The following is a 120,647-nucleotide window of genomic DNA, read 5'->3' as shown; positions in this document are numbered from 1 at the left end:
TCAACCTCTTAGAAGTTCCAATCCTCAGAGCACTAGCAGCATTCGTCCCACTCAGCAGATGCGCTTCTGCCCACACGTCCAGTCGCCATGGGCGTGTGTGGGGACGCAGCTGTGGTCCCGAAAGACAGATAAGGGATATGGGATGGTCTTTTCACTGCAGGTATTTTCCCCAGAGGGTATAATCTCTCCTTTGGGATTTGATAAGCTCCCTCAGACACATTTCCATGCAGAACATGATGTGATGTCTGTCTGCTAGGGAGGCCACATCAAGACGTGCGTGGTGATGGGTGTCAATGAGCAGCTTCTACCTGGATCCTCAGGCAGGTGGGTGCCAGTCAGAGCCAGAGTCAGTGTGGACAGGGGATAAGAAAAAAAGGGAAGTGATTCAGTTGCAATCAGTCTCTAGCCTCAGTGTCCTCACCTGAAAACTGGGAACAATGACAACTTCTTTCTATGACAGTTTTGGGGTTGACCAAATGATGTGCTTGGCACAGATATGAGGGGCAATTCTGTGGACCAGAGGGGATTCCAGCACCAAAATCAGCTCTGGCTGCCTTCTTCTTGAGATGATTGTTTCCAAGGGGAAGGAGCACCAAGATGGTATCTCCAACCTGTAGGTCAAGTGAAGGCAGGTCAAAATGGAGTGTACACATGTATACAACTCACACTGCTCTGGATAGTCTGTGGTCAGAGGGACACGTGGAAAGCAGTGTGGCAGGGTGATGGGGTGGGGCCAGGCGAGCCCAGTGCCATCCCAGAGTCACTCCTCACACTCTGCTCCCTGGGCCAGGTCCCTTCGCCTCTCTGGCCCTGTCTGGCCACCTGTAAATCAGATCAGCCTGCACATAGCACAGGGTGGTGGCCAGGCCCCTGCAGAGTGACGCAGGAGGAAACCTGGAAATGACAATATGCTAAACACATGTTGGTATTGCTGTTCTTAAAGAAAGAGGACAGGGAGAAAGAAAAAGGAGAAGGGACTTGCTTTTATTTTTAACATAAACTATTTATTTAAGAATAATTTTCAATTCCCAGAAAAGTTGAGAAAGTCCAAAGACCTCCCATGGACCTCATACCCCTTTCCCCTATGGTTAATATCTTACATCGGTGTGGTACGTTTGTCACAATGAATGACCAATGCTGATACAGTGTTATTAACTAAAGTCTACACTTTATTCAGATTCCTTAGATTTTATTGATGTTCTTGGATGTGACAGTTCCTCAGACTTTCCTTGTTTTGGATGACCTTGACAGTTTTCAAGAGTACTGGTCAGGTGTTTTGTAGAATGTCCCTAAGTTGGGATTTTTCTGGTGTTTTTGTCACGATTAGGTTGGGATTGTGGATTTTGGAAGGAAGACCACAGAAGCAAAGCTCCATTCTCAACACATTCTATCACATAACCACACATTCAACAAGACTTACTGCTCTTGAAGGTGACCTTGATCATATGGCTGAGGTGGTGCTTGTTGGGTTTTCCCACCCTAAACTTTCTTTTCCTCCTTTTCCATACTGTCCTCTTTGGAAGGAAGTCACTACACACAGCCCACACTTAAGGATTGGGAGTTATGTTTCTCTCCTTGGGGGCAGGAGTAGCTACATCAGTTATTTGAAATTGTACAGCATAGCAGATTTATCTGTTCTCTTCCATTCCTGCATTCGTGTTATCAGTGTGGGACATTATCATATTCATATAAATCAGTATGGAATCACAGTCATTTTATACTTGTATTATGCATAATCCAACATTTTATTGCTCAAATTATTTCAGCTTTGGCTATTGAGAGCTCTTTCAAATGGCAGCCATGTTCCTTAGGCACACCTCCATCATTGTTGATCATCGTTTGACTTTCTGGACACTTTCTTACTCTCTGGCACTGTAAGATGCTCAAGGCTCATCTTGTATATTCCCCACCCATGCTAGAATCAACCATTTCTGCAGGAAGTCCTGCTTCCTATTATTTAGGAGATGGTATTAAAATCTAAGATGTAGGTACTAGGTGTGCTTATTGATACAGGGCTGTCATTTCTCTCAGGTGCTCTCAGCTGATGGAGCCAGGAAGTAGATTTGTTTATACCAACCCATATCTACAAATATTTTGTGTGCATCTGCCTGTATTTATATTAAGCTCAACACAGTCCCTGTTGATGTCCTGATGCTAATCCTTCCCCAAATAGATCATTCCAGCCTTCCCTCCTTCTTTGACTCTAACCACCACTCCAATGATGACAAGATTGGCTCCCATCATCTGCTATCCATTTATGTAACTTTTCAATTTCAGAATTCATAATTAGTGGCTGCAGAATTAACTCCCACTCCTATGAGAAACAGCTTCATCAACTAGAATACAGTGTTGTGTACAATCCCTTTTGCTTCTGGTCTTACAGTTTCCACCCATTTCCAATGCTGCTTAGGTGGTACCTTCACCCCACCCCTTCCCTGGTCACGTCATGCATTTGTCACTCAGTTAGATTCTTTTGTCATATTTGGCATTCCATCTCAGAATCTCCCCACCTCTTAAGCTTTGCAGACATTTTAAAATTTCCTAAGATGAGAACTTGAATGACCAATTTTATAAACTTTCTTTTCCTCATATGTGCATGTGATACTATAAATTCCCACTATTCTCCTTTCACTATAGATCAGCTTGAGTTTTCTAAAATCTTGTGTAAATAGAATCACACAGTTCTACCTTTTTCCTCTGACTTTTTTCACTAGGCATAACCATGCTCAGACTCACTCCTCCCTCCTTCTTGCTGCTCAACAGGGTTCTGTAATGGGAATGAGCCACTGTTCGTTATTCATTTGCTCGTTGCTGTGCATTTGGATTGTCTCCAGTTTTGAGCATGAAAAATAAAGCTGCTGTTACCATTCATGTGAGAGTCTTTGTGTGGACATTTCCTTTCCTTTCTCTTGGGTAGATAAGCTATGAGCGGAATGGCCAGGTCACATGGTAAATATACGTTTAACTTGTAAGAAATTGTCCGTCTGTTTTCCAAATATGACATTCCCACCAGCAGGTTCCAGTTCCTCCATATTTCAGTACAGCCAGAATTTCCAATTTTAAACTTTCTAGTAGGTGTGTGGTCCTATTTCATTGTTTAAATTTGTATTTTTCTGATTACTAATAATTTTGTGCTCATTTGCCGTTCATACATCTTCATTGGTGAAGTATATGCTCAATTTTCTTCCCTTTTATAAGACTGGCTTGTTTGATTTACTGTTCATTTTGAGAGTTAAAAAAAAAATTCTGGATTCGAGTCCATTATCAGAGGTGGGATCAGTAACTATAAGCTACTCTATGGCTTATCTTTTCATCCTCTTCACAGTTGCTCTCACAGAGCAGGAGGTCTTGACTTTGATGGAGTCCAATTTATCAACTGTGTCGTATCTAAAAAGGTTTCTTCTAACCCCGAGTTTCAGCTTCGGTTTCAGAGTCTCTCTGCTCTCCCTTTCTGCCTAGGATTTTCTCCTACATTTTACTGTAGAACTTACACTGTTAGATATTTTTAAATTAGGCCTATGGATCATTTTGAGTTAATGCTTGCATAGGGTGTGAGGTATTTATCAAAGCACAATTTTTCATGCTGGTGCGTATTCAACTGTTCCAGCATCATTTGTTCAAAGAGCTTCCTTTTTTCCACTGAACTGTCTCTGCATTTTTGTTAAAAATCAGTTATCTGTATTTATGGAGGTCTGTTTCTAAAACATATTTTTTTTTTGTTTTATTGATCTATTTCTCCATCTGTAGGCCAATATCACACTGCTTTATTTTGTAGCTTTATAATAACATCTGAAATCAAGTAGTGTTAATCCCCCAAATTTGCTCTTCATTTTCTAAGCCATTTGGTTAGCTTACATCGATTGTGCTTTCTTTTGAAGTTTAGGACCAGTTTATCAATTTCTCCAAAAACAGAAGGCTTAGGGGATTTTTAACTGGGATTGTATGGAATCTATTTGTTAATTTAGAGAAAATCACCATCTTAACAACAGACTCTTCAGACCCAGAATATGGCACATCTTCCTATTTATTTAGGTTTTATTTAATTCCTCTCAGCAACACTTAATAGTTTTCCAAATACAGGCCTTTCATATCCTTTGTCAGATGTCTTTCTAAGTGGCTCTTATTTTTTACTTCAATTGCTGATTGTACATTGCTAGTACATAGAAATGCAAGTGATTGAGAGTCTTATGTTGATCTTACCTCCTGCACCTTCTTTCTTTTCTTTTTCTTTTTTTTATTCCTCACCCAAAGACATTTTTTTATTACTTTTAGAGAGAGAGGAAGGGAGAGAGAGAAACATTAGTGCAAGAGAGAAACGTCGATTGGTTGCCTCCTGTATGTGTCTGGACCAATACTGGACAGGGGACCAAACTCGTAACCTAGGCATGTGCCCCGACTAGGCATTGAACCTGCAACCTTTCAATTACAGGATGAGGCTTCAACTAACTGAACCACTCCATCCAGGGCTCTCCTGCACCCTTTCTAAACTCACTGATTAGTTCTAATAGCTTTATGTAGACTCATATATTTTTTGTTTGTTTCATATGAGAGGATAAATCTAGTCCCTGCTACTCCACTTGACAATAAGTGGAATTTTGGAGGATCTGCTTGTAAAAATGTATCTACTAAGGTGAGTGAGGGCATGTAGAGTTATTGTTTTAAGTCAGAGTAGGTGTCAGCAAGACCCAGCATACAGCGGAAATAATGAGTCTAGTCTGCTCTGGCTGTGGCTCACGAATGGGGGCGGAGTGGGGTATTTCTTAGAACCCTTTGCCCCAGTAAATGAGTGAGATGTACGAGGACGTGGGGTGGGAGCCCCACCTGCAAATGGGTATGCTAAGCTCTGTGATGATTTCATGTCCACTGTTAAAGGACCATTCACAAGAGTAAGAGAATACTCTGCAGCCACTAAAACATGTCAAATCAGTTCACTGGCATGGAAGACGCTTGTGGTTTATCACTGCATTCATTTTCTAATGCTGCACAACAATTCATCACAACCTTAGGAGCTTAAAACAACACCCATTTATTATCTCACAATTCTGAAGGTCAGAAGTCCATGTGGACTGAACTCCAGGTGTCAGCTAACTTAGACTTTCACCTGGAGGCTCTGGGGGAAGAATCCACTTAGAGGCTCATTAAAGTAGTTGGCAGCCCTGGCCGGTTGGCTACTTGGTTGGAGAGTCATCCCATACAACAGAAGGTTGTGGGTTCAATCGCCCATCAGGACGTGTACCAGAGACAACCAATCAATGTCTGTCTTTCACATTAATGTTTCTCTCTCTCTCTCTCTCTCTCTCTCTCTCTCTCTCTCTCTCTCTCTCTCTCTCTTCCTCTCTGTCTCCTTCTTCCTCTCTCTCTCAAATCAATAAATATATCCTTGGGTGAGGATTTTTAAAAAAAAAATTATCTGCAGAATTCAATTCCCTGTGATGGTAGGACTGAGGTCCCCGTCTACTTGCTAGCTGTCAGTCAGCAGCCAGGGGTCATTCTCAGCTTCCAAAGGCTTCCCAGGTTTCCTTGGTTTCTGGACCCATCAAAAGCAGCAATGGTGCTTCAAATCCCTCTTATGCTTTGAGTGACTGACTTCGCCTTCTGCCTTTGAGGCAGCGGCTCTCAACCTGTGGGTCGCGACCCCTTTGGGGGTCGAACGACCCTTTCACAGGGGTCACCTAAGACCATCGGAAAACACATATATAATTACATATTGTTTTTGTGATTAATCACTATGCTTTAGTTATGGTTGGGAATCACCACAACATGAGGAACTGTATTCAAGAGTCAGGGCATCAGGGAGGTTGAGAACCACTACTTTAAGGACACATGGGATTACCTAAGGTCCACCCAGGTAATCCAGGATCATCTTCTTGTATTAAGTCAACTAATTAATAACCTTAATTAAATCTACCAAGTTCCTTTTGCCACATCAAGTAAATATCCATTGGCATAGCAGGTCAGCGTATTCATATGTTCTGGGGATTAGGCACAGAGTCTTGGAGAGCACATTTTGAACTCTGCCTTACACAATTTTCTCTCTTCCTTTATCTCGCTCCCCTCCCTGCCTCCCCATTTTGTGGGGGTTCCTTTACTTTCTCCCTAATCTCTCCACCAAAACCTGGAAACAGCCCAGATGTCCTTATCCTTTAGTGACAAATGGTTACATAAATAAACCATGGTACATTTACACCTCTGCACCATGAAATACCACTCAGCAATCAAGAGGGATGATGTGTGTTGATACACACATAAATGGATGAATCACAGAGAATTATACTGAGCAAACAACACAGACAGTCCTGGTGTGGCTCATTTGGTTAGAGTGTCATCCCATAAACTGAAAGATTGTGGGTTTGATTCCAAGTCAGGGCACATGCCTGGGTTGTGGATTCAGTCCCTGGTCGGTGCATAAATGAGAGGCAACTGATTAATTGATTCTCTCACACATTGATGTTCCTCTCTCTCTCTCTCTCTCTCTTTCTCTCTCTCTCTCTCAAATCTATAATCATATCTTCAGGTGAGGATTAAAAAAAGACATACATACCAGATCCTATTTACATAATATTCTTGAAGTGACAAAATTATGAAAACAGATAACAGACTATTTGTTGCCAGGGGTTAAGGAAAGTAGTGTAAAACAAAGGAAAGAAAGTGTGATTATAAAAGAGCAATATGAGAGATCCTCGTGGAAATAAAACGTATCTTGACTGTGGTGATAGATACATGAACCTAAAGGTGGAATAAAATCACATGGAACTGAGTACATGCACACACACACACGGCTCAATGAGTAGAAGTAAGTGTAGCAATGTAATATTCTTGTTCTGATATGACACTATAGTTTTGTAAGACATTACTTTGGGGGAAAACTGAGTAAAGGGCTGGCAGAATTTCTCTGATTTATTTCTTACAACACATATGAATTTACAATTATTTCAAAATAAGAAGTTAATTGAAAAAAAGAAAGTGGAAGAGAAATAAAGAGTTTCTCAGACAGACAAAAAACAGAGGAATTTGTTTCCAGGAGAGTAGCCCTGCAGGAAACGTTCACGAAAGTTTTTCCAGCAAAAGGAAAAGGAAGTAGGTCAGAAACCTGGGGTCTGCATGAAGCAGTGATGAGTGTGGGAAGGAAGAAATGAAGGTAAAACAGAATCTTTCCTTTTTCTTATTCTTAGTTCATCTAAGTCACTAGTTATGGTCTTGTGGTTTTCTTCTTACATTTGGCGCTAACTGGTCGTTCAAGTGTCGAGCGGGTTTTCTGACAGCTTGCAGGCCTCAGGCAGGCCCTGTGCTCGTGGGCTGACAGCTGGAAGGGCCTGAGAGAAACCCTGAAGGCATGAGGTCTTCCAAGGGTGCCCCAGCTTCACCTGGCCATCCTCAGCCTCTCTAAGGAAGCACAACAGCTTTAATGGAAGGGGGACCACTGGCCCCTCAGTACATGGGCATTGTCCAAGGCCGCAGTGGTGAGTGACAAAAGCAATGGCGCCAGAATCAGGCAGACTTGAGTTCAAACCCCAGTCTGCCTTTTAGTAGCTGTGTGACCTTGGGCAAGTTACTTAACTTCTCTCGTCCCAGGTCTTATATTTAACAGGACTTTTCAGGGTGGTGGTGGCAGTTATAAGACCTAACACGCCACATAAGAGGTGCTAAAATATGCCCATATCCTTCTTTATGAGTAGAGAGTTTATGGTTGGCTTTCCTGTTGAGTGGAAACAGGAGACTTCACTCCGTGACAAAATGCACAATGCTCTGTAATCTCTGAAACTTCTCAGCTGTCCTCCACACTTACATAGAGGGCAAGTTTTGTATGTGGCCTTGCAGCTTAAGAAAACAGCTCCATATCCCAAGAACACAAAAATGGTAAGTCCCCTTCCCCTGCCCCTGGAGAGTAGAAGTATTGTGCTGCATTCCCAAGGCTCCCAAAATGTGGCATCTTGGTTCTAACACAATTCTACAGTCCATTCTCTACCCCACAGTCAAAAGGTGTCTTTAGAGTGAAAGTCAGTTCTCCTCAAGCCTCCACTCCCTAAATCTCTCCTTGCCTCACACTGCACTTGAAATAAGAACTGTGAATTCAGGAAACTCACAAAGCTCCAGAGATGGTCCTGCATCGTTTCCCTCTACTTGCCCTGGCTCACACCACCCTAGAAGTTCCATGAGTGTCTTCTGCCTCAGGGCCTTTGCACTTACTTGCTGATCCCTCTGCTGGAATGCTCTTCCCCTGATTGAGAGTGCTGGCTCTCCACCTTCCCATTCATCTGTAGTATCACCTCAGCAGGCAACCTTTCCCGGCCATTGGCTAAAGCAGGGGCCCTTCCTCCACCTCGGCACCCCTCTTTTTCCTCCCTTTTTTTTGTCACAGTACTTGCTACAATCTGAAATCATCACATACATTTATACGTTTACATGATTGTTGCCTGTTTGCTCCGTCAAGAACATCAGCTCCATGAGACAACAGACCATGACTTCAAAATCCTTGGTGCCCAGATCTGGCCTGGTACATAGTGTAGGTGGTTCCCGATACCTATTTGTAAACGAATAATTGTTTCTTCCCATCCTGGCCCAAGTCTTACATGGGCAGAGCCAGCACTGGCCCTGACCCCTGGAGAGCCCTCTGCAGATGGTAGGTCATCCCCAGTCCACACTTTGTGGACTCTCCTAAAGAAACAGGCAAACAGTCAAATGCAGTGCTAGGCCCAAGGACAAAGGCTTCTCAGGCCCAGTGGGGTCTGGAGCAGGAGGTGCTGAGTAAGGGGTGACCAAGTGTGTTGCCCGCATGCCCACACAGTCATGCCACTGGGTTGCTTGGGGTCAGGGAGCGATGCCCATTTGGCTGACCTCAAGGCAGAGGGCTTGTATCTGGCAAAGATTTACTTCCTATCTGCCATATCACAGGTTATTCTCACTCCCCCACTCCTCCAGCAGTCACAGTGCTTCGAGAATAACCAGCTTAGTGCTGCCACTCAGCCTGCTGGGCCCCAGCCAAGGCAAGCAGACTGCCCCCACCCCCCACCGATCTCTCTCTGTGCATCTCTATCCATAGAGGCTCCAGAAGAGAAATGACTTTTCCATAAAGATTTCATTTTTGTTGGAGCCTATCCATGTCTTTTTATTGTCATAAAAATTCAATAGGAAACTTCTATAAAAGAAGAGACATAATTAAAAAGACAGAGGGACAGCGCCAGCAGAGGTTGAAGATTAAAGACCAAGAGGCTAGGTGCAGGCAGGGGGATTTTATGAGCTACCAAAGAAAGGAAAACACACTGTGCAGAAAATGTGCCTGAGGAGAGGTGCGTTGCCCTGGCTGGGGCACTGGTCTCAGAAGACCTGGAACGGGCACACCGGGGCCCCTGTCAGCACGGAGGCTGTCCTGTTCAGCGTGAGGCTGTGTGCACCGGTGCTGGCTGGAGAGAGGCACAGACCCCCAGGAAACGTTGCCGCTGCAGCTCTAGGAAGCCTTTTGTCAAAAGCAAGAGAGCCCTGCCCATGCTGGAGTCACAGAGCTCTGGGGGCAGGATAATCCTCTGCAGTTTCCTCGACTGGAGGCTGGGTCTGTAGCCTCCATGAGCTGCAGATTCATGCAGAGGGTCTTGGCTGTTGGGAGGGGCACAGATTAGCTCAGAGGCCATTCCCATCCAGGCCTGTGCCTCCAGACTCATCACACAGCAGCAGCAATGGTCAGAAATTAAAAAGGAACAATCTTCTAGAACCAGACTGGAAACCAGTAACAATGATTACCTCGAGAGAAGGCAATCGGCCTTTGGACAGAAAGAGTTGGGTAGCTTCTTGTACTTGAAGTTTCTTATGATGTGCACATATTAATTTTCAAAAAATAATTATGGCAAAAGGATTCTGTTGTTAAAAATGATGGTGAAAAAATTATGCAGACACTTTATAAGTTGAAAGATAATACAGGGGTCCAAACAGCAATTTTCAACCAGTGTGTTGCAGTACCTGACTATTTAGTCAGGAGCATTGACCTCTTTTCCTTTAGAGTGTCAAATAAAAAATGATAACAGCCAACATAACAATAGCTATCCAGTGTGAATCAATCAAAATTATACCTAATTTTTTGTCAGACTGGCAAAAAATATAAGTTTTTGTGTTGTGCTGCAGTAATTAGCTTATGTGTGCCATGAGATGAAACAGGTTAAAAATCACTGGTCTAGAAGACGCATCTGCTCTGTACCCAATACCCTCCCTAGGAACAGTAACAGGAATCATGTGTCTTTGGCTCCAGCAAGAAAAGCAAGGGAACCAGGTGTTTGCAGGCCAAGGCTGGGAGGTGGGAGGTTCTAGGCTTTCCTTTCACTTTCACAATAAAAAACTGGGATGTCTTGTAGAAATTAGAAATGTGCAATGAACAGAAATAAACTAATCAAATTAACAGTTATACAAATAACAATGGCTTACACTTATATAATACTTTTTACATGCCAAGAACTATGTAAGCATTTCATATATTATAGCTAATATAATCCTAATAACAACACTAGGATATAGATGGCATTGTAACATATTTTACAGATGAGGAAATTCATGCCCAGAGAGGCTCAATAATTTGCCCAAGGTCACACAGCTAGTACACGTTGGCGTTGGGATTACACGAGGCTGCCCAGTTTCAGAGTCCACACATTTTTATACCTTAATGATATATGTCTAAAGCATTCAGAGTCTCAAATTCTTTTATCTGAGGAGCTCAAATGACAGTGGAGGAAATATAATCCAGAGATCCAAACGCACCCATCTGAAGTCTTAGGAGTCCCTTACTCCTCTTCTCCCCACACATAAAATTTCTTCAACTGTCACAAATGGTAACAAGGACAAAGCAGGGACAGAGCACAAGGCTCTCAGTTTAAGCTTCAGGAGAATGTGAAGGGGCAAGAATGACAGTCAGTCAGAGAGATGGCAGTCAGTCAGAGAGATGGGATCTAAAGCTTCAGCTGAAAATGGCCATCTTTGCTCAGAGTGCTGCAGGGCCTGGAACAGGAACACACCCATCCTCATCTTGCCTGTCCCTGCCCTCAGGATTAGCATTGCAGAACTAAAGCGGACCCCAGGGCAGAGGTGGATTAAGGTTGGTTGAGGCCACGGATGCAGAAGAAAATATTTGGCCCCTTAAAAAAAAAAAAACAGAGAGACAAGGAAAACAAAAATACATGTTAACCATATTTTATGCAGCATAGTAATGAAACCAAACGTGGTGTCATTAGAAAAAAGTGTAAAGTTGGGGTTTTGTGGGGCCCTTCAGAAGTCGAGGCCCAGGGTGTGTGCCTGGTACGCCCACCATTAAATCTGCCTCTGGACTTCCGGCCAAGATGGAGGCGTAGACGTACACGCTGCATCTCCCTCCGCAACTAAAAAGGAATACAACTACCTCAAAACTAGAAACAACCAGAACTTCCAGAAAATCAGACTGCATGGAAGTCCAGCAAACAAAGACATAAAGAAGAAGTATTCATCCAGACAGGTAGGAGGGGCGGAGCTGGGGCTGAGAGGATGCAGTGTGCTGGCGCCAACAGCGGCAGCAGTGGCAGGCCAGCCAAAAAGCGAAGTCACATGTTTTAAAAAGTCAGGAGGGACACCTGGGGAGTGTTCTCAGCTTCTCACCAGATCTCGTAGCTCACCGCGTCACCACCAGGGAAAATCAAGCCTCATTGCTTCTGACTGTGCAGATCAGTGGGGGCTGGAGTGAAGGTAGAAACTTCCGGTTTCTCAGTGGACTTCACTTGTTTAAAGGGCCCCCACGGTCCTAGAACATCCACAGACCCACTCACTCTGGGAACGACGGCCAGCGCAGCATCTAGAGGGGTGCCAGTCCAGTGCAGAAGTGAAAGAGGTGCCTGGAAAGGGGCGAGTGCTGGGCAGGTGGCATTGTCCCCTCTCGGACCCCTCCCCCACATACAGCACCACAACGTGGTGAAACAGGTCTCCTTGTACTGACGAATCCCTAAGGCTCCACTTCTTACAACATAACAGGAGCAACAGCTCTACCTGGGATGTGGAGGCAAACTAACAAAAGAACCTTTCAGAATGAGGAGACAGAGAAGTATGGCCCAAAATGGGAAATGGATCGAGGTTCTAGTGGGAGAACTAAGTGATGAGGAGATAGCCAACCTAACATATGAGGAGATAGACAACCTAACAGACGCAGAATTCAAAACACTGGGATAAAGATGCTCACAGGCTTGACAGTTATGCTTGAATATGGCAAACGCATAAGGGAAGAAGTAAAGGCTATGTTAAATGAAATGAAGGAAAATCCAAACAAAACCAATGGTGAGAGAAAGGAAGGCAGGGTTCAAATCAATGACTTGGAACATAAGGGAGAAAAAAAGTCAACCAGTACAGAATGAGGAAACAAGAGTTGAAAAAAAATGAGAAGTTTGGGAACCTCTGGGACAACTTTAAACATGCCAACATCTGAATCATAGGGGTGCTAGAAGGAGAAGAGGAAGAGCAAGAAATTAAAAGCTTATGTGAAAAAATAATGAAAGAAAACTTCCCAAATTTTGCGAAGGAAATAGCCATACAAGTCCAGGAAGCACACAGAGTCCCAAATAAACTAGACCCAAAGAGGACCACACCAAGACTCATCATAATTAAAATACTAAAGGTGAAAGTTAAAGAGAGAATCTTAAAAGCAGCAAGAGAAAAGCAGAGAGTTACCTACAAAGGGGTGCCTATAAGACTATCAGATGATTTTTCAAAAGAAACTTTGTAGGCAAGAAGTATTCAATGTGATGAAAAGCAAGGACCCACAACCAAGGTTACTCTATCCAGCAAAGCTATCATTTAGAACGGAGGGGCAGATGAAGTGCTTCCCAGACAAGGTAAAGCTAAAGAAGCCCATCATCACCAAGCCATTATTATATGAAATGTCAAAGGGACTTACTTAAGAAAAAGAAGATCAAAACTATGAACATTAAGATGACAACAAACTCACAACTATCAACAACTGAATCTAAAAAATAAAAACAAAATCCAACTAAGCAAACCAGAGTAGGAACAGAATCATAGGTATGGGGATCATTTGGAGGGTTATCAGCTAGGAAGGGGAAGGGGGAGAAATGGCGAAATGGTGTAGGGACTAAGAAGCATAATTGGTTGGTACAGAATAGACAGGGGGAAGTTAAGAATAATATAGGAAAGGGTGAAGCCAAAGAACTTATGTGATTGACCTATGGACATGAACTAAGGAGGGTGGGATTGCTATAGGGAAAGGGTATCCTGGGCAGAGGGGAGCAATGGGAAAAAAAATAGAAACTACTGCAACACGTTATCAATAAAATATACTTTAAAAAGCCCACATAAGATACAATCTCTCATGCACTAGGATGCTTACAACAGTAAAGACTGACCACATCAAGTGTTGGTGATGATGTGAAACAACTGGAGTTCTCATACTTTGCTGGTGGGAACATACAATCACTTTGGAAAAATAGTTGGACAATTATTTATAAATTAAACACACACTTACAGTATGACCTGACAATATTTCTGCTAGGTATTCTCCCAAGAGAAAAAAATATCAGTCTACAAAATGACTTGTACATGTTCTTAACAGCTTTGTTCATAATATTTCAAAATTGGAAATAGTTTGAATGGCCAACAACGAGTGAATGGATAAACAAATCATGGTATACTTGTACAACTGATTACTTCTCAGCCACTCCAAGGCTAGACACAAGTCACAGCAGGCTTGAGTGCTGTGCCCACGGTGAGACAAGCAAGAGTAACCCTCGACGTAGATGCCAAGGCAGGAAGACATGATGAGGCCAGAAGCCAACACCTGAAGCCCAGGAGTAAGGAGCTCTGCTTCCTGGTGAGGCCAGGACCTCCTTTCTGCAGGCCCAAAGGCACAGAGCCACTTCTGGCACCTGGATGGCACCTTGGCCAAGAAAGGGCGAAGGTGAAACCTTGGGCAACATCAGAAGCTTAGACTTCACTGGGTCTAAGTTTTAAAACAGTAGAAATTGAGAAATCTTCAGTTTGTAAAACGAGTTCCTTGTTGCTACCGATAGGAAAAGGGCCTTGAGTGCAAGATGAGTTAAGATACAAACAAAGAAGATGGAAGGTGTTTATTTATTTATTTACACTCTGACATGCAGTTGAGCTATTTATGTATTTATAGAAGATTTAAATATCAAAGAGGGGCCATGAGGGGAATAGCCTGTGAGAAGAGAGAAGAGGAAGGGACACAAGGGCCTGAGCCCTCAGGGACTCCAGATGTAGAATTTGGGGGTTTCTGTGTCCTAAGGTGCACCCTGGTAATAGCACATGCTATAAAGTAGCTTCACTCAGCTGTGTTAGTTTAACATAACCTGCTCTCCCTTTGAAGTTCAAGTGAATTCCAGTGTAGGTTCAGCTCTGGAGAAAAGACTTTTTTCACACTAAATTGGTACCAACTCTGATAAATAAGCCTACATTTTGTGAAATATTAAAATGTATTGTCAAAATAAAATCGCATTGCTCTCATGAAATCCTAAAGATGTGTAAGGGTTCACCTTCCACTTCAGAGTCCAAGGTGCTGGAAAAGCATGTGCTTTTGCTCTGAGGCAAAGGCAGAGTGGTCCTGCCCTCCATCCTGCATGCCCTCACCCCCGGCACAACCAGTGGATGAGGAGAGCATCTTGGTGACCCCATGGGGCTGACCTCCTTTCACTGCCAGAGAATTCTAGAGACAAGTTGGAACTTGAGTGACCAAGCGCCCCAGCGAGCCTGGGACTGTCCTCGGGTTAGCACTACACGTCCCACATTGCAGGGTGTCTCTCAGGCTCAGAAAAGCCATGCTTTGGTCACTGAACCAGTAGGTCAAGAGTTGTAGGTCAGAGGCTCTTCCTCACCGCAGGGCAGCTGCCTCCTCTTCTAGAACCTTTTGTAGGAAAGACTTCCTGACTCTGCCTCCTTCATTGGCGCCCCGCCTGCCTCAGCATGTTCTCCTGGCTTTGCTGTTGTTGATGTCAACCCCACCCCACTCAGTGCCTCCTTGGATTTCAGCTGCAATCTGTCTTTCCTGCTCTTTTTGATAGCTCCAGCCCAAGGACACTCAAGCAAACCCAGAATTTTTTGTTTGTTTGTTTTTTAAAGATTTTATTTATTTATTTATTTAGGCAGAGAGGAGGGCAGAGAAAAAGAGGGAGAGAAACATCTATGCGAGAGAGAAACATTGATCAGGTGCCTCTGGCACATGACCCAACCAGGGACCAAATCCGCAGCCCAGGCATGTGCCCTGACCGGGAATTGAACTGGTAACCTTCCGCTTTGCGGGACGACGCCCAACCAACTGAGCCACCCTGGTCAGGGTGGGCCGAGAGTTTTAAAAGCTTTTATTTTAGGACACCTATGATTTACCTAGCTATCATCATTCTGATGATAAAGAACATCTTTTATTTGTGGTGGTTGTTTTATTTAGAGCTATGTAATTCCAAAATGCTTAAAACTTATGTGGCAGCAACACTGACTTTACTATTTTGAGCCCTCTCACCCTCAAGTAGATATCCAATTTTGGGATTTGAGTTTTAATGTTTCCAGTGCACGTGACCCTGGCCGCATAAAACATAGTAACAAAAAGAAGAAGAAAATGGGCAGCATTGACTGCTCTTCAGCTGCATTGCAGGCGGCCACCCCTGAGGCCTGACTGCAGCTCTAGAGGAGCATAGCAGTCTGCCAACAAGAGAGCGGTCTGGACTGCTGCTTCCTTCCTTCCTTCGTTCACTCATTCCTTCAACAAATAGGTATGACTGCATGTTGAGGTGCTTCTGAGATGAAACAGAAACAAAAACCCTGCCAGCCGGCGTTGTCCGAGGCTCTGTCCTGCCACTGCTGAACCTCACACTTGTTCTTGTCACCTAAATGTCCTACAAACTGTTGTGTAGGGTGTATTTTGTGAGCAAATACAGGGAAAACAAAAGTCTTTCCTCGATCATCTTGGGGTCTGACTGGGTCTGAAAAGTAAATTGACAGAAACAGGTTAAGAAGAGAAAAACCTAAGAGCCTTCATGTGGAGATGAAGACCCGGGGAATCTGAAGCTGGGTTTGGGGGGCAGCGTGCAGATGAAGAGGAAGGTGGCAGGTATGGGGAGTGAATGGGGGCAACTGAGTGAGGCCTGTGTGTCCCTTTGCCTTCAGAGAGAAGGACACTCCTTTCCTCCTCATGGAAGGAGGGCACCTCTCACCCAAGGGCATGACCTGTGTCAGGGAAGAGGGGTGAGGGGTGAGGTCAGGACAGCCTTCCAGTTTCTGCCCCTTTCTCAGATCCCTTCAACTTAAACTGTTCAATGTGCTCAGGTGCCGGGTATTGAGGTGGTGTGTCCTGAACCCATCAGGGCTCTGGCAATAATAATGCCGTCTCATGTCCTGGGAGACCCTTCTTTTATATAATAAGGCAGAAATAGGTGATGCCAACTCCATTTGCCATTGTCACACCTCCCCCGGGGCTCCTCAGGCACACTCCTCATTGACAGGAACTGGAGCCAGAGGCCAGGACTGGTGACCACGACACTGTAGCCCATTCATAAGAATGCACTAAAATGAATGAGCAAGTCCTCTATTAATTCAACCCAGCAGGTAACTCTTGTACCACAGGTGAAGGAACAGAATCTTGCATGTGTGAAGCCCGTCACTGAGGACCTGTGTGCTAATAGAAGGGCAGGTCCCTGAATCACGAGGAGGCTGGGTCATGGGGTGCCGGGGGGCGGGTCATGGTGAAATGGGCATGAAGCGGGAGTCATGTGGCCAGGGTCGCTGCTGAGCTGAGTGGTGTAAGCACCCAGATCTCAGACACCTGTGTCCTGGTGCCAGAGCTCAGTGACAGTGTCCACCCTGGGCTGTACCAAGAGGGAGAGGAAGCACAGGAGCCTCTGGCTCTAGTGAGGCACTGGGATTCTCCCCTCACTGGGTGTCACACAATGGAAGGAAGAACTGCCCCAGAGGAAACTGGGTGCTGCAGAGGTGGAATAATGCCCGTGGCCCTGGAGACACTGCAGCTGTCCTGACAAGGTTTCCCCACACCTCTGTCACTAGATATCTCCAAGTACCACTCAGAGATGAAGGCTCCTCTGCAAGCTGGAGCAGTCAAGGACTCCGCCAGGGCCTCCATAGAGAACAACACCTTGACGTGAGCTCAGTGAACTTGATTTTGGGCTGTGGCCTCCAGAACTGTCAGAGAATACAGTTGTGTTGTTTTTAAGCCACCAAGGATGTTACAACAGCCACAGGAAACTGGAACACTGTGTGAGAAAAGCAGGAAGGTGGGGGCGGGGTGGTGGTGGTGGTGAGGAGGACCAGGGGCTGACAGTTCACATCCTGTGGCCCTGGACCTGCCTCCTGCTGGGGAATCTCCTCCTGGTCACCCAGTCCTGACACCTCCCTGCATAGGAAGGTTCTCCAAGGCACAGCAGAGTCTGGGACAGACTATGGTCTTCCATTAGCCCAAGTGGGCTGCTCACTGCCTTCAGCCTCCAGCAGGTGAGGGGGAGGGGCATTTGTGGCTGCCCTGCACCTGGGGCTGGCTCACAGCCTCTCCATGCAGCACAGTAGCCAGAGCCCTGACAGCTGAGCACGTGCCGCATGGGTGCTAGCACGCGCTGGCCAGGGCGGAGTGGGAAAGCTGTCAGAGCTCCCATGGCTGACCTGGCAACTCTGCGTTCCTGCGAGTCTAAACTGGCTCTGGATCATAGGAACAAGCTCCTGTTAGAAACTTCCAGATCAGAGAAGGAGCTGCTAAAGACCTGGAAGGTAAACCATGGTGCTGCTCTCAGGGAGATGGCGACCACAGAGCCTCAGAGGCACAGGACCAGGTCATACCTGTCCTTCCAAACGTGCACAAAAAAGTGCAGGTAACAATGAAATATTTGTTGATGGCCCTTTTTGTTCCAGCCTAGGGCCCAAGTTATTCGTCTCAACGGTTTCTCATCACAACTGGGTGTAGAGAGGAGGAGGCGAGATGCCTAGCGACTCACTGTGGGGGAGGGTAATTTGATCACAGCTCCTATTTACTGAAATGGCTTTCCAGTGACACAGAAAAAGTCCCCAAAACAAGGGACCTGTATTGATTGGTTAATTCTGCTTTTTTTGGTGACAACAGTAAAACTGTCCTTCAAACGCAGTCCCAAAAGACATCAGAGCTTGACAATGACAAATGGAGAACAGATGTTTCTGGCCCCTCAGAGTGGCAGCTTCCTCCTGGACATGTGGGATCCAGGAGCCAGGGAGTGGCTCACTGTCCAGAGGTGGAGGCACACAGGCCCGGCCTACGGCCAGCACGGGGCCCCGAGGGTGTGTAGGACCCATGGGCCAGCCTTCCCCTGAGCAGGTTGGGCAATTTGGAGCTTTTAACAGCCTTGGGAATGAGGCTGTGCTCCTGAATGTGGAACTAGAACAGGCCGGGTTTCCCAACAAGGGTCCAGCTCAGCTTCCAGAGTTCTCTCGCCCCTTCCCGCTGCCCTGAGGCCTGAGAGGCAAGGGAGAGGGGAGGGTCCACTTTTCTCAGGATCTGAAGCCACCTCAGCAGTACTGTGCCACTGGCATGGCACCCACTCTCCTGCACCCATGAGGACCCCGTGTGGCCAGCTCCTGGCCATGGACAGAAGGGAGTGGGACGGATCGGGCTAATGGCCAGGGCAGCCTCTCCTTCCCCCGCCCCCCTGCCCCCTCGCCCCCCTCAGTCTTTGCTCCCCATTGGCACCTGCCTCCCTCATGGCTCACCCACAGTCCTCCTCTGAGCCCCTCCACACCCTGCTGCAGGCTCTTGCTGCCACTGCCCTGGGAGGTTCAGTAGGGCCTCTGGGGGTTGCAGGGCCCACATAGATGCAGTGGACATGGCCAGGACTGCTCCAGGAGAAGCTGGTGCAGGCGCTCGGGGAACCACCCAGCCCCAAGGTTCCTCCACACCTGGCATCACTCCCTGCCCTGCAGGGGAGCAGCAGCAGGGCCCAAGGTGCCCCACTTCGCTTTCCCTCCACACTCACGACAAGACCACGTTCCTTAAGGAACCCCTGTGCCCTGCTGTGCGCCAGCTCCTGGACTCCTGCAGTCGGGAGGTGGACTCTGAGCACAGGTTCTGGGCTCACCCCCGGGTACCCTGGTGCTTTACAGCCTCCTGGTGCCTCAATTTCCCCCTCTTTACATGGTAAGAAGTTTAGTGCTTTCCTTTAGAGCTGCTTGTGAGGAGTAAATGACATGGGGACTCTCAAGTGCCCAACGCTGACCTGACATGCAGGAGGGCCAGTTACAGAGAAGAAAAGGGGCTCAGAGAGCCGAGTGCCTGGCCCGAGGGGGGAGTGGAATTGGAACCCAGGCTGCTGGGTGGTCTGTCCACAAGCTCGCAGCCCCCACCCATTGACCTTCATGGGCTCATAGCCACACGGGTGTGTCCTGCTGTCCCTGCTGCTGGCGCACACCTGCTGATGCCAGGGGGAGAGTTGCTGGGCACAGTGTCCTCACGCGGGTGGGAGCGGAGGGCAGGGGCCGAGGGGCAGTAGGATCCCAGTGCTCTTATGAGGCACTTCGTGAGCTGCACACTCATTACCACAGAATGAGTCAAGGACCTTTTCAAGTGGCTTGTTGTGCCTCCCTCTGATCTGGCAGCCTCCCGGAATGGCCAGGCAGCAGCCTCTCCTGAGGAGCCCCCTCCCTGGGTGCCAGCCTCCACACAGTCACGACGTCGTGTCCCCTACAACAACCCACAGGTGGGAATACTGAGGCTAAGAGAGCTCCAGTGAGTTGCTTTGTGTCACACAGCCAGTCAAGGTCAAGCTTGGGATGTGAACTCACACCGGTCTTGCTCTCACACACCTGGCTCGCTGCAGGGGTGGAGGTTATGCTCACCCTCTCTGCAGCCAGGCGGAGAGGCCTGGGTGCTTCTCTGGGCCTGTTGGCAAGTGGGGCTGGGAGGCGAGACTGTGGAGCTGGGAGAACTAAAACAAGTTCTTCACCTTGCAGGAGGAAACAGGACTGTGCTCTCTTGGCAGAAAATGCAAGGGCCCCACGGACAGGGCAGTGTCCCCGTGGACCAATCCCTAATTAAGAGAGAAGTCACAGTGCCCACAAGGACCTCGTCCCTGGGTGGAGACATCACAGAAGCCTTCACTCAAGCCTGGCTTCCAGACAGGCCCTTGCAGTGGGGAATGGGGGGACCTCAGTCTGGAAATGTCCTTTATCCTGGGCTGGGGAAGGGGAACAGGGGGACCCAGGAGGAGGAGGAGGGAAGTCTCTTCCTGGAATGCACCACTCAAGACCCATATGGGTCCCTGGACTAGAAGGAGGAATTCTCAGTGGGACTCAGGAAATAGAGGAAAGGAAGCAGGTGTGTTCTGAAACAAACACAGCCCGTTCAAACCAGCGCTCGCCAAAGAGGTCTGCATTGTGATGTGCTTTCTGTTTTTGCTTTGTCGTTGTTGTTTTGGTTTGGTTTAGGAGTTTTCTTCATAATTACTACTAGGAAACTCAGAGTTTCACAAAAGTGGAAGAAAAAGGAAAGAAGAACAAAACAGTGTGATGGTGGCAGCTAACCAATCAGAAGGGACTTTCTCAGACTTGCCCATCTGTCGAAGTGGAAATGGTCTGGGCCCAAAGGCTTCACATCTTTTATCCTGATTCCCTTTGTTTATTTTTAAAAAGTGACTTTCTTTCAGTGACTGAAAGAATGCACAACCTCGCTGTAAAATATTGCATCATGATAAATCAGGCTCAAGGACTCCTGACCATCGCAGACTGGCCCCTCTCTGGGCCAGGGAATGCCGATCTGTTTGCTGCAGGTCTTTGCCGACTGGGTAGAGCTTTTTAGGCTTTCTGTTATATACTACTTAAGTTTTGAGAGTGGGCTGAGTGCTGGGGGCTAAAGCATGTGCTTAAAGAAGGGTGTCCCATCAATCAAACCCCAAACTTTGCCACAAACCTCTCACATTAGAAGGACCCAGAAGGGTAGGATGGTCCCCAGATGCTTCCTCCAGGCCGGACCTCAGCCTCCTCTGTGAAGCGCCCTGTGCTTCTCTGCTAGCCCTGGCCCCAAGTCTCTGGCTGCCAGGCACCAGCACCCCCGTTTCACTGGCAATGGACCATGGACCCTTGGAGCCATGAGTCTTGAACAAAACTACCCTCACTGAATGGCGCTTCTGCTATCCCAGCAACTCTGTGCCTGCAAGTCCTGCCTCCTTACTGAGGTTCTCAGGAGGTGATGACCTTCTGGCATGAATGTCCCGTCCCTGTGCCCCATCAAAGTCCCTAGGCCCCCAGCTGCTCCTGTCTCAGGCTTCATGAAGCTCTGGGCCTTTGTTCTTGTTGGAGGAGGGCTTTCTATCCAGGCTGTCAAACCAGGAGCTCAGGGGAGCTTGTGAGGTTCTGGGACATTATAAAAGGCCCTAATTACCAGACTTTCAAGCAGCAGGTTACAGAAGCAAAGCAAGAGGTGTACCAGCCCCATCCCAGCCCTGTCTTTCCCATGTCTTCCAGGCTGAGCACATTTCACATAGGGTCATGAGAGGCAGGGCCCCCAAATCCCCAACTGGACTGCAGTGTGGCTCTAAGGATGACATGGGCATTGCAGGGGTGGGAGTAACTGAGTTGGGTACCCTCAAGAGGGAACTGCTGGGAAAGAGGTAGAAAGTCAGACAATATGACACACTTTAGGAGCTGAGGTGTAAAACGGTTTTCCCAAAGACTATTGTGTAGACATTGTCTGCACACAAAGTCTGGCAGCCTTCGGAGCTTGCACTACTTTTCCTTCCTGCAGATTAAAAGTGTTCATCAGCACATTAAAGGCCCTAAGAAGTCTTGCAGTAAAGCAACCAGTTCAACTATCTAACCCATGGTTTCCCAAACTTACTAGTCCAGAAAAATCCTTTCTGGCAAAAACGCCCTTTGCTCTCTCCCTGTGGACCACATACTGAGACCTGTTGTCCTGACAGCAAGGACACGCAGTCTTGCCTCTGATGGGGTAGACAGACCTAATGTGCAAAATCCTAGGGTGTTGATAGCACCTTTAATGGTGGCTCAAATTAAAACTATGAGGTCTCAAACTGTGGCCTGTGGGCCACATCTAGCCCACTGCCCGTCTTTGTAAATTAAGTTTTATTGGAACACAGCCACGCTTATTCTCTTCCAGATCACCTGTGGCCGCTTCTGTGCTACTATGGTAGAGTGGAATCATCTCAACACAGGCCCTATGGCCTGCAAATCCCAAAATGTTTACCATTTGGCCCTTTAAAAGAAAAGTCTGCTGCTAGAACACTGACATTCACTTAAAACATTGATTCTATCAAGCCTCAGTGTCATGGAAAATTTAGGTTCTAAATGCCTATAACCTGGACCAAAACAGGTTATGCTGTGGTGGGTGGTTGATATTAGTGGCCCACACAAGGTTCAAGTGTGAAAAAGGGGCCTGGGGGTGTGTGCACGTGTGTTCATGTGTGTCCATGTGTGTAAATGAAGTGGATGAAAGTAGGAGCAGGGATGGGGTGGGAGGAGAGTTTTACTGGTTAAGAATGTTGAATTTGCTGGCACAGCAGGGCTCAGATTCCAGCTCCATTACTTGGCCTCCCTTGATTATGGGAGGCAGACATGGAGATAATGTTGCTGGCTGGACAGGGTTGTGGGCACAGTGACTAGATCATGTGTGCAGTCCTCTGCCACCTTACAGAGGGCTCAGCATTTCTTGTTACATGCACCCAGCACAGAGTTAGTACTTGAGAAATGTGGCTCCTACTCAGAATTTATTCAAGGGATCCCTAACCATATTTGGGGGGGACAGGTATCTGAGTAAGACAAAGCTCCCTTCCTTCCTTGAGGGATGATAGGTGCTAATGGGGGTCACCTGTGTGTGACCACCAGCACATCACAAAGGCTGAGTGTGGGCCTTGATCATGGCACACAGAACCATAGGTAAAGCATGTGACCACAGGGAAGTGGGTGGTCTTGCAAGCATAGCCCGCAGACTGGGACGACCCCTGGGCGACTGGCAAAGAGTGCATGACTTTTACCATTGTCAGTGGTGGTTGGCTGCAGAGACTGGGTATTTATGTGCCACATCCTTCAGTTTTTATTGCCCTCTGTTGCCTGGTATATTTAATGGGGAAATTTGCTGAAGTGGTTTCTAAGCCAGAGGGAGAAAAAGAAAGGGAGTGGGGAGTATCCCCCTGCCCTGAATTGGCAGAGTGGCAGCGTGAATCAGACCGGTGCCTGATACAAGGTTATTCATGTTTACTGAGTTAAAACCTGAAGCAAACATTGTAGCAGGACGTAATTTATGATGCTTAGATTTATGACGCTTACTCCACATTAGATGGAAACTTTCAGGAAAAGGAGAATTTTACATCCCTTTTTCAAAATACATTGTCAGCCCACAGTGACCAAGTTCCCAGTTTGGGGTGAGTGTGCAGAGCAGATCCTCCACTTGACCTTCACCTTTCTGAGCTCGGTCCAAGGAGGGTTGGAAGGAGCCGCCTGTGAGACGGGTGGTGGTTGTGACACTGGACGGCATCGTCATGCCCGGATGGTCTGTGTCTACTGTCACTGCCCCGAATGGTGAGTCAGGAACGTCTGGCCACTGTATCATCACATAGGGACTCAGAAAAGCACCATGAAGGCCCCAGGTTCCCTGCCGAGGGTCTGCTGTCAGGGGCATCATGGCAGGAGCTTCTTGGAGTGGGTTGCTGGGGACTTAGCAAAGGGAGGCCTCTCGCACCTCCTTTCCCTGAGGAAACCAAAGAGGAGGGCTGCCCTGGCCCGCCTCTGTTCAGGCAGGTGCTGCTTCCAAGTCTCACAGAGAGGAGGGAGAGGTAGCGGCTGCTCAGACAGGGACCATGTTCCAGAAGGGGCTTCTTCACAATGTCACATGAGAGGCACTCATCTTGTCCCTGGGCAAGATGCAATGAGATGCCTAGCCTGAAGGTGCAGCTCACCTCAGCACAGGAGCCAGGCCGGGTGAGTGTAACAGCTATGTCTAACTGCCCCAGGTCGGCGGACTGGGGGTAAACTGGGGACAATGACACCAACCAGATAGGGCTGTTCCACAAACGAAGTTCACCTTTTAAACAATTTGGTTAAATAAACCCACTTGGCTCACCGGCTTTGCCACTTTCTAACTGAGTCTTTTAGGGCAAGTTGCTTACTCATTCTGAGTCTTCATTTGTCTGTCTTCAAATAGAGATAAAAGCTATCATTTTCAATAAATATTAGACTCTGCCTTAATTTAATGAGAAGATTCATTTCTCCATTGCTGCTTGGATTTAGGGGAGATTCACAGATTGTATTTTATGCCAAAGTCACAAACTCCGGCATACATCAAGCTAAAAATCCTTCTATTTATACAGGCATTGGGGGATCTAAGGGACACCCTAACACGTTGCTCTTAGAGGCAGGATCTGAAAGTCCTGCCTACAGTGAACACTACAATTTCACAACTCTTTCTTTGAGAGGGTCTCCTGCTTCCAGAGCGTGTGTGTTTGCTTGTTTTGTCACTGAAGCCAGTGGACTGTAACCAATGTGAAGTCAGCACCACTTTATTTTCCCAGTAAACACTAGAATTTCCTGGTTTGAACTAAATACAAGAACCACTATGTTAGACTCAAAGAAACAGGCCCCCAACTTGGTCCCCTATGGGAGCCCTCCCGTAACAGAGGAGAGCTGAAGGAGTCTCAAGTGTGATGGGCAGTGTGATGATGACTTATTGGGGAAGATCTAATTACCAATGGAAGGAGCACTTTCCAATCTACCCTTGTCATAATGGAACACATTCATGCACCTACTGTAACTTACAAGTATTTATGCAGTTTTGCAAAGAATCTTCAAAATAGAAACATGTGTACACACACAGGAGCTGTGTTCAGGAACACGAGTCGAATCATGTAGCCTTTGCCTTAGAAACCCCTGTTTCATTGTCTGACTGGAGAACCATCAGCCCCGTCCTCACCAAGGAGTCTGGAGAAGATGGGCCTTGTGGAAACCAGACCCAACCAACCAACCAACAGGCAGTCACAGAGCACCACCACCGCAGAGTGACTTTCTCAAGATTAAAGTGCATCTGAAAACAACACACAGTTTTCCAATTTAATTTCCAATTTATATAGTTTGGAATGAATCAAGGAAATAAAAAAGATAGCATTAACCACAAGCAACTGGGTTGCTAAAATAATCTTTTATTGACACAGCCTTACAAATGAATCCTCAAACTCACCAGCCTCAGTAAACTTTGCATTGACTGATGCTCCTGTCAACTCAGAGGGATCCAGGCCAGGAAATGAATGAGATTTCCCTTCTTTGGTATTTACCTGATGTCTCACCTTGTTTGCTTTGGGACAGAGGCTGTTTGCAGAGCTATTGGAATGTGTGGAGCAGTTTGCTATAACACCAGCTCAGGCCTTCCAGAAGTAGACCTCCCAATGAATGCAGAGAATTGGAGACCTTGAGTCATGTTTTTCTGCAGAGCAGACGCCTATGTGTGTGTGTTCATAGCGTTTAAAGAAATAATGTGCCCGGAGAACAGGAAGGGGCTGCTTTACAAGCAAAGATGAGATATGATCAGGAGTATAGGTTGATCAGATAAAGATACCACCCACACAATGTGGATTTAGCCGATTCTTTAATTTATTCTGAAAGGAAAAGAAGGGGGGAAATATGGGGAGGAAGCGTGTTAGGAATTGACTTCCCATGAGTCTCTGTGAACATGCTTTGTGGGTAGTTTCCATCCCATCTTCAGAAAAGGTGGTGCAATTTGTTTTATCTTCTCCACCTCCTCCTTCTTTTTTTTCTTGCTTCTTCTAAGAAGGAAAGGAGAAATGTTCTTAGAAGTCTTATCAATGCTGCCCTATATCTTAGAAGGCTTGAAATGTTTGTTCTCAGTGTCCTCAGTTTACCTTCCAAAGGGAGCATTCTTTGAAAGGGATCCCCAGCATTCACCTGGCACAGTGTTGTTTGTTAGTATAGATAGTGGGGAGAGGGACCCCCGGTCTGAGGCTGGGCTTCTATCAGCCTCAGGGACCCTGAAGGACTTGCCTTCATCACCTGCTACCCTGTCAGTGAGATTCCATCATGAGTTGGCCTGGAGATGGCTCCTGTTTTTCTTTGACTGTTTTGAAGCAGTTATGGATCTTGGGCTTGACAGCACCTCCATGAGACTTGAAACGCCAGAAGGTCACATTTTCACTTAACAGTTCAGGAAATGACAGGGCAGAGTTAAGGGGACACTTTCAGGTGAAAAGCTCATGCTAGAACCCAGGTCTTCCTGGTTCAGGTTCCCTGTCATTGTTCTCATTTATCACAAAAGAGCCTTGCACAATCCGTTGGCAGGGAGGGTGTTTGCAAACACAGATGGTTCTGTCAGCCACCTGCCTGGAGAAAGAAAGGTAGCACCTGGGATGTGACAAGTGTGTCTTAAGGCTCACGCTCTGTGGTCAGGACTTCAGATGCCCTCTTTACGTCCATTACTATATCTCAGAAGTGACAACGGATGGAAATGGAGGACTGGAGTCCACAGGGAAATAGCCTATGAGAGTTTCTAATTAGAAAGAACAAATTGGAGTTTGGATTGGTTGTTTCTTTTGTCTCAGAAACTTTCTACAGAATGACTCTCCTCCCCTTTATTGGCTTTGTAGATTTTCTTATTTTTGAATGGGTATTTTTTACACATTTTAAAGTAAAAAATAAATAAATTAAAATAAAGCAACTTTTCTGGTGGCCAAGTGTCTCCAGAAGCAGAGTTAAAAAACAGAATGATAATACTCAATCATGTACAAGACTGACAATTAGCTAATAAAAATTGTGGGTTTTTTTCTATTTCCTTAAAAGTCAGTTCTCAGAAAACAATTCCTTTATTGTAGGTACCCTGTTTACCAGCAAGGTTAAAAGTTCAGGGAAAGAAAGCCATAAAAATATTTATAGTAAAGCAAATTAGTGTCCCTATACCATGTCTGACCCTGTGGATTCTGGACCAGGCCCTAGTCATGCTTTTCACAGTCAGAGGAAGTAGGGCTCTGGCCACTGTGAGCTGCATTTACACCCACACCACACACATGCCCTACCCACATCCAGTCACACACCACACATGTACACACCACATGCAACACACACACACCTCACTGCACACATACCATAGGCCCCACAATCACATCCACACCCCACATACATCACACACACCACCTGCAAGCACACCCCTCCACAGTGCTCATATGACCACACGTGTGTACACACACATGCCCACATGCACACATGCACTCTCATTCCACCATTGCTGGCTCTGCTGTTCTGGGGCTGTCCTACCAGAGCTGCAGGCAACCTGCCAACACCCTTCCTTCTTAGAGGGAAGATGGGGTGCAAAGAAGTTAGGGTTTGCGAAGCGACTTCTTGGAGAAATAGAAAAGCAGATGAGATATAACAGGATAATCATATAATTTATTGTCTGAACCAGATTGTCTCAGAGACTGAAAGGCAGAGCTGGAAGGAATTAATGGACATTAACTGATTTCTAATAGTCATAAACGGGGCCATTCTGAACCAGCAGGGACATGGTCCCCTCACCTGGAGAAACCAGTCATTAGAGTCAAGTATACTGCCGCTAAAGGCACTGAAGATAAAATAACAGAAGAATTGGTGAGGGCTGGGGGTCGAGCATTTATAGTTTGGGCTGATCTATTTCCCTCAGTTTTGCTTTTCCTGCTCAAATGGCAGTTTTGCTGGGGTGACACACTTTATGGTTTTCTCGCTCTTTTCCTCCCCATCTTGCTGATCCTGTTAGCCAAGGGGTGGAGGAGCCTTCAGGTGCCTTCCTCACCTCCTGACTATCTCCCCAGAAGAATCAAGACCAGACCCACTTCCCCAACATCTATTCCTCACTGATGAGAGGTGGACACACATGGGGCTCTGGAGGTCAAGGTGTGACCACAAAGCTCCGACTCAGGGGCCTAAAGAGAGGCCAGTGCTTGCACCCGCCTAGATCCTGGTGAATGCAGATTCCGGGCCCTCTGCCTTTCTGACCTCTGCATGCACTTGGAAGAGTGACAGGCAGTCTTCAGAGCAACAAGTCTGTCCTCAGCCTGGCCTTTCCATGGGGACTCTCATGTGACTCTGGCAGGGGCAGGGCCACCTGGCTGTGGTGCCCACACTGAAGAGGCTCAGTGGTGGCCACGCCTGCAGCAGCAAGAGGGGAGCCCAGGATTCGACATGGTCATTTGATCTCCAGGCACCTCCTGTTTTCAGCTGTGCTCTGGTGTCCTCCTTCTGACTATCCTTACCATTCACAGCTCATTTTAAGGAAGAAAAAGCATTTGCTTTTACATCTTTATAAAATGCAAAGTGGCAGCTGGGGGAAATCAAACCACGTGGGATTTAGATCTGGGATGCATCATCGTATGGCTAGTTATGTGATCTGGGTTGAATTAACATTCAGTTTCCTTAACTGAAACAAAACAATGATGACCCCACCTCTGGGGCCTATTGTGAGGACTAGAAATAATGGAAGGACCCTCTAAGGTTGTGTCATGAGCAAACAGAGCCCTGGGTGGTGGCTGGAATTATCCTAATGGTCCTAATCCGTCTACTTGGGCAGCTATCACCGATAACATGGCACCTGTGCACCCCTGGAGAGGGATCAGGGACATCCGGTAAAAGGAGAGCCATGGGACTCGGGGTGGCTTTTGAGGTCCTGCCAAGTCACATAAAAAGAGAAGCGAGTCTGTGATTATAGAAGTGAGAGCATCACGCACAAGTCCGCAACCAGGAGGTAATGCACACCTCGGATTTGGAGACACCTGGAGGTCAAGGCTACATATTTTCCAGGTTGACTTCCTTCCACTGGACAGAGTAACTGTGATCCTGAAGCACATTTAAATCTAGAAAGTTGAAGTGGAGGCATTTGTCCGAAAGCTCCGCATAGATAAACACGTTGCCTGCTGCCTAGACCATGACATTTTAACTGAGTCAGAGAACCTCATCTGGGAACTCCCGTGAACGAAGCCAGGACAGCTGTGTCATTATGCTGCATTTCTGGTCTGACGCTGACACAGGGAAGAGGGGGAGAGCAGATTGTTCCCACTAAGTTTTGATCTCACTGGAGCTGATTCCTCTGGCTGGCATCTCTGATGCAGAGTTGATATGTGGACCAAGCAGCATGAGCAGGGAGCTACCTGAAGCCACAAGGCGAGCACGTGTATGACCCCCGTGGCCTGGGAATGTGCACAGAGCCCTGCCTCAACCACACTTTTGTGGTGCTTGAAGTATGTGTGGACCTAACTTCAGAGCAAATGACTTCAAGATACTGGAGTGAAAGGGAGAAGGTCTGGAAGCCTGAGAATGAGAAAATATCGGCCTCATTTTCCAAAACAATGGTTCCTCACAGCTACAGAAGTGCACACTCCCTCAGGCTTCCGGGCAAACCCAGAAGAGGCCTTGACAGGCTCAGAGCTTTGGGGAGGAAAGTGGTGGTCTCTCAGCGCCAATGTAGGTTCTCTGAGAGAAAGTCATTCCATGCTAACCTCATTTCCTGTTTTGACGAGCTTCACCAGAACAGTCGATTAGGGGAATGCCCCAGAAAGTGTGTCTTGCTTTCAGTAAGCATCTGAAAACCTCTCATTGTGTCCTATGTATACACAAGGCGGGCGGGTGATGGTGTGACTAGGAGAATTCACAGTCGGTAGGACAGCCATCCAGAAGAGGTCAGCCTATAGCACTGTGTCAGCCTTGCTTCCCCTGTGGCCACAGCAGTGTGCAGACTGCCGGCCTGAAGGGGCCACCCATGAGGTCACAGGTGGACAGACTGTTCAGTGTTTCTCCCCACTGGCAGTCTGCTTTCAAATGCGTCTCAGCAATTTCACACCTACAGAAGATTGAGGATTCCAGGGTGACAGGGTTGGTCTGTAGCTGGTATGCACCAGCTGTGTCCTTTGAATGTTTCCATGGAGAGCCAAAGGGCCCTGCCTCGTGTCCTGTCCACTCACCATGTTGAAAATAAGTTGGAGGAAGAGACACAGAAAGCATGTTTCTCAAATTTACAAATCACACAAACCTCGGAGGAAAAAGTGGCCTCAGATGGTCCGCTCAGTGTGAGAGAACTGGGATGGAACAACGCAGAACAGGGGGAAGTCCTGTGTTTCTTTGAAAAACAGCCTCCACTGCAGGAGCACACAGCCAACGTGTGTGCGGTCCTGGCCATGCTGTGTCCTCAGGGTGGCCAGATGGGACGGCACAGCGCATCTGTGTCCTCACCTCTCGTTTTCATCCTTTCTGTAATAGCGAGCTCTTTCTCTGGCTGGCAGGAATGAAAAATCCCTTCCCTGCTTAGTTATGGCCCTGTTGTGAGGACAAAATAAGTCAGGGTTAAAGTACTTTGAAAAAGGGAAAGCTCTGAAATTCAAAATAGTATTATTCTTTGTCGTAAGGTGCTTTCCCTTCGAAAAAAGAAAAAAAAAATCTGACAGTCTGCAAGTGAAAAGCAGAAAATGATTCAGCTTGGGCTTCTGTTTCTCCGGCTTTAACCCCAAACTGGTTAAGCTTGCTGAGTGGCCTCAGGGAACCCATCTCGGCAGCCTGGCCCCCTCTAGCTCCAAACCCCTCCTCCAGCTTTTCCAAAGGTTCTCCCGGGAAGACCTGCTTCCTAGTGTCCTAAATTCCGGGATTGCAGTAATCCAATAATCATTCAGAATACTCCCTTCACATGGTCACCTTTAACATCTCTGGAATGCAAGTAAATAAAATTGGGTGTAAGGACATCTATTACCAAGGCAAAGCTTGGCTCAGATGAGAGTCTGATTACTGAGCTAGCATGTGGCTCATGATCAGCCTTTTCTGCTGGGTGGGTCCTGGCAGAAAGCCCAGCTCCTCGACCCAGCTATTCCATTCACTGCGTTACCTCATCAGAGGTCAATGGATGCTGTTCCTCATCCACTGACAGTGCTTAGAATCCTGGGCTGCCCAACACCACAGTGTTGCAATGAGAAGTAAGTAATAAGATAATGGATTGGTCAACACATAATTAATGAACAGAATGTCAGGTGCTGGGACAGAATGGACAATAGAACAGAATCTGCCTTTATAGAACTGAAATTGGGGGCAGGTGAGAAGCCGACAGCTAAGTAATAAATGAACAATCAGGATAATTGTTGATAGTGGTTAAGTTATATGAAGAAAATAAAATAGAGTCATGAGCTAGAGAGAAAAGAAGGGGAGCCCCCCAGGACATGGTACTCAGAGAGAGCCTCCTTGAGGAGGAGGCCTCTGGGCTGAGACCTGGATTTGCATGGCAGTGTCTACTATGCTATGCACGTGGTGGCGGGGGGCAAAGGTTGAGATTTTCACCATGGCCTACTGATAAATTAATTCTGAGAAGGGTAAATAGTATCCCAGTCATCTTAAATTGTTCTTGGATGTCTGAAGTGAAGACTGGAAATGGTGGAAGAAACTTCTAACGGCTTCTTTGGCTGTCTCTGTGGGAGGGTCAAGCTGTCAGCTCTGTTGGGGAAGAGAGTGGGACTCCACAGAGGAATACTTTGAGATTTGTCCATTTTGAAGGGATATTTAGTTGCCAATTTCAGGGGCTCAGGTTCAAGAGGTCAGGACAGCTAAATGAAATGACTGTGTTGTCTACCCGCAACAACTGCACAGCGCCCTGCACTCTGTGGACAAACCCCAGTGGTGCCCACTCACTCGCTCAGAGGCCAGAGGGGTCGGGGAGGCTGGGGAAGAGTTGGTCCATCCACTGCTCTGTCTTCGGGACACAGCACAGAGTAGGCCCCAAAGAAACCTGTGTGGAATGAACAAGTGAAAGGGTGACTGACGTGTGGAGGGAGAGAGGGAGGCAGCTGAGAAGACAGAAGTCTCCGGGAGAAAGCTCAAGCTTGGTGATGATTTTGAGGTCACTGCTGGCAAGCCAATATCAGAGTACATCCACTTCCAAACATCTTCCTGTGTTTTTCTGAAATGCCAATATGCCGATACTGACTCACGAGAGGCCTTCTAGAGAGGCAGAAAAAAAGTCTGGGCAAACAAGGCTGATTAATAAGACACTCAAATTCAACGCGCTTCTGAAGATGTCATAATGATCTTCGTGGTTAAGGCAGGGTTTATTTGTGGTCCTATAGAAATTAATCTCAAACACAATTTGGTATCGTTTAAATTAGTGTTTAACTGTAGCTAATAAGCAAACAACGTTTTTTGGTTTGTTTGTTTGTTTTTCTTTTAATGAAGAAAACGAGATTATTAAGACACATAGACAGCTTGATAAATAGGAAACCACCCAGGCTAGACCATGACCATGATATTGCAGACATATCATCAGCAAATGCAGAGGCCCTTGAAGTCTACGACCGTCAGAGTCAGGTCAGATTTGTCACCTGCATCCCGGCTGTGGGCAGCAGGCAGGAGGTAGAGGTGCTGGAAGGGGGCTGAGTCCTGATTTTTTTTTTTGTTTTGTCTGTGTCATTTTCGATCAAGTGTGTCATAGAGCTTCCTGTTTCATCTCCCAGTTATTCTGAAACAAAAACATGCACGAAAAACACAGGTCACTGCCAACCGCACTGAGAGACAGTCACACTCCGGTACATGGAAATCAAAAAGGAAAAGACAGATCGTAAATGCCATGGTGAGCCAGGGATCAAATTTATCAGCATCTATTCAAATAATGATAATCGACAAAAATTGTAGGTGGTGATGGGAGTGTGGGGTGTTGTTTAAAAATAATTCAGAAGAGACCAAAAAGGCAGATATTCCCAGAAGCTTACTCACTGCCTATATACTGACAAGTTGTGGTCAGACTCTGGATCAGGGTCTAGCTGGAGGCAACTGAGGCTCTTCCTCTTGTGCCCCTATTGGCCCAGCTAGAGAGTCACACAGGACTTTCAGAACAACCGGTTAGCCCACATGATGCCCTGAGCCTCCTCCCAGGTCCAATGAGAGTTAAAAGAGGTCACTGTGGAATTGCTACTGCATGGGGATGAGCAAGCAGGATGGTTTTCCAGTCCCCTCTCCTCTACCACCCAACAGAGTTGGACTCCCAGCTGCACATGAAAACATCCTAGCAGATAAGCTTGTGCCCAGCAGCCCCAGTGTGGTGGGGAAAGACTCCTGACCAAGCAAAGGGCCTGAGGACAGTACAGCCTCAGAACTGCTCCAAGGACTGTGGTTCTATTAAATCTTGCTTTGCCACTTGAGACCACCATGGTTTGACTGCCAAGGAGCACATCACTTATGGAAGCTAACTTTCCCCCAAAAGTGAAAGGATACTTCCAAAGACAGACAGAGGGTAAGGGATTGAAATACAGATCGCATCGTCACCCCCGAAGTCCACACTGCAACCCGACAAGTCAGCTTTGTGCTTCAATCTGCTACTCAGAGGCATTCGGGGAGGAAGACAGCACTACCCTGAGAGGAATGTTCTTGCCATGTCCTCTGCCCAGCCAGCCATGATGGTCAGAGATGGGGCCAGCTTGGCCCCTGACTACTCAGAACTTCCTTGGTGGCCTAGCTGTCCCCTCGACTTACAACCTGCCCAGAGACAGCCCTGAGTTCACCAGGAAAACCAGCTGCCCCCCCCACCCCCCCATTTCCTGACTTTCGTTAACAGCACAAAACTCTGTGAAAAGGGAGAGGGGTGGGTGCATGATTCTGGAAGAGTTCCATCTTCCCCCAGGAGATTCATGCACAATGCACAGTACAGTACCACACAAAAGACCATGAAAAGTAGAAAATAAGGAAAGTGGTTCAATAGAGTATTGTGTGCATCCCAAAGAGCCCTTTCTCAGACGCCAGCCTTTAGCAGCAGCTTTGGGAATGCTCTGTGGGCAGCCCTGCCTGGCCCTTCTTCGAAGTTGTCCATGGCATTGCGGGTTTCAGAGAGCAAAGCTTGTCTTACGAAATTCTTGCTGTCTGGCACTCACGGGCAGTTGTGACAGTCTGTATCTGGTTCTTCAATCTCTGTATTGTTTTTTCCCAATATCTTTGCCACAATGTCCTGTACATAGGAGCTAGCCCATTAATATAAATGCCTGCATCCTTTATTTATTTATGTATTTTTTTCCTAAAAGGCTTTATTTGATAGTCTGTTGGAAAAACCAGCTTCCTGGTGTGTGCCTGCATTTGACAATCCAGAATGTGTACCCAAGATTTCATATGCAGAGCCTTTCTGGGTAGGCAAAGAGAAACAGGAACTAAGAAATGCATCAGTGGCCAGCATGGAAGGAAGGGGAAGCCTGGTTCCTTTAGTTTCACCGTTGATACAGGAGGTGGCTTAACAACCTATACTCCCTCCCACTTCTGAGTGGGATTAAAAACAAAGGGCAGCAGCCCAGGCTTTAGTATGGAACACCTGGTCATGTGGACTTGACCAAAATCACAGAGCGAGAGGTAACAGGGCCCTGAGGATCATCTGGTCAACCTTCATTTCACAGGCATACAGAGGAAGGAAGCCACCTTCCTCAGGTCACACTGGAAGGGACACTTCTGGGACGAAGATCTGAGTCCCTCTGACCCAGTCCTAGACTCTGAATATCAGCTTCCACTGCAGGCCTAAGTTATCTTGAGTTTGTCTGAGAGCTTTGGCATGAATGAGTCAATCCCTTGGGATTCCGTGTTGACCTGGCTGTCTACTTACCACTAAAGAAAATCAAGGTAGCCCATGTAGACACTTTAATAGGTTTGCCTCTAATTCAGAGCCCATCACACATATGGCTTCCCATATGCCAGTGCACACTGGAAGTGGATGCAGACCAGCAGCATCTCTCCTGTGTCGGGATAGTCCTGGAGGAGCTCCTCGTCACATATCACTCCCTCAGTCTGACTCTAGCCTGGCTGAGCTGTGCTGTTCCTTCAGTCTCTAGTATTCAAGGGGCACCAGTTAGGTCCCTCCATTGTGGGTACACAACACTGTTGTCCCCTGGATCTGAGGGATGGCCTCAGGGTCACACATCACACTGTGAGGGTGATCCCTCTCCAGGCACTTACATATAGCCTGGGGAACCCTCTGGATGCTCCCTGAGTGATCTTCCAAGTTATGCCATCTCTGTTCTGGTGGCAATCAGAGGAAAGGTTCCTGGCACAGGAGGTGGAGAAGGGGAGAGAAACAGCAGCTCAGACACCCACCCCCAGACTGACAGTTCCCTGGGCAAGGAGCTTTGCCCCTCAGTGTGCTCCAAGCTTCTACTCCCCTGGCAGTGAGTACCAGGCAGGAGGACAGGAAGACCACAAACCTCCTTTGCTATATAGCATTCACAGTGCTGCCCATACCACGTGCTGAGAGGCCACACAAGAGCCCCCGGCTGCCCACGGGGGCAAGGCACAGCCGAGCCTGCTTTGCACCAGGTCTTCGTCAGCACTTAGGAAAACAACCAGCCAGAACTCACATCATGACAGTGACTCATGTTGGATTCTAACCATGTTGGGAGCCCACTTTTTGAGATTTTAAAGTGATTTCCCAAGAAGAGGGGTGTGCACAGCATCAGTTCTCAGGAGTGCACTGTTTTTACTCCTCACAAAGCTCAAACCTGGAGGGCATACGGAAAACCTTTGTGGTTTGTCACAGACACATTTCAGGGTAAGTGATATGGGTCTCGTGTAAGTAATGAGGCTGTTGTACTGCTGCAGATGTCAGGCAGGGAGAGGGGAGCCCACACTTAGGGCTCTGTCCTTGCTGCTGAGGGGGCTCCCATTTCTAGAGCTGAAGCCACACAAGGCTGAGCAGACTGAGAAGCTTTCCCAAGGGGACCTCCCCTGAGAAGCGGTTTTTGCAAAGTGTTCCACGCATCACTACAGACCTACAGGTGGCTCAGAAAGACTCCGTGTCCCTCCACGCCCCCGACGGCAGACTGTGGGCCGGTCCAAGGGCTGCCCCAGGGCACGGGCAGGCTCTCCTGGCCACTCACTAAGCAATCCAGATGCCAAGCGCTGCTCCTGAGGTGCACCCCATGCTCGGCATCCCCGCCACCCCTCAGATCTGTGCTGTTAGGGTCATCTCTCTCCCCCAGGGGCAGAGCAAGTCCAGCGATGAGTGGTGAGCAGTGCCCAGGTCCAATGCAGCATCCTGATGGTGACACCCAGCCACGCGTGGGGACGAAGGGGCACTCATGGTTGATTCCAACCCCTCAACCCAAGGGGATCTTGGAACTTTGCCCTCCTCTGGTACAAAGAGTTCCTCCCTCCGATTGTACCAAAGGTAGAAATGGAGACGAGGTGGGTGGCACACAGTCTCCCCTCCTTGGATGACTTCCTGGCCCAGCCACCCTACCCCTCACCATGGCCACTTTCTTTGTCTATAAGATAAAAACCAATTTTCAAAGAACTAACCCTCAAAAGCATTTCAGCAAATCTAGTCTGGCTGACACTGCAACAAGTAACCCTGGTGTAGAGCTACTGAGATATAGTTGCAAAGGGCCTTCTGAGAGTTTTATGTCCAAGGTTGTGCTGGGCATTAGAGGAAAATATGGACAATCAGAGGCTCCACGAGGCTTTTAGGTGCCCAGTCACCCACAGCCGTGGCCCTGGGAGTGGCTCCTGGATAGGCCTGGACCAGCAGCATTACATAACCTTCACTTCGTTAGAAATGCAAATCTCAGGCCCTGCCCAGACCTTCTAAGTTGGAAACTCTGGGAGTGAGGACCAGACTCATCTGTTTTCACAGCCCCCTGGCAATTTGGACCCAGGTCCAGAATTACCACTGGTGGATGACGCTGACGCTCTTGTACACCAGCCATGGGCTCAGTGCCTCATGGCTGTGGCGACTGTAGGTTGGCTATATCTACTGATGCTCTCGTGTTAGTGCTTACCAATGGCTCTCTCCTGAGACCCTCACAGTGGAGGGAAAGAGCAAGCAGCCCAGAAGCCATGCAGATGGGCAATAAATTATTGGAGTGGCCTGGGGAGAAGGGTCAGCTCGATACCCCCCTTATCTCCCTTCCTGGGTGCCGCCCCTCTGCACAGTCAGGGCTGGGTGCTGTGGGGCACTCCTCCCGCTCCAGCGGACTGTCCCCAGTCATCCCATCCTCTGCTGGCCCTGGGCCTTCCTTCCTCCGCTCGCGGGCCAGCTTGCCAGAGGAGCATACTTGAGCCATGAGGGCTACTGGCATTTCTCTCAAACCAGAGAATAAAAAATGTGTTCACCACCTTGGCCTGTTGCCCTGGGAGGATGCGGGACAATGATGGTTCATCTGACTCCTGATCATGCCCAAGTGGGAGCATCAGCAAAATGCTCACCCCTGGACGGCTAGGAGGCAGCATACGACCGGGCCAAAACAAAGTTAAAAAAATAGTTTGTTTATCATTTTTAAAAAACTAACCTCATACAGGAAGTATGAGAAGAAGGAGGAGGAGGAGGAGGAGGAGGAGGAGGAGGAGGAGGAGGAGAGGAGGGGGAGAAGAAAAAAAACACAAGCCCAGGCTGCCACGCTGAAAGTGGCAGAACTGGAAGTGCTCACATTTGTTACAGACAGACATGTGTAACTCGGTTTCCATTTCTCAGTTTGCGGGGATGATGGGGACAGGAGGGGACTTACAAATGATGGGGATAGAGCAAGGAAGGGGCCGGTGAGTCACAAGGCACAGCTTTGGCAGACGCAGGGCAGTGTGCGTGGTAGGACCGAGTCCCGATCAGGGCCTCCCTGCAGGTGTGACTGTCCCAGTCAGACGTGGAGAAAAAGACACCTAAAATGGAAACTGCCGGCGGGGACGGGGATCATCCCACGCACCTGCCTCTCCTGCCCCACATTCTGTTCTCCTGTGTGTTTCAGGTTGAAGACACAGGAGTTACAAGACTGTGATCCTCTCCCCCTTGCCCCTTCCAGAAGGACAACCCTAACAGCCATCAGCAGAGAGACACACGTCCTGGCCTCACACCCAGCCCAGTGGCCTGCAGCCCTTCAGGACAACAAGCTTTCACTGGCTTTGGTTTAAGGACGCTGAGGCCACCAAGGCAGACAGGGGCCAAGTCAGGTGCAGAACACTGAGCCACCTGCCCTCTCTGAAATGTGGGCCAACGGGATTTTAAAAATAATTCTTGTCCACCCAAGAATTAGAACGAGGAAAACACGGAGGCTAAAGACATTTCCTCATTCATAGCATGGAAGAGGGGGAGGACGGGGAAAAGGGATCCTCTCCCCATAATGCTAATACACACACTATGAAGTATTCACACACTGAAAGGCATTTCAAGTCATACTATTGCTGTCAAAGAAAGCCAAGGTCTTAAAAAGGAAAGAAAGGTAGAAAGACAGAAAGAAAAGAAAAAGAAAAAAAATTGCACACCAAAATCTCAAAATAGAACCAAAACCTGCAAATCATACTCAGGAATCTATTGTGAACCCATGTTGAAGCACCCTGTTGAAAGGTTAATAATTTTCCTACCGAAACTGAATGTGGGTTGTGAAAGAACATTAAAATGAAGAAAATTTCCCCGTGGCTGCTATTTTATTATCACCAAAGCCATCAGGTTTCAGTTTGAGTTATTTGTATTTATTTGTGAAAACAAAGATTAAATAAGTAAAAACATAAACCTCATCCTAATTATTGCTCGGGAGTATCTGATTTTTAAGACAAAAAAAAAAAAAAAAGACCATTTCACATACATATTCAAGGCAGAAGTAAAAACAGCAGAGGAGAGAGGATGCTGTTATCTCCTTCTATTATTTAAAAAAATATGTTATCTCATGTAAAACATTAATATTTGTTTATAGTCTGTGAGGATAATATGAGAGTCAATGTGTACTTTTAGTTATTGAAATTTCTGTCAACTGTGTGTTCAGGTAAAGAAGTTTTTTTAAACTGCAAACTATAACTTTAGTTTGACACTTGCAAAAATGTAGTAATAACCTAAATTCAATGTTGGACACTTGACAAAATGAAATTTAAATGCTACTTTAAGAGATCAAATTATCAGCTGTGAGACATTTGCCCAGGTGGAGTCTGGATGAAACATGGGGTGTAGGTGTCTCAAATGCCAGGTGAGCAGCTTGCTTTCTGAACTCTTAAAAGAAATCCACTAGATGAAATGGTTAATCAGAATTGATGGGTGAGCAAAAACTCTTCATGTACTTCCAGCACAACATAAACATCAGAATGAAAAAAAAAAAAAAAAAAAGAAAACATGCAAAAAGAACTTCAGTGGTCTCACATCACCGAACAAACTGTTTTTCTACCTATTTTGTGTTGCTGGCTTTTGTTATCAGCCCAATCGGCAAATTGTGGCCAATTTTGTCATGGGTTAAGCAGACATTTTGTTCCCAAATTGCTTTCAACATTTTAGCTACCAAATACAGTTCATGAGAAATTGAACAAGCCACAATACAAACAGAAAAGTTACCTATTCTTACTAAATTAACCCCTTTTTAAGATCAAATTCACTCTCACACACACAAAATATTTTTTAAAAAGAATTCTAGTAAACTGACATTCTGAAACAACCTAATTTGACTTTCCTGGAAAAAAAAGAATAATTAATGATTAACCCACTGACTGGATTTTGAAACCAACTACACAATATTCCCCCGTTCCTACCACCATGAAATCTGCTTTCAGTGACAGTGTAATTTTATTTTACATACACACACATCAAATATTGTTTGAACCCTGCAGAACAAAATTCTAAAGGAGACAATTGAATTATGCTAAGGTAAAATAATCGGTTAAACAGTTATTTACTACTGAAAAATAATGACACCCACGTAGTTCATCTTATATATTAATATTGAAACCAAATGTTAGTCTTATACCGCAAATCATTTCATCAAAAAAAAGAAAACCTAGTTAAAATGAAAACACAGGGTTTTATTTTATGAAACATTAAATATGATGATCAAAATGATAGAAAGCTGACAGAGCTTTTAAAAATTTGTTTCTGCTTAATCACTACAACAAATTGAAAATGAAAAAAGAATGAAAGAATCCTCGCTAAGAATTCAAGAATGAGTGCTTGGGGCAAAAGCAGAATTTCACTCAGAAGACTGAAGAAAATCCTTCTATTTGCAATCCCACCTCATATTTGAAGGCACAGCAATATGTACAACACTTTTAGCCTTTTAAAATACCAGCATGCCCACACACTATATCTCAGATTAAACCAAGGAGAAAAATGACACATTCTGAAACCATTTTCTAAAGCTTCTTTTCCTGATAACACTCAGGCTCATACAATCAAATTAATGAGTTTCTAAAAAGCCCAAACAACTCCCCATAAAGAGACAGAATTGTTCAAAACAGCCTGCAGACATTTCTAGATTTTTCAGGCAACATTCAGAGCATTAGTCCTTGCTATCTGCATTTAGAAAAGTTAAGCTGTTTTTAACATGTCTGTTAGAAAGAAATGCTACTTAGTGTTTTGGCTAAATTGAGGAACAATTAGAAAAACACCATACATTCAGACCAGTATTTCCCTGACCTCAAACAATTTAAAAATTAGTTAATTCTCCCCCACATTCTTTGCACAAATATGTATTCTCATAATCTATTCATATTTTTTAAATCTTAAAGTAGTGAGGAAAGGAAACACATCACAGAGAACAAGAAGTCATTGCTTCTGAATTTAGATTTCTTTAGAAAACACAGACCAGCAAAGAAGTAATGAAGAGAACTAAAAACCAGTAACAAAATTCAGGAAGAACAGTGAAAATATATATTGATTGACAGGGAACTTAGCATGAGGAATTTTAAATCCTAGAGAAGACTAGGCACATTTGTGGTCATTATAAAACATTCTCAGTTAGGTAGCATTGCTCTTGGTAAACCTGAACCGATGGCAGTATCAATGTAACAACATCTTCTATCCAAGGCGATGTGTTACACTGTGTAGGATCAGACATGAAGCATGGGATTCAGGATTTACTTTTCATGTTTTTATGTTTTAATTCTTTCTACAGTATGTGACTATTCTGATACTTTAAAGCAAGAAGCCAGATGTGTAAAAACAAACCAACCAAAAAACCTTGAATGAACACTACAGTTAAAGATGACGGGGCATAAGAGGACCCTGGTAGTCACCTGAATTTGTCACTAGAAGACATTTTCTGTATGAGTGTTTTGCCCTGGCATACCTGCCCTGACCTCTACTCACCCTGCCCAGCATAATCAAACTCTCACATTCAGACGAAGCCTGACCTTCACTAATACTTGCCACATTTAAACCCACATCACCCCTTCCCCCGACAGAAGACTTGGGAAATGATGGTAACTTTAGTCATCTGGAAAGAGTGAAACATGACATAGTCTTGAAGCACTTTCTTCAGAACCGTTGTCATTCTAACTCTATTTTACCACAAACAGAAAGGCCATGGTCACGGAACAAATTCAAGTTCACTTTTAATTGTATCTGTAACCCGGGAATTTCTTAAGAGCAGAGCGGCACAGTACAAAAGCTTTCATTGAAGAAATAGTCAAAGCATTTTTTTTTAATAACACTTTTTTTTTGCAAGTATATAAATAAAAACGTGAACTCTTCCATATTAAAAAGTGATATTTTTAGCACAATTACTTCACATCTAACTAACTTATTCTTTTCTTTTTTGCAAATTCATTGTTAACACCAAGACTTAAAAATAACATTGTTATATTTAGAGGCATTCCTAAGTGTAAGTAAAAGAGAGGTTTTTCTCTCATTTACTAGATATACCTTTTTACTTGAAGCCAATCTATCTTGTATGAAATGATAACAATTTTGTTAGAGCAATCTGGCTTTTAAGGGTCAAAGCAGGCTTAACTGTAAAATTAGAAAGACAAAACTTTTTTTTAAAGCAAGTAATAATTTCCAGAATCTAGAAATAACTACAACTAAGGGGGGGGGGCAGACAAAAGTGAGAGAGCCTAGAAACTCCAAATTCTTGACCTGGAAACAAGGGTCTTATGCATTTCATTTTCCATTTTCCACAAAGAAAAAACAAATAGCTTTCTAGTCACACAATGAAATATGTAACAAGTGTAAGAAATCTGCAATATATTAAATACTAGCAAAGTGAACACAAACACAAATTGCATTTCTTGTTAGCATGAATCCAACTCACTGTATTGGAGAGATGGGGAGCTGACATAGATCAGATACTGGATCTATGATTTGGCTTATAAACTCAGGTTAGAGCTAAATAATTCTCCTCTGACAAGGTCTGTGAGCACAGTGAAAAACGTTGTGGATATCCCTGGACCATGAAGAGTGTAGTACATTTCTGAGTCTAAAACCTTTCATTGATGTTGGCTTGAAAGCTGTTTAATTAGCTGTAGAATGCCAATCTCTTCATCAAAGCCAGCTGAAAACAAAACTGAGAGAAACAGCTTGTGGTTTCACAAAAATGTATTTACATGAAGTATATTTTAAAAGGAGTTCGATCATTAGGTTCAATGTCATCTGTGATGTGCGGGTGGATTTGACATTTGAAGATGTCAGAAGTTTTCAGATTTATCTCCAGTCTATACTTAGTTTAGATGTAAGCACTTCTGGGAGCACATTTTGTTTTGTTGATTTCCAGCCTAGAAATCTGAACAGATTTAATTCTTATTCACTGAACACAAATCTTCTCCACGTCCTCTCACTTCCTTACCTACGATTTACTAAAAAGAAAGTGGAGCTGGGGCTGACGAGTGGACTAGAAGCCCCCTTGGGCACCCAGTCACCGGGATGGTGGCAGGGGACCGAGCTCGGCGGGGAGGGAGGTACTGACAGCACACGCTTCCTGACACAGACACGGGTCCCAGCCTTCAGGCTGCTGCCGCGCTGCCGCTTGGAAGGATCATTCTGACGAGATGGACTTTCCCTCACTTAACACTGAGAACCATCGGCAGCAAGGAAAACCCAGAGTGACACAAACTTTTTACCACGAGTTAAGCTGTCTGGATAGAATTGTATCGAAGGAGCAATAAAAAATCCCAGGTAAACATGTGCCCTCAGGTATCCTCAACCTGGAGTCGGGAGTCGGGCTCAATAGTTTTGTCAGTTTGTTTAGCCACCAAGAATTAAGGGTTTACATTTTATCAAGAGATGCGTAAACGAATCACCACCTTTCAACTACAGCACATGAGTGATGTTTGGTGAATGTATTAGTCACTCACTCTCTCCAAAATGTCATTTTCCACCTTGCTTAATTTGCTGGGAAGGGAAATTAAGCTCTAAAATAGATTAGGGTTAAGACTCACGTGAAAGCAGCACTGTGCAGCCTACAGCACCCGAACCACAGAAGCCCCTGCTGGGGACCACACAGCTGTCTCACCCAGAAAGGGAAATGGCCCTTGGTGTGTTGTGACAACAATGTACACTCAAATAGGAACTCTGCTCCTTGCAGCCTTCCATCCTAATTCACATTGCAGAGGTCAGGGTTACCAGCCCCAGGACATGAATGTAAGGGTTACGCAAAATTAGCGACACAGTTTTTAAAGGGTTACAGAAAAAAATGTAGTATAAAACTGCATTACTCATCAATTACTTTCCATAGTTTGCTTTAAAAAGGGTTTCTCCCCAAACCCAACTCTTTTCACTGTTAGTCATTTTGTTAAAAAAAAATTTAAAAAGAAGTAGCATAAAATCTGTTCAGATAGGTTACCGTTCAACCCCAGGAGATCCAGGCCAAAGGAAGTTCTCTTGGGGGTCCTGACAGCCCAGCTGGAAAAGCAGGCAGTACAGAGGTCAGAGACACCAGAGGACAAAAATGATGGCCACCTATCACCTGTTCCACAAGTGTCTTAATAGTGGGAAATAGCAACTTGGATTGATTTTGTAAACTCAAAGACACCTGGACTTCTGATGTTTAGCTGTTTGTTTATTAAGAGCTCTCTTCCCCTTGCCTGTGCTGTGGCATTTGTTTGAGAAGTTACAAAGACCAGGAAACACAAGGAAAGCTGGTCTCCAAGGAGGGGTGGGGCCAAGGGTTTTCACCCTCCTGTCGGCACTGGGGAGCTCTGCTTCTGGATCTGAGGCCTGTCTGCCAGGCTGAGGTTCTGAGCCAGCATGCAGCTGGTCAGTAAATTTGCTTCATGGATGGGTTTTGCAAAGGACAAATAAAGAAAAAAGAGTCACAACAGAGCAATAAAGCACTTGCAATGGAACTAATTAAGACTGGCGATGCTAGTCTGCAAAATAAAATGTGAAGTCTTCAATTTCTGCAAACCAAAGGGACTTCCATAAAGGTGTGCCCCTCCTTCCCACCTGCCTGGACCCCTGGCATAGACAAGAAGGACCTGAGGTCACGTGTGCCCGGTTTCCTCCCCTCAGTGGCTGCCTTTGCTGTTGACACTGTCCCCACTGTGCTTGTTAGGGGATCCTGCCTACAAAGCTTTTCTTTCTGCTGCTACCTGTTGCTAAGGAATGAACCATAATTCTTCAACAGACAGGTGGCAATCCTGACTTGGCAATTGGCACCAGCAACTCAGTCTGGTGGCAAAGTAGAAAACATCCTTTAAAACATCCGTGTTTACATTTCCCAAAGGAATGTGTATTTTCTTCATCTTAATGTTGGGTTGGTGCCTTTGGAACAGATCTCACGCGCCTTCTCAATTTCCGCCCTTCCTCGCCAACCCTCGTGCCCCTGGTGACTGTGGCCTCTTTGCACAGCATGGCTGTGGGTCTCGCTCACTTGTCAGTCTTTATTTACTTTTGTTTTCTTTTTTTCTTGGAGAGAAAAGCAAACCACATCGTCAAAGCATTTAAAAACACAGACCAGAGGAAACTGGGCTTCCAGGCTTTCAGCAGATGGTCCTTACCCACAATTTATTTCCAGGGAGTGACTTGGAAACTTGTCATGTTCATGAGGATTCATTTAGGAGGGTGCCATTGTAGTTGCACCCATGACCTGTATTTGCTTTTTGCCAGTGATCAGCGAAGAGCAACCTCTGCCCTCAAACCCAGACCCACCGTGGCTTCCCAACACTTTCCTGCGCCTTTCACAGCAGTGGCCACAGTCTGGCCCTGCTGGGCATCATGACCAGGGAGCTGGGGGAGACAGAGGGAGTTGTTCTCCTCTAGATGTGACCACCCACACCAGATAGAAGAGCTAATGTCATTTGTGGCTTGAAAGGTACCTCCTCGCTCCTCTCCCTGGCAGGATGGGTTTTTTACCAGGCAACATGTGGCCTCATGTTCTGGCTGTGCCCTGGAAGAGGCGTTCATGAAGCTATGAAAGTGGCATTCCAGGCCTCCTTTCCGCCAGATTTCGGTGGTGAGGTAGGGAAGGATGTTTGGAGACAGGCCTATCCTACCAGCAGGCAGCTTACAAGATTTCTCTCGGGGCACAACGGACTGTTTCTCCCTAATCAGGGTCTTCTCCTGCTTGGCCCACAGGCCCCCTTTGGAAAAGCAGACAGCCACAGTTGGAAAAAAAACAAAAGTTGGGTTTCTGTTATTTGCTGCTTACCTGAGACTTCTTTTCTTGCTATAGACTAATATATTAGGAGGTGGTTTCACTGTTTAAGTCATGCCTAATTTTTTTAAGAGAAAGTTTATAAAAATACCTCATTTAAAAAAAAAGCAATTTATATGTTGTTTAAAAAAATACTAAGAAAAGAGGATATGAGGACCTAGATGAAAAAGCAAGAGGGAAAAGGGGAGAAAGAAGAAGAGAAGTTTGGGAAGCAAGGGAGGAGAGAAAGAAGGAAGGAAGGAAGGAGGGAGAGAAATCACCCAGAGGCTGACCTCATCCAGATACCCTGGAGGAAGCCACAGCTTCCCACTTTGATTCCGACACTTATTCTATGGGGTTCTAAAGAGGCAGTTGTAGAAATGAGAGGGGAAAGGAGCTTTGCTTATAGACTCACAATTTTATGGCACACGGTGCTCTCACTGCTCTCACAGTAGGGAAAGTCGCTCTTCCCTTGTTATGGAAATATTCCTTTGTCTACCCAGCATGGGAATAGGACTATTTGAAAAGCAGGCCAGTGCATGAAGCCTGTAAGAATTCTCTCAAGAGTGTACACATGATGCCAGAAACCATGCTATGAAATCAATCTCTTTGCCTGAAAGGGAGGAACAAAACCTCACAGTGACTCAGGGAGGCAGCAGGGGGCATTTCTAGACACTTTTAACAAATTAGTTTTAATAGAAGATGTTTCAATATTAATTACAATTACTTGGAAATCTGTAAATTACTTAGAAAATCAAAAGACAATAAAATAAAATGTACCCCCATTTATGACTATGTGTGTAATTCCCAGTAGTGACCCCACAACTGCTGCACAGTAATGAAGAAGCTTTTGCAGGAACACTGACCACCAGGCTTGGGAAGCTGTGGTCTTAACTTCAGGAACAGAGACATGTAGGGGCCACCCAAGCATCCAGCAGCTCCTAAACCAGGCACTGCTCTGGGGGTGCCGGCTGCTGTGCCCTGCCTGGTGCCCTGCTTAGAGGGTGACCTGTACAAATCTGCTACTGTCCCTAGGCCAGCCGCCAGGCCTGGCTCAACACTCCACCAACACACACCCCACTTGCTAGTTCTTCCTGCTCAGTAGCTTTTCATCACCACCTTCTTTGCAATGTCACTAGAACTGGTTTGCCAGTTTTTTGGTGGTTGTTTTTTGTTTTCCCCTGATAACCCCATTTCGTACATTGATGGATATACTCACTCCTCTTTGGAAGTTTATTTCTAGCATTAAATTCCAGGACGTGCTCCCTTTAGTTTTGCCCCATTACTCTGGTTTCCCTTTACACAACACTTCTTTTACCTCCAGGGTATCCGTCACCTTCACACATGTGGCGGTGACATTCTTTTTTCCCGCCTAGGCTCCATGTATCTCAGTCTGGAGCCTCTCACCATAGACTGTTTTCAGTGACTTCCCTGCAGTCCCTCAGGTTCTCTGTCTTTCTCTTACCTCCATTTAAGTGTTTCCAACTGAATGTATGTGGCTCGTTTCTGAAGCAGCCCAGAGTCAGGAGAATGTATCAGATTAGGAGAAATATACTTAGGCCCACAATTCCTGGGGTAGTTTGTTACAAAGCTGGTCATAGAAACAGCCTGGAACCACTCTGACACTGAAGCTGGTATTTCAGGCTTTCCTCGAGGTCGCGTGCCCTCGTCCACCATCAGTCCCCGGAGGTACTGCCTGCCCTGTGAGCTGCATTTTTCTGAATGGTGTTTACCTGGCCAATGGTGGCACTGAGCATCTGGTTTCTCCCAGCAGGGTGTATTTCAGAAGCAAAAGGCAGGCTGGCTTTTGATTTGTAGCACTGCCTAATTTGGAAAGAAAAAGTATGTCATGCTTTTGCTTCACAGCAATGCCTGTCTCACATTGGGCATTTGTGGTCCCCTGCTCACGCAGTTTCTTCATTCTTCTGCTGTTCCACTCAGAATTATTACTGCTGACAGCGGGCACAGTGTGTTATAATAAAATCCTGCACCGGTGTGCTGTTTGCTGTTAGGAGTAGGTACATTGAGCAGGAGAGGGACAGTAGCTTGTGGAATTAAATATCATTAGTGTTAATTCCACCAAGGTGGTGGAATTAAAAAAAAATCAAATGTGGCTTAAGAACTTGTTTAATGATGAAAAATACATCTAGAGTAAAAAAATATAAGGACTTCATGGCCTTATATTTCAAGGCCATGAAATGGTTCTTGAAATTTGTTTCATGAGGGTTGAGCTCCTGAGCTAGAAAGTCTTCAAAGCATAATTCTCACATATAATTTCCTTAGTAGAAAGGCACACAAAGAATCGTAGACGTTAACAACCTGCAAGTTGAAGCTGTGAAGCATGGATGGACCCTGTCACAGCTGAAGCTCCGGTGCAGTAGCAACGTCCATGTGCAGGCAGAGCCTCATGCTGTCACTTACAGCCCATACTGCAAACTGCCACCCAGAGCCACTTTGGTTTCAAACTCCATTGTCCTGCAACATGAAAGCCTCCCCTCTAATGGCACTCTGAGGTCACAGGGCTCAGAGGGGCTGGCCTCGAATTTAGACCCTCCCCTTTCAATATTTGGATTTATGTAGAGAATTAATAACCAGTTGGCAAGGGTGATAGGATTCCAGCACTCCCATTTATCATTAATAGAGGTATAAACTGATCAGCTTTCAGAGTACAATATGGCAAGATCCAATAAACTGCAAAATGCATATATCCTTTAATTCAGCAGCTTCTCTTTTCAGAACTTGCCCTACAGAAATTTTAACACAGAGCCCAATTATATGTGTGCTAGGATGTTCACTGCAGCATTGACATGCCTGGAGGCAAGTAGGTATGTCCTTGTGGGCCATCCATAATTGCCCTTCTCTACCCCAAGGGGTAGTCTGGTTAGGTGAGCAGAGAGACAGCATACTATCAACCATATCTGGAAGGACCTGCATCTGAAGGCGAGCATGTATGTGGGTATGGCTTTCCTGGCCACGCACGGTGCAGGATAACGATTAGTGTGTGAGCTTTAGGGTCAGACGAACTTGGCTCCCTTGCTCCTCAATGTGATTGTCCCAGGTTGAGTTCCCCTGAGCTTGCTGGATGGAGGTTGAATGCTGCAGGCGGGTCCCTTCCAAGAGGATGGGGTCTTTCTCAGCCAGTCCTCTGGGGCATTTCTTTGGAATTGGCAAGCAATACGCTGAGGCCTTCTCAGACCCCGGCGCTGTGCATAACAGGACCCCCGCCCTGGTCCCTTTGACAGTCTGTGTCCTTTGGAAGCCTGGGAATTACATGGATGATTCCAGTGTGTGTCCAGAAACAGCTGAAGGAGGTCTCACCCACTAACGTGCAGAAGATGGGTACTGGGTCGCAAGCTTCAAGCTCCTTAGGGATTAAAAGCTGCAGAAATAAAACGTCTGTGTGCAGGTCCTTATCTCGAAGTGGATCTAATCAACAGCACTGTTGCTTGGAACCAGAAGAAATGACCAGGCGGGGGGAGGCAACGAAGGGTCACCTGAGAGCCCTGCCCTGGGCTCTGGATGCCTGGACACATCCTTACCCAGTGCCCTACCGCCTCAGGCCTGGGTCCTGGGAAACTAGAGGTCTGAACCCCATGCGGGCTCCTGAGATTTTTTTCCCCTGTATGATTCCCATAATTCCTTATAAATCCCATCTAGCATCTAACTTACTTATACATGGTAATTCAAATGCCCTCTTTCCATTCCAATAATACATTTTTTAACTGGGTCAAAATATGCATAACATAAAATTTACCACTTAACCTTTTTTAAGCCTACAATTCAGACATCAAACGCATCCACAATATGGGGTAACCATCAGCACTATCCTTCTCCAGAACTTTCTTCATCATCTGAAACAGGATGTCTGTCCCCATGAAACAGTAACTCTCCATTCCTCCTACCCCAGCCCCTGGTAACTTCCATCACACTTTCTTTCTCTTTGAATTTGACTGCCCTAGATAGCTCATGTAATTGGGATTATGCCTTTTTTATATTCAAAACATCCTCAGCATCATAAGGATTGAACAGAATTAATAGTTTCTTTGATACACTGTCCCCTTTCTATTCTGCTACATGTAAGTTACATGAAAACAGAGTTGGCCCGAGCAATTCTTTCACAGATTTGAAAAGTGGAAGTTGAGTCCAAATATGTAATTGCACTATAAAGCATATAAGAAACGTCAGGGACTTGCTGTGCGGGTTTGGTAAAAGACACTTCTCAAACTGGTATTTTAAGTCATTTCAGAAGTAAAGTAAACCAGGCTGCTATCTCATACCCCCCCACCCCCCACCCCCGCCCCGAGAGCGCTCTGTACACAAGTTCTTTCTCACCACTGAGTCAAGTTACCCGAAACAACAGGAAACTCACCGTGGACCCCACATTAGACCCTGGTGACCATGACCGTAAGCAGAAAATACAGTGAGTAATTCCCCTGAGGATGGGGTGACTGCAGTTGATTATTTAGTATTTAAAAAATAAAAAGGAACCACAAAAAAGAGAGTCAAGAGAGAAAAAGAAAAAGTTTTCTTTGTTGATAGAAAAGGCAAGCTTTAGTTTTAAAATTCATCTGTTAATACCAAATAGCGTTGATAAAGCTAGCATGTATTTTGTACAATAAGAAACTATGTGTATCTGGCTAATTTTCTTGACTTGTATACTATAAGATGAGCTCTAGCATCACAGAAAAATTAATAACATGGGCAAGAAAACATAAAATATTAATTTAACAGGTAAGCAAATATATAACATATTAATATCATGAAATATGAGTGCATATGAATATAAAAATCATGGACCCAGAATATAAATTATTGATTAAAGAACATTATCAACAACAACAACAACAACAACAGCAAAACATATGAGAGGCCATATGACAGTTTTAATTTGAACTATAATTCTAAGTAATTTTTGCCTTAGGTATGAAAATGTCTGATGTTGTTTAAAAAAAAAATTAGGACTGAACAGAGAAGAAAAAAGTGAAAACCAAATTCTGTATTTTAATTCGGAACTGGGCAAATATCAGTGTGTTTTAATTTCTGAATCCTCCCCACAATGCCCTTTTGACATTAAAAAGACATATAAATTAATCAACTAATATTATTTCTCTTTTTTAAAAAAACCACAGAGACTTTGAATATATAATTATATATTAGCTATATAAAATATATAATGTGTAAATATATGATATATAAATATATGACAATAACCAAGAAGATTTATTAATAGCCTTCATAGGAAAAAAGGAAAAATCTAGAAAAATAAATTCTTGATTAGGCACAATTAATTGTGGGCTCTCTTAATTACCTGAAGGGACAGGTTAGAGGGGATATACATATTTACGGGAGAGAATGGATTTTCCGGACCAACAACCGAACACTAAAGCTCTTAAATTACACCACTGAGGCCCCTACTGTTTCCTCCTTTTGGAAATAGTTCAGCAACCCTGTATGGCCCAACAACCCTTTTTGGAGATGAGCAGTCATCCAGCCCACTTGCCCTGTAGGAGTTTGAAATTACTGAGTCACTGGACCACATGCCGAGCCAGGAGTGATCACTTAACAGAGGAAATAACTATGTTTAAAATAAAAGCATTATCAACACGGCTCTAAAGCTGCTAAAATGACCTTCAGAGAAAATTCAAACTGAAACAGATAGACTTAGTTTCTCATCTCTCCAAAAGTGTAAAATGTCAAAAATACAATGTGCTGATTAGGCTTGGTGCACTAATGGAAATCCCAACAATTTTACAACAGGGCCATTGAGAATGAGGGGTTAGTCATGTTGCATTTGTTGGTAAGAATGTCCACACTTTCATGTCCCAATGGCAGAGTCTAGGGATGTGTGACCTTCAAGGATCCCGGGGTGGACATCTTATTTCACACCTACCCCCCATCAAACATTGTGACCGAGTAGGGGTGAGTGTATTCCAAAAAGAGTCATTGATCACAGACTTGCTCCCACTTGACTGTGAAAGCCACAGCGGGCCGCACACCTAAAATGCCTGCAGGAGAAGGCAGAGCAGTGGTGCTCTAGAACCCTGGCATCTGTGGGCGAGCACAATATTTTCTAATGAGTAAGACTGAAATCAGTGAAAATGCTCAGCATTCAATAGCAAACTAACTTATCTGTTCTCTAACCACGGAGCTCAGTCATCTAAGAAAAGACAATAATAATTCATGAAAACTGAGCCCAAATAGACACAGGTAGCCTGATGCTGTTTGAAGAATACTTAAGCCTGACTTCACTTTTGGGGTTTCTTCAAAATCTGTTCCCAGGCAGGTCAGGGCTCTCACCCAGGAAGCACTTCATTGCTGGCACATGGCATTTACTGACAGGGGCCAACCTAGGTACATATACTTCTTGACTCTGAACAGAAAATAAGATGTTAAAAATAGTAATGAGAGTGTTGAATGTCTATATACTCAACACCAGAATGTGCAATATGTCAGTGAAGCCAGCTGTCTCCAGGAGCAAGGACTGCTACACCTCTAAAGGCAAGGTGAGAAAACCTCTAAGAATCAGGCTTCTTTTCGGCTCAGCCATAAAAGATCCTTTCAGCTGGGAGCTCCACATGAAAACCTGTCCGCTGTGGAACCTCTGCCCAGAGCCTGGGGACATGCTCACACACCTGACACAGCCCAGGTCTTCCCCACACATGATTGAGCCCAGGAAAGCCAGGGACATCTAATCCGTGATGCCAAGGGCTCTGCTCTTCTCCAGATGTGGTGCACCAGATGAGGGGTTCATTCACTCTCTCCCACTTTCGACATGAACACCAATACCTTTTTAAGGAATGGCACTGGAACTCAAACCTGGACCCCTGGCTCAGGGTCCACCCACTTGGACACAGTGCTTCCCCTGTTACTGCTGCCCAGGCCCAGGCTGTCACGGCTGTTGCATCTCCACCTCTTTCTGGTTTACAATACTGAGCTTCACTGAGTAATAAACACAGAAGCAAAAAGACAGAGGAACTGCCTCGGACAGGCACAACTGTCTGGAGTCCTGCAGATGCCAGCCAGAGGCCCAGACTTGATGGGAGCAGAGGCTGGGGGCTCAGAGGCTCTGGGTGGGTGAAAATTCAAAGCCTGTGTAATGGTGGAGGCGACACTGTGCCTCTGGTGACTGGTGCCCTACCTCCCTGCCAGAGACCTTGCATACACTTGGGACAAAGCCTGGGCCTGCTCCCTCCCTAGCCCTCCTATTTCCTTAGACCATCCTTTCTGCCACTCTGTACCCCAGTTTCCTGACAGGTATCCCTGCTATGGGAACCCCAAGGAGGTGGCACCCTAGTGGGGGGCGAGAGGCAAAGGCCGAGGGTCTAAGACTCCAGGTCTGGTTCTGTGAACCCTCACACAGAGGTGCGACGACGGAGGACATAATCCTGCAAGGGTGGCATCGGAACAGCCGCCACCTGGCATCACACGAAGGCTGACAACCTCTCCTCAAGCGTTAGCAATCCCAGCCCCCGTCCTTCTGCTAGAGCTTCCAGTCCCGGCTCACACTGACCAGGACTCACTGGGCTCTGGGCCTGGCAGGGAAGGGTTCTTCTGAGCAGTTTCTATTCTTGCCTGTTATCTCGTCATGTATCATGAAACTGAGTAATGGCTGCTGTGATTATGAAAGTCATTATCTTAAAAAAAAAAGCGATTAAGATTCAGATTTTCTCAACAACTTGTTCAAATGGCAACAGACCATGGTTGTAGCTAATTACCTATCCTAAAGATAAACAAAGTTTTGCACATTTCTATTAAATTGTTGCTCCTAGTTCTTTCACACACACACACACACACACACACACACACACACACACACACACACACTAAAATAGTCTTGTGTACTCAGCATGAGGAGCAAAGAAGAAAATACATTTTCCATAAGAATGGCCTTATTTTCACCTCCTTAAAATTCTACAGCTTGGTTCAGGACAAATAGAGAGAAGAGCTCTGGGATGTCTGATTGGCTCAGTGCGGAAGGCTGAGGCCTCTAAGGAGGCAAGCAGCAGCAGTGGCTGAATGGGCTCGGCCTCCTCATTTCTTTATTAATACTACCACCTACAGGAGCTGCTTTGAATAGGATGGTGCAGTATGGCCCATAAAACCTTACAAGAAAAACAACATTCAGAACAATTGCACCACATTTTTTTCAACTTCCTGTTTATTAGTATTTTATCTAAAGCAGAACAAATGTCTGTATAAATGAGGGGGGGGGAAGCACACATTAGAAAGTCTTTCAATATACTCAGAACATCTTTTCAAATGCTACTTAATTTTGATTTTTAAAATTGAACCTACTTCAGATCTTCAAATGTCTCTGATGACAGAAGTTAAGATGGAATAAAGGGAATTAATTATCTTATAAAAATTATATATTATTTACAAAATTTTAAGTGGGCTTGTTGTCTGCACATCTGTATGAAGGTATTCATTTCTACCCAGGAAATGTCCACCTTTTATCAGTAAGATTTTGCATTTTGCTAGACATGCCCACGAATGCAATGAAAATACAAATGTCTTGCCTAATGTTTGTTGCTGAGCTTGGTTGTGTTGGAGGAGGGCGAGAGTGTGTGATCAAGGTCAAGTCCGTCCACTGAGGTTCCCAGACTCAGAGGACAAAGGTCTGAGACACCTGCATTTCTCTTCATGGCAAGAAGGACTCAACTCAGGCCATTCCAGCTGAGGTCACATTGCTGAAGAACCAGTGAATTCTGTAAACTTCTCCCTTCTTCCTTAATCTGACTGAATGCTGTTCTCCAGGATCCTTCCCTGCCACATTTTGCACAAGGTTCAAGGCCAATGAGATTGACGGACTAGAGAGGAATGGCCATAGAATTTAAATCTTGATGGTCATGTTTTCTCTTGAGAATGACCTGGAGTGTACAGTCGGTCTCTGTGGATGTGTGCTCATTAAAGGCCCAGCTTTGTGGAACCCTTTCTTCTAATTCTCTTATCCTAAACTCTGCTGAGTCTTATTTATTTTGAATAGCTCTTATATCATGTTTTCCCTACGCAAGAAGCACACTTAAAAATTTTGGAATCTCAGCTCAGGGATCTGCCTAAGAGTCTTCTATCAGTACTTTTATTATTATTTACCCTCCCTGTCTGGTTCTCCTATGACAGCATATATGGCCTTGCCTAGGTACTCTTGTTACTAGTGACCTTGTTCATATGACAATGCGAAGAGCTAAATAAGAAGAGGCCTTCTGTTGCATGGAGTAACAAGAAGCATGTCTGCAGATCGGGGACACATGAAGCACAGTTGAACTTAGCACTGGTCAAGGCCAGTTTAACTAATTAGGAACAGACTGCAAGTGCTCTGCACAAGTAAGTGTCTTCCTGAATGGCTGAAAGCACAGTGAGGAACTAAGTGAACTGGACAGTCACAACAAACAGTGAAGTTCACCAAATCATATGGCAGCCATCATTTGCTTGCTGCTTGTAATCACCAAGGGCTCACTGGATAGGCCTTGAATGGGGAAGACAAAGAAACATGGTGTTATTTTGCCAAGTGGCCTTGATGAACCTTCCTAGTGATCAAATCTGGGAAAGAAGACTTACTGGAGAGAACATGTCTCTGGTATTACTGGCTGGAAAAGAGGGTGACCTTCAGGTGATACTTTCTGCTGATGGAGGACTTGCTTCTTGGGCATAAGAATAGAAAAAACATTTCAGCAGCACTGGAAAACATTTTTGAAGCAATTCATTGGTTCCAGCTAAATGACACACAGCAAAAGGCAGACAGAAAAAACCCCTTTGCTTCACTGACATAAAATGTGGGTGCACGACAAAAGAAAAGTCCTCCAGGAACACAAAGACAGCTCTTTGGGCCAGTAGGGAAGGAGCTGAACGCCTGGCACCAGGAGCTGGGGTTGCAAGGAGGGTAGTGGGAGGAATGACAAGGGCAGAAAGTCTGTGAATAGGAGCTGTCCTGCCACCAATTTCGCACAGGGTTTGGAAATAATGGACATGATACTCAGTTTGTAAGCAGCTACCTTGTAAGCTACTGAGCTGCCAGCCAGCCTGCAAAGGGATAGCTGCTGTGACAAGTGAGATATTGATGGCTACCTGGAAGTCAAGAAATGGCTCCTTTGCAAATCAATGAGCTTGAATTTAGTGAGTCACCTGCATCAGTGAGTAATATCTAGTGGAAAGCTGTGATTTGCTTCCCTTTGCCCCAATCTTAACCTTCATAACTCTACCCCCAGCACAGGGTAAGGCAAGTAAATCAATCAGTGCATCAATCACCTTCCATTGTGATGGGTTCAGGGATAGACTCATGACCTCAGCTGGTCCCATCACAGTGAAGTTCAGCACTTTTGTCAGTAATGTTGGGACAAGGCTCTTTTACTGCTGGATTTGAAGCTATAAGGACAAATGGCAGCCAGCCACCTTGAGACCAAGAGCCTTGAGTCTGTTTGAGAAGGGAGTTAGCAACTAGAAACTGAGCCGTGAGGAGCAGAGAAAGACAGATGTCTTGACTTCATTTGAGCAGTATCTATGCCAACTCCATTCTGAGATTGCTTATTAATGTGAGATGGTAAGTTCTGGATTTTGCTTAAGCCATTTTGAGCTGGGTTTTCTATCACTTTTAACCAAAAGAAATGCCTCTGCAGTTATAGAGTATCCACTGCTAAAGGAGAGGGTCCACAGTGTGGATCTTCTTCCTTCATAAATATTCCTGCTGTTATTCAACAGTCATCTCACTTAACTAAAGGTGCAGAAATGTGTACCAGGCGATCCACTAAAATCCAGCGGAGAGCAGTTCTCTTAGTGCCTCTGTGCCTAAGCCTGATGAGAGACCCTACCCCAGAGATGGCATCCCAGGCTTTCAGATCGGTCCCTCAGAAATACCTTTACAATTGTACAACAGTTACAAGGGAAGTTGTAATGTAAGTGAAAACATACAGAAAATAATAGAAAGCCAGATAAAATGGCTTTTAGAAAAGAGAAGACGAAGGAATGACAAGGAAGACTAAGGAATGATGCAATACCATCATTAGACTTCTATTTTCAACATTATTTCTCATCCAGCCATTTTATAAAATACCAATTCTCTTTAAACCAGGAATTTTATTTTCTTCTGTGCTCAATATTCTTTGCTGTGGAATATGACCAAGTAGGACAGGTGAGGGAAGCTGGTCTCTGTCCAGTCAGATCAGAGCCTTTGTGGGCTTGTCTCCAGGTAGAGTTCCAATTTTCTGGTCTATCAAAGGTCCTTGTCTGTCCCTTCAGGAGAGAATACTGATACAAGGGAAGGAAAGAATCCCCTGCATTTCACCAGTGCCCATCAGTTTATCCACTAGCCCCTTGTCAAGCCTTTTTATGGTTCCCAGTGCAGGGTCCTCTCCCTGGCTCAGTGCTCCAGAGCCACCACATCAGTCTTCCTACAGCACTGCTTTGGCCATGGAATCCCGCTGCTCTGGGAAGCCGAGTGCTCCTTGTTGCCTCCAACACTGAGTTTAAATCCTCCACCCAGGTTGAGAAAGACCTTGATGGTTTGCTCTTACCCTAGCTTTGCAATATTTTCTCCCTCCCCTCCATCTGTCCATGTTTCAGTTAACAAAAATACATTGGGCATTTGTATCTGTTCACAAAAGCTGCTTTAACAAAGTCCCACACACTGGGTGACTTAAACAACAAAAATTTATTTTCTCACAATTCTGGAGTCTAGAAGTCTGAGATCAAGGTATTGGCAAGCTTAGTTCTTTCTGAAGCCTCTCTCCTGGGCTTATAGATGGCCATCTTCTCCCTGTGTCCCCACATGGTCTTCCCTCTGTGTGCTTCTGTGTCCTCCTCTTTTCCTCACACAAAGACACCAGTCATATTGGATTAGCATAGACTTAAATGGCCTCATTTTAACTTAATTACTTTTTTCTTTTTTTTAATCCTCACCCGATGATATCCTTATTGATTTTAGAGAGAGGAGAAAGGAGGAGGGAGAGAGAAAGGAAGAGAGAAACATCAATGTGAGAGAGAGACATTGATTAGTGCCTCCCATATATGCCGCAACCAGGGAGCAAATCTGCAACCCAGGCCTGTGCCCTGACCAGGGATCGAACATGCAGCCTCTCGGCTTACAGAATTAATGCTCCAACTAACTGAGCCACACTGGCCAGGGCCTTAATTACTTCTGTAGAGACCCTACCTCCAAATACAGTCACATCCTAAGGTACTGTAGTCTCCCTTTGTCCGTGGTTTTGCTTTCTGTGGTTTCAGTTACCCTGGCCAAACAAGGTCCAAAAATATTAAATGGAAAGTTCCAGAAGTAAACAACTCAGAAGTTTTAAATTGTGCCCCGCTCTGAGTAGTGATGAAATCTCTTAATGACCTGCTCCACCTCACCTGGGACATGAATCATCCCTTGGTACATCATCTTCACACTGTATGTGTTCCTTGCTTATCTGTCACTTAGGAGCTGTCACGGTAACATAGTGCTTGTGTTTAAGTCACCCTTGTTTTAGTTAATAATGCCCCACAGTACAAGAGTAGTGATGCTGGCAACTTGAATGTGCCAAAGAAAAGCCAGAGTGCTTCCTTGAAGTGAAATTTAAGTAGGCATGTATAGGAAAAAGACATAGTACAGTACATACAGGGTTTGGAACTATGCATGGTTCCAGGCATCCGCTGGGGGCTTGGAACATACGCCCTGCAGACAGTGGGGGACTGCTTTCCGCAGGTTAGGACTTCAGCATATTAATTTGGAGTGGGATACAATTCAGCTCATACTAAGCACCAATATGATGCCATAGGATCTAGTGCAAGGCTAGGCACTGTAGGCACCAAGCCAATATTAGTTTCCTAACTAAAAGCAACCAAAGGGCAGGAGGAGTGTCTGGCTTCTTCATAATAAGCCTCTGCATCTTGCAGGTGGGAACTGCCTAAGTCAGAGTGTTCTAAAATATATTTTTTCATGACATACTGGGAGGCTTTCTAGTACTAATCAGTGAAATCTCATTAGCATATTTTGATGAAATGTTCTTTTTAGTGTTCTTTTACTCATTTTATGCCCCGAGTCACGTGTATGAGAAGTGACATGTTACTGTGTGGGGCAGGAATGTCATCCTCACCAACCTTAACTATATAACATTGTCATGAGACATCAGGGTCTGTTAAAACTTAGTGTATCTTTAGGTGTGAACAAAGGGCCTTTGTTTTATACTTTCCTTCTACTGTCATTAGAAGAAAAAGCCACCTTATGTGTTTATCCAACACTGGTACCCAACCCTTCCAGGCTGAACTAAATATGAGTTCTTCATTGAACACCCCAAGACATCCACAGACAGAGATCTCCAAGTTTTTCTCTGTGCTCCTGCGTGCTTAGTTCATGGTGTGGATTAGTGACATATGCACTCCAGAACCCAACAGTCTGGCTTCAAATCCAGGCCCTGCCACCTTACCTGCTGTGTGACCATAGACAAGTCACTTAACCTCTCTGTGCCTCATTTTCCTCATCTGGAAAATAGGGATCATAATAGACCTTGCTCATAATTTGTATGAGGATGAAATGAGATCAGGTTTCTCCCAGGAAACAGAAGTGTTGGTATCACAGTATCTTTCGCAACCATCTGTCCTTCCGCACTGTGCACTTCCCAGGAACAAGGGCGCTGCTCCTTAGGAGGTCGTGGTGCCTGGGTCATAACAATTATCCAGGGAATGTTTGCAGCAATAAACACACATAATAGCCCAATTCTAGTTTCAAAACTGGTTTTTCCTCTTCTTTGCAAAAGGTAACAAAGGTAATATAGACCAGTTAAAAATGTCAATTTAACTAAAGAAAGCCCCTCGCCCCTGCTCCCTCTTCTGTCGTCATCCATAGTTTTTCAGTGTAAACTCCCCAGAAATGCCTAGCAGAATTACACATGTAAAATATCTTCTTTTCAATGTTTCATAAAATGAATACTTTTAAATTAGAAGTAGACGGTGACATCTATACTCATGGCAGAATGAAAAGTAGTACACTGATGTTTGTCTTGGAGACAAACAGAACAGAGACCAAAACTTATAACTGACAATTCCTGGAGGGCATCATTCCTGGCAACTCACGGCCACCTCCCTGCGGCTCTCCTGCCCAGGGACAAGGCTGGTCTCAGGGCTGTGACACTCCTCTTCTGAGCTTGAGTCACCTCCCACCCCCACCACACACACTTTATTATAGTAGTTATATTTTTTATTATCTGGTAATTTTTTAAATACATATAAAAGAATTGATAGTATTTGCATTAAAATAGCCCCTGTATGATAGAATACATAATGCCAAAGTTGTTAGTTATTTAGTTATTTTTGATGGCTGGCATGCAGGTGGAGTTGAGTCCCTGAGAACATCGTGGGTCCCCAAGAGCATCATGCACTGCTCCCAGAATATTCCCTGTGTGTGCCAGCAAGGAGCTGGGCCAACAGCTGGCTGAATATAGAGGAAAAAGAAACATGGTTGCGAGAGGTGTCTATTCTTACTACTCAACGACAAGTTTATCTATTTTACAGTGGAAAAGCTGGTACTTAGAGCAAAATAGTCCTGTATCAAAAATATTCTGGTGCACCCCGACCCCCTAATCACCTTGCTTCTTAGAGACTTCAGCTAGCCACATGTGACAGAAACTTTAAGTTCCTATAATTGTCACATTCTTCCCAACCAGAGAAGACTTGCAGTAGCTCAGGGATAGAGACCCAGCAGAGATGGTGCTGGTCCCTGGCTCATGCCAGGACCCCAGGCCGGGCCTTCCTGGTAAATGTGGGCCACCAACCACACTGACCCTCAGGTGTCAGGCTCCGGAGTGCTCACACTGACTCAGAACTGACTCTCAAGAGGGGGGGAAAAAAAAAAAAAGGCAACACTTTAAAATTGATTTACCCCACTTTTCTGCTTGCCCTGTCACATACGATGAAACCACACTGAGCCAGGTTCGGAGATGCATCAGGAAAAAAGGATGCCGCCTGTTCCTTCCCTGGCCTGAGCTCTAGGCATTGATTCTGGTTCACACTTGGGCTGGGGTCTCCGTGTCTGGGTGTCCCTCCCTGTGCCGTGGGCGTGAGGGCACCACGTGTCCGTGGGGGGCGACTGTGGGCGACAGCGCTGACGTTAGGAAACCAGCCCCACCCACACCGTGGGGTTTCAGTTTCACCAGGCAGCATTATGCAAATTGTTTTCCTTGCCCACACCACCCCCACCCTAGCCTCACATAGTCACTCCGAAGTGAATAGGCATAGGAGGCCCTCCAAGCTTATGCATCACGTTTCCTATAAAATGCCCAGGTGCAACTTTGAAACAACATTCTCCTTTCAGAAGGGCAATGGAACCTAAAGTAATGAATTAGTAGCAGTGTCAGGAGTAAAGCCTGAGGCTAACAGCAAACTTCTAACAGAAATGGAGCCAGGAGCAGCCTCCAGGAATTACACAGACTGAGGCAGGGAGACAGATGGAGGGTGTCCCTCTCCTTCAGTAGGTCCAAGGGGACACAGGCCCCAAAGGGGGCAGACAGACTCTCAGGCCCTTCAGGGGGGGTTTCCTGGGGTTTGGGAAAGCAAATGTTTGGTTCATGTGCAAGTCACATTCTAGAAACTGGGAAGTGCAGTCATTTTTTTCTGCATTATGTGTGATTCATTTGCAATTTAACTCAAGTGATTTGAGGTAACATCCACTCAGACAAAAAAATCCCCAACCAGAAGCAGTGTTAATAAAAGTTGGAGGGGTAGGGGGAGCTGCAAAGGCATGCCTTCCTTTTATTCTTATGTTAAATAAATTATTCTGGGATATTTTCATAGGAGTTTTTGATCTGAAGAATTCTTTCAGCTGTAATTATTGACATTCCCTCTAAGAAATTCACATAATCTTGGTGAATGCTTTCGAAGGTTTTCCTAAAAAATGTCAAGGGTTTCCATCAAGAGACACAGGAGGAGCCGTTTCCAGAACCCTCATTTCCATTTCCCCCAAAGACCTTCTTTCTTGTTCCCACTAATAGTTTCATTTTCAAGATATGTTTGCAGGGTTCCTAAGACCCGCACAGCTGCCATGAAGTGTCCGGTGATTCTGTCACTTGTCCTGAGAGCAAACAAAATCTAGTTCATTTTATCAGAAGTTTTAAAATAATTGTGAACTAAACTATAGGTGAGAACTTCCATAAAACAAAAACTGCAGAAACACAGATGCATCTCAGAAAGCCCTGAGGAGCACGAAATCCTCTAGTGACTTGTTACCCCTCTTAAAACTGAGCTTGACCCTGAGAGTGGTGAACTCCTGTCTTGGCTGCTAGACCTCCACAGGTGACAGACAGATGAAGCCCGAGCACACGCAGAGGCCGCCGCTGCCTCCGTGAAAGGCCACAGGCATGACAAGGCCAGGTGGAGGACACCTGTGGGTGGTGCAGCTGAGTGCTCCGCTGTCCGCTCGCCCCCGCCAGACACTGGCCCATGCACTGTCCCTGTGTCAGGCTTGGAACCGGGAGACAGGTTCTGTCTCCATTGTAGGTGATAAAACCACCAAGGCTCTGGAGAAGTTAGGTAACTTGCTCGAGGTTCTGAAAAAGCCAGAGCTCAAGGCATTGGTTTTTGACCCATGTGCCCTATTATGTCTTTGGGGGAACAAAACTACCAGATGGATCAATTCTGCCCAACTTCCAAACAACATTTACTCAAGAGCAGATTCCTTTCCCTGTTGTGCACAGGCAGGCTGGTGGGTTTCTGCCCTACCTGGTCTGGGAGGACACATCTGGTTAGTTCTGGGTTGTAGGATGGGGGATCTCATTGTTCCCACACACCAAAATCATGTGCTCCAACAGCTCCAACAAAAAAAGGAGTTGATGTCTGAGGGGAGGGGGAAGTGGATCTTGGTTCAAGTCTCTCTCTAGCTAGCGTCCTGGTCCTGCAGAGACCCCTGGATGGAACGTGGGATTGGGGTCTCCTTCCCACTCTGCAGAGATCCCTGTCCTCTCCCTTCCCTTCCCTCTTTTCTGAGGAGTTTGGAGATTGTCTTTCCATAGCTATAGGCCAAAGGAAGGGAGAAAGGCCCGATGTATCCCCATAGGAACATCAGTGGTCTTCACATAAACTTGTACAAAATGATTCATACTGCTGGTCAAAGTTATAAAACTACCAGTTATTCTGGGAGAGTGAATGAACCTTCACTGGGAACCCCAGGCCACCTCTGGAACCTGCCCTCTCTAAGTGTGTCTGGGGTCCAAACAATGCTCACCCCCACCCCAAACCTGGTTAACAACCTGCTCTCAAGGTAGGAAACACATTATAGGGGCTCCTGTTAACCTATCTGGTCAGTCATCTAGGGCAGCAGTCAGGGTTCTCTTCTTTCTCAGTGCACATGGAGAGGGGGCTTAGAATCCAGCACTGGGTCAAGCCTTGGACTGGGCACTCAGCCCGTTTCTGCGGCCATTTTCTGTGTGAGTAGATTAGGTAGTTTTATCACCTGGCCCAAATTCAGGAGTGTACATGCATTTCTGTGTATCTAAATATTTATATACATGTATGCAAATACATTCATATAAATAAATGCTTTCTGTACACACTACCAATCTAATGATGGTATTGGTTACATGAATTTTGATCTTCAAGATTAAGGAGTGCATCCGTCAAGACAGACTGGGCTTTGCTGTGTAATAAATACCAGCTATCATAATTCAGAAACTTATCCCAACAGATATATTTCTCACTCATACTGCACGTCCACCTCTCTCTCTCTCTCTCTCTCTCTCTCTTGCCAAAGCAAGTCTCATGGCCATGTGTAACTTCCAAAAGGTAATTATAACTTACCAAATACATGCAAGACAGGAGAGAGAAGACTAAGGGCAACACTAAAGGCAACCATAGGAAATGGTGAAGGACAGAGTGGAGAAAGGGAAAGGACAGCCCAGAGGCCTGAGGAGAACCCCGTGGGACGGGCTGAGCTCCCTGGCTGAGTTCAGTGCACACTGTGCTCAGTGCGCATCTTCTCACTGAATCCTCACAGCCAGCCTGGGGGGTGAGCACCAGCAGATGCGCCTTCACAAGTAAGAACATTAAGATGCAGGAAGGGTAAACATTGCCCGCGATAGAACGGCAACCAAGTGGCAGATTTTAGATTAAGACCAAGGGCTCTCTGACCCCAGACCTGGGCTTGTAACTACCCCGTTCACTGCTTTCAGATGGAAGGAGCAGAAGGTTCTCCAGGAAAGCAGGCTCCAAAAAGTGTAGTCTGAGTCCCTGGGAGAGGATGACTCAAGAGGGCTGGGGGTCTTAAATGTTCTCTTTACAGGGGAACATGACCTATGAGGAAAAACGGAGGATGTGCACACAGACTGTTGTAGCCCCACATTAGAGGCCCAATGGAAAGGTGTGACTGAAGCATGGAAAGACTGTGCATGAGGGAGCTGGTGCCCACACGTATCAGGTGCCCAATTTTGTGTTTATAACTGGAACTTGGCAGAGACATGGTGGAGCACCCTAAAAAGACAGTCATTTAACTGGGCTCCTAGAAACAGAAGAGCTGGGGTTGTGAGAGGAACCAGAACATTTCAACCTCTACCTTTTCTGTCAAAGTAATGTCAATACCAGGCAGAGGACTGTAGTAGTCAGAGTTCTCCAGAGAAACAGAACCAATAGGATGTGGATATGTGGAGAGATAGATAGATAGAGAGAGAGAGAGAGAGAGAGAGAGAGAGAAAGAGAGAGAGAGAGAGAGAGATTTATCTTGAAGAGCTGATTTATGCAATTAGGGAGGCTCAGCAAGTCCAAGCTCTAGAGGGTAGGCCAGCAGGCTTGAGATCCAGGGAAGAGTTGCTGTTTGAGCCAGAAGGCAGTCTGTTGGCAGAATTCCCTCTTCTTGAGAGACTTTAGTCTTTTCTTAGTCACGCCTTCCACTGTTTGGAAGAGGCTTACCAATCATGAAGGGACATCTGCTTTACTCAGTGCCTACAGGTCTCATATAAAAATTAACTTTACAGAAATAACTAGAATAATGTTTAAATATGTGGGTACTGTGGCCTTGCCAATTTGACACATGAAAATTAACCATCACAAGGACAACAAAGAGCACGTGAGGCAATGGAGGCCCAGGATGAGGGTGGAGATGATGATGAGAGCTGGCCCCACCTCCTACCTCAGTGGCCTGCAGTCCGTCAACCAGGAGATGAGTTCTCAGAGCCACCTGGCTGCCTTTCACGTGTTCATAAAACATGGGCGATTCCGGTAGCCACAAAGGGCAAGAAGGTGACTCCGTAAACACGGAACCTTCTATTTGCCCTTGACAAGATTCTAAAACACCAGTAATAATGCTTTCAAAGACCTTAGAAAAGGAAGTGGTGAGTCTCAGTAGCCAGCTGGGTTGCTAGGACCAGGGCACATCCAGCTGATCTCCTTTTCTTGTGGCACAGTCTCAAGACTGGTAGACCAAGGAAATATGGGGAGAATTCTGCCTAGACTTCGGCAAGGCCAGCAGCAAGGAATTCCTAGAAGTCAAGGTGGGCAGATATGTCCAGTAACAAGTTTAGTAATTTTTTGCAGTTGGTTGACTGACCCAAGACTTCTAAAGAGGTTGCCTGGAGGGCTATCTCTGTCCAGTCACGCTCCAGGACATCCTCCTCAGTCCTGTCCTGCCTACTTCTTTTCAGTGATATGGCAACACTATAGTCTATGTATTTGTCAGCTCTGCTGATGACCCATCTCTTGAAAAGATGGTGCACTTCATTGACTCATGGGTATTGAAAACTTTGATGGGATCAGATAATGGCTTAAATATTTCAAAATAGAGTTGAGTAAGGGTAGTATTAGGTTATGTAGTTTTGGGTGTAAAACATTCTAACTCCATAAATTTAGAGTGTAGGAAACTAGTCTTAGCAGGAATTAAAGAGGAAAAGAATCTTACACAATTTAATTCATAAGAAATGCAATACTAACACAAGTACAACATGTTCACCAGCTAAGTAAAGGGCTCCAAGGTGTCTAAAAGGATCCTGTAAGGGGACAGTAAAGCCTGTCTGCTCTGAGCTGGTCAGACCTTACCTGAAGCATCTTATTTCTTTCTAAGATTCACAGTTTTTGAAGGATAGAAACAGCTGAGAATATTCAGAGGGGAGTGAGGCAATGTGTTCATTAGGTGTGAAGTGCTCAAAGGAGTTTTGGGCCTGGGATGTCTTGGAGGGACATAAGAAAAGCCAGCTTGAACTGTTCTGTACCATGGATCTAGAACATGGATCAGAACTTAACAAATTTCCAGTAAACAGACAGTTTCCATGGAAATCAGAATTGTCCAGCCATTAGGAGATGGCCTGGTGTCTGGCCACTGGAGGAGACATCTCAAAGCCAAGTCCAGAGGTACAGAGGGATTGTACAAGATGGTCATTGGGTCTCTCTAACCCTGGAGATGAGTCTAGGAAAGAAACAATGGCTTTGTGAGATGCCACAGCAAGTGGAAAGGGTAAAAATAATGATGGAGATGACATTTTTGTGCACCTACTTGGTACCAAGCTCTGTGAAGAGTTTTACATTTAATGTTGGCAGCTGTCTCTGAAACAGGTGTTACCATTTACCCCCACCTCACAGGTGATGCTGCTGAGGTTGAAGGATGTCAACTGAATTATCTTGACTTGCATGACTACTACGCAGTGGGCTGGAAATTACAACCCTTCCTTGTGGGACTCCAGTGATAAAGAACAAATGCTTTCCAGGGAAGAGCCAAGTGCACTGTATTGCGCATAAAACAGCAGAAACGTCTGGGAGGGACCTGAGTTGATGATTCAGATATTTCTCACCTCAATCAATTCCTACATGAATACAACATGGGAGAGAAATTAAGGTCAAAAATTGCTGAAAAAAATAAACAAAAATCATAAACCCGAGCAGAATACAGGCCAAAAGCACCACCAAAGATAGCTAACCCTTTGGAAGATGAGCATATACAATTTGACCTTGATGATACACAATGTGGATGAGGAAGACCGGTGGAAGGCAGGCAACTCCCTCAGACCTGCTGGGGAGCAGGAAGCACATCCTGTGAGAGTGAGGCTGTGTCCAGAGCATCAGTAGGTGTCAGTGAGGGCAGCTGAAACTGGTCAACCACCTGGCTGACCCCAAAGCTGCCTCTGTCAGAACAATCACACTGGTCAGGCCATTTGGCAGGCGATGCAGTTCTTTATTATTGGAATCAACTAGGAGCCCCTGTGCTCCAAGCACAAGAATCATCTCACCTACTTGCACTTGGCCCTAGGTCACAATCTTTGCAATGAAAGTGTTCTGTTTGAAGCCAGAAAGGGATTTGACACTATGGCTAGCAAAATTCTAAATTTATTGCTGCCAGATTTAAAGCTCGGAAGCTAGCGATGAAGAGTGCAAAGGTGAACACATTTTGTCTTTAGAACGAGCATGGCGATGTTAATTGGACAGATATTTCATGTAGCCACTTGCTACATAATCCATCCACTGGTGAGATAAATACATGGAGGTGAGTCTTGTAAATGCTTACTAAAAACAACTTTTTGTGGGCTGAATTGTGTTTCCATAAAATGTATATGTTTGGAAATGGGGTCTTTAAAGAGACAATTAAGTGAAAATGAGGACATATGGGTGGGCTCTAATCCCCTAGAACTGGTGTCCTTACAAGAAGAGATTAGGACACACGCGTGTGCACAGAAGACCATGAGAGACACAAGGAGAAGCCCGCCATCTAGAAGCCAAGGACAGAGGCACAGAACAAAGCAAACCTACCAACACTCTGATCTTGGACTTCCATTCTCCAGAACTGTGAGCAAATACTTTTCTGTTGTTTAAGCCACCTAGTCTATGATATGTCATTATGGCAGCCTTAGTAGATTAACGCACATTTCAGTCCCGCCCCTGACTTTTTTTTTTGTTACACTGAGTTGCAAGGGGACCAGGTTTTCCATCTCCTGGACCATCAGACATGATGGAAGCAGTCCCAGCGTGTCGGCACTCAGAAGACCCTCAACCCACATCGTCTCAGCCAACATGAGAGCTTTGATTTCACAGAACTTGGTTATGTCCTTCCAGTGGAATCCTAAATAATAGTGAAAATGGTACAGAGCCAAGACTTCTGACAGCTCAGAAGCACACACACACACACACACGCACACACGCACACACACACACATACACATGCCACAGAGTTAGCCTGGGACAGTTGTACAGAGAAGTCACTGAATCCATGTTGACCCTGGGACAACTCCATGGTGATGGCAAAAAATGCCCAGCATCACAAAAAGAAAAACCCCAGGTAGGAAATCTGGAGTCATATCAATATCATAATATGTGATCAATAAAGAATATTCCAAATCGTCGGCAGCCGTCCGTCTCGAGAGACGATGGTGTAGCTTCTTAAGAGTCTATCTGCACCGCCGAGAATGGCTGTGCAGTCCGACTCGGGAGTGACACGGTATCTGTCTCCTCCCGTGTTGAATCGACATCTTGCAATGACGCTGGAGTGTCCTCTCCAGTGGAGCTGAAGCTACAGAGCCTGGGCAGGGTGATATGGAGGGTCTGCTGTTGCCCATGCAGCAGACCCAAAATATTCCAAATGGATCTGGTTATTTATACAAGGTTTTGTTTTGTTTTGTTTTTTGATATTTGAAACCTGTAGAATCCACTCCTCATAACCTCCCTGTCCTGGAAGTTCACAGCTTTGCACATGGAAGCTGTTAATAAAGGACTCTGTGGATAATTCAGACATTCAAAGAAGTCTCATGGCTTGGAAGTCACGGTTTTGCTGCTTAAGGTTCAGTTTTCAATCTTTTCTATGGAGCAGCTTTTTAGGCCCACTGAGTATTTTATGGATGCTTAATAGAATGACAAATTTAGAGTGAGAGATTTTAGAAACTGTCTGGTGACGTGAGCCAGGTGGGAGCCTGGCTGGGTCACAACAGGGACAGTGAGAGTTCTTCTCGCTATGGCTTCTGTCCCAGCTCCAAGTATAATCCCCAAAAGGAATTTCGGCTGTGCTTTGAGTAATGTCAGCCCTGGCAGAAGTGTATGTCCTGAGGGGCATATTTTTGTCACAGCAGGCCTGAAAACAAACTCACTTTCCTGCTGAGTTCTGTAGCTCCAGCTCTGTGCACTCATTCATCAGCCAAGCAACACCCAATGCCGCCGCATGCATACACCTGGGCTCGCCCACCTCCATGCCTTTGCACCTGCTGACCCTGCACCTGGACAGCCTGTGTCACCAACACCCAAACCCACCTTCCCCTCCAGATGCAGCCTCCTGTGCAAGCACCATAAGTTCAGAGCCAATCCTTCCCCCTGAGCTCCAGCTCCCACGGACCGGGTCCCGCTTCAGCACTCTCCTTTCTACCATCAGGTCCTTATCACCCCGCCCCCCCACCAGGTGGTGAGCTGTCTCCACCAGGATCCTTTCCGAGTCATTGCTGCATGCTCATCTGTATCTATAATGCTTATTGTAATATCTGTGGTTTTTCACTTCATTCAGATCTCACGACTTCCTCATTGCATGGAAGAAGTATTTTTTATACTATATTCTGGTGTACCTTATAATGCAAAATGATCATCATGTCTGCCCTTCTACATACTAAATACCTCTGTCACTTAGCCCTGGTTATATACCCAGATGAAGGAGGATTAAGATCTCAAATGGCCAAATGTCTGCACTGAGGGTGCCCAAGAATATGATCACACATGAATGTGAACACACATGCATGTGTGCATGGGATGATAGATACCACAAGGAAAAGTACAGTGGACAGAGGCTAACTGGGTTCCTTTGGGTGATGGTCTGGAGTTGCTGCATTAGATCCAAACATAAACCTTTTGTCTGAGAAACGTTGTTCCTCAAACGCTCTCTATCTCATGCATGAACATTAAGCCCCAAACTGTGACTTCCAAACCACAGGGCTTGTTTGAATCATCATACTTTTTTTTATATTAACAACATCAATGTGCAAAGTTGTGAGATTGTAGGGCAAGTGAGCAGTGGATTTTTCTGGTTCCAAATGGCAAGAAATTTGCTTGTTTTAAAGAGTCAGCTCCTATGGGAATAAGCCATATTAATTGCACATTAAATCATAGTGTCTGCGATTATGTATAGCTCTTGACCAGCGACAGTGAGCTGTCCATGTATGAGGAAGGCCTGCCTATGCCCCCTGCTTCTCTTGGACATAACACAGTCTCCACATGGACAAACTGGCCAAAGGAGCTGGCCACGCTTCAGTGGTTGGCCAGGCGCACTGTCGCAATGCGCTCCTGGCACGCAGGTGTCCTCATTTGTTTTTGAAGGCTGCTCAGCCAATACACACTTGGAGGTAAGAGGAGGAACCCCTCTGTAATATTCTTAATGCTTGGGCGAGAGAAACTACTTCTACTCCATGCCCACCCCTCACATGACCAGTCATTCTCCTGACCCATCTGCACAGCCGGCCCAGGTGTTGCCATCTGTTTTGAGTTCTCGAAATGCCAGCGGTGACAAGGGTGGCTGTGGTTTCACAATTCAGCCAGTTCTCCATGCCACCACTTCTATCCTGTTAGTAGCTCTTGTGTGTCCATTCCGCTGCTCCACCGTGGCCCAGACCATCACTCCCTGACCATGCTGAGCTTCCATGATGCTGAGGGTGCTTTCCAAGAGGGTATGAGACTCCAGTATGTCTTCAGTTCAATTCTTTAATTTTTCTATAGCTGCAGTTCACCATCTTATCCTCTACTCAAAACCTCTGAACAACACAGAGACACAAAAACACACAGATATACACAAGTCACAATGGATACAACAGACACACAGACATACACAAACACTCAGAGACATATACAGAGACACAGACTCACACACAGACACACAGAGACACAGAAACACGAACACACACAGAGACTTTCTAATTATTTATTTATTTATTAAAGAGAGAGGAATGGGGGGGGTGAGAGAGAGGGAGAGGGGGAGAGACATCAGTTTGTTGTTCCATTTATTTATGTGTTCATTGGTTGATTCTTGCAAGTACCCTGACCAGGAGTTGAACCAGCAACCTTAGTGTATTAGTACCACACAGACACTTAAAAGGAACCAAAGTTTTGCCACTTTGAAGCTGCCTTTTTGGTCTGTTGATTTTAAGCTGCTTATTAAGAAAAAAGACTCAGAAGAAACCTTTGACCCTCCCCCTTTCCTACTCAAGAGATTCAGACAGAAAGACCTGCTGCAGAAAGGAAATTTTGGCATGTTCGCCTTAGCCTAATTCGAATTAAGAATGGTAAACAAGAGGGTTTCAGTCGGGGGTCTATTAGCTAGACACCCTACCCCCCTGCCCCCATGTCCCACTGTTTCTGAGTCACCTGGCAAGAATTTTCCTGCTATGTGTGGTCTGCTCTTCCTCAACTACCTGTAAATTGTCCATTCTCACTTGTCAATCTAAGACCCCACTCTCCCCTTTTTCTTCCTTTGTCCAAAATGTTGTAGATGCCCAATGTTACCTCAGTGCCTTGGGAATTTTTTCATGCCTATGTGGATTCCGTGCATCAAAATTCCGATTTTCTCCTTTAATTTTCTCTAATAATTTGAGTAGCCCTGCCAGAAGAACTTAGAAGTTGAGAGGAAAAGTTGTAATATTATTTTAGCCACTGCAGACTCATACACACACAGACACACACTCAGAGATAAACTCATGTTCACAACAGACAGACACTCACAGACACACAGAGACACACACATATGCCACCTGCAGGTGAAGGGCCCCACACTGCGGTCTACCCACCAAGACTCTGACAAACTGCACCCACCCCACACCCCAGCCCTCGCTGATCAGCCAGGGTGTACCCCGTGCTCCCCCTCTGACCATTCCCCTCCTCCCATAGTGGGCGTCTTCCTCATTTTTTAATTACAGTCCAAATGTCACTTATCTTTCAGCCCATTTTAACATATTCCTTCTAATCTTCTATAATATTCATATGTTTTGTCCTACACTGCATTCTTTGAAAACTCTGATCCTATGAAAATCTCCAAGAAAAGTAACAGCTGAGAAAGTTCCACCACCATCTGCTTTGAGCATAGACTGCCTCCTTATGTCATTTGGGATGTTTACAAAACACCTTTCGAATATTTACAAAATATGGCCAAAGGCCCTGAGAAGTCCTGCAGTAAAAAATAAAAAAGTTTCTCTTGGTTCCCCCTGGATGTTCCCGTTGTGCATTTGAGTAGACTCTTTGAGACAAAGCAGTCATTATGGTGTATGCCACTCACCTGGTAGCCCTTCCCTCCAGTACCATCCTTTGGGCATTGAACAACTGGCCCACAAGTGGCCTGAGCATCAAACAGCTGAGAGTCACCTGCAGCTACCTGTTCTGGGTGTTCCCTTTTATAAGCCATTGTGTTGGTTGAGCTACGAGAGTCCAGGGACCCTGCAGCAAGGGTCCCTCAACCCGATCTCAGTGGGCTCTTCTTGGCTGAAACCTGATCTGGGAAACCCACAAGGGGGACTCCCCGGAAGAGCTGTGAATTCAGGAGCCATTGGATGGGAACAGGGGATGGCATCACACCCCCGATGGTTTCCTGATAACTGGATGGCGTTTTCTCTTATGTGGGCACCTGAGCTTGCTGGACAGGAGGCGATGGGAACGCCCTCTGACTGGTGCTCCCCAGTCCCTGGATCCCAAGGCCATGTGATGCTACCTACCTGCAGAGCAAGGACCAAAGAGTGGCAGGACACAGTGGGGTGGAGAGAGAAGGATCTGGAACACACCAGTCCCCCAATCCCTAGGACTCCAGGGATGTGAGATAAACTGCAAAGGCGGTCTAACAGCTCCCTCACCGGCCCCCAGTGCAGTGTATCTTGGAGTGTGGCAGAGAGGTGTCCCATTAGTCCTCTAGCCACCTGACTCTCAGTTCTGGGACCCAGTAGGACAAGTGCCTGTCTCACTATCAGTTCGGTAGTACGCCCAGGCCTCCTGCTGGTGGCCGCCTGTCTCTGCAGGTCCTTCTAGTACACGGCCAAGTATGGCAAGCCATGTGGCTGGATGTCTTCACTGGGACAGAATTTCACCACAGATTCTATTCCTGCCCCTTCATTTCTCTAAGCTGCTTCTAAGTTACATTTCATGACGCATGAAGCAGGGGAACGGTCCAAGTCACAAAAGGCAACTGCACTTCATCTTTTGCTGGCACTGCCATCTGGCAAGGGCTGCCTGGAGCCTTGTGCTCAGGGACCACAAACAACGTCTGGGCTCCTAGGAAACGTGCCGGAGCTGCTCCTGAGATCCAGGCCCAGCCACAGGACATGGGAGCCCAGTGCAAAATGTACACGTGTGGCTCTTGTTTAGAGCTATTAGGAATTTCCATATGGTGACAGCAGAGCATCAGCGCATGTGTAGGCTTTCTGAGCACAGGACCCTGCGCACCTGTACAGGTTAGATACCTATGTGGCTGGCCCAGTAGACATCTGCCACGGACCCAGGAGGGAGAGTGCTGGGGCCTTTGTGGTCTCACCCTAAAGTCTTCCTGGTGGTAGGACAGAAGTCCTGGCTCCCTGGAAAGCCTTCTTTGAAAGGGCTCTTAAGCTCGCCCTCTGGGGGCCCTCCCCGAATTTTCACCCTCCCAAGCCCTTGGCCGACATGATGGCCCCTCTAACCACCAAGCTGGACTCCGCCTCCACACTTTGGTGGAGTCAGGCTCCTTCCTGTAGGTTGTGTTTATTCCTACTCTTGAAAATACTTTCATTGATCTGTTTGTTTGGGTTCTAGAAAAATCAGGATTTTTTCTACCTGGGCCACCTGCCTACTTTGCACACTTCAGGTCAAAGTTTCTCAAGAGGCAATACCCATCCAAGCCTCACTCTCCCAGGGCTCATGCATCTTCCCAGACAGCCGACCTGGCCTGCGTTCTGTGTGGGCATCTGCCTTCCCATTAGCTGGACTCTGGATGGATCTGCTTGTTCTGAGCTCCTCCTTAGTTCTGCACTGACACCTTCTCTACCTGGCTCTGCAGTCCCTCCTCTGTGTCCACTGTCCACTTGATCCCTTCCTGTTTTTATCTCCTGTTCTCTAAAAGCTCTGAGCTCCCTGCCAGCTCTCAGCCCTGAAGTCACAGGGCATCTGAAAGACACAGATGTGGGTCAAGTTGCTCACTCTACATTCCAACCAAATTTTCTTATTTTACTTCTTCCAGCTCCTCCAACATAAAACTTATAAACTTAAACTATATTTTCATAGCAGGAAAAGGTGGACTGCTTAATAAAAGGTGCCAGAAAAAAATGCTGTCCATTTAGAGACACACCCCCCCCCTTCAAATTATAAACAAAAATAAATTCCTGTGGGATTGGTATTCTAAACCTCAAAAATTAAATTATAAAATACTAGGAGGAAAAATATGTGAGAACATTTTTGTACTCTAGGAGTAGAAGCGTACTTTCTAAGCAAGCCAAAAACCGAGGTGTCAGAAAAATAATAACATTGGACTACATAATAGTTTAATATTCTCTGGCTGTCTTTCAGTCTCCCGCCACTGCAGCAAGAGGAGCTGCTGCCATGTGCACCCTGGGTGGTGGTGCGGAACCACCCCAGCTTCCTGAACAAGAGGAGCAAGTGGGACTATAGCACCTGAACCCAGTAACCGAAGGCCTGCACCCCCTCTGCTACAAGCTATTATACAAAGGGCTGATTCACTGCTAGATGATGGGCATGGAGCCATGGCCCTCAGCAAGCGTGTGGTAGTCGTCACGACGCAGAGATTCGACCAGCTAAAGCCAGCCACCCCCTCTGTGCAGACCAACATCAACAAGAACACCCAGGCCTTGTGCAGCATCCTACACATGACCTGGAAGAACAAGTATTGCCCAGGTGGACGGATCTGGGCAGAGCCAGCGCCATCCAGTCCAGCGGGGATCCCTGATGGTGAAGAGGGAGCTGCCACACCACCAAGACCTCCTGAGCACCCGTACCCCAAACAGTAAAGGTGTAAGCCAACTTTCTTCAAAATAAATAAATAAAATAAGTATTTCTGTAAAATAAGACTCAATAAAAACAGAAGTAAAAATGAAACAACAGACTGAAAGAAAATATTCACAGCATTTCTATCAAACATTTAACACCCAGAGTATTAGAAGAGCTCTTACAGAATCATAACCAAAAAAAAGAGCCTTGGCCGGGTGGCCAAGTTGGTTGGAGCATCCTCCCTAGTCAGTGCACATACCTGGGTTTCAGGTTCCATCCCAGTCGGGGTACATTCAGGAGACAACTAATCAATGTTTCTCATGGCGATGTTTCTCTCTCTCTCTCCCCACTTCCTCTCTCTCTAAAGTCAATAAATATATCCCCGAGTGAGGATTAAAAAACAAAAAGAGGAAAGGAAGGAAGGGAGGGAGGGAGGGAAGAAAGAAGGAAGGAAGAAAAGAAGGAAGGAAGGAAAGAAGGGCAAGCTGGTAAAGAATATGAGCAGAAACTTTATAAAAGAACATTTAATAGGCCACAAACCTCCTTTAAACAAACTCTACCTGGAACAATCTGATAGTTTATATATTTGTTTTTGAAATAAAATGTTCTGAAAGCTGGGTTTAATCCTTTCATTTCTTTTCAATACACAGCTACAATTTAGGGAGAGCCCTTCTGAAGAGAGACAGTTGTGAGTGACTGCAAAGGGAGGCAACAACAAAGAAATGAGCAAAGGTTTCCAAGGAACTGTACTGTTCTGAATTTTAAAGAGTAATTATGTTATTGCTTATGCAATTATTAAATAAATACAGAGGAAAGGCCTGAAGGAGATAAGCCTGAATGGAACAGCAGGTGCACTAGCAGTAGGAATATGGGCATCATTTTCTTCCTAGCTTGCTCTCCTAAAGTCCCCCACCTGACACCATGGCCCCAGCAAGCCCTTTCTCTGTTCTGGGGCCTTCACCCAGCACCTCCACCCTCGGGATACCTTCCACCCGGCACACAAATGTTTTCTTCAGATATTACCTTAAGGCAGTGGTTCTCAACCTTCCTAATGCCGTGACCCCTGAATACAGTTCCTCATGTTGTGGTGACCCCCAAGCATAAAATTATTTTTGTTGCTACTTCATAACTATAATTTTGCTACTGTTATGAATTGTAATGTAAATACCTGACATGCAGGATGTATTTTCATTGTTACAAATTGAACATAATTAAAGCATAGTGATTAATCACAAAAACGTCGTCGTCGTCGTCGGCAGCCGTCCGTCTCGAGAGACGATGGTGTAGCTTCTTAAGAGTCTATCTGCACCGCCGAGAATGGCTGTGCAGTCCGACTCGGGAGTGACACGGTATCTGTCTCCTCCCGTGTTAAATCGACATCTTGCGATGACGCTGGAGTGTCCTCTCCAGGGAAGCTGAAGCTACAGAGCCTGGGCAGGGTGATATGGAGGGTCTGCTGTTGCCCATGCAGCAGACCCCCCCTCTCTTCGCAGCTGAAGGGTCCAAGGGAAAGACAGAGTCAATACAGCTTGGCTTCAGGTGCGCCGCAGGAGTTGCCGGTGTTGACTACAACGTCAAACCGCCTTAGGGACTCCGGCTCCGGATTTTCTGTCGGGGTTTACTCCCTTAGCCTTTCCCCTGAAGAGGTATGCCGCAAGGCAGCGGAGGTTTTTTGGAGTCAGAGTTTTCCTTCTCTGAATCACAAAAACAACGTGTAATTATATATGTGTTTTCCGATGGTCTTAGGCGACCCCTGTGAAAAGGTCGTTTGACCCCCAAAAGGGTCGTGACCCACAGGTTGAGAACCGCTGCCTTAAGGAAACAAGACATTCACATCTCACAGACATAACATTTTTTATATGCGGTTTTTGCCTTGTTTCATATAATGCCCTGAATTTCATGATAAGGAAACAATTTAAACATTTAAAAGCTGGCTGTTGGGGTCCCTAATAATGGATGTGTCCCCTGCCCAGTTCCAAGGTATCTTCCGCTGCGGTTGCTCCCCTACCCATGTGAGACTGAGCATGTGGGCCCCAATTGCCAGGCGCTCAGTGGGGAGTCTGGGCTCCTCTGCTCCTGACTTTGAAGTCAGGTTTCACTCTCTTGATGAAGAGTCATTGCTGAAGGTGACCCTTGTTACTAAAATAACTTTCCATGAAATACTCTGAGAGTGGCTTCTTGACTGTAAATGCCCTTGTGTTATAAGAAATGCCCGTGTTTGTGTGTGGTTACATCTTGTGTAACTGACTCCACTGACTCCGCCAGGTTTTCAGCGTGAAAACCGCTCATTTTTGTAATTTCCCAAACCTGACCTTCTTTCACTATAATGTGGCAACTTTTCAGTTCTTTAAAGTCCTTTTTTCTTTAAGTTCTCATGAATTAACAGTTCCTGTTTTTCTGATGTGCTGCTTGACCCCGCATGTGCAGTAGGCTTGAAGTTACCTTTGTTCAATAACCAGGAAGCTCTGCGAAAAGTCCCTGCTGAAAATGTGACCTCCTGGCCACGTGGCGGAGCCTCTGCAGGCTCTGTAACCATCCTATGGAGTGAACACGGGAGGAAGGGAAGGGAGAGGAAATGGACGCTGTGGTGAAAGTTCCAACCGTCGTGAGGTTCTCGGTGTGAGGTTAGATGGCTCTCCTCACATGAGGCCACGGCTCAGCCGCCACCCAGCGGTAAGCCCCAAGGGCCCTGCAGTGGGACTGAGGCGGGGCAGGATCCTATCACAGACAAAGATGAAGCAGGGTTTTTCCCTTTCCTTTTCTTTCCCCCCAAAGCAAATGTAAAGATCAAATTTTGTTTTTGAACTCCTGTGTTTCTGCAGTTCAGGGGAAGTTAAAAGGAGAGCATTTTATTCCCATAAATAAATTTAAAAAAAGATTTTCTGCATATAGGTTGATCACTCATCCATGGTTCACAGATATCCCCTGGGTAGACAGTCTGTGCTGAGCTGGACTGGTATGTGGTGGTGGTGGTGGGGTTGGAATTCTACAGTGTCGGGAAAGGTGCTCACTGTGTTCGTCTCCCAGAGTCACAGTAAGAGAGCCCCATGCATGGGCCTCGAGGCACAGAAATGTTCTGAAGGCAAGAAGCCTGAGATTAAGGTGTCTCAAGGCCATGTTCCCTCTGAAAAATCTGCTCCAGGCTTCCACCTGGCTTCTGGTGGTTCCTTAGCTGGGGCAGCATCACTCTGGTCCTCACATGGTGTCGCCCTGTGTGCGCAACTGTGTCCAAATGTCCCGTTCTTGACAGGACAGATCATATTGGAATAGGAGCCACCCTACTCCAGTAGGACCTCATCTTAACTAATTACATCTACAATGACACTATTTCCAAGTAAGGTCTCATTCTGAATTGTTATCAGGGGTAGGACTTCAACATATACATTTTGGGGAGATGCAATTCACCCCATAACACAAAGAGAGGCCTGAATGATGACTCACAAAGTCTGGACTCCCACTCACTTTCTTTGTCATTTCCTCTGCCTGCCTGTCCCGAAAACTCATTCCCCTGAAATAAGTTGCCATCTTAATAAACACAGGCTGTTGGCTTCCTTCTCCATCACTGTTAATGTCTGTGCTAGAAAGAGTTAAATCGAAGGTTGTTAAAAGTGTGGAATTGCACACAGCTCCAAGCCCTGCTGCTGAGTAAAACGCTCCTCACTGGGATGGCCTGTCAGGGAGGCCCCAGGCCACTGTCCAGGGAAGAGAGCCACGGTCTGTTGTGCCTCAGCAGAGCTATTCAGGCACCCAGGACCTCCAAGCTGCCTCTGTCCTATTTCTGTGGAAAATAGGAAAAAAGAAAATATGAAGTTTCACTTAACTATTAACATAAAGAAACTCTGGACAGATACCTATGAAATGAAGGGTTACGGAGGGTGGTCAGTGGGAACTGGGTGGGAGACGGTGGCAGTGTGTGCTTTTCACTGGACATCTTTACATATAGTTTCGTTTTTGAACCTTACTCAAAATAAATGAGTGAAGACTAGAAACTCCATTCCCTATTCACCACATGTATGGATTAAAAGAGACCTTCTGTGAGCTCATCTCCAAGGCACTGGCTGAGGTCACCACCACCTGAGATACACCCCTCCCAGGTGGCCGCCTCAAGGTGCCCATGGTGGGGTGCTCCCACTACTGACTGCAGAGCTCCCAGCGAGAGTCCCTGAGGCCGTGGGACATCTAGCTGCTCCACAGAGCTGCAGAAAAGGTTGTCTTCCCTTGGAAGCCACAGACTTGATGATCCTAAAGGCTTTCATCTCCGTGTGCTCTTGGAAAATAAAATCCAATCCACAAGGCTAGAAGTTCAGCGCCCTGCAGACCATGATGTTTGGGATGAGAGTGGCAATTCTAGCTCTGCCCTGAGCTATGCACACTCCACTCTGCAGAACCTCAGACGGCTCATCTGCAACCCAGGCTGTTCCCACTAGCCCTCATCGGGAGAAGATGGGGTTAAACCCGTTAACACAGGCAAAGCAGCCAGCACACGCCTGGCCCTTAAGAAGCCCCCATAAGTATTAAATTCATCCCTACACTCACCCGGAGCATTTTCAAAATGAAATAGGTTCACTACTTGTATTTTAGGCAGCATAGTTAATCTCCCCTAAGACAAGCAGAAGATATAAATTAAAATGTCCCTGTGAGAACCAGCGGCCTCTGTTTTCCACCAGCATAGCAGGGAGTAATTGCAATCATCTGTTTAATCAGTTTGCTCAAATAATTCTGGAACATTCCATTTTCTGAAATATGGAGAACAACTTCCATGTTATTTATTTATTTGTTTATTTTAAATTCTCACCTGAAGACATTCTTACTGATTTTGAGAGAGAGAGAGAGAGAGAGAAACATTGATGAGAGAAAGAAACATTGATTGGTTGCCTCAAGTACATACCCTGACCAAGAATTGAACCCACAACCTTGACAGGGGATTGAACCTGCAGCCCTTTGGTGTATGGGACAATGCTCCAACAACCAACCCCTCTGACTAGGGCAAAAATTTCTATTTTAGTAAGAAGTTCATGACTATCTATTTTCACAGAGAATGGTAAAAATGGGAGTTGAAAGATCCTAATAATTTTTTGCCAACCGGAGGGCAGGTAGAGGTGGGGACAAGCTGAGAGGAAGCTGCACAACCTTAAAGGCAGGGTTAGGACTAGGGTAGATAGCCAATGGTCCTTGAGTGACCAATACTGTTCTGCGCAAGTACGCCCTGCAATGAACTCAGCCAGTGAACACAGAGAAGGTGACACTCACTCTGGAGGGAGAGACAGTGACTGAGAGCCTCCTGGCTTGCAGTCACCTCTTGGCAGCTGCGGCTGGGTGGCAGTCTGCACTCATTCTGCTTCTCACCTCTCTCCTCTGCAGAGCAGGCACTTCTGGGGACTTCAAAGGAACCGCCACACAGAGACAGCCACCCATCTGTCAGGCCCAGCTCAGTGGCGCCAGCTTGAAAAGCATATCTGAGGTGAATGAAATGCACTGAACCCACAAACTCAAGAATGTGACTGTGTATAAACAACCAGAACAACAATCGTGGACAACAGAGTCTTCAAATGCTCTAGATGTAAGGTAACCTGCAGCTGGCACCTAATTACTTGCTGCCCAAGGGTTGGCTAGTCTGCCAGAAGCTCTTCGCACTTGAGGATGGGGGGCGAGAGACAGGATTGCTAACCATCAGAAATCTGGCTGATTCTGACTCATCATTACCCGCCCCATTCATCTAGGGGATCCCAGCACACATTTGATTGTATGATGCATTTTTTTGTCCTTTCATCCACATCAGTGAAACCTAAATAGCAAAGTGAGCTGCTCCTACATAATGAGCTGTCCTGACACGTTGGATGCTGGCAGCCTTGGAGACAATTGCCAGTGGAGGGCCACAGGCCTCTGCTCTCAGTTTGCACCAATCCACGGCTCTTCGGGCAAAGACGTAGAAGGGGTATCTCTCTGACTTGCAGATGCTGTGATGCTTCACATGTTATATTAGAGAATATATGGGCCAAATCTAGAAGATGAAACTAAAAATAATGTGAAGTTCTACTTGGGTTAAAAAATTTTTTTAAAAATAAGCAAAAAGTTTGCTCAAGTGCAAAATGGGAGAGATGTCACTTTGCACATGTCTCTCCACAAAGAGCCTGACTGAGTACGGTGAGGGTCCACTGATGGGTGTGTAGGCCAAAACCTCAGCCTAGTGTTCAGTACAAGAGAGGTCACTGTTCATGTGAATAGGGACATCAGAAATCTCCCATTTGTGCCAAAGAGGGCAGCACAGGGTGAAGGCTGTTGGTCACCTTGCCACACGCTGCCTCTTTCAGGAACGGGAAGCAGCAAAGGCTTAAACACAAGAGGAGACAACCACACAGTTGGAAGGGCTCTAGTGTGGATGAAGCCTGGGCTCATGTTGTATTTCAGCAGTTTGGGGACAGAATAATGGCTCAATGAATGTTGCTAAATGTGTTGAATTACGACCATAATTATTGTCATGGCCATGACTAAGTGACTTTGTGGGGCAGAGCTGGGTCCAAAATGAGCAAGTGCCAGAAAACTGGCTGGATTATTTATAGAACATCTCAGTAGGGGCTTTCCTGTGCTGTCTCTGGCAGGAGAGAAGGGGTTAAACAAAGATTAGATGGCTCTTTGGGGGCTCGTGGAGAGGGACTGCTGTGGAAGCAGTGCCTTCCAACCCAGAGTGGGCTGTTGGGCAGCTGCCATTGCGGGTCACCTCACCTATGCTGTACAGAGGATCAGAGAGTCTTGGTGACTCGCTTGTGGACACACAGATAGCCAGAGGAGGCACAACTCTGTGCTAGCTGTCCTCTCCTTTCAGGAAAAACAAAGCAAATGCATAAACCTACTCCTGTCAGATCTCTGCTCCAGTGTCTTTTCATCAGAGGAAGCTGGAGCCCACCCAGACCAAGAGGTCCTGCCCCACACTGCCCGCACCCCTCTTCCAACAGCCTTCTCACACCCACACTCGCTTAGCAGCTGCCTCCATAGGTCTTAGTAACAACTGTTGAAGAATGAGTGAATGAAAGAACAACTGAACCTCTTTGGCCAGCTGTCCAGGGCTCTGCAGCTAATGCTGTCCCTGCACCTGCAGGAAATGAACCACAGAGGCAGGACTGTGGAATTGCTCTGAGGCTAATGATGCAGTGCATGGGTCGCTGCTTGGGTGGGGGTGGGGAGCATTAGGGGCCCACAGAAAGGCTACTGCAGTCGGAAAGAAATGGCAAAAAGGCATCAGTTCCATAACAACTGCTAATACTATTGAATACCCATGATGTATGACACTTTTCTAAGAATTTTTCATGCAGTAACTCCCTTCATCCTCAAAACAGCCCTCTGTGGTAATTCCTCCTATATTCCTATTTCTTGATTAGGAGACTGAGGCCAGCAGGTGCTGAGCAGCTCGCCATGTGGTGGGGAGCAGGCTGAGCTGTGGCTCGGCTCCAGCAGTGGCTTCATCACAGAACTGGAGCACGGCACTGCTCCCGGGAGTGGCCAGGAGCAGAGTCCTGAACCCACAGCTGAGAGGCTGCCCCTCCAGGGGCCAGCCAGCACTTATGTGACCAGGCCCGTCTGTGGTTGCTCTGGCCTTCCCAGGGCTGACCTCTGCATTTGGGCACAAAGAGGACACTGTCTGGGGCCCATAATACTCTTAAAATACAACATTTTAGCTTATTTTAAAATCAGAAGAAAACCCTGAATGTAATGAAAATGAGTATATAATAATGAATCTGCTCTGGATGACATTCACTTTTAAACTAAAAGAGTCATAATGATTTTTCATGAGGAAGGGGCCACGAAGGCAAAAGCACCTGGGGTCCGTGGAAGTCACTGCAGCTCTGAGCCTGTGCCCATTATACCAGAGACAGGAAAAGTAGCTCCACATGGAAGAGACCCCAACACCCCAACACACCCTTCTAGTTGACCTACAGGTTGAATTTCAGCAGTGATTTTTCCCACTTCTGCATCATTCAGGTAAACCCACTCCAAAAATAGTCACATCTCCAGGCAAAGAACCTGGCTTCCAAGGCCTGTGACCTTCTTCCCTCTCTGCTGTCCTTACCACTGGCTTCCTTCCTCCAAGATGTCTTATGGTTTCAATAAGGCTTCTGGAGCTCCAGCCATTGCCTCTGCATTCCACACAAGAGGAAGGAGGGAAGCAGGGGCGAAAGGTTAAGTATCTTAAATGTCAGGCTCCTTTAAGGAGCTTTCCTAGACTCCCCAGTAACCCATTAGCCATCTTGTCTATAAAGAAGCTGGAAGATGGAAGAGTGAAGCAAGGCCTTGAGATGGTACAGAGCAAGGAGAACACAGGAGGGGACTCGGTCCCAGGTGAGATAACAGCAGACAAATCCATGCTATCCTCATGCGTCTCCATGGTCCTCATTGTGCCACCAGGTAATGAGGATACAGGGCAGAGGTTGTGCAGCTCCACCTTCTTTGGCCTTTGATCAGCTTGAAGTGTATGAATAAACCGTGCTCCTTAAAGCTGAGCCCCTTCTACTTCAGCTACTCTGCCCTTGGCTGGACCAGCACCACGCCTTTGAAGCCGGGCTGGGACAGTTTCCTGGCTGCGCCTGGGACTGGAAGGGCGTGGTCCTAATTTGAGCAAGGGCATCCTCAGGAGCTGGCTGCGAGCAGAGGTGAGTCCTGAGCCCGGACATCGCTGAGATTCCTGGTGTGTCCTCTGGGGAGAGTGCTCAGCTTGAACTTGATTCTGTAATGTAGTTCTTCAAGGCTGGAGGTGCTCAGGGGGTGAAGCAGCTCCACCTCCCTGTGCCCATCTCCTGGGACTCTTAAAACAGCCTGACAGTAAAGGGTTTACATCTATTTCACCAGAAAGACATAAATAGAAGAGACCTTGTCTGCCAGCTCACCACATCCCTGGGGCAAAGAACCAGACTGCTGGGTTCCAAGCCAAGTCTTCCACTTGCTAACAGTGTGACACTCAAGTCTCCCTTAACCCCTCTGTGTCTGGATGCTGAGGATGACAACGCCAATTGCCACACACAGTTCTGTGAGGACTGAATGAGGTCATTCTTGCAAAGCACCCAAAAAACAGTGTCTGGCACCAAGTAAGCACTCAATAAACAAAGCAGTGTTCGAATGATCATTATTTTATTGAATAAATGACAAATATTTGCAAAAGACATGAATGAAAAGATATCCTGTTCAGATGTACCATAAAAAGCAAACAATGATTTCTGTCCTTTGAATGCCCTCCTCCAAGTTTGTTCAAAGCTGTTGAAGCCAGGGGTACAATCTCTATACCCCTCCTGATACTTCTAGTGAGAGCAATGTAGGCCTTTCACAGAGTAGACCCCGGTCAGAGAGGCTAAGTGACCGGATCCTGAGTCTATTAACAGGACTGAGAATCTACTTGTCTTCAGTAGCATTCTGTCATGGAGACTGCTTGTTGCCCATCCTATATCCATTTTCCTCTGCTTCTGTGTTGTCAACAACCCCTGTGTTGTCAGGGGCAGGAATGTGCCCAGTTAAAAAATGACATTTCTCAGCCTTTACAGATAGGGTGGTCAATGAAAAATGAAGGCTGAAAGGCTTACTTGAGGATTCTAGGAAAGCTCTTTAAAGGAGCCTGACATCCAGAATACTTAACCTTTTGTCCCCACCCCCACCTTCCTTTCCTCTTTACTCCTGTATGGAATGCTGTGGTGATGGCTACAGCTCCAGCAGCATTCTTGAAACCATAAGACAACTTTAAGGAAGGAAGCCAATGCTAAGATGACAGAGCAGTGAGATGGGTGAACGAACTGCCTGCTGACTCTCACCCTGAACAGCCTGCCTCCTATCTTTTTCTATCTGACAGAAAGTAAGCCTGACACTTGTTGGAACCATTGCCATTTTGTAAAGCTTTTATTTGTATCTAGCTGAATTATGGCTCCATTCTTCTCACATTCTGTAAGAAGTGTATCCACTGAGAACAACTAAAATGATACATTCCTGCCCCCATTAAAAATCCTAATATTTTAAGTGTGATAAAATTTTGAAAGGACAGGGTGGGGAGAAGAGCTAGAAGTCTATAGCAGAAGCCCTCACCTGCAGGGTAATCAATTCTGAAAGCAAGAGATAAGCAGGAAAACCACAATAGATGAGATTTGCCATAGCCATTAGTTTTTCCAATTATACAAGATGCAATAACACCCATTTAAAAAAAAAAAATCAGAGACATCCTCTGAGACCAGCTAAACCTGCTGCCAGCTCCTCCACCCTGGGTGCCCAACTTCCTTCTGATCTATGCTGACTTTCCCTTTCCTGAATTCTGTGGTCTAAACAGAACTCTCCTGCACCTATGAGGAGTCCAATCCCACCCCGCAGCCCTGGGCCAAGCACGCCATGCTCACCCATGGCACTGTGGGCAGAGAGGAGCCTTTGGATTGTGGCACAGGCGAAAAACTTCCCACATATGAGCACCAGTAACAACTGCCCAACACATGACAGCCAAGATTTGGCACTCCAAACCTAAAGTCTCGGAAAGGAGATGCATAAAGCACTGGATACCTTCCCTTTCCAGAATGAGTATGATGGTTTGGCTCCAATGCACTGCATGGTCATGAATTATCTTCAGAGCTGACGAGGAAAGGCCATGTTATGTGCACTGTGGCTTTAGTTTTAAGTGTGTCTTGCTTAATATTTTTAATATGAGTCAGCTCCATGAACTGTGATGATTTTCAAGTAACCAGAAGTTGACTGTAGCTGGCTTCGAAAGGAAGTGTGAGTACAGAATCCAGCTGCTTCCACCCTGGGGGCAAGCCTGAGGCTGGTGGTCCTGGACTTCTTTGGCCCATGGCCTCAGTCTGTTGAATCACACACAGAACTCTCTTGGTCCCCTGCTTCTCCTGGCTCTCCTCTCCTGATGAGGGTGAGCGCCCCCCCCCACACACACACACTGTGCATCTTTGAAGAAGCTGCTCAGCCTGATACATTTACTTACCTGGGAATCTTGAACCTCAAGTGAGTTGAGTAACCAGCCATCCTTCCTCTCACCGAGGGGTGTGTGTGTGTGTGTATGTGTGTGTGTGTGTGTATACGTTGGGAGATAAAGGTAGTCATAAAAAGTTACTATCATACAGTTGGGCTGAATAAATGGAAGCTATTCTTATTGTAAGGATATCGCTGACAGCAGTGATGACGGTGAGGGTTATAATAATGATGGTGATGATGGTGACAGTGATGATAATGATGATGGTGGTGGTGGTGGTGGTGGTGATGGTGATGGTAGTGATAATGATGATGATTGTGATGATGATGGTGATCATTATGATGTGTTGGTGATGACTACCCTGATATCTAGAACCCCAGGTTTTCCTAAAGAGAGCCAAGAAGCACTTCCCATTTACCTAATCAGTAACTGTCTTGCAAAGGCAGAACATGCCATAGAATTGATGACACAAAAGGCTCTCATGTCAGGGGCATGAGAACTGATTCCTATGAATGCCAGGAGGGCAGAGCCTAGGTAGAGGTACAAAGGCATCTGTTATATTTCTGAATCAGTGAATGTATATCTCACAGCTATTGAGCCTCCAATAACTCATATGCTAAGCTATCATCACTGATCTTTATAAGAATTCATGAGGCAGGTACTATTACCATTCATATTTCACTATGAAGAAAATGGAATGCCAAGAAGTTAAGTAATTTACTCAACATGAAGGTGAGCTCACCACATGGCAGCCAATGGTGTAGACACCTGTTGGCTACCATGGAAACCTGCCAGCAGGAAGTTAGGAGAGCCCAGGTAAGGTGTTGGTGAGGATAGGGTAAAGACAGCCAGCAAGCCATAAGCCAGCCCCCAGGCTGAGGGCACCTGACAACAGGGCTCTGAGCAACTTCCAAATGTCATCAAATTGTCAGCATTTTCTTTTTGCAGAGATGTTGTGATAAGTATCTGCTCAGTTTCTCTCAAAGGATGCCTCCCTCTTTCCTCACTGCCCCTCCACACTCAGAATCAGGACAGTAGTTGGAAAAATGACAGAGCAGATTATATTAATAAATGCTCTCTTTTCAGACATGATTGTGACCTCATTTCAGGCCTTTTAAAATAACTCATTCTCCTGATTACAGAAGTGATAATATCAGTTTACTGCAGGCTCCTTTCTCATGGTTAAGAGGCCAGTCAGTTCCCAGCCTCCAAACAACTGCCCAAATTCTACATGAAAGAAGACACTCAATGTCTAGGATAAAATCAGCCTCCTCAAGCCACTGCCCAACAGCACTTATCAGGAAGAATCTGAAGACATGGGACCTGGGCAACAAAAGACACCAACACCTGGTGATCTCTGAAATGGGGACAAGAGGAAGTGCTTGTGTGGGAAGCGCTGAGGCACCATCTCAGGAAGGCAGCCACCGGCTCTCCTCTCCATGAAGATGACCTCTCTCTGAGTACTTTGAGGACTATTCACCAAGAGAGAGGCTGGGCTGGTCTCCCACTTAGGAAATCCACAGAGTCTGCCTTGTTGAGGCCCCGAGTTGACACCGGTATGGCTGTGGCCATGACTCTCAGCTTTTGGAACAACCACTGGCTACACTGTGGTGGCAGGATCCTGCCTGAAAAGTCATGGCGCCAAATGAGAGGCCAAAAGCCCAAAGCCTTCAGGGACTAGGTCCAAGCAAAAGGTGGCAGAGCTGACATTGCTGGGAGCCCGTCTGTGCCAGGACCCCGGCACGCACTCAGCAGCTGCCAACTCTCTGAGTCCTCCTGCAGTCCTCTGAGGCAGGCATGTCCACAGCCACAGGCAGCCAAGCACAAAAACCCAGTCCTGGGCAGGCGCAGCCAAATGCGATGAGAAGTGCATTCAAACAGGACTGCCCTTGGCCCTCGAGCTGCCTTCCTGCAACCCTGGCTGTTTTATCGTATTTCATTTTTCATTTTCTTAACACTTCTCTCACTTTATAGATATGAAGAGTAAGGTCTGAGGAAAGTAATGCTGTTCTCTGATTTCAAATGGGCACTCCTCCCACCCTGCATGCACGTGCAGAATGCCAGCTCAAGCCATGAGCCCCTCCCCACTTGGTCCCTCAGTGGGTGTGACGTCACAGGACACCAGCCCACCATAAGCTCTGCATTTTTTATTTAAAAAACTGTATACTCAGCCTAAAAATCACCACATCAGCTAAAGGAGCTGGCCCTGGCATGGGAACCCTTTAGCAAAGGGGCCTCTCAGTGGCTCACCAAAGAGCTGGAACCAAACAGGTGAAGCATCTTTAGTTGATTCTAACCAAAGAACCAAATCCTCCTAGAGGGGGCAGCCAGCCGGTGTTCAGTGCTGGGAGCTGATCAAACCTTCTCTTAGCTGCTCCAATTTTAGAAATTGGGTGCTGACTCATTATTAACCCAGGAAGCCCACGCACTCAAATGACTGTATTGAAAAAGCTCTGTCATACTCTGCTTACCGATGTGCAGCTTTTTAAGCAAATTCAAAAAATGTTTATCATAAGGTCTTTATGACATTTTAACCGTTTCATTTACAGTAAGTAGAACGATGTTTTTTAAAAAAAATTTCCTGTATTTTACTTGACAGTAAAGCAAAGCCTAATCAGAATAGTAACACATACCAAGGTCACCTCAGGCCTCCACAACTCAGCTACCTTGTCCTCACCGCTGCTCCAGCCCCCACCCTGGCACTTTTTCTTTGATTCCAGCATAGCTTGTAACATTCAATGTTAAGGGAAAGGAAGAGACATGCAGTAAGTTTCTGGAGTCATTCATATGCCTTTAGAGAGGGAAGCCAAAATTCTTCCTCCCCATTGCATTTCCTGCTCTAAAACTGGGCAGCTCAGACCATGTGGCCAGAAATTGCTCAGGGCTGTTTCCTCCAGCTCAAGAGACGGAAGCCCAACCTCAGCAGCCCTGGGCCAGCACAGGTCCCCACCTCCACCGCTGCGCTTCACTGTGGCTTCGGATAGGAGTCTCCGGCAGCTTTCTTTCCAGGCAAGCATCACTGCCTCTGCCAAGACGAACTAGTACATCACAAGCGTCTACATTCTCACAATTACCAACTCAGAAACTTCCCCAGACAGCCAGGCTAAAATCCAGTAGCTCTGGGGGTAGGGATGCAGGCAGCCACTTCTCTAAAAACGATGGCTCCTCAGAGTTTGAACAAAACACAGTGTTCACTCCAAACACAACAGCTTTGACACAATGGAGACTCTGAGGCAAACTGCAGAAGTGATCATTAAAAACGACAGAAGCATACTCACCAGGGAGACGCTGATGGCTCCACCTTCCCAGGGACAGTGCAGGGACGATCTGGAGACAGACACTGGCTCAGACACAGCCTGCTTGGAATATCTCCTTGAAACTTAAAAAGCAACGACCATATAGTGACTTATTTCCATCCATTCCCAATGACGTCTGTACAATAAAGACCAAAAAAAAAAAAAAAAAAAAAAAAAAAGAAGAAGAAAGAAAAGAAAAGAAAAAAAGAAAGAAAGAGGCACACACCTCAGTCTTCATTCTCACTGGGACGAGATGACTCATGCTGACTCACAGCCACCACTTCCTCTCCCGACATTCTCTTCATTCTTGCGAGATGGCTGGTCGGTTCCCAGGGTCTGTGCAGCCCTTCCTGGAAGGACAGCCTTCTTGGCCCTGGCAGAGAGACCCATGACCTCACATGTGGCCCCAGGGGAAAGGCTTAATTTGGGACAGTTGAGAACAACTGAAATATAACATCACAAATCTCATGTGCATTTGAATTTCAAACGTACACTGAAATTTTGTAATATGTCACAAAGCTCCTGTACGAAACGCTGGCTCTTCTCAAGGCATCACAGGGAAGGGAGAGGAATGGAACACTGTCTTACTCTTTAAGGAGGCTGGGTTTGCTTTGCCCTGGTAACATTTATATCAGTCTGTGTTTTCTTCTGCATATCTTCCTCTGATGCAATAAATGGTGGAATCTAAAAATCATGCTCTCTTCAAAGCTGCTTCAACGGACGGTTGTTGGTGCCAATTCAAAGCCAATAGGAATTTCAGTTTGGGGTGCAGTGAAGAAGGAAGTTTATTCAGTGCAAACATGTCAACTGTGATACAGCACAGCTGTGGAACAGCTCAATAATGTTGTAGCTCAGTTATGAAGCAGCACAGCTGTGAGGTGGCCCTCAGGGTAGGCAGCCCTCAGTCCAGGCTGCTCTCCTGCGCTTGGTCCACCACAGGGAAACAAGTCTTCAGTCTTTGGTGGAAGGGGAAAGTGTGCTGTCTAAGCCAGAGCATAGCTGACTTATATAGAGAGAAGTCCCTACCCCTGGTCCCTGATTAGTCCATCCTAATGCAAATGAGGATTTCAAAGCCTCAGAATTTGATTGGTCCAAAAAGCACCATCCTGATTGGTCAGAATAAAGCAGCTCTAACTAGTCAGTGAAGATGCTGATAGGGATATGGCTGCACAGATCCAATCGGATGGGGAAAGTCTCTGCCTTATTGGTTTCTAATAGGATTACAAGAACTCTTTTATAAAGGGCTGGTTCAGAGGACAGGATCACAGGGCAGGTAGGAAGTTCAGCACAGACTTCTCTCTGAAGTGTGGTTTGCATGAAAGACCCCTGTTTAGAAATGGCTGCTAGGCTGTTTTTGAATTTGAGCCCAGTTAGCCACCAGCAGCTGCTTTTATTAGGTATTTTTTTTCTCAGGGTTCACAGCTGTTTATTAGAGGGGTGTGTGCCCTGTTTCCAGGACTAAGTGACCTGCAAAATATTTTCTATCCATCTTCCAGGCTTTAAGAATATGTCAGATTTGATTATTGAAGGGTATAACAATCGAACTTTCAAACATTGTTGATGAACAATTACATGCGAACAGAATAGCCCCTGCCTCCCAGTTTTCTGTATAAGGATCCCAGGTGGGACAGCCACCCACCACTTCCCGCATTTTTTAATTATGAGAACCATCCCTGGAAGCTCAGTAGCCTCTGAGGAGCCAGAAAGGCAGCTGTGGTTACATCAGGCCAACCAAGGTTTTTGGAGGAATGTTCACATGGGTGAACATCCCATTCATCTCTTGACTCAGTGCTTGCTGCTGTGTGGGCCATACTCTGACACCCTCACAGCACAGACAGCAAATAAGGAAGTGACATCTTGCAGGGGGCCAGAAGACCAGGCATACACGTCTCTGTACAGTGGTCCTCCCCTTCGAGTGGTCAGCAGACAGTTTCCACCTATAGCTGGGTTCATTGTAAGGAACAATACTTGCTTATTATTCCATATCTCAGTTCTTGTAATAGGAAAATCAGGGCATTTACTGTAAGACGATAAATACCAAGGGATTTGGGTCCCCTGTGAAAGTTGTACTGTGTCAATCAAACGGCCAAATATTCTTATTTCTTGCAATTGGGTTTTGTTTTGTTTTGTTTTCAGTAGAGTAGAGAACCTATTGGTTTTCTGGAATTTAGACATATTTTTGTTGTGCAATGAATTGCAGTGTGTTTTCTTTAGGGAAAAGTGGGAGCAGGGTGGGGCTGCAGCTCCCAGAGCAGCCCCTGAGGGACACATGCCAGGCAGTGGCGTCCAGCAGGGCCCCGGGAGGCATGTGTGGTGCCAGGAGCGCAGTGTGTGCAAAGCCAGCCTTTATTTATGAAGACTTGAACTGTCAATTTATTAATCTCTGGAGGAACTGAAAAAATATTAATTAAAACCACTAAGAATGAATTTTTTAAATTTGAAATAGCTGGGGAATGTAGGCTCCAAGTAGCAGCCACACCCTCCTGCTGGAAGCACCCTGCCAGAGGCGTCATCACTTTATCAGTGGTTTCTTCCACAGCAGTGCTGTTACAAGGAGTCTTCCAGAACATTCCAGGGCAAGGCCCGAGGCATGAAACTGGGCATCCTTCCAAAGTGGCCATGTGAGCCACCACTGTGGACGGTCAGTGGAACTGAGTCCCCCCGACACAGTGTCATACTGAATACTGTGTCTGAATCCAGACTGACCATGTACACAGAGCTCTTCTCTTTTGGGGCCAGGAGTGGGAGAGGGCATTAGTGGGAGGGGGAGGAGGCTGGTCCCAATATATTGATAGCCCTGGGACTTAATGTGGAATGTTCTAGAGTCCATTCACTATAAGCTGGCTCACTCCTGCATGTTCCACTAGAAAGGAAATAATAATGACATTTTAAACATGGAAACACTTTATAAACATATGCAGGGTGTTTGGCCAATAGAAAAAGCACTGTAAAAATGTAGGTTTCATTGAATTAAGAAAATAAACAAGTTTCACTCCTAAAGAGAGTGCACAGTCTGAAGACAGCACATTTTAGCATGTCATAGGGTTCTTACACATTGGATGGGTCACATTTAAGAGTATTTTAGTCCTGGCCAGGTGGCTAAATTGGTTGGAGCATTGTCCTGTACACCTAAAGGTTGCAGGCTCTATCCCCAGTTGGGACATGTACCTGGGTTGCAGGTTCGAGCCCTGGTTGGGGCTCATGTATGGGAGGCACTGATTGATGTTCCTCTCTCACATCAATGCTTTTCTCTCTTCCTCCCTCTCCTCCTCTCTCTGTCTCTCTCTTTCTCTAAAATCAATAAACATATCCTTGGATGAGGATAAAGAAAATTTTTTAAAGAGTATTTCATATGTGCCAGTCAGCCTCCTAAGCATGCACAGCTTCCTAAACCTCTGATCCTTAAAATAGCTCTGTGAGGAAGGTATGACCTCACCCCCACTTGCCAGCAAAGAACCCAAGGAGCAGGGATGGCCAGAAGCTGCTGAGGCCTCAGAGCCCACAGTGCGTCGCCAGGCCGCCTGGCGTCAGAGCCCACATTCCAAACCACCAGACCACATGGATTTTTACAAAGGACTTTTTCAAATTTTTACGCACACATCCCCTTACTTCACGATGCATCTTCCTAAACTCTTCAGGCATGTGTAAGGTGCAGGCACTTCCTATTTATTTGAGAAATAAATAAAAAATCTAACCTTGAAGTGATCTATCCCTTAAGGTGGTAACAATTCTCAAAAATTCAATTAGAATTACCCATTGGCATGTTCCCCAGAGCACCAGGAAGCTACACTCGCCACCAGTGCTCCCAGAAACAGTGCTCCTCCTCCTTGGGGACATGAGGGCATCATCAGAAACCACACTTAATGGCCCCTTCCTCACTGAAGAAAACAGGTCTCTTCACCACCCTATCTCCGGGAAGGGGCCTGCCCTATGTCAGATCCAGCCCCTCCCCTCTTTTCGCCTCACTGCTTTCCAAGATTTTGCTCCTAATCAAATACAGAATCTTTTCCTCCAACATCCTTAACCTCCTCCTGTCTACGGGCCTAAGTCCAGACTCAGATTCCTCTGTCTGCAAACACCCTTCCTGCCTGTGTCCCTGTGGAGCAGACCTTCCCGTGCCCCACATGGCTTCCAGCCTCTCCCTCCTAGTAGCAGCCATGACATTTGGTTGGGATGGACTCTACCCTGCATCCAGGGAGAATTTTGGTGGAGTGAAGCAAAACAAAGAAATGCCACCCCTTGCCACTCTGGCTGCTCCTAGGGTGGGCTCCCAAGCCTATTTCGGTCAAACATGGCCCCTTCCTGCCATGGGGGTGTGTTCAGGAGGCCTTTGCCCAGGGATAACAGGAAAGAATGCAGAGAACTAAGGATACTCATTCTTGCTTTCAAGCTTCAGAAGTCTAGAAAAGGAAGGAAGGAAGCAAGAAAGAAAGGAAGTAAGGAAAGAAGGAAGGGAGGGAGAAAGGAAGGAAGGAAGGAAGGAAGGAAGGAAGGAAGGAAGGAAGGAAGGAAGGAAGGAAAGAAGGGAGGGAGGGAGGAAGGGAGAGAAGGAGGGAAGGAAGGAAGGAGGAAGGGAAGGAGGGAGGAAAGGAAGGAGGGAGGGAGGGAGGGAGAGAAGGAGGGAGGGAGGGAGGGGACAAGGGAAGGAGGGAAGGATGGAGGAAGGAGGAGAGGGAGGGAGGGAGGGAAGGAAGAAAGGAGAGAAGGAGGGAGGGAGAGAAGGAGGGAGGGAGGGAGGGGAGAAGGGAGGGAGGGAAGGAAGGGGAAAGGAAGAGAGGGAGGGAGGGAGGGAGGGAGGGAATTTGGAAGAATTGGTGAAGTCAAGTAGTAATACATAGTTATGCAGCTTGTGTGCTGCACAGCCCAGGGAGTAAGCTCCCATTGACCACGGTATGGCAGGGCAGTCAGTACCAAGCAAGACCTCCTCAAAAACATGTAAGGATCCCACAGGATGAGTGCTAAAGAGATGGAGGGGTAACAGAAGACAAAGAATGAACCTGCTCTCTACGACCAAGGAGTTGGGCAGAGAAGCATCAGTATTCACCCAGAGCCGTTTGGAGACTCTGAGAACAAAGGGACACTTGCACCTGAAATGATGGGATGTAAGAGCCTAACTGGCAGCATTTTTTCTTCCTTGGTGGAACTTGAATTCAACAGTGCACTTATAACTAAGAACATCTTAAATTGGTTGGAATATAATCTGTAAAGTCACAAATTGGATGAGTTCACCAGAGGAATGCGTGTTGACAAAGGAAGCAAGTCTAGAGCTCAGGGGCCCTGCAGCCTCAGGGGGTCGGGGGTGAGGAGGAGCCGGCAGGGAAGGGGCGCCGGGGGCCTGGGGCGCGGAGGCCAGTGAGGGGGAAGGAGAGTCAGGAGAGCGTGGCCCCTGGAAGGCAAACGAAGAAGGTGTTTTCAAAGGATAGAATGATCACCTGTATAATCAGCAGTGAGGGGTCATGAGAGGGTGACTGGATCTGGCAAGGGGGGCCTTGCTGGAGAGCAGGTGTGGAGGTCTGAAGGGAGTCTGGAGACAAAAAGTAGACAGAGAAGGAAGACAGTGAGAAGAGATTCCGCTTTCTAGAAATGGGACTATAACTGGAGGGGCCAGTGGGGTCAAGAGAAATTTCCTTTTTTGCTTATCTATATACTTACTGATTGAAATGACTTAGTCTAGAGGGAAAAACTGGGGATGCAGGGTAGAACTACAGGCACTTGGTGAGCTAGAAGGAGGGACTAGACCCATGCTGATGGGGAGGGCCTAGCCTTGGTGACAAAGAGCCCATGGCTGGGACAGGACATTGGCCAAATGGGGTGGGGCCAATCCATGTATGTTGTATGTGCTCTTGTATGTTTCATCATGCTTAATAAAATAAATGTAACATCAGGTTCAAAAATTTAATGACAAGTAGTAGACAAATATAATATTCTTATGAAAAAACCTTAAAATATTACAGCTAAAGCTGAAGTTCCCTTTGATGGGGAGTTGACACTTTTCACCAAAGAAATGGGAACACATTAGAGAAATGATAAAGGCGGGATTTGGGGAAGTGGAGGAGAAACGTGTTAGTAAGAAAGAGAGAGAAATCCAAGAGAGAAGCTTTGACAGTGGTCCAGATTGGAGAGTGGATCAAGCACACGTCCCCGGGGGGAAGGTTGGTGTGAGAACATCAATGAGAAGGCATGTGCCTCCCTCCAGGGCTGGACTCCATAAACTGAACTAACCCCGTGAGATCACTTTCTGCCCCTAGCTGGGAAGACCGTCAGTACCGATGGCTGTGTGTAGAGCTTCCAGCTCTGTGGGACAGGCCTGAGAGTCCCACTCTGCTTCAAACACCTTCAACACAACACACACACACACACACACACACACACACACACACACACACACACACACACACACACACTCTCTCTCTCACACACACACACGCACACCCTGAAATCCACCCAAGTTGTTGTGTGTATCCATGCTTACTCCTTTGTATTTCCAAGTGCTGTTCCAGTGTATGGCTGTAGCACAGGTGGTCTATCCCTCACCTGTTCAGGGACATTCTTGACGAATAAAGCTGCTGTGATCATTTGTGTGCTGGCTTTTGCATGGACACAGTTTTTAATTTTCATGGTAAATATCCAGCAGTGGGTCTTCTGGTTCATATGGTGACTCCCTTCTTTAAGGAGCTCATAAGGCATCATTCTGCTCAAGTGAGCCGCACATTATGTTGTGATTACTCTCCACCCTTGACCACTGTCTCTCTCCTTCCCTTTGCTCCTGGCTATTAGCCAAGATTGCTAGCCCTGACTTCCCCTTGCTCTCCCGTTTAGAGACTGCACGTCCCAGCCCACAGCGGTCATCAGCAGCTGTCCCTCTGAGCTCCCACAGGCGCTGCCAGCATGTCTGCGTTCCCAGGCACAGAGCTGGAGACCGGGCCTCTCCTGACTCCCTTCCATCTTCTGTGCATCCACCCGGTGGTGTGGCAGTAAATATTTAACAACTGGCTCTCCAAATACAAATGAATAAAACAAACCTCAACTGGTGGTGCTTACTGATTTCTTGGATGTAAACTCTCCCTTCATTGCCAGTTCCAGCCACCAGCACAATGTCACTGGAAGCAAGTTGGGAAGACATGCACAAAAGCTGCTCTCACAACAAAATAAGCTGGCTCCAGCCCACACAGCCCCCTTCACTACCAGCCCCCTGGCAGTCCTTGTCCCTCGAGCTTCCTCTAAGACCGACTCGTCCCCTGTATGGGATCCTCAAAGAGGCACTTATATCCGCACTTGAAATGGGTTAGATTAGATTAGTTGTCCTTAACTTTGGGTGTGCAAAAGCCCCCTTCAAGTTTCTGATGAAAGCTATAGATGGCTCTCCAAACAGCAGTCCGAGTTGCCCAATGGTCTTTTGTGCACAAAGCCCATTTCTGCTAACTCTAGACTCCTGAGGCGCCCAAGCTAGTCAGGGTTGGAATCCTTGGACCAGATGACCTAAAGGAAGACTCCAACTTGAAACTCTACCATTTGCATTGCACACACCACGGTGCAGGGTGACGTCTGACAAATTAGGGAAAAGGTGCAAAAAGAGTCCAAATTCTGAAGTGTATAGGTATTCATCACTCACATTAAAACGTGAAGGAACGTCAGAATTGAAGATGTCATGCCTAATGGCATAGGTTGGCCACCTTGCAGTCACCACCTCCCCAAGTGCAGTGCAGAAGGCTGCTCCTGGGTGCCAGTGGGGAACTTGGGCCCTAGGTGCTGGGCTCTAGCTCCTGGTCTACATGGCAGGCAGCACAGGCAAGGTTCGGGCTGGTGAGGGGAGAACAGCACAGATGCCCATCTCTTAGAAACATCAGCTCAAATAAGGCACATTTTCACCCTCTGATTCATTCACTTGGGACAAGCTCTGCTTTCATGGCCCTGCTGGAGGGGAGCAGAGCTGGGTGCTATATCTCAACCCACTAGGTCAACCATGGCACTTCATCTTTCACTCCCCCAAAGCACCATTTTCAGCTTCAACTGACATTTGTGCTGCTATGTGATCCCTGTCACTGACAGGTGGTAAAAAGAGAAAAGCAAAACCAAACATCTGATATGACCATCTGGAAGTTTTTCTAATTAAGATCATTTGTGAGCACAGATTACAATTTGGCAGATTCCTAGTTATTCGAATGCTAATGTAAGTACTTCTGGGAAAGGATTTTACAGATGTAAGTGAAGCCAAGCAAACTGACCATAAGGAAAGGGAATATATGGGGGATCCCTTTAAAAGAAGAAGGAAAACAGTATGGAATTACCTCAAAAAACTAAAAATGGAACTGTCTTTTGATCCAGTGATTCCACTCTTAGGATTATACCCAAAGAATCCTGAAACATCAATTCAGAAGAACCCATGTACCCCTATGTTTATAGCAGTGCTAGTTATAATAGCCAAGTGCTGGAAACAGCCTAAGTGCCCATCTGTAGATGAGTGGATTAAAAAACTGATACATTTACATGATGGAATACTATGTAGCAGAAAGAAAGAAGGAACTCCTACCTTTTGAAACAAAATGAATGGAACTGGAGAGTGTTATGCTTAGTGAAATAAGCCAGGCAGTGAAAGACAAATACCATATGATCTTACCTAATACAGGAACCTAATGAGCAAAACAAACAAATGAGCAAAATAGAACCAGAGGCATGGAAACAGGAACAGATTGACAATGACCAGTGGAGATGGAAGAGGGGGAGAAGGGGGAAAGAAGGGGAAGGGTCTAGTCAAGGAACTAATATAAATGACCCATGGACATGGACAACAGGGTGGGGATTGACTGTGGGAGGAAGGGGTGGGCGGAACAGGGGACAGCAATGGGGGAAAAATGAGACAACTGTAATAGAGCAACAATTAAAACAATGGAAAAAAAAGCAGAAGCTTTTCCTTGACTGCAAGTGGAAGAGGAAGTCAGAGATTCAGAGCCCAAGGGATCATGTGGTCAGAAAAGAGGGCTGTCTTCAAAACTGAGAGCCAGCAAGGACATGGGAACTCAGATCTACAGCTACCAGGCCCTCAACTCTGTCAACAACCAGATGAGCCTGGAGTGCATTTTCCCTCACAGCCTCCACAGGCGAGCCCAGCCCAGCCCAGCCCAGCCCAACCCAGCTGACACCCTGGTTTCAATGTGTGAGACCTCAGTGAATGCCGCCCAAGCTTCTGACAAAAAAGACGGTGAGCTGATAAATGTGAGTTGTTTTAAAGCATTCTGTTAATGGTGATTTGTTACACAGCACTAGAAAACTAATACACTGAGCCCATTTGCAAAATTGAGACAAGTAGTTCCAACCTCAGAGGGTTATATGAAAATTAAAAGCAAATATGCATACTGCCTAGAACAATAAGGACTATCTCTAAATATGGGCTATTATTCATAAATGCCATTGACTTGGTAAAATGCCAGATATGTGTGGTTGGTTATTTGAAATTTGTGCCAACAATACAGTTTCTGACTCACAGGATATAGTCAAAAGTCTAGAATTTTAAATGAATGAATCACACTCTAAATATGCATCATTTTTTAAAAAGTACAGTGCCTATGAATGAGCTGCATGATTATAAAACAATACTTAACAAAGCAGACAATAATATAGAGGATATCAGACTATATGGAGAAAAATACACATTTGGAACTCAATCATCCAACAAATATTTAATGGATGTTTGCCAGGTGCCAAGCATTGGTGCAGGTCCTGGGGACACTGCAGGAAAAGAACACAAAAGGTCCCTATTCTCATGACGGTTACCTTCTGGTGGGATGAAACAGAAAATAGAGTGCCCAAGAAACAATGCAGGCTAGTGAAATGAACTGCGCAGAAAACTAGCATGAGTAAGAGAGAACTACTTGAGATTGAACGGCCTTTCTAGATGGCCCTTCTGGAGAGGTACCCTTTAAACTGAAATCTGAATGATGGTCAGGAGCAAGGGAGCAGCGTGGCGGGGACAAGGAATCAGCTAATGCTGAGGCCCCTGACACAAAAAGGAGCCTGGAATGTGGCAGGACATGAAAGAGGGCCGCATGGTGGAGGCTTGGTGAACTGCAGGGAGAGAAGATGTGAAGCAGCTGGAGAGGGTGGCAAGCAAGGAACTCAGATTTTATGCCAAGTGCACTGAGTAGACATTGGAGGGTTTAAAACAGGAGAGTTACCTGGTCTGATCTGAATTTTCTAAGGCTAACTCTGACTGTTAAGTGGAGAGCATCTGTGTAGGACCAAGTAGAAACAGGATGTCCAGTGTGTCCCATTGGGAACGTGACTATGGTCACAGAGATGGAGAGAGGGGGTCTACTAGAGTAATGTTTTAGAGGTAAAGTTGATGAATGGATTGGGTTTGGGAGCATAGACCTTAGATTTTTCCCTTGAGCAACTGAGTGGTACCATTTACAGAGATGGGAAGGTCAAGAAAGAACAGATGCAGTTTGGGATGCAGTGAAGTCATGGGTTCTGTTTTGGCTACTTTAATTTGGACGTATCTATCAGACATCCATGTGGAGAGGCTGAGTGGGCCAGAGTTCACGTCCTAGAGATGGAATTAAAGATCTGGTCTGGATGAGAGAGAGAAAACGTGTGAAGATGGGAAGGAAGCCCAGCGCTGTTGGCCAGCGAGGTTGGAGGAAAACCAAGGAAAACGGAACAGAGATGGAGAAGGTATTACAGCCTGGACTGGGGTGGGTGCTCATAGAAAGGGCATGATCCCTGCATATGTGTTCCATAGAACACGGCACCATCCAGTCCTGACAAACACGGTAAGGATGTTCTGAGTTTATTGTTTGAATCAGCTGTCTCTGGTTTGGTGAAGACAGACTTTTGAAACTTTAACAAGAAAAACATTACGCAAAATTATTATCAAGAGCCAGGGCAGTTAAATTCTCCAGTCTTGGCCAACAGGAAGACCTTATGAATGGTTTCTTCCCATAGTTAACGGTGGCCAAGACAGTCTTCACCATTTTGCATGATTTGGCACAGCTGGGAAGTTCTCAGTCTTGATACCTGGTGAAACAAAACCAAACAAGAGGCAGATAGAGGCTTCTCCTCTACAAGGCAATATGGACTTGGCACCCAGTGATGTTTTTAAGAGTGGTAGTAGCCTCTTAATTTTCACTTTATTTTACATGAACTAACACTCCAAGCCATCAGAGTTCTCACCTCTTGAAAAGGTCATGATTAGAACCTCTAACTGTATTGAAAAAAAAAAGAAAAAAGCAGCACACTTCCCAATGGCCACTAATGGGTTATTAAATGTAATCAAACAAGAACCCTAGGCCAGACATTAATCTCTAGAGGCTTTTATTGAAAACTTGTGAGTTAAATATCTTATCTAGTAGGGACCATGCCAGCAAGAACTTCAGATGGAGCTGCCGATGAACAAGCACAGGCTGATCCTGGTGTCACTCCCAGGCATTGCCTGCCCCACTGAGTGCCACTCACTGTGGGGTCTGCCTGTGTCTTCCCAGCTCCTGCTTGTCTGTACCACTCCCTTCTCTAAACGGCTTCTTTCACTTTTGTGATGAGACAAAGCCACAGATCAGATTGGGCCACTCTCCAGCTTTCACATCTGCACAGTTTTGGGGGGGTCTATGTAGGGTTTAAGGATTTGTCCCTGAGTCAAAGAGACCCAGATTGAAACTCAGCTTCCAACTGAGTGTCCTTGAGAAAATGACCTTCCTGAGCCTTCATTCCCTCATTTGTAAATGAAGAGTCTTGTCACAGCATTTTGATGTGGATTAAATAACAATGCAGGTGGAGTGCTTAGAAGAGGTCTGGGCTCTTAGTTTGCACCAAGGAAGTGGCAGTCTTTGTAGTGGATAAGCTGTCATCTGTCTAACAGCACCCTTTCCTGGTGGAGCCTCCCCTTCCCCTTTATGTGGTTCTGGAGGTTCTGCCATCCTCGTGACCGCCCACCCTAACCCACCCATCACACAGTGGGCAAGCGCATCAACTAAGATTCTGTCTGGCTGCATGGCAACAATGGCTCAAGTTAGGACTTCGTTTCTCTCTCGTGAAAAAGCAGTGTGGCATGCGTCACACGGACTGATGTGGCCACCCCAAAGTATCACTAGAAACTTGAGCTCCCGTCTTCTGATCTACCATCCTAGAACACGACTTTTAACCTAAAAGTGACCTTGATGGCTGCTGGAGCTCCAGCCAACAAATCCATATTCTCTGTACTGCCAGTAGAAAGAAGTGAGGGAAGACCAAAAATTGTATGATGCCACCCCATGCCCACTATTATGGTGTTTTACTGAAAGTTCATAACAGTCCCATGTATAGAACTAAGTCCCATGGCCTCTCTCAGCTGAAAGCCAGTCTTGGAATGTAATCTTTTTGCTGGACACACTGCCACCTGAATGTTTTCAAGGTAAGCAAGAAGGGAGAAGTGGTCTCAGTCGACAACTAGTAGCATCTGCCATGGGATGGGGCCAGGCTGGACCATCAATGTCCTTCCATAGGATCTGATCTATGACACTGGGAAAGAGAGGGTCCATGTTCCCTGTGGACCATGGACTAGAGGGATACAGTCACACACTCAGAGGACACCGTCAGCAAGGGACAGTGTGCACGGGAACGAGGTTGCCAACTGACTTCCCTTCTCCCTCTCTTGCTTTCATATTTTACTGTGATCCTTTACCCTACACCGTCCCAACTAGACTGAAAAGTCCTAGAGGGAAGATCTTGTCTGCTCACATGCATACGCCTACAGGTGACCACAAATGTTTGTCCCTGGATGACTGAATGAACAGCGTGTGTACTGGTGCTTGACAGATACATGGTACATCCCAACAGCAGTCTTTTGAGCAAGGGCTGTAGATATGGCTGCTGAGTTGGCTTCCTCCCTCTGCCTCTATTGCCTCCATGGTGTAAGAGAGATAATAACAAGGATACTTCTCTCAAGGGATAACCCACAATTTCTGGCACATAATAGGACCTCATTCAGTGTCCATCATTTATATTATTACTGTTATTATTCCATGCCATTGACTCTGAGATGCATTGTTTTTCTTACATTGTAACTGCTTTTTCACCATATCATGTGTTGTAATTTTATTAGCAGAGGTTTGTTTGTTTTTTTTTTTTAATTTGGTGGTATGTAAAATTATGCTGTTTTATAATCAATGATGTCTGAGAGTCCATGGAATTCAGAAATTCAGGGCCTTTCAGAGTCAAAAATGTAAACAGGTTATAGATCCCAAATGAAAAGAAGTGAGGCTGGGATGATCTTTGAGTGATGGAGGCCCAACATGACCCAGGAAAAGATGATGGGAAAGGCATGGCCTTCCTCACATTGCTTTCCAGGAAGGCACAAGGTAGGCACAGTTCAATCAAAGGAGAGAGAGAGGTGAGGGACAAGAAAGGAAGAAATAAAGCAGGTCTGAGACCAACATCTTAAGAACTCTGAGTATGATTACAGCCATGCATGTGTGGAACTGACTAGAAGCCAATTGGTCAGAAGTTGATTATGTTTCTGCTGAACCTAAGTTGTCCAAGAAACTGTAACATACAATGGAACGTTATTTGGCCATGAAAAGGAATCAAGTATGATGTATGCTACAATGTGGATGAACCATGAAAATGTTATGCTAAGTGAAAGAAGCCAGACACAAAGACCACATGTTGCTTGAGACCTCTTTCATGAAATGTCCAGAGCAGGTGGGTCCACAAGGAAGGAAAGCAGTTTAGTGGTTGCCAGAGACTGAGCATGTGGGGCGCTTGCTAAGTGATTATTTCTTAACATATTCTTAAGGGGAAATTCACTTCTGACCCAGTTAATGGACTTTTTATTTTTGCTTTCATATTGTTTTTGTATTGCTTTCATTTCATATGCAATTCTATCCACCAGCTACCTAACTGACAGTGTCTATCCAACATTCACCTCGCTAATCGTGAGAGAAGATATATTCATCAAGACAGCAGCTGCTGGTTAGAGTAGCAGGGGTTCTTTCACCAGCTGTTCTTAAAGCTGAAGGGAAAGTATTAAGATCTTGAAACCACGTATGTTTTAATATAAAGTTTGTGTTTCTGTGATTATTAAAGTTACAAATACTGCCTGGGGATGATCTGGAAAATGCAGAAGACTAGAGACCATTAACCCCACTTCTCAAAGCCAAACACTGTTAATGTCTTAGTGAATTTCCTTCCTCTCCCTCTTTCTCTCCCACCCCGACCCCTGTCTGTTTATGTTGCTGTATTCACACTGTATATGCAACTTTGTGCCCTGCTTTATTGTGCTTAACATAAAGCGTAAGCATTTCCTCCATTATTAAAACTCCCCAGTGCCCAGAGTGGAGGCCAGTGTTCACAGTGAAATTTCGATGGTCTTCAGTGGGCTCATCACACCAGTCTCCACTACACAGAGGCAGGTTTCCCCCAACTGTGGGCTCCTGAATGGAAACCAGAACTAGGGAGTCACAGGGAGAAGGACATGGCCAGCCTTGTTCAGCTGCCTACTGCCAGGGGCCAGTGTGTTAATTGCTATGCAGCCCCATAATCCAGAAGTTCTTTCCTGCACACACACTGGCTTTGAACTTGGGAGGCAGGTCCAGTTGCAGCAGCCCCAAGGGGAAAAACATCCAGACATAAAAAGTAAAGGAAGCTATGCCAGCGCTTTTGTGTGAGAGAGTAGACTACTTGGTTTAATTTCCAGGAGAGAAGAGTCGTCCTAACTCACAGTCATGTCCCAGTGAAGGGTGCCCAGCAGTGGCCGCCTGGCCTGTAATGTGCAGCAAACACACCTGGGGGTGCAGGAGCCTGTGGGCCAGGATGAGGGTTGGCAGGCAGGTGCCGAGCATTGACCCCGCAGGGGGCCCCAACTGAGACCCCTGGCCTCTGATTTGACTTCTCTGAAGTGAAACATCTTTTCTGCAGAAATACAGCAACGTGAGGGCAGGCTTTGAGGATTTGTTCACTGAGTAGTTGCCTGGAACATACTGTAGCATGCAATAAGTTTATTGAATAATCACTCTTTTTACAAACTCCCTTAAATACTGACAATTAACACTCCATCTTTGTTCACAAGCATTTTCTCCAGAAACGTACACGCGCTGAGCAGTCATTCTCAGCTTGTCACGCCGTCACTGACTGACTCCCACAGTGAGGTGTGTCAGGACACGGCGGTCCTGCTGGTGCGGTCGGCGGGAGGGAGTGCGGCTTCCACCGCACTTGTGCAAGCTCTGCTCCCAGTGGTTCATCTTGCCCCAAAAGCGCCTCCTTCCAGTCCAGTTCCTTCAGGGCACCTGCAGCCTACACTTCCCATTCATTCATTGTCAAAACATGGCGGCAGCTGGACTGCCTGCCTAGACTTTTGACATATGCAAATAAGACATATGAAAATTAACATAGGTCCCAGCTTCCCCCATTAGAAATGAAAATGGACTTTGCTCATTCCCAGAAAAAATATTGATGGACCTAGCACAACATATTGACCAGGTGAAAGCAGGGAAATGTAAATAACCTGTTGAATGCATTACTGGGTAAACTCACCTTAACCAAAATGTATATCTGGAAATGTGGAGACAGCCACTGCTTCACCATACATAGAGCAAGTGATTCTCACGGGCTCCTCTGGGCAAGCGAAAGTCCCCATCCCCCTTTGCTCACTTCCCATTCTTCTCCCCTTCCCCTCCTTCCCCTTTCTTTCTTTACGCACCCCCACCCCCGGCTTCTTTATTCCCCCATTCTTCTTTCCTTCTTCCCTTTGTCTTATGGGTCCTTGAGATAAACTGGGAGTTTTTCTCTTCTAATCCCTTTCTCTCTTTTCTCTCAATAAATTTGGTGTAAAATCCTGAACTGTTCTCTAGGTGATTTCCCAGAACAAAAGTAGCCTGACAAGGTGACCTTGGCTTCAGCAAAGAAGGACAGAGGGACATGTGGAGGTGGACACTGCACCAAGGAATAGAGGTGCAAGTGACCATAGATAAACTTTCCTGTTTCAAAATTGTGCTCAGTATAGGTGTCTTCTTCAAAGCTCTTCTTCTTTAACTCTTCCAAGTTCCAAAGACCCAGAACTCAGGTTAGTCCAATGAATGCTAAAGGTAAGTCATGTTAAGAGTTAAATATAAGCCCTGGCTGTTGTGGCTCAGTGGATTGAGCGTTGGCCTGCAAGCCAAGTGTCACTGATTCGATTCCCAGTCAGGGCACATGACTAGGTTGCACGTCAGGTCACCAGTTGGGGGTGTGAGTGAGAGGCAACCACACAGTGATGTTTCTCTCCCTCTCCTTCTCCTTTCCCCTCTCTCTAAAAATAAAATAAACAAATAAATAAATTACTTAAAAAAAAAAAAAAAGAGTTAAATACATCTTCAGTGGGCAGGCCTGTGTGCAAGTCCTATCATGTTATGTATGGGAAAATGTAATGACGGTTCTGACATTAAAAGAATACTTTGGGCCATGTGTATATTCCCAAGTTAGGTGTTGCTTGTCTGCAAAATTGTATGGGCTTCTGGACCAGTCAAGACTGTGGTGGAATCTCCCACACTGGAGACTATTAATAGGGAAGATAGACAGTAGGCAGGATATGTATAGATAGGCATATTCCATAAGTAAAGAAATTATAGCCAAACCCAAAGTGGAAACTTATCATTATCATCACCGTTGTCATCATCTAATCATCACTGTCATCATCATCACTAGTATCCATGTGGTTGGTATGTGCTCAGCTTCCACAGTGCCCCTGGTGCTGTGCTCAGCCACGGGCCTCTCACACGGGCCTCTCATGGAATCCTCCAACAGCTTTATAAGACAGGCACTTTATTGATGAGGAAACGGAGGGCCAGAGATGTTCAGCAGCTCACCCAAGGGGGCACAGGAGTGGCAAGGCAGGTACCTGTACCAAGACAGTCTTCTCTAGTACCTGGACTCCTAACCAGTCATTATAGGGAAGACAGAGTGACAGAGCTCCAGGATCCCGACTTAATCCCCTAGCAAAGCAGCTGAGACTGGGTCTTCTGTAGATATCCAGTTTTTGCTTCTTACTCACCATGGTGTCCCCAGGCAATGCCATGTACAGTCCAGATACTCAGAAGACAGCTGTTGAGTGGACATACGATGACTCAATCTTAAGTGCCTTTCACACTTAACTTTCAGAAGCTGTTGCAAGTATTTGAATTAGGCTTCCTGAACTCTACTTAGGAGTCTGCACTTACGATCTCTGTGCCCTTATTCCTAGCAGTAAAGCTCTAATGCTGCCTTCCTTGTTGGCTATGGAGCGGGAAGGCTTGAGGGGCTTATTGATATTCCCCTGCCCAGTCAAAAAAAAACCTCACAAAACACAAGAGCAACAGTTAATAAGGGCATGATTGGCTTGAGGGGCACTAGTCTGACTTGAGGGGCAGGCGTGGTGGTAGAGAAGAGGGGCAGTCAGGGCTCTCTGTAGCACAAGAGGTGGGAAGAAGCTAGAGGCAGTGGCACTTTAAGATAATGGTGCATATGATTACATCTCCCAGTCTCCATAGAAGCTGGGGATGACCATGGAAATGTGAAATGAGATTGTTGAGTGGTGTTTCCTAGAATGAAGGGGACAGACAGTTGGCTGGTACTCTTTTTACTTCTTTTCCTCATTTCCCACTTACTCTACTGCAACTTCAAATGCAGACACAATGGCAGGAGTTCCAGCAGCTATCTTGTGGCCATAAGCAAAAAAAGTCCCCAGTCTCTGAGCAAAGGTTAGCAACTCTTTGCCTCCAGATTTCTCATTATGTTAGAAAAGTAAACCCTTATGTTTTGAACCACTTAAGTCAGGTCTGTCACTAGCAGCCGAACCAGTCCCTAACCAAAATATCCTCTGTGGTAGGCAGCCTCTGAGATGGGCCCCATCTTGTCATGACTCATCATTCCTCCTGGGAGGCCTTATTAAGTTAGAGGACTATGTAGTAGCTCTTCAGCATGCATCTTTGGGTTTAAAAGTAAACAAAAGTTCTATTTATTACTGTGCTCAACTAAACAGCACATTCATATGTACTATTAAGTCCAGAAGCTGCCTCCTGATATCCACACTGTTGTGTAATTCCTCTCCTTGAGTCTAAGCTGAACTTACTGATTCTTCTCTAACCAAGAATATGGCAAGGTGAAGGAATGGCGCTTCTGAGATTTGGTTATAAAAAGACAGTAGCTTCTGTCTTTGATTGTTCTCACCCTAGCTTCCTTGTCATGAGGCAACCCTGTTAGGAGGCCTATATGAAAGGGACCAAGGCTTGCCAGCAGCCACATATGTAAACTTGGAAGCAGACACCACCATCCCCAGCTAAGTTTTCAGATGAGATCACAGCCCTGGCCAACAGCTTCGCTACAGCTTCATGATGGAGCTGGAGTCCAAGACGTCGAGCTAAGCCACATACAGATTCTTGACCCAGAAACTGTAATAATCAATGTCTATTGTTTTAGAAAACTAACAGATCCTCCAAAAAAGCAATTTTCTTGGGTTGATATTTAAGTTAGTGTCTATTCTCAAGGTCTTCCATTGTGTATTTTAGCCCAAAGCATTCTCACCGAGATACTGACTCCTGAATAGTAGAAGGCTTGGCATGGAGGTGGAACATAATGGATGCTCAATAGATGAATGAATGAATGACAGACACGGCACCTCACTGAGCTGTTCTACAGCATCTGGGGCCTCAGAAAAATATTGAACAAAGCACAAGGTGAAAATAAGCAAGTGCATCAGATAAGCCAACCATGATTAAAGCCTTAGTAATTTTACTTTGTTGGCACTTCTAGGCTCAGCTCTGTGATTTTCTGAAAGCGAATTCCTCATGGGAGGCCTTATTAAGATATAAGAATATGTAAGAGCTTCCAACATTTATCTTTAGGTCTAAAAGAAAACAAAAGCTTTACTTATTACTGTGCTTCACTAAATAACACATTAATATGATATGTGCAGTCCAGAAGCTACAAGTCAAATGAACAGACTGACGGCCAAAGCTAATACCAACTTCTCTGATAATTTATGAGCTGATGCAAAAGTGAGAACTGATTTCAGTATCAGCTAAAAGGGTCATGGAAATGATTGCAGCTGTTTGAGAGGCAATGAAGGATTGGCCTCTGCTGTCCAGAAGACAAACAAAACTCTTCTATCAGTCCATCAAGTTTTCCATTTCATTATCCAAGACAGTTAAATGGTGGCCTGAAGCAAACTATACAACTCACAAAGTGCTCTAGTCTAGAGCAAGTCTACTTAAAAGTTGTGTGCCAACTGTGGTTACAGGCCAAATTCTACTTTTGTATTAGAGGGGTCAGAGCAAAAGGATTTTGCAAAAGAGAGCGAATATGTTGGCTGGTGAGGTGGCTGTGGGTGGGGGATGGGTGGGAGGATGAAGGGGGAATGGCAGGGAGGGCTCTGAGTGAGGGCTCTGTGCTCCACCTGATCCTCCCCCCAGCTCTGGAAGGGCAAGAAGAACACACTAAATGCTTATGGTCAGGATTGAAGCATTTCCTTATGGTGGGGACACAATCCACTCAAAGGTTATTTACATAACAAGGATAATATTTCTTAATCTACTCTCTAAAGCCAGTTTTAAATAAATAAAAAAAAACTATCTAGGCTTTTTGCATGATTTGCTGCAATGCATTGAGTGATGAATGGTTGTCCCTATGATATTTCAGACGCTCAGAGGAAATGCTACACAGGAGGAGCCTGGGGATTTTCTCTGGTATTTTTCCTGGTAGCAGCTTGGTGCCCTCTGTGCCCTCGGTGCCTGCATGGCCCCCATCCCCTCAGGACAGGTCCCCATAGGTCTATAGAACAGCCCCCCACCCCCAAAATAGAACAGGGCTCCCATTCTTGACACAGTAACTTCTCCTGTATTTATTAGGAAGAATTTTATTCCGCGTAGCAACAGCCTAGAAACATAACTGAATTCTATTACTGGCCTCAGAGAAGAAGGGACATTCACAACATTACTCGAGGAAATAGTTAACATTGAGAAATGATCTTTTAAATGGGCCATCTGGTGGAAGACAAAATGCTCCAGGAGGCTGGCTTCCTTGGGCCAAAGTCTATCTATGAACCAGCTTACTAGTCCATGAGGAAAAGGAATTCCTCAATCACACAGCTGCCCATTCCTGTCAATGAGCAGAGTCCTGTTGTGGTACATTTCTAACCTCGTCACTCTGGACTCATCAGCAACAAGAAACCTTCAGCCAGAATGACTGTCCCTTTCCTCAGGTCTGTTGGTCTATTTACATGACAACTTCATCCCTTAGCTGGCAAAGGAAAACTTCCCACATTCCCCATGCACCCAAGCTCTTTCCCCAAAGAAGCCAAAGGCCTCCTTCAAAAGGCGCTCATGGTTCTCACGCTTCCCCAGGCCAAGGTGCTGCACCTGGGAACACAGCCAGGCCCATAGCATGAGGGAGGCAAGGGAAAGCCTGTGAGAACCTGCCAGAAAAAAAAAATGTGGTTTAAAAAAAAAAATCACACACACACACACACACACACACACACACGGGCCAGAAAATAGCAAGTGAAGGAGAAATTGGAACCTTTGTGCACTGTTGGTGGGAATGTAAAATGGTGCAGCTCGTATGTAAAACTGTATGGCAGTTCCTCCAAAAATTAAAAATAGAACTATGTGACCCAGCAATTTTCCTTCCGGGTACTTATCCCAAAGGATTGAAACATGGTACTCAAAAAGATATTTGCACCACATGTTCACAGCAGATTTATTCACAGTAGTCAAAAGATAGAAGTAATCCAAGTGTCCACAAGAGATGACTGGATAAGCAATATATGGTAAATACATACAATGGAGTATTATTCAGCCTTAAAAAGAAAGAAAATTCTGAAAGATCTTGGAATAAGGATGAACCTTGAAGACATTATGCTAGGTGAAATAAGCCAGCCACAAAAAGACAAATACTGTAGACTTCCCTTAGATACCTAGAATAATCAGGATCACAGAGACAAAAATTGTGGTGCCAGGGGCTGGGAGAGGGCAATGGGGAGTTAGTGTGTGATGGGGACAGAGTCCCAGATGAAATGTGCTGGAGATGGATGGTATGCTGGTCGAGGAACTATGTGAATGTGCTGACTGCCACTGAACCGCACACTTAAACATGGTTAATACCATAAATTTCATGTTATGGACATTTTACCACAGTTACGTTTTTAATCGAATAAGATAAAAAGAGAAGTCAGGTCACATCTTGAGCCTTAAAAGGACATCAGACCCTGAGCAGCCTCCACAGTTGGCCCAAACTCCAAGCTGATTCCACCTGACAGAGCTGCTCTGGTGAAGTCAATACCAGGACATACAGGTGGTCCTGGTGCCTGATGGAGGAGAATTTCCAGGCATTTCCAACTTCAGTGTCTGCAAAGCATCTAGCCAGACCCTTCTAAAACTCGGAATATCCAAATGCACTCAGCAATGGGTTTCTAAATGTGTCAGCTCCAGTGTGTGAGTTGAAATTCAGAACTGTGCAAAAAATGTGGTACAAAAACATGTCTCCTTGAAAACTACTTGGAAAAGTGGTGGTCATTGACTTAGGACAAAGTTTCAATCCCACCACTCATTTGAAATGGTCAAATCCCAATGCTGTTGGAAAACTAGAGGATCATGAGTTTTGTGACATGCAGTCCAGCTGCCCACTTGATGGGTGAGGAAGCTGAGCCCAGCTTGGTCTTGGTGACCCCTTGGCTGGTGGTGCAGTCAAGATATCCCTCTGGCTGTATCTGGAATCCTGCCCGGCAGCTCTCATCAGGTTCTTGCAGCTCTCCTGGACTGATTGGAATGTGGGAACCTAGACTCATCTCACAGTTTGTGTGGGGTCAGTGTGGACACAGAGCAGATCAGGACCTGACTCTTCCCATAAATTCTCTCTTATGCAACCTCCAGTTTACTGAGTTTGCTCAGAAAGGCTCAACCAAAAAAGCTTAACAAACACAATATCCATCCCCTGCCTTTTTACAGCCTAAGCTACCAAGTACACCAGATAACAGCATTTCACATGATGTTTAAGGCTTTACAAAGCTGCACTGAACACGGAAATAACTGTTTTCCCATAACTGCTATGACTGACCACGGTGTCAACCCCAGGACCAACACTTGATGACATTTGGGGAATATGAATTAGTGCTTCTTTAGTTAAAAGCCACCTTGTGGAACTTCTGGCCAAGATGGAGGCGTAGACAGACATGCTGCATCTCCCTCCACAACTAAGAAGAAATACAACTACCTCAACTAGAAACAACCAGAAGTTCCAGAAAATCAAACTGCATAAAAGTCCAGCAAACAAAAGATGTAAAGAAGAAATACTCATCCAGACAGGTAGGAGGGGTGGAGCCGGGGTGGAGAGGATGCGGTGTGGTGGCAGCAGCAGCGGCGGCAGCGGCAGGCCAGCAGAAAGCACAGTCACACGTCTTAAAAAGTCAGGAGAGACACCTGGGAAGTGCTCCCAGCTCCTCATCGGACCTCACAGCCCACAGTTCCAGCACCAGGGAAAATCAAGCCTCATTGCTTCTGAGTGTGCAGAACAGTGGATGTTGGGGTGGAGGCAGAAACTGCCGGTCTCAGCAGAGTCTGCTTATTTAAATGGTCCCCATGGTCCTAGAATGTGTGCAGACCCACCCACTCTAGGAACAATGGCCAGAGCAGCAGCTAGAGGGGCACCAGTTTGGTGCAGAAGTGGGAGAGGTGCCTGGAAAAGGGGTGAGTGCTGGGCAGGCGTTATTGTTCCCTCTAGGACCCCTCCCCCACATACGGCACCACAACATGGTGAAATAGGTCGCCCTGTACTGATGAATCCCTAGGGCTCCGCCCCTTACAATGTAATAGGAACGACAGCTCTACCTGGGACGTGGAGGCAAACAAATACAGGAGTATGTCAGAATGAGGAGACAGAGAAGTATGGCCAAAAAGGGGGAACAGATCGAGGTTCCAGTGGGAGAACTAAGTGACGAGGAGATAGCCAACCTCACAGATAAGGAGAAAGACCACCTAACAGATGAAGAATTCAAAACACTGGTGATAAAGATGCTCACAGGCTTAACACATATGCTTGAGTATGGCAAACACATAAGAGAAGAAGTGAAGGCTACGCTAAGTGAAACAAAGGAAAATCCACACAAAACCAATGGTGAAAGGAAGGAAACCGGGATTCAAACCAATAATCTGGAACGTAAGGAAGAACAAAACAGTCAGCCAATGCAGAATGAGAAAGCAAGAATTGGAAAAAATAAGGAAAACTTCCCAAATTTTGCAAAGGAGATGGACATACAGGTCTGGGAAGCACGAAGAGTCCCAGGCGAGCTGGACCCAGAAGGGACCACACCAGGACGCATCATGACTGAGATGCCAAAGGAGAAGGATAAAGACAGAGTCCTGGGGGCAGCAAGAGAGAGGCGGAGAGTTGCCTACAGGGGAGTGCCTATAGGACTATCAGCTGATTTCTCAGAGGACACTTTGCAGGCAGGAAGGGACTGGCAAGCAGTATTCAAGGTTAATGAAAAGCAACCTACAACCAAGATTACTCTATCCAGCAAAGCTATCATTTGGAATGGAAGGGCAGATGAAGTGCTTCCCAGACAAGGTGAAGCTAAAGGAGTTCATCATCACCAAACCATTATCATATGAAATGTCAAAGGGACTTACTTAAGAAAAAGAAGATCAAAACTATGAACACTAAAATGACAACAAACTCACAACTATCAACAACTGAATCTAAAAAATAAAAACAAAACCCAACTAAGCAAACCAGAATAGGAACAGAATCATAGGTGTGGGGATCATTTGAAGGGTTATCAGCTGGGAGGAGGGAGGAAGAGAAATGGGGAAATGGTGCAGGGACTAAGAAGCATAATCCTTGGTACAAAATAGACAGGGGGGTGTTAAGAATAATATAGGAAAGGGTGAAGCCAAAGAACTATATGCACGATTCATGGACATGAACTAAGGGGGGTAGGATTGCTGGAGGGAAGGCAGGTACTGGGCAGAAGGGAGGAAAGGGGAAAAATATTGGAACTATTGTAACAACATAATGAATAAAATATCCTTAAAAAAAAAAAAAAAAAGCTGCCTTGTGAATATGGGGATGAGAGCAAACCCAGTAGTTCTATGTTAACAGCTCAACCAGAAGAAGAAAGTACCTTCAGTGTGGTGCAGTGGATGGTGGCAGGCACTGGTCCTGCCCCTGCCATCATGAGTTCATGGTGGCTTGAGTTAATCATCCTGCCTGGCCTCCTCTATGGGGTAAGTGCATTCAGCAGGACAACGGTAATTATTCTTGCCTAGAAGACCTCTGATACCCCGGGGGCAGGGAGGAAAGGGTGTGAATCACAGAGGACCCTCTGCAATCTCAGAGATGTGGGAGATCTGACAGGCATGGCCACACCATGTGTAATAGGTGCTGGCTGGGCCCAGAGAGGAGAGGGACTCCATCCTGCCAAGACCTCCATCATGGGCAATATTTCAGTGTATAAACCCAGAGGCAGAGCCTGCAAGAGACACAGCACCCACCCCATGTCGTTTGACATCTCTAAGAGTTGGGGCTCATCCATCAAGGAATGTGGGCAAGACACAGAATACCTGGTGGTGATAAAAGATATAATTGGGTATTTGATTTTTGAAGCTGGATGTAAGTTGAACAGTATAAAATAATGTGTCTAAGGTTGTACATAGATTGAACGTACATTGTAAGTTCAATTCAAAAATGTTTTAGGTGCTCGGAAAGGTTTTGTCTGTTAAGGAGTACTTAAGAAGAAAATAAAATATGTTAGGTATGTACATACAACTTAAAATATACAACTAAATTAGTAAGTAGAATAACCATATTTATAAATTGAACTCTAAATCTTAAGGAAACTAGACTTTGAAGATTCACTAATTCTAATATTTATTTTTAAACTCCAATGAATCATACCTGGCCTTCTCTATGCACACTTGCCACCCTCCAGGATCCCAATGGTGAGGGATTTTGTTTAAAAAAAAAAAATGAGGGTGGGGACAAGTAAAAATCCAAAATAAATAAATAAATAAATAAAAAGAATGAGTCGTGTGTGAAGAGTACATTCTAGGCAAGGGGCATCCAGGAGTGAAGGAGGTGAGTCCTGGCCAAAGGCTGGTCCCTCCAGCCCCTAATGGGATGTCTGCGCCCAGAGCAGAGGAGACCGGGGCTGGGTTTGTTCACTGTATTACTTGTAGTTTCACAAGAACTTGGTACATCTGTGTTTTAGAGGGAAAACAAAACAAAACTATTTTCAGGTTCCACTAAAGTTATGAAATCCAGGGAGGATTAAACAGTGCCAAGCTGGTGTCAGTCCACAAAGGCTCAGAGACTCCTCTGTCCCCGAGAGAATCAGGCCCACGGAAAACTTGACGGTGGGCCACAAAGCTGCTTCTGTGCAGTTAACCTCTTTCTCTCTTGCTTGATTAAAAAAAAAAAAAAAATTAAAACCAATACCATTGCGGTGATAACAGCACAGGAAGTTCCTGGGATCTTGTTCCTCCTCCCACATCTGCCAAAATGCAAGTCAATTTCCTAGGACCTCAATCCACTCTCCATAAATGAAGGTACCACCAGCCACTCAGACTTCCACAGAGGAAGCGTTAGACATCTTACAAGAATGTGCTTGTTTAACCCCTGCATGTAAGGGGTGGTAGAGAAAGCATTTGTCAACCAAAATATAGTACCCTCTTCATGATAGAGTTGAGGCCAAAAACTGCAGACCCAGCCTCAGGCAGCCTCAGGTGGCAGTGGGTCAGTTCTCAACGGGAGGTGACAGGAAGGGATGTGGGTCTCATCCAGGCCAAGGGTTCTGAGAAGTGGGGGGGGGGGGTTCTCTGCACCCCTTCTGTTGGGGTCCGGAATGGTGGAGAAAAGTGAGATGGCGGAGTCAGTGTTTCCACATCACTGGAGAAGATAGAACCTGACAACCTGAGCAAGTGGTAAGCCATTGGTGCACGGGGGGTTATCTGCACAGCGGCTGGAGTTACTCTGTGTGGTACCTGTGTGTCTCATCTGTCTGGCGTTGCCTTGTTTCCAGGAACACTGCCTTGCCAGTGCAGGCTTTTATTCCCTTAGCTGCATTTGCCTCACCGGAGGATTCCTCAATATACAAACGTCTGGAGGCAGGGAAGCCCCACCCTATGCAATTAAAATATTATTCTGCTTCAACAAAAATTGATTTCCACAGAGAACACACTGCCGACACGGCGAATGTGTGTGCTGATCCACATAGAAAAGAGGGAGGCCCCAAAGGCCTGGACTTCATCCTTTTCCCCAAACTGCTGAGGCCATGGCTGATTTCCTCCCCAAACACTTGCTGGATTCACAGGGCACCAGAGCATCTGAAACACTCGGGGTCCCTGCCAGGCTTTCCCTACAAGGCCTGTGACAGATGGACTTCCATGAGCAAAGCATGGAGATGAGTCACTTCTTGTTGGTCAACACGGAAGTCAAGGTTCCCGAGTTTTTCCTACTAAAACTATGTGGGCACAAGGTACCTGGCTTCAGGGGACTGGGAGCAAGTGGGGATGACACCTCCTCCCTCCCCAGCCAGAGATGTAGGCTGGTGTGGCTGGTGGGAGGGAAGAGAGGAGAGGAAGCGAGAGTCTGAGAATGATTGACACGAAGTTGGCAAACATCAGCTTTTACAAACACACAAGGGAATTGGCTGGGACTAGCGGGATAAATCCAAGAAGGGGAAATAGGTCTTCAAAACTGGCCTTTAAATCCATGTTAATCATTTCATGTAAAAAGTCAATGCAGCACAATAAGAATTGAAAGCATTTTTTATCTAAATTTTCTGGGGTGTGTGCTTACCTTTTATCAAACAACGATGTGATTGCAAGTGTACGCAACTACTGGGGTTGAGAGCAGGCTGGTAGCTCAGTTCCAAATACTCTGCTAAAATACCCTGTTACTCTTGATGACAGGCTGATGGGACTCTGTCCCAGGGAGAATCCCTCTGACAGTGAATGAACTCAGGCTGGGCAGCCAGACCTACAAGCTTCCTGTGTTCCTCTACCTGCAAAGTCCGTTCTGTCTGGGGTTCTGCCTGTCTCCAGAGAAGAGCATGATGAACAAGGCAGTAGAGAGCACATCTGACCAAGGAACCCCTGCTGCAGCCGGCTCGCCAGGCAAGCATGAGAAAGCCAAACCAGTCTTAAATCCCAGGCCCTGCCTGACCATGTGCAGTGCAAAATCACACAGCAAGGGTCTGAAGACACACAAAAATGTGCTCTGAAGAGAGAAGGGGAGAGCGTCGCCCACGTTCATGGCCAGGAACAGCACACCTGGGCTTCTCGAACCCCAGGGGCATTCAGATCCCTGGAGGATCCCCGTGAAATGCAGACTCTGATGCTGCAGGGCCGGGCAAGCCCAGAAGTCAGCATTTCTTACCTGCTCCCTGGGGTGCCACTGCTGGTGGTCCCAGGACTGCACCTTGGTAAACAAGGGTCCAGAGCAATTCGGGGACAGAAGGAGCTACAGAGAGGCATGGTCTCTGATCTGAGACTTGGGTCTGCAGAGAAACCGTGGCACCACCAAGCTCTGCTCTGGTCCCTGAGACTGTCAAGGTTTAAGCACATATGCACTCTATTGAAAACCCCTGCTACAGAATTTTATTCATATCCAACATCACATGGGTAATATATTCAATCCGGAAGTTTGAACATTTATTCTTGAAGTTTCTGTTTGAGTCCCAGTTACAGAAGTAACTTTTAAAAGCAAATGTCTGAAACACATTCTGATATCCAGGCCCTGGCGCCAGCCACGTCCTTTCTCACCGCTGACCTCAGCAGGTGGGCTGTGGGGTTTTTAATTGATATTAACATGCTAGCCGGCACTCAAGTGCTCAAAGCTTGAGACCCCAAAATGAGTGTGATTATTTCATTCTTCATAAACCTGACAGCTGTTGACTGCCAGCAAGGGGAAATGCAGCAGAGACTATGGAGGAGGTTCAAGGACGTTGAGTCCCAGGCAGGTCCCAAGACTCCTTTCTCTAATCTCTCAGTAGTCAGCTGCCACCTTGAGTTACCTTGGAACTACAGGGATGTGCTGTACTCATTGTTCTTTATCCTCCAACTGTTTCATATAATCTTTACACTGAAAAGACTTCCAACCAAAGCAAGATTTGTAAGTAAGAAAAGTTAACAGTGTTGTTTCTTTGAATATCTGCTTTCTTTAGAATTGAAATTATGTTGTGATTTTTCTGTGAAACTGTCCCCAATATTCTGGCCAAATGGGACAGAGCAGGCACATCTCACACTGAGCTGGGGAATGGCTGGGTGGTGGTCAAGGATCAGCTGTGTGGCCTGCAGCCAGGAAGATATAGCACAGTGCCCTGTTAGACCACAGTGAGCTCAAATTTCCCGTTTACCAGCTTGCCACCTGAACTTGGGCTAGTCATTTGACCTCGCTCAGCATGATATTGACTTCATTGGGTTGCCATCACAATGGAATGCCTTATGGTGCATGAAGGGCCAGCACAATGACAAGCTCTGGACACGATGGTGCATGATGCTGCTACCCATGAACTTTTATGCCCTCAAAGAGTTTTCACCTATTTGCAAATTGACATTCTCCTCGGAAGTCTGTCTTTTCAAGGTAAAGGAAAGGTCCCACCCTGGGTTCTTTCTGATTCTCATAACCTTTTTCACCCAGGTGGAAAAAATTCATTTCTGTACCCAATGTTACATCAATGACATTATATTATCCATTTTTTCTTTTATGGTGCTTTTGGTGTCTTCATTGAGAAATATTTGCCTTTGCCAAGATCATGAAGATATTCTCTTATTTTTTCCTAAAAGGTGACTTGTTTTACCATTCACATTTATTTTTTTAAGTATATTTTATTGATTATTTTGTTACAGTAGTCCCAATTTTTTTACCCTTTGCTCCCCTATGCCCAGTATCCCACTTCCCTCCAGCAATCCCACCCCCCACTTAGTTCATGTCCATGGGTCCTGCATATAAGTTCTTTGGCTTTACCCTTTCCTATATTATTAACTTACCCCTGTCTATTTTTAACCAAGCCATTATACGTCTTAATCCCTGAACCATTTCCCCATTTCTCTTCCTCCCTCCTCCCAGCTGATAACCCTCCAAATGATCCCCACACCTATGATTCTGTTCCTATTCTGGTTTGCTTTGTTGGATTTTGTTTTTATTTTTTAGATTCAGTTGTTGATAGTTGTGAGTTTGTTGTCATTTTAATGTTCATAGTTTTGATCTTCTTTTTCTTAAGTAAGTCCCTTTGACATTTCATATAATAATGACTTGGTGGTGATGAGCTCTTTCAGCTTTACCTTGTCTGGGAAGCACTTCATCTTGCCCTTCCATTCTAAATGATAATTTTTCTGGATAGAGTAATCTTCGTTGTAGGTCCTCGCTTTTCATCACATTGAATACTTCTTGCCTGCGAAGTTTCTTTTGAGAAATCAGCTGACAGTCTTATAGGCACCCCTTTGTAGGCAACTCTCTGTTTTTCTCTTACTGCTTTTAAGATTCTCTATCCTGAAACTTTGGCATTTTATTTATGATGTGTCTTGGTGTGGTCCTCTTTGGGTCTAGCTTGTTTGGGACTCTTTGTACTTCCTGGACTTATATGTCTATTTCCTTCACCAAATTTGAAAAGTTTTCCTTCATTATTTTTTCACATAAGCTTTCAGTTTCTTGCTCTTCCTCTTCTCCTGGTACCCCAATGATTCAGATGTTGACACATTTAAAGTTGTCCCAGAGGTTCCTAAGCCACTCCTCATTTTTTCCAATTCTTGTTTCCTCATTCTGTACTGGTTGACTGTTTTTTTTTCTTCCTTATACTCTAAATTATTGCTTTGAGCACTGGTTTCCTTCCCTTCACCATTGGTTTTGTATGGATTTTCCTTCGTTTCACTTAGCATAACCTTCACTTCTTCCCTTATGTGTTTGCCATACTTAAGCATAACTGTCAAGCCTGTGAGCATCTTTATCACTAGTTATTTGAACTCTAGGTCTGTTAGGTTGGCTATCTCCTCATCTGTTAGGTTGGCTATTTCCTCGTCACTTAGTTGTCCCACTGGAACCTTGGTCCGTTTCCCCTTTTGGGCCATTCTTTTCTGTTTCCTCATCTTTACAGGTTCCTGTGTTTGTTTGCCTCTGTGTCTTAGGTAGAGCTGTCGCATCTGTTATGCTATAAGGGGTGGAGCCTTAGGTATTCCTCAGTACAGGTGACCTATTTCACCACGTTGTGGCACTGTATGTGGGGGAAGGGTGTGAGGGAACAATGCCACTTACTCAGCACTCACCCCTTTTCCAGGCACTTCTCCCACCTCCATATGGGCCTGGAGCATCTTTAGATGTTGCCCTGGCTGTGTTTCCCAGAGTGGATGGGTCCGCAGACGTTCTAGGACCATGGGGCCCTTTAAACAAGTGGACTCTGCTGAGAGACTGGCAGTTTTTTCCTCTACCCCAACCCTCACTGGTTTACACAGTCAGAAGCAATTAGGCTTTATTTTCCCCAGTGCTGGAACTGTGAGCTGTGCAGTGTGGTATGGTGCTGGGCGCACTCCCCTAGTTGTCTGTCCCAACTTTTTAAAACGTGTGACTGCACTTTCCACTGGCCTCCCTCTGCCGCCACTGCTGCTGCCACCACCACACTGTGTTCTCTTCACCCCAGCTCTGCCCCTCCTACCTGTCTAGATAAGTATTTCTTCTTTATGTCTTTGTTTGTTGGACTTCCATGCAGCTCAATATTCTGGAACTTTTGGTTGTTTCTAGTTTTGAGGTGGTTGTATTCCTTCTTAGTTGTGGAGGGAGATGCAGTGTGTTTGTCTAGGTCTCCATCTTGACCGGAAGTCCCTTACCTTCCACATTTAAATTAGCCATTTATCATAAACTAATTTTTAGCAGCATTAAAAACCAATATTAATTTGATATTTAAGTAAATTGGAATATGTAATAGAAACAGAGACATGGATACATGGAACAGACTGACAGTTGTCAGAGGGAAGTGAGAGTTGGGGGAATGGATGAAAGAAAGTGAAGATTAAGAAAAAAATATATATATACATATATGCATATATATATACATATATATGCATATATGTATATATATATATATATATACACACATATATATGCATGACACCTTGACACAGACAACAGTGGTGAAAGCCAGAGGGAAAGAGGGGGTGGGGAGGGGTCGAGGTGGGCAAAGGCAGGGAAAATGGGAATAAAAATAGACTGCTTGGGGCGATGGGCACACGGTGCAGTGTTCAGAAGATGTTTTATTGAGTTGTACATTTGAAACATGTATGGCTTTAAAAACCAATGTCACCCCAATAAATTCAATTAAAAAGTATAATTGGAATATTAACTTGGTAGTGTTTGTCATAAGTTTGTTTGTTTTTTAAAATAGAAATCAGAAATTTAAAAAGTACTACTTTTCTTGGTGGAAAAGAAATTATAAAGCCTAAAATTATAACATTGTTCTATTTTAACCTAAATATAGTCAAAATATCAGGAAATAATGGTGCCATTTTGTGAGGCCGAAGAAAAGTCAATTTGCCATAATTACATAACAAGAGAGAGAGAATGCTTGTATGAAGTGAATAAATTATGATGACTACTAAAGCTACATCCATCCATTCATTCAAGAACATTTTATTATGGACATTATAAACTTTATATAATGTATTTATGCTTGTTAGCTATATTATAATCATTATTTGTACATGTTTATATATTTATCAATATTTATTACATTAAATATGTTTACATTTATGTGCCTGTGAAGATACTGGATTGTCTTGGATGTAACTGGGGAAATTCTAGAAAGAATTTAGCGAAACCACTAAACGAAGACACTGAGGGACATGTGAATGGTGTCATTTGGGTGCAATATGCCTGACTCTCTGTCTCCAAGTATTGTCATTATTTCAAAGCAATATCTTTTAGGTCACAGACGTGACTCCATCAGAAGAGAAGCATGGCCTTTGTCTAGTATGAAAGACCCTGGCGTTTACAGTGTAGCCATGACATTGCCACATAGCATTCACATCAGAGCCAGAACATCACAGGACATCACAGAGACTGATATGGACAGATGTGGCAAAGTACAGTTTCTTCTGCTAAGAACTGACTTCAGATGCTGGTTTTGTAGGGGGCCAAGCCTCTAAGTAGGAGAAGCAGCTTATTTATCTTTCTTTTGAGTATGAAGAGAAATGAAATTGTGAAGTAACCTGATAGCCTTAGGTAAAAAGTGAAATTATATGGTGTCCAATTTAGAGTACCACAAATCACTTTTTATTCTAAGCTGAAAATGCTGTCATCGGTGATCCTGGCAGGTTCACATTA

The 120,647-nt window shown here is 45.8% G+C and overlaps 1 long non-coding RNA gene across 2 annotated transcripts; it reads right to left on the bottom strand.

Annotated features, from left to right (window-relative positions):
• Positions 1-30,095: 30,095 nt before the first annotated feature.
• Positions 30,096-88,718, bottom strand: LOC150006454 (uncharacterized). Of its 2 annotated transcripts, XR_016511946.1 has the most exons (4): positions 88,588-88,718; positions 88,344-88,444; positions 31,630-31,726; positions 30,096-30,276 (listed from the first exon to the last, which is right to left on the bottom strand). It is a non-coding gene; the product is annotated as an uncharacterized LOC150006454 (long non-coding RNA). The 2 variants fall into 2 exon arrangements; XR_016511945.1 differs by lacking the exon at positions 88,588-88,718 and having other exon boundaries at positions 88,344-88,540.
• Between the last annotated feature and the right edge of the window lie 31,929 nt (positions 88,719-120,647).

The sequence above is a fragment of the Furipterus horrens genome, unplaced genomic scaffold, assembly GCF_987537825.1.
Source record: "Furipterus horrens unplaced genomic scaffold, mFurHor1.1.pri manual_scaffold_6, whole genome shotgun sequence".
NCBI lineage: Eukaryota > Metazoa > Chordata > Mammalia > Chiroptera > Furipteridae > Furipterus > Furipterus horrens.
The sequence above is the reverse complement of the archived record's forward strand: the minus strand, read 5'-3'. Positions and strand labels throughout refer to the sequence as shown.